This window comes from Sarcophilus harrisii, chromosome X (assembly GCF_902635505.1).
Source record: "Sarcophilus harrisii chromosome X, mSarHar1.11, whole genome shotgun sequence".
Lineage (NCBI taxonomy): Eukaryota > Metazoa > Chordata > Mammalia > Dasyuromorphia > Dasyuridae > Sarcophilus > Sarcophilus harrisii.
In genome coordinates, this window is record NC_045432.1 from 71,905,047 (window position 1) to 72,048,321 (window position 143,275).

Here is a 143,275-nt window from a genome sequence, read left to right on the forward strand (position 1 = left end):
ATCCCTCCCACTGATGTGTTTGGCTTTTCTTGCTCTGTCGAGGGAAGGAGTGGGGTCTCAGTCCCCTTTCTAGCTCCACAGGGAGGGCAGCCACGCCAGTGCCCTCAGACATAGCGTGTTCTCAGATTCCTGACACTGCTGATGGCTATCATGGGGTCCCCCGGGGAGCTTTTGTTCTCCTAGGGGGGTTGAGTACACAGATATGGGGGGAATTAGAGAGAGAAATAGATATCTATATGGATAGAGAGAAATAGAAATATTGCTATCTATTGCTACCGATATATCTGAAGGCCTTTCCAAATGGAGGGAGAGAGAACAGCTGGGGGGGTGGGAGAGGCTTTGTGTGGGAGGCAGCACATTCCAGACTCGGGAGGCCAGACAGGGAAGAGGCCCCCACGCGGACCAGTCGGACTGGAAGACAGAATTCAGAGACGGGATCGGGATCGGGGCTGGTCTTGTGGTTCCCCTGGTATTTTTGGAAACTCCCAGGTGAGGAAATGCCCTCTACCAATCCAACCGGCACCTTCTCTGCAACCCAAGCTTGGTGAATTGCCCCAAGCGTTGAGAGGTAAAATAACTTGCTCAGGGACACACGGTCCCAATGAAAGGATTTAAGGTAGCAGGGGCAGTCTTCGGTCTCCTGTACTCTGCTGCCTCTGCTATTCCTAAAGAGGAGTCATTGAAATAAAGCTGCAAAAGGAGCCATTATGGAGGACTTTCGATGTCAGGCAGCAGAGATGGGAATTTGTTGGAGGGGCAATGGGGAGCCAGGGAAGACATCTGGGGGAGGGGAATGATGCGGTCAGATCTCTTTTCGAAATCGCTTCAGCAGCCGTGGAGAGGCTGGTTGAGAAGTAGGGAGACAAATCAGAAGGCTATTCTGATAGCTCTGGCGAGCGGGGATGGGGGCCTGGACTACGGTCGGGGCAGGTTGTGTAGAAAGAATGGGGTGAATACATGAGATGCTGGGCAGTAAAATCAGTCGTGCTGAGCAACTGGTTGGCCCGGGGGAACGAGGGAGTCAAAGCGTAGAAACCGGCTGAGGCCATCAACAGGAATAGAGGAGTCTGTAGGATGGACGAGTTGGTGGGAAAGCCGTGTTCCATGTCCCAGATGCCAGTGAGGCACCTGACTGAAGAGAGCCCCAGGCAGTGGGTGCTGGAAGACCCTGGGGTCAGGGGAAAGGGTTTGGGGGCGTGTGGAGCTGAGATTTCACTCACGTCCAGAGCCTCTGGCATTAGAAATCTCCCGAGTCCTGGAGATCAGCAGGTCTCAAGAGAGTTGCTTGGAGGGCTGGGAGAAGTCACTTGCCTTGGAACCGCGGCAGGAACGTGGCAGGAGCTGGCCTCCAACACCCATCGTGCTGACTCCAAAGCTGGCCCTCTCTCCACTACAGCCTCACACTGTCTCTCAAGGGAGAGATTAGGGTTCTATATAGAAACTCGAGAATCATCTGCATAGAGATGATAATTAAACCCACGGGAGCTGATGAAATCACCAAGGGAGAGGACATAAAGAGAAGTGGAGAGGGCTCAGGACAGAGCCTTCTGGGACGGCCACGCTTAGCTGAAGGAGACTGAGGAGAACGGGACATTTATTCCCCGCTCTCTGCCCTGGACCCCCTATGTCTACAGTATGCTCCCTCCTCACCCTTACCTCTCAGAATCCCTAGCCCCTGTCAAGCATCGCCTCAACACGAGGCCCTTCCTGCCCCCCCCACCGACCACCACAGGGACTGTCTTTATATGTCATATAAGGATGGGCACTGGACCTGAACTGCCTTTGTCGTAGGGAATTCCCACAGTAAGAAATTCCCTCTACCCATACAGGTTGGCGCCTTCTCTGTGACTAATAGTCCTAGAATGTTGCCTCAAGGATTCGGGAGTTAAATGACTTACCTAGGGTCACACAGTAAGATGACACAGAGGTGAGATACCAATAATTAGTATATTAAAAAATTCTGCTTGTCTGCATACACACTGTCCCGAGACCAAAATGGAATGGAAGTTCTGGGTGCACCGGGACTGTCATGTGTCCTTGTATTCCCAGCATGTGGTGTGTGGGAGACACTTAAAACCCTGAATTTGGGTGAAAACCACCTTTTCCAATTGGATGCCTTGAGCTGCTAGGGCATGTGAGGAAGAAGGGGAGCGCAATGGCTTCCAGAATTTTGGAGTCTCCCAGCGGGTTCACTGTGGGCAGTGGGAGGGTGGGCTGACTCAATTGTTCTATATGTGTGTGTATATACAGACAGACATAGACGTTCTCTGTCTGTCTCTGGATCTGTCCGGATCTCCAAGTTTTGGGGTAAAAACATGCTTTGATTCATTCCTTTGTTCCAGGATGATCCAGAAGCAGTAAGTGTCAATAGTAAACATATATACCCCAAGTGGTAGAGCATCCAAATCCCTAGAGGAGAAGTTAAGTGAGGTACAAGAAGAAATAGATAAGAAAATTCATCTTCCTTGAATTAGGGATGCGGCTTCACTTTTTCTTGGGCTCTGCTTTTCTCCTAAGAAACCAGAACTGTTTTAAAGTGAGACCAGGAGTCTCTGTGCTTCTCACTGTCAGGTAACATTATCCAGAATCACAACTAAATTGGGGAATATAAAGTTTTTCCCCAAATGTTGATGTTAGTGTGAGAGCCCAGGTTCCAACAAGACCCATTTGGCTATAGGCCGGAGGAAGGCCCTAGGAGACACACTTCCCATTGATCTTCAGTTTCCTCGGACCCCGAGGAAATGATGCCTGGGAAAAGGCCTCTATGGCTCTGGTGGCAGTGGCAGCCTTGCAGTACAGGGCTAGAGCCCCTCCTATACCATTACTTTCCAGTCCAAAGGCGTCCAAACTGGACTTAAATAGGCCTCCTTCTAAGGAAACACTTATAGGCCCAGGAGAGATAGGTGGCTATCTGAAAAAGCCCTTTCCTTCCAATGAGCCCCCAGCCTGCCAAAGGAGGGCAAGCTGTATTCTCCCCTTCCCGAGCTGCAGACTGTGAAGGAGGGAAATCTTTCGGAAACTTTTTGGGCCTCTGCGCTGGACAGGGAGCTAATGAGGTGAATCCTGTACCAGCTTCAGGTCACATCCCTTTTGAAACATATCTCACCCCTTGCTGGTGTTGGGAACATGGTGATGTAGGAGTGGGGAAGGGTTGTATTTTGCTCAATGTGTATTGAGGGAGAGTCATCTGCAAATGACTATGATGTAAAAAAAAAAAAAGTGTGGCAAGAAAAGAAGTTGTGGGTAGGAAATATATGACCGAGTTAGCTTTTGGCGCTCGCTACACTTCAAGAAGAAAAACTCGCCAGCAGGGCCATAATGAGCAGTTTGGGTACCTGGGACATTTCAGGAGGGATATCTGGTAAGGACCTGATGACACTGCCTTGTGAATGGGGAGGCGGAGAACTCGTGGAGAAGATAGCATGAAGCAGTGTAGTGGTGAAGAAGAGGGGCCAGACTTCCCTGTCTTAAATTTTTCTTGCTTAGTTGGACCAGCTATTCCCTCTGAAAGGAAAGGACTGTCAGTATCCTGGAGCAAAGCTCTGCTCACCTCCTGCCCCCAATTCTGACCCTCTTCCTGGAAACCATCTCCCAGCCCAAACTCCAGCCAGAGCCTTTCCCAATCAACACCTCCCCCCAAATCGCACATTCAAGTCCCATTTTAGCAAACGATGACTTCTTCCCAATAATTGTCTTGATACTAAAGTGCACCAAGTGCTCGGACTTAAGAAAACCGCCTGATAAAAAGGAGCAATGTAACAAGTAACACTATAACTGTAACCATTTCATAAAGCTGTTTTTTTTTTTATCATTGTCATAAAACAGAATTCATTTTCATTTACAAGGCCTCAATCATGAAGGAAATGTACGCGACACCCAGGTCAGTGCATGGCATGATTTAGTCTTCAAATAATCACCCAGAGAGGCTGTTAGATGAGGAGATGTGCCCTCCCCCTATCTCACAATCCCACCCTGGTTTGATGGTAATCGCTTCTCTGGACTCATTCCCTTCACTAAAGGAGGCTCAATGGAAAAACAAATGGAACGAGGGGTTATTGGTTGTTGGAACCTAGCCATTGAGCTTAGGCTAGCCTTACTCTGGTTCGTTCTAGACTATGCCACCATATCTCGGCTGGACGCTAACCGATGTCAGTGGAAAAATCCATGTAGCCAGGGCCTCGGGGGCAGTAGGGATTTGTCAGTGTTACCGTTTTTTTTAACCAAGGGTGGCGGCAACCATCAGGTTAGTCGAAGGATCGTTCTGGGGACTGTTGTTTTTTAATCAACGTGTCGAATCGGCGAAGCTTCCCCCGTGACAGACAACACGTTTTCACTCCGACCAGATTATTTTGCACATGATTTTTTTATTTGATTTTTTTTAACAAGAGCTTTTTAAATTTTTTTTTTCCAACATTGATCAGACAACATGTTCTTCACGAAAGCAACTTGTATTCAACTTTAAAAAGTAATCGACAGTTGTACAACAAGTGACCCACGGGTCATCTCCAGTCTCACAATAAACAGGGATTCACTGCAATGACTCATTAGGACAATGCATTATGTTCTCATGGATTTAATAATGAATATAAAGCCACCCAGTCCCAGCCCCACCCACACATCCCCCCTTTGTATATCATCTTGTATATACTTGAGAAGAAAAACCCCCAAAAACAGTGTTGCAGTAGACTTCCGTGTAAGAATACAATTTGACTCATGAAATGACTTCCTAAATGGAACTTCACCAAGTAGGCAAACACTAGGATTGTATACAATGGACTTCTGAAGCTTGTTTATGCCAGTTTTCAAAGCTAGCTATGCAGAGTGAGGGCCTCGCTGCCCTGGATAAATAGCGGAGTGGACCAGATTTGCCAGAAAGAAATGCTTTGGGAAAAAAGTCACCACCAAAATGAATCTCATAAAGCTAAATTGAAATTACACTTACAATTAGAGCTATAATATACATTAAATCTTTCAAGATCCCCGAAGGCCCAGCTATCCCATGTCTCTGGGCCTTGCCCCAAATCGCCTTGTGTTTGTTTTTTTCCGGATTTCTGCTCAAGACTACCTTACTTTAGCTTCTGAATGATCATAGAGCTAAATGGGGAAAAAAAAGAAACGGAACTCCTCGAGATCCCATGCTGAAAGAAGGCTATTGAGAGATACCCTTGGCGATATCTCAAGGGGAAACACTGCTGGGTGGCCCCATTGTTACGTCTCACGCTATGTTTCCTCAAGCATTATTTTGACCGGAAGCCAGTGTGTTGTCGCCTATGGAATTCATGAATCGACACCTCTCTTGTCGATAGCTCTAGTCAGTAGGTTTGTTCCTTCAAGATGAACTATGGGTTCCTTGTGCCCATCATCTAGACAGTAAGAAGGTTGGCGGTAATGTCACCCATTGTCTTTTGGCAGGGTGGCAGGGATGAGGGAAGCTTCATCTGACCAGGTTCAGACCTTACTCATTATAGGGGAAAGAAAGTAAGCAAATCCATGTTGCATGGTTTTCTACTCCTTAGTCCCCGTATATTATCTTCCCAGAGCCGGGAAAAAAAACTTCAATCAACTAAACTAGAACTAAACCCCTCCGGATTGCACGGAGGAGCTTCCAGCCGAGGGAGATACCCAAGGCTGTTGGTAAGGGAGCGGCACAGCTCTTGAGCTCCCACACCTCTCCCAGTGGGCCATCAGATGAAACGGAACAGGGGCTCCCGGTGCTTTAGGAGCTAAAAGCCTTCCCTCGAGTTAAGGTATGTGGCGTGGTTCAGGGATGAGGGCGTGTCGGGGGTAGAAGGGAAGAGAGGTTTGGGGATATTTGGCCCTCCGATCTTCGTATCCTCTCATCGGGCATGTGAAGGAGCGAGGACGAAAAAACATGGCAGTCACCCCACCGCTCAGCGAAATGGGGATTCCTTGCACACGCTCCTGGTTAGCTATCACAGCCTGGCTTTACCTGATTCCCAAAGCCTTCCTAGATAGTCGAGGTGTCCTAGGAGGGGTCACGGGGGAGGGGGCAGCTGAGAAAAAGGCTATTTTTATGCCGTGCGTATGCTCAGTTGAGGGCTCTGAAGCCACAACTTCTCTGATTGTCCACCGAGAGATCCATATGATTGAGTAGAAACAAAGGCATCTAGGTAAGGAGAGAGGCCGGGCCTCTAAAGCGAAACTGGATTTCTAAGACACAAAAAGGGAGTCAGAGGGGGCGGGGAGAAGAAAAAGGGGGAAAAAATCCTGTCATGGCTGCTCCAACCATTTCCAACTCTGCTGGTAAGAGACATGGCAGCCAGCGGTCTCTATGGCTCAGCAACCACAGAAAGTAACATTTAGCGTTCCCTTTTTCTGTAACCTCTGCATCTCCCTGGTGCCCACTGAGCATGGTGGGAGCTACAGCTGGGTAAAGACTGTCAGATCTGACTTCAAAGAGACCCTCTGGTGGTAGCTAACAACCTAATATCAGAATAGATGGTGGAACACAATCTACATTTTACAGGCAGCACTAGTGACTGAAAAGGGGGAGGGGAGGGGGAGGTCTCTTTCTTCTATTACTCTAACAGAACGGTCAATTGCTAAAGAAAATAAACTATCTGGGATTTCGATGGCGGTGTACTGCCAGTGGGGGGAAAAAATAAACCTAAAGGAAAAGAACATGGGATCAGCAGAGAATGAAATCCAGTGAGAACAGAAACATGGAGATGACATGGTAATTGATCTCAAATTGTGTCAGTTTCAGAGGAAAATTTGAGGTGATGCTAATAATTTGCATGAGGTAGTAGTATTCAGCAGTTTCACTAGAGATTCCTTCCGGAAACTCGTTATCCCTCCCCTCCCTCCACCCCCCTATCCCCCTACCACTACCAGATAGAGAAAACATTCTTAGTGATGAACAAAGGCAGAAACTTGGACGAAAAAACCCCATGGAAATGGCGGAATACGGTTGACTGATCTACCTTAACCTCAAAAAGGAAAAAGAACCGCCTCATTTGAATGCTCGTGCCCTGACCCCGCAAGCCTTCTTAGCGGGCACTTCTTGGGAATTTCGGTCATCGACACTAACGAGAAGCGGAATCCAAACACTTGGGTGTGGAGAAACAAGTCCTGTCCTTAGAAGTTCAAGGCAGAGAGAAGATGAGATCTGGTTTCTTTTGTTGTGTTTTAAATAATGAACACTTGGGTTAAACACACACACATTCACACACGCATACACACACACACACACACACACACACACACACATGCTCCTTTGGCTAGGAAACACAATGAATGAGCTGAGAATTAAGCAAATTAATTGAAAAAATGGAGGAAGCAATTTTAGAAAATAGGAACTAATGGTCAGTTTGGTTAAAAGGGAAAAAAAAGAAAGGAAAGAAAATCTTAGGTTATAAAATCTAGCCTATGCTTGTTTTTTTTTAAGCTAAATCAATTTAATGGGTTTTCATTTTAGTGTGTTCATTCAAATCTTTCATCACCCCGAAATGTGCTCATTCCAAAAAGACTACCTTTCAATTTTCTCCATATGGAAGGCACATAAATTTGATTAGTGATGTTGCTATGTTTTCCCCAGGTTAGCCTAAATGTTATGCTTTCTTATTACTTACTCTATCCCTATTTAGAAGCCCAGGGTACAGAGAAACAAGATTTGAAATTTCAGGCCCGGTGATGAGCTATGCAAACTAATTCCAATCATGATTGGGGAACACTGAATCAGGAAGTGTGGGTCTGAAGACATGCTAATTTCTCTCTCTAAATAGATTCAATCATTTTGAGTTTTAGATGATTGGAGACAGGGAATAGTGAAGGTGGGGAACCAAGGAGTTCAGGGAACAACTTTTCCTGCTCAGTGCCTGAGAATTAGAAAAAACGGATCTCATCAAACTTTCAGCGGAGTATTTCTGACACCCGCAAATTAGGCAGCCGACTATCTGAAAAGGCTTCTCTCCAAGGAGCTATCGTCGCTCTACGAAAAAGACTTTGCGAATGATGAGCCATCATTCGTCACGTGGGCTCAGCGATGTGCCGTTTCCCCCAAGTTTTCCATCTCTGGGTGCGGTAACTAGCGGTGTGGCTGCCAGTTCAGGGAGCTGTGTCTTGTCTGTGAGACACAACTTGGAAAGCCTGGCACCATCACCACCGATGGAATAATCAGAAATACTGAATCAGAGGATAGTAGTAGTCAAGTGACGACAAACGGAGTCTTCTTTGTGGGCAGGTGTCCATGGGAAACTAGCAACATCGGCAGGTGCGTGAGTTTTCCAAGAGTCTTTGTAGGGATTCAACTCGAAGGGGTTGAATTCCTAGTAGTACAGTGCCTAGGAAACAGCCAGTCGCTGTCTGCCAAACGAGACATTGGTGTGTTGATTAAGTGTCCAGATAGCAGTGTTTGTTTTTTGTTGGTTTTTTTGTTGTTTTTATGATTTTTTTTGTTGTTTTTAATTTTTGTTTTCATTTTTTAATCTTTACAAATAATCTGAGCCATAACCAGAAGAGAGCGCACGAGCCTTCGGTCCCTGCTACTCACATGAGGGTGTGCTTCCTCCTCATGTCCCCTTCTCCTCTCCGTCACAGTTTTCAAGAGACAGGGATGGCAGCTGCCCCCAATCCATCGCTGCGGCGGCCCTCTTCCGAGACGCCTTCCTCCCACCTTCACATTGTGCTCTGTACCTTTCCCTCCCCCGACTCAAATTTGGCCCAGGTGCAGTTTGGGCTGGTTTCGGCTCCACAGACAATAATCATTTACATTATAACTTTACTATATAAAAATATAGAAATTCAAAATACTTAAGACATAATACTTCTTACAACTCAATTTCTTTCTTCTGTCCCACCCCAAGGCCCCCCCGAACCCAAAGTTAATTTGCTCCAAATGAACACCTCCGTCTCCCGTTGAAACAAGAGGGATTGTCACATTATGACAGTACCATTCACAAACAAACAATACACTTAGGGAAAGCTTTGAAATACAGGCATTGGTGAGCCACGAAAAAGCTGTCGAGCTGGTTGATCTGCACATATGTGACCGTGGTTGTTCTGCGTATCCGCCGTCACGGTCGCTCCTCCTCCGCACGTGCCCAGCTTACAGCACGATATCCTTCAGCCTCTTCGCTCCCGGAGACTCTTTCTCCGGACTCTCCTGCAGCAGAGGGTTGACCTCACGCACCACTTTCTCGCTGTCGGCTCCACGTGGCTCCGCTTCGGTGGGACGAGAAGGCCCATTGTTGGGGAACGGCTCCACGGCGTGGGTGGCCGGGCAGTGTATGATGGCGCTGTAGGTGACCATAGTCGGCTTGGCGGGCAGAGAACTCTTCAGGTGGAGGGGCGAAGTGACAGGGCTGATAGCTTCGCAACCATTGCCCGCCTCGCGGATGGCGCCGGCGACCTTGGGGCTGCAGATGGCCAGGTCCACCGCCCTCTTGCCTTTCTGGGCCGAACGCTCCTCGGCGTGGTCGCCCCCATCCTTGCCAAAGGTCGCGAAAGTCCTCTTGGTCGTGCAGTCTTCGTAGACCTCGACGTCGGCAGCGGTGGCTTCGATAGACAGGGTGATGATGTTTCTTCCACGATCCGGGGACTTGGCCCGAGTGGGAAGGGGGTTCCGGGGCATCCAGCACCTGTCAGAGTGACCGAGGATGCGGCATTCTTCCCTGCAATGAAAGCCTTCGTTTTGATCTGTTTAAACACAAAAAAGAAAAGGTCAGTTCTATAGCCACCGTTCTCAGCAGCCACCCGTGACGGCCCACAGTCCAGTTTCACAGGCCCCACATTCAGGGCCAACCCACGACTATCTGTCGGGCTGCTATTGAGTTTGGGCCGAGTGGAAGGCAAGGGATTGCCAACAGGTCATACGCGAGTCCTCCCGCCCCAACCTTTTTATTTGTGCCTCCGTTCCCGCTGCTGACAGAACCAAAACCTAGAGGGAAGCAAGTTATGATGAGAAATATATTAAAAAAATAAAGCTTTGTCCAAGTGCCGCAGTGCTGCGAGTCAGCATTTTTGTTATCAAGCAGCCTGCTCAAAGGCAGCATATTGAAAACTTTGTCAACAGAGGGGGGAAGTGCCCACCAATCTAGGCAGGACATGTCCAACCAGGTTTTCTGTACGATGGGTTTTTCAAGCCTTTTCACTCTTCTTTTCCCACTCTGAGCCATCCCCCGCCCTGACATTCTATTTGAGGGTCCCCAGGAGCAGCAGGATATTTCCAAAGGCGACTCTCCCCGGCTGGGGGCAGAAAGACGGATCTCCCCGACTCTGAGCCGGCCTATGACAGCAGCTCCCTGTCCCTTCTCTCCCTCCCCCCAGTATCGACTTCACAGGGCTGAGGTTTGCCCTTTGCCCTTTGCCCTTTGGCCAACTGATCGGACCTCATCTCCTTCCCCCTATTCCTCGGTTTGACTCAAGCTGTTTCTTACAGGCAGCAGCAGAACACAGAGAGAGTACTTGGAATCTCTGGCAGAAAGGGGCTGCTGCCTGAGACTCAGCCTTTGTTGGTCAGGAAGGCCTTTCCAGAGCAAGGTCATCGAGGGCTAAAGCTGCTTGGGGGCCCTCGGAAGGCTGGACCTAAGCAGGGCCCAGCTTCAGGGCTCCCTTCCGCTCACCCAGACTCCAATTCATTTTCCACAGGGTGTTCAGCACCTCGGCTTTCTGGCTACGTTTGTGTTCTACCACATTCTAGCATGAGGCTCAGCTAATAAAAATTCTCATCACATCCCACAATGCACCAAAAATATGAGCAGCTTAACATTTATAGAAAATCTTGTATGGGGGACAGGGGTAGAAAGGTAAAATAGATGCACATATACACATGCACACATGTGCGCACGAGACTTGCTCGAACCAAAATCACCCACAAACCGGGCCCCAGACGATGCTTCCTGGGTCCCCGACCCCATTGCCCTCTCTGGGAAAAGCAGCCGGGGAAGCGGGCAAGATTTCTGGGAACTTGGCTAACAGTGGCCGGGAGTTCCCATGCACAACAGCCAACCCCGTGAACGAGCTCCCCAGAAGTCAGGTTTTCTAAGTGGCAATCCCCCTCGTTTCGTTTCCTTCGCAAGGAAGTTCAATGCATAAGCAAAGCAGGAAACTGCCCTGACATTTTTTTTTGACCCTGCCTTGTTCATCCACAGTTAAAGATGGGAGACTGTGGGTCCGGATAATTGGGGGAGGGGACAATGGACCTCCAGAAGCTCTGGCTGAGTTCAGCCATTAGGAGGAAAGGCCTTAGGGATCACTCGGTCCCAGGAAGAAGATGCCCATTTGCAGCACGGCCCACAGAGAGCAAGACCGGCTGAAACCTAAGTAAGCGCAGCCAGGCTGAACGGGACCAGGTACGTCAGCTCTCAGGGGCTGAGGGGGTTTATTTGTCCTCATCAGGCTTCTTGGCAGCCCCATCACGGGGAGAAGCCTCTTTCCGCTGCCTGGAGAAAAAGGCAATGACATCTCCCACCCGAGTGCCTCCTAAACCCCAGCCAGCTGGGAAACAAATCCCCATGGGATCAGGAGGATCGACGTACCGGTGACAGCAAAATTAGCACTGATGATGCACCTGGGTGGAAAAGCGCCACGCTGCTTCCAGGGCCCTCTCTCGCTGCCTCAAACTGGCAAGTGGCAAATTGACAGCCGATCCTCAGCCCGCACATCTCTTGGGCCCGCCGCCTTCAGAATGAAGGCCTCTGGGACTCTGGACCCCGGCTTCCCATGCTGGAGAGCGCTAAAGCTCCCAAAGCTCAGGCAAGGGCTGTTGCATTTGTCTTTGCCTCCCCAGTGCTCAACACTACACCATACACCACACAGGCAAGGTCACTTCTAGCTCAAAATCTAGGATCCTGGGATTCGGGTTCAAATGGAGCCCTGCCACTGCAGCCAGCATGACGTTGAGCATAACCTTTCTGAGCCTCAGTTTCCTCATCTGAAATAAGGGTCTTACATGAGGTGATTTCAATAAAATGGAGGTTTCTGGAGGGCAGGACTCAATTGGCTTTTTTTTTTTGTCTTCGCATCCTCTGCTAGATATAAATTACGTACAGCAGGTGCTAAATAATGATTTCCAAAGTGAACAGAAGGTCTCTCCCACGTGTCCTTCTGTAACCCCATAGGGTAGGCTTGGGCAAGTCCTTTCACTAGCACGAGTCTCAGCCTCTTCCTCTATAAAATGCAGGCAAGAGCAGCTGGCCCCCAGGCTTGGGGCAAGGATCAAAAGAGCCTTATGATGTCTGGGGCATCCACTTGAAGGACTTCTAGAAACAGGCACTCTGGTCGTTACCTGCGGGGCCTCATCTGGAAAATCAGACCCCTGGCAGCTCCCGCTCAGGTAAGGAGAGTTGGAGATCAGGGGTAGAAGGGGTAAAAGAGGAAGGGAAGAGACGCTGCTGTTAGGGGTGGAAGGGGAAAGAGTTCTTTTTTGAGCAACAAGACTGGAGTGGAGAGTCTAGAAAGGAGCAGTGGCCCGGTCTAGTCTGCTCTGCTCTGATCTAGGCCCCGGGAATGGAAGGGACCATATGCCTGCCCACCTGGTCCAAGAGAGAACCTCTTACTCTGTCCATGTGCCACATAAACTTAATTTGCTTCAGACCTACTCAGGGCATGCGGCAGTTCCAACCCAAAGGGGAGTGAAGAAAGACAACCAACATTTCTATGGCAATGTCAAGTCTGCAAAGTGCATCCTAGACAGCATGTTTTGGGAGCCTTAAAATGAGTCCATGAGCCCATTACAAGCATTCTAAAGGCGAGGAGACGGAGGCTACTAAAAGAGAGCGGGCAACCGATGGCTTCCCAACTAGCATCAAAGGTGCTATTTGATTCCAGACCTTCCTCATTCTAAAGCCAGCACCCGATCCCTCTGCCAACTGTTTCCAGATGGGCCCCATGAGCTCAACTTTAAGGACACTTTTTTTTACTTCACTTGTCTTGGTAGGAAGTAGTTGCTACTCACATTGAGACACTTCTTCAAGGAGAGACTCCAGACCTTAGCCCATGTCACTCCTAGTTTTCTCCTCCCTTCCCCCGTTCATGAGGGCAACAAAGTGAGAGCACTTGGAATCGGGCCCAAACACACAGATAGGTCCTCATGGGCCAGCTGAACTGACCAGAATTCATCAGTCACCCTCTTTTTCTTACAAATTGGATAACGGAGACAACTGGTGCACCGCCCCCCCCCCCTGAAAACCATGCTTCCTGGGCCCACTCTACTAGTTGCAGCTCACCTGCTAGCAAGTCGGCAACACTGAAACAAGAACCGATAATAACAGGGGATGTTTATCTGACCCTACAGGGTTTGCAGAGTGCTTCCCATACAACATTTCACTTCATCGACTGCCCCCATAGAAAGCCATTGCCGGTGACCCATCCACACATCCTCCTGGCTGTCCCCTTACTTCTGACCAGCTTCAGGGGCTGTTTGAGGATGCGGACAGTGGCAGCATGGGAACAAACAGAGACCACCACTGAGACCAGCTAGTCCGACTTCCTCATTAATCACTAGAGCAAAATGTGACCCAGAGAGGGCCCAAGGCCATGGCTATTAAGGGGCAGCCAAGCCGAGATTCCGGGTCTCCTGCCGAGACGCTGAACCAAGTAGAAAATAGGAGGGGGGGGATGTAGATAAACTAATGGAAAGTAAGGCTAGAGAGAGGAGTCAGGGCCAGATTATAAATGGCATCAAATGCCAACCTTTGGTGAATGTATATTTGATTTTGGGGCAATAGGGAGGCACCACAGAATCTTTCATTACTCTTGCTTGTTCATTATTAAACATGGCATGTGTGTGATGGGGCAGGGGAGCTGACCCCAAACCTCGAGGCCAAAGAGCGGATCTGAATATTCTTACAAAGAGCTGCAATGTGCATCACCCAGCCACTAAGAAGAAGTCAGTGGCAACTTGTCGGCAGAGGAGCTAGCACGGGCCTCCCAGCAAACCATTTAGAAGTCTTAAATAAAGTTATCGGTCTTTGGAGGGACTGAGAAGGCGAAAGAATCAGTAGTGGCTGAGACCTAATAGATCAGGAAGCAATTCAAGGCAAAAGGCACCGAGAGTGTTGTTCTATGCCAATAATGGCCAACCTTTGTACAGTAATTCCTTTCCTCCTTAGGGCTGGAGGCTGCCTGTCTCCTAGCAAGATGGACAAGCCGACCGTACAGCACACTTCGGGTAGCCTCGCCCCACGCTCGAACCAGGCAGAGAGCAATGCTGGGAACCCCCCCCCCCAGGTTTTACACAAGCTTCTCAGAGCCGAGCCAGTTTTTCAGTTCCATATCACCGTCCAGCCACAATGGATATGTTTGATAATCTAGGGGGTCTTTACCTTAATACAAAGTCTCAACCTATTAAGATCACAGAGCTCAGAGACGCTCCTCCATGCAAAAACAAAGTAACAGTGACCACTTCAGTAGAAATCAGCTCATCAGAAAGGAAACGGTTAATGTCTAATCCAACTCAACTCAGACCAATCCGCTCGAATACATTTCCAGTCAAGGGGACGGTCCCTTGAAAAAGAGTGAACACACATATATGGAAAGAGCATCCAGGTCCACAGCCACACCCATCTCACATATTTAGCTTCATCCTCTCTAGCTAAGCCTTGGCCTAAATGGAAGCGAAATGGCAGCTGTGGGGTCTTCTGGTTTCTCCTCCAGGACCCCCTTCTATTGGACCATGCTGATGTATGTTAATCAATCGACTATCCCGCAGTATGAACAATGTCCCTGGAACTATCACCAGAAATACCCAAAAGATAGACAGGCTGGACAGACCAAATCTTGGCCAACAGTCCAAAGGCCACGAGCAAATGTTGCCAGTCCTCGCAGACCATCGGGAATGGTTTTGCTGCTGTGATCATTGTCATTCTGCTTGGACCTGTGTTTTCATCTCCGCAGTGAACTCCCAGTGTGGAAACCCTTTTTACAGCTGTCGGTTGGCCAGTCATCTATAACCTAGTCTCAGGGGGTTGCCTGGGGCACTGAGAGGTTAAGAGTTTTCTCCATGGTCACCCAAGTAGTTTATATCAAAGGCTGGACTTGAACTCGGCTCTTCTGGACCTCATAGCCACCCCTAAACCACATTGCCTCATCATCAGGAAGGGGATCCAGGCCAAAAGGAGCTAGTTCCAGATACTATGGATTTGGATGATTTTTGAAAAACACATTTCCAATGCCCCTTTAATCTAGCACATGCTCTGGAATGGTCTCTTAAGAGCAGACGGTGAGGAAAGGGCCCTGTTCTCATTAGGAGATTAAGACTTCTGAATTTTAGGTCCAGGTTCTACTAGTTCGCTAGGTGACCTCGGGCAGGGATATAACCAGGGTACATCAATCAGGGCTATGTCCCAGAGTGATGAACTGTAGAGGGCCTGGACAAAACTTAGAGCCCTGAAACAATCGGGCTTCTTATTAACTACTTAGCAATAATAGGTCCTTTAAATTCTCATCCAATTCTCCTTCCTATCAGTGGGGCCCCATTAGTACCAAGCTGGTGTATGTAGCCCTAGTGCAAGGACCTGTGGATACACAGAGTAGAACTCTTTCCCCATTCAAATGTGGGATGCCAAGCAAATGAACAACTCTCTGATTAATCAGGGAGCATTTTTAAGGGCTGAAAATAGCTCTTGAGAAGGAAAGGAGCCCGGGAAAGGAAGCAAAGCCACGACACGCTTGTTGGCAAAGACAGAGTGCAGAGAGCAGCAAGCAACCGGCTACACCGTTGGGACGGTGCCCTCCATGTTTTGTCTCTTGCCAGAATATCGCCTTCAAGGGGATGAGCCTGGTTCTGACTAAGCCCGGGGACTGAAGTGGGACTCCTGGGGGTGGGAGGGGGTGGCAAAGCACAAAGAAGGAAATAGAGGCCAGAAGTCAGGGCAAACTTCCTAACCACAAGAGCTGGGTGGCCTTGGGAGGTAATGGGCTTCTCCTCCCTGGAGAGCCTGGACCACCTCTTGGGGGCTTGTAGAGGGAACTTTGGAGGGAAAGGAGGGAAGGACAGATTGAAATGGAGGGCCACGCAGTTGCTTTCTGAAGTTCTTTCCTAGTCTGAGAGGCTATGCTCCTGTGACTGCCCTGAGCACTCCTGTGCACTATGGAGTCAGGAGGAGGAGTCACTGATAGCTTGGGCCCTTCTGAACTTGGAAGAGGGTCTCACTTCCTTTGGAAAGGACAAATTCCAAGAAAAGGCCCAGTCCATCTGTCCAGCGCTGCAGGGGACACTAGTAAAATCCTCTTGCTCGGGTGCTTTGGGAGACTTAGGAACTTGGTGGTACCAATTTGAGCATTTGCAGTGCATCATGGGAAGTAGCACCTGGAGTGTGCATGAAGCTCTACACAGGAAGAAGTCCCCTGTAGGCAATACACTTGCATCCTTCCCTCCCTTCCGCCTTTTCCTTTACCTCTATCCCTCAGGTTTTTTTCTCCTTTCTTCTCCCCTTCTCCGATCTGCTATGTATCAAAGGCCCTTCATGACACCCGGCTCCTTCAAGTGGCACAGTTAAGACTGGGCCTGAGCTGGCTAAATGCACAATAAAGTTCAGTGGCGGACCATCCATGGGGCCAAGTCTAATGGGAGAAGAAAGGCCTTCTTGTCAAGACACAAAACCGAGAAACGCAACTGGACGCTCACTAATTTGGGTTAACTCAACGAAGACCCGCATTCTATAAAAATCTGATCCACAGGGAAGAGCTCGGGGAGCTATCATCAAAATGAATCTAAATTAGTCCACTGAATTTCCTTCAGTCATCTGGCAAGACTCCAAAGAATGGGCCGCAAGAAAGGTCAGTTTGGGTCTGTGGATCGGGGATTCAATATTTCCAGCCTGGAAGGGAGAGCCTGGGATTCTGGGACTTCTCTAGGGTCAGGCAAGCCCTTCACAATAGCGGACCGTTTTCGGCTTTGCTATGGCCGAGTTCAGTAGCCGGGAGAGGAAAGAGAGGTTCCCGGATGCCAGCCTTGCCACATCCCATGGAGGCCTGATGCTTGGCTGGACCCTGGGGGGGGGGGGGAATGAGGAGCTGCATCCCCTCCCCTCTCCAGCCTCCCCTGTCATTCACAGGCTGTGAACCAAAATCCATTTCCTCCAGTATAACTTGAAAATAGATGAAAAGGATGGTTCTTTCAGAATCCAAAGCAATTGAATTCTCTTCAGTGGACACTTTAGTGCTGAGCTGGGCAAAGTGAGCAAGTTCAAGCCCGGGAAGGCGGAAGGGCTTCCCGATTTCATATTTGTGCTAGGTGACGGTAGAGCCCATGCAGCTCAACAATCCTGGCTGCAATTTAGGCAATCGTAAGAGTGTTGGGAATTTCCATTTCTGTATTGGGGGGCAGGGATGGGGCTCGATTTAATGCAATTCAGAAGAGATTTGGAGATGTTTCCTAGTAGGAGTCATTTGTGCTGTTGCAAGGGGAGCAGGGAAATGAAGCTGAGCACTGCTGCAAAAATTGAGACTGGGAAAGAAAGGATGCTGACAGTGACAGAGATAAAGGGAGATTGACTGGCCTCCGGCCTTTCACCAATCGGGCTCCAAAGGCAGGGAAAAATCAGCTGACAAATTGCTCGACTTCATTTTGATGCTCAGAACCCATTCGAGAAAGCCCTACGAGGGAAATGGAAAGCCCTTTGGCAAGCCCAACGAATATGGCCCGAGGAGACCCAGTCTAAGACCCTGCCGAGCTGAGCAGAGTGAGGGAGAAGCTTGATTGTTGTTATAATTGTCTTTACGGCCCTCGCTGGACTCAGTTGCTTCGATCTGATCTGTGTGACGCTAAAAGGTAAAGACTGTAGCACAAAAGGACTGGAAAGACAAGAGTACCGGCTGGACAGAAGTCTTTACTTCTTCAACTGAGGACTTTGATGAGACTTAAAGGAGCATAGGTCTAGAGTGGAAGAGCCATCAGATTAACACTCTCACTTTGCAGATGAGGAGACTGAGGCCCAAGGTCACACAGATAGAAAACGGAAGTGCTGGCACTTACACTCTGACTCACACCACTGACTCCAAAGCTATGGGGGACAAGAATGAGGCGGGCACAGAGAGTAAGATGGAGGAAACAACGGGGCACAACAGACAGCCGGGCAGAAATCTTGACGATATTCATCAATGAAAGGCTTGAGAAAATCAAAAGCCCTAGTGGTTCATGCTCCACTCAATGCGAATTCCTGCGTCTTCTTTAAGTCCTTGGGATCTTGGAGTCTGCAACAGAAGAGGCTGCAGCCGACAACAACTCAGAAGAGAACTGGAGAGCCTCCATTCTCTACGGCCGAAGACTGCCAAGATGTCTGTGCGCCTGGCTGGGAACAGGGAGGAAGGATGGATGAGAAGGAGCTCAAAAGCAACAGCATTTTCAAGACTCCAGGCACTTCTCGAACCCCAGGACAATGCAGCATCTTTATATATTGATCCCCGACAAGGAAGGTCGGGCAGTGGAGGTCTCCACATCATTGATTGGGTCGGGAGCACTGAAGGTGGGGGAGAGACAAATGTTGGGAGTGGGGGCGCCAAGCTCTCAGGAGCCAGTTTCTTGTAGCTTCCTGGCTTGTGTTTTCCGTCCCCATTGAGCATCCTCCCTCAGAAGTTTAGCAATACCCTGAGTTTCAGGGTCTCTTCCACAGACATCTGGAACACTGTAATCGCCACGCCGACCCGGCTTCTGGGTACAGTGAACAGCATGATCATTAAAAAAAAGTCATTTCAAATATCTTCCTGGAAGCTAATAAATTTTACAGCGGTTTCCATCTTTCCCCCTCGCAACAAAGAAAAGCTTAGTTCCAGACAAATTAAAAGTAAATTGATTGCCTTGAGGGAATCTATTCAAATATCACTTTTCCATGTTAGAAATCTTTTTCCTGAAACATTAAGAAAAAGAGAAAGGGAGAGAGATGGGGCGAGAGAAAGATATAAGGGATGGAAAGAGAGAGACTGGGCATGAATAGGAAGACGGTGGCGAGAGAGACAAGGGAGCAAGAGAGGCGGCCCCCCACCCCTTCAGCCCTTGTTTGCAAAATCAGCTAGAAATCGACTTAAAATAAAATGCAGATATATCACTGGGGTGCAAGATGAACGTTTGTGCTGGAATTGATGTATAATAAATATGAATAATGAATGGGAAACTGGAAAGGATCAAACACTCCCTTATATGGCTATTCATTTTCTATCTTCCATGGACAACACTCATTTGGCTAATCCTTTCCTTGAGAATGACTGAGAGTTAACAGCTCTCGGGCTGGGACAAAACCTAGGTGAGAGCTTTGGGACTAGGCTTCCGTAGCCCCTGGCCAAATTTGGGAGAAAGGCCGGAACAGCTCAAGTCTAATTAGATTCTAGAATTGAGATCTGGAGCCGGACTTTGTAGGCCAGCAGTTCGACCCTGCTTGGTTTTGGTAAATCAGGCCCATGGAAGGAAAGGCTCTTGTTCAAGGTCATGTGACCAATGACAGAACCAGAATTCAGATACTGGTCCTCTGGTCCCAGACCCTGAGCTGAGTACCACATCACTCTCCTGATGTTAAGGTCCTTTGTGAGAAGGGAGAAGAAGGAGCTCTACTGAGAAAGGGATTTCTTAGCGTCAGGCCCTTCCCTGGACAAGGACAGGGTCATGCTTACCGCCCTGGACAGATCCTGCCCAGCCCCCCCCCCCACTGCCCTGACCATCTCTCCCTCCCAACAGAGACAAACAAAACAACAGGTCAAAGGAAGTCTGGTAAAGATGGCGCAGAAGCCTAGGGTTGCCACCATGGAGGAGGGATGGCAAGCTTCCCGGTTTCCAGTTTCTAGCAGAATCCCATTTAATCCATGAAACATTTATGAAGCACCTCCTACATGCTCAGACCTGTACCAGGTACTCTAGATCCAAGGACAAAATGGCGAATGGTCCTTGCCTTTAAGGAGCCTCCATTCTACAGCAATGACAGCTCTCTGGCCTCCAGGAACCTCCACTTGCCACGGAGAAAGCAGTCGAAATCACTCTTAGTCTTCCAATTACCACCCAACTCAGACCGGTGCTCTCCACGGGGATTTTATTTTGAACTGCCTTGTATTTCTACCTGAAAACCATATCGCACCATCTCCCTTGCAATAATCTACCCATCAAAAATATTCCATCCTCCTGGTTTCCACCTTTATTGTACTTGCTCCACATGCATCACCACACCCCTCCCTCACCACTAGCTATGGCTAGCTCTGGAGATCTGCTCTTACAGGGCCTAACATCATTCCCTGACAGGAGTTAATGCCAAGTAAGGTGAATGGACAAGTTTCACTCTAGATTGGATACATACGGCTCACCATCTCTGAACCTTGGGTTTGCCAGCTCCAAATGGTGAAAAGGATGCAAGCATCTCTAAATATAGCATATTGGCGTTGCACTCTCAAAATGGGCTATGCAGAGCAATTCTCCAATTATTAATTTACAAAAAATGAATGCCCTCTGGCCCCCGAGGTTTCATATCCTCTTAATTCCCCTTTGCAATCTGTTTTTTATTTTATTTGCTTCTATCAGTCACAGAGCAGTAAATAATCCAGCCCATCATTAAAACCCTCGATAAAAGAATCGGCTTTGGCCAAACGCAAACAGCCCTGAAAGGAACCCCATTTGCTCAGAAATGAAGACCAGGTATCACCCCCTGATCTCTGCCACTGGCACTGGACCCGGGGATGTACGGAAAGGGTGTGGAGAAGAGGGAGAGACGCAGTCATCTCTTTTCAAATCTCCTGGCTTTTGAAGCGTTCTCCAATGTTATTAATCACACAGACGCACACATTAGCCACACTCGTACACACACATCTACATGGAACTTCCAGGCTGACATCTTTCCCGCGGACGATGCTTAGAGGAAACTAACCAACAAGGACATTGACAAATGCTTCCATTCCCATGGGGAGTCTCTCTCGGAGTTTATGCAAAATGAACAATTTACATTTTTAACTCGATGTTGTCCATTTCAATATGGGAGGTCAGCAATATTTCAACAAAGGAAGTGCTGGAGAGAGATGATTATGCTGAGATGATGCTGGGAGGAACTGGGTGGAATCGGGCTAATTTCACAGCCAATGGCCGACATCTCAACACAGTCGGGGGATTTTGTTTTATCTAACTTTTTTTTTGGGGGGTAAGGCTTGGGGATTTGAGTTCACTCCCGGGTCTAGGAACTCCCTCCACTGATACATATTGACTTCAAGTCTTAGAAGAGAGGTGTTTGGGGCCATATGAGAATTGACTTAGAGACCTGCCTAAGACATGGGAAATCGGTCTTCCTGATCCTAAAGCTAGCCCCCTATTCATTGGGCCAGACACATGACAAGTGCCTCGTGAGGATCTGAAGAATCCATCATGTCCCACATAGTGCCAGGCACCGAATAGATCTTTACAAAACTTCAAGAAACATCCCTGTGTTTTCTCTTCCTAACTAGCCCGTGAGCCTTTTTCCTTCTCCTGCCCTATTACCTTCCAGGTGGGTGTCACTCTCCAGGAAACAAAGGCCAGAAATGTTTTCAGGATCTCTGATTTTGTCAGCATGGGCATTCCCTTCACTAAGGCAGGTTGCTGCCCCTCTGTGTTTCAGTAGGAGGGCTTAGACAGCAACCCTGGCTGAAGATTGAATTCCATGCAGCCCAGCTGCTCCTAGGCCCTCCCTGACCTTAGCTAGGCTGAGTTGTGGACAGAAGGCCTACACTGGCATTGGGCCTGTCCTCAGAGCCCTCCTGACCCCGTGAGACCCAACAGACCTTCAATGTTAACGAACTTGCCTTGGAGAAGCCAGTTTCAGCTCCCCACTTCAGGAAGGAGCCTAGGAAAAGCAGTTAGGCTGAAGTCCACGCCTCCAACACCAGCCCCAGAGCCAAGAAGCCTGAGTCTATTGGTCAACCTCTGACCTATACAGCTGGGTGACCCTGGGCTCTAGGTATCCAACATGTGGCACCCCAAACCAGCTTCCGATGTAACTGGCAAATATTTAACAAAACCAAAAGACACTAAAATCCAGATCACATAACACTTTCAAACGAAGTCCACTGCGGCCCACATTAATCTTTCCCTATAGTTTGGTAGCCCCCCTTTCCATGTGAGTCAGACACAACTGGTCCAGCCAAGTCTAAGCCTGCCAACTTGTACTGGTAGAGGACATTTCCTCCCCTGGGATGGCTGAAATCACAGGCTGAGTCCCTATCATGAGCCCTACAGCACCAACAGGGTGGAGACAGGATTCCTTTTACAAAAGGCTAAAAGGCAAGTCATTCCTTCGCCTTTGAGTTAGGATTCTGTCCACAAAACCTCCAGTTGTTACGCATGCATCCGGGGAAGACATATAGGACTGACTTAAATGAAGGGCCTTTCTGGCGTGTGTGCCATCCCAGAAAATCAGTGTCACTGCTGGAGCTCCCTGAACAGTAGGACCACATGCATTGCCTGGGACTTGGCTACCCAGACACTGGAAGGGTCTTGAAGCGTTTTTGCCCTCTCCCATCTTGGGAGCCTCTTGGGGAACTTCCCATTTCTGGGGCCTCCTTCTGGTCCTTAGAAACGGTTGTGTTCCTTTGCTTCCCAGAATGCTCTACTCTCCTTAGGGAAGGCTTGAGAACAAGAAGAGGTTCCACTGCATATCTATAGGCAGTCTACAGTCTCCACCCCATTCCTCCTTTGGAGAAGTAACGCTGCAAATCTTGTATAAAAAACCTCCTGTTCCTTCTGATCCATTCCCAAAGGCTATGGGGCATTGGCTTGATTACTAACACAGGAGGAAACGCCCAACCAGGTGGGGACTGAAGCTGATTGGAAGCCGCCAACTTCATCTTATGAACACTGGCCCTCCCTCATCCTTCACAAAAATATCATGGGCAGCCAAAGCCTGAGGAAGGCAGGTTCATCTGGGTGACGGGGAACCTCCGGTGCCCAATACAGTCAGCCCGCCCTGGGCCTGCCAACATCTACAGCCTCCATGGCTGGGCCACCCAGCAAATACACCTGAGCCCAGCTCCCAATCAACTATAAACTTCAGCCTAAGTGCTTGGGGGTTAAGCCTTGAGCCAAGAGACCCTCCAGGACTATCATGGAATAGCGTTCAGGCCCAGTGCGTCAGAGGAGTGAAACAAGCCGTATTGGGATGTTCCCCGTTTTCTTGACGATGAAGCCGTTTTGTAGGGCTTCCCCTCCCATGTGCTTCAGGTGGGCAGGGTTGTGCAAAGTAAAGTTAGATATCCATGGAAGGAGGGTTGGGAGTGGGCAGGGCAAGGTGCCGGACTATTTCTGCTTCTGCTAGTTTTTCTTCGCCATTCTTCTCGGAAGACCCCTTTTGTAAATGCCTTCCAACAGAATGCTTGACCAAAGGTCTAGCTTCTCCTCTTGGGACAGCAGAGCTCTCCCTGACTACAAAATGGCGCTCCGCCTCAGTGATACCATGCCACGTTACAGGGAACGTGCTTAGGGATATGCTTTTTTCCCACCACCTTAAAGTCTCATTACTTGGACTCATTAATTCCTAAAATCAATGGTAAAATTCCCACCCTCCTCCCCTAAAACAAAACAAAAACAAAAAGGCTCAAGTATGTTCTCTCGTCCAGAGATGACTATTTTGAAGTCTTTGACCGCCTCTCCACCAAACTTCCCATGATTGACACTAGAGTAATAGGACTTCTGAACAGATTTACTCAATGCAGATTTCATCCATGGTGGACATGGGCTCTGGAGATGGTCAATAGGGTCACCAGGTCCAAGAAGCTACTGAACAGAGAAGATCCAGATGTGAATTTAGCAACCCACATTCATAATCCAAGGGGGAAATTGGAGCCATCTTATCTCTAGACAGCCTGAGAGTCATGAGGGATGTGCTCTGGGCCACATGGGCACCCTGAATCAGACTGAGCTTGAAAATGGCAGACCTTCCTGTCTCCACTTGAGATCAGATCTTAAGCCACTGCACTATACCGTCTTCCACAGGGCAGCAAAAGGGGGCAAAGAGCTTGGATTCCCAGAGTGCATCCTTCCAAAGAGATGCATCCTTTCAAAGGGCAGGTTTGTCAGGAGCAAAGTGGAGCCCTGCTATCGGTTTCAGCCACATTCATCATTTTCAGATGTGAACAATGAAACCTGCTGCTGCCCTAGGCCCGGCTACCACGGTTCCCATCTTCAATGCCTTCCCTCTTTTCTTCTTTTTGAGTTTTTTGACTTCGAAGGCCTACTGCTCTTTGCCTCCTTCGTTTCCAATGCAACTCAATTTGACAAGCGTTTCTTAAACAACTAAAATATTTCCAGCACCGTGCTATTAACTGCTGGGAATACAGAGACACCAGGGCTGACATCCTGCTGAGGTCCAGAAATATATATTCCCTACTAAGTAACTACAAATAAATAAATATACACACACATATGGACAACTATGCCTGGAGGTACATATATATGTATATGCCATACGTACAAGAATTCAGGCGTTAGTGCGAGCTGGCTTGGATGGAACATGAGGGACAACTGGAGCCGGACTAGGTGTGGGTTGTATTTGATTTGCGAGGCCATAGGGAGTCACTAAAGCTTACTGAGCAGGAGAGTAACATCTAATGGACTCCAATCCAAAAACCATTTATTAAGCACCTGCTCCGCTTTTACAGGTGTCAGGGTCACAGAGCCCCTACCCTAAGGTACTAACATTCTGCTGGGAGAGGTACCAGGTAAACAGCTAAGCACAGACAGGAGAATCTGAGGGGAAGGGGAGAGCACCAGTGAGCGGGAGAATGAGGAGAAGATGTTCATAAGTAATGGCAGGTTAGGGGAGCCTTGAAGAACGCCAAGGATTCTGGTTCCTCCCGTCCCTATCCCTTCCAATGTGGCAGATCTGATGATCCCGTCCCCAAACGCCCTGCTTTCTGCAGTGGTTCCCGTCTCCCGCTAAGAGGAGTCTCAAACAGCCCGGTAACTAAGACCATCTGGCCTGTCCTCGCTCTTGACTTTCCAAGCTGACCCTGCAGGGTGTGGCCCAGAGGGAACATCTGGCTCCAGAGCAGATATAATCTGCCCCTCCCGGATCCCAGCCCTCTTCCATTAGACAGCAGAGCTTTTCCATCATGCTCGCACAGCAAGAGCAGTCCTGACCTTGAAGACTGTCCAATCCAGAGTAGGAATACCCCCCTGCTTTATGCCGGGCCCCCGATTCTCCCATTGCCCATGCCTGGGGACTGAGTAAATCCTACTGGGCAGGAGAGGAAGTCAGCTCCCCATCCAGCACAGAATGCCAAGGCTGTCTTCACAGAACTTGGCAGAGAGATCCCGGAAACACGATTGGAAAACCCCAAAAGACAGCACCAGCCCTACCCTAACAATTTGTCATCGCACCGTTAACTTTCAAAGGCACTTTGTTTTGTGGCCCAACGTGGCCGTCCCCTTTGCCTCCACCGATAGGTCTTGGCCTCTGGGAAATGCCGGGATCCGCAGTCCGAAGCTGGACCAGCTTCGCCCATCCTCTCTCCCTCCCTCACGCTCCGCACATGGCTGTTGATTTTTCCCCTGTCCACCAGCACTCCCGGGGGGCTCCCCAGGCCTCTCAAGCTCCTCAAATGCAGAGAGAGAACAAAGGCCGAGGGCCAGCTCCTGGCACTTGGCACCCGGCCCTGCCGAGCCCCTCCGGCCAGAGAGCCCGGCCAGGGATGTCTGAACCCTTGCCGATCACTTGGGCAAGAAAAGGCAAGGCGGCGGTGTCTTTGGCGCAGTATCATGTCCAGAGGCGAGCTTCACGACTGGGAGAAAGCAGCTCAGATCTAGTGGAGCGACTCAAGACCTAATCCGATCCTTGCCAAAGGGAGCCTTGCTCGTCTGGACCGAGGAGGAGCTGCACAAAGGCACCAGCCATCAGTCCTTGGGAGAGAGTCGGGGCTGGCGGTAGCCATGGGCACAGTAGGCAGATGCCCGCCTCCTCCTAAAGGCTTGTCATAATATCCACTGTCAGAGGCTCCTTTGGGTTCAAACATGTAAGCCAGGGACCCCCGTTCAAATACAAAGGATCTCTGAGGAAGAGGGGTTAAGTCATTATCGGCCATTAACATCTCTGCATGAATTAGTTCAGTGCCTTAGCAACCGGAGGCAAAGAGAGATGAAACAGTGAGCTCAGCTGTTCTGGCTGAAAGGGGCTGGGGAGACTCCAGAGTCAGGAAAGGGGGGAGCCAGAGTTTGGGGATGTGGGGCTTTGGCCCGGAATACGTGGGTGACGCCAGCCGGCTCGCCGCCCCTCTCTCGGTCTCATGTTCCACTTTTGCAAAATGTAGAGATTGAACGCCGTGACCTCAAAGGTCCTGACCAGTTCTAAATCTCGAATCCGATTTTTAGCATCCCGGAGAGGACCAGAGCAGAACCGGTCCTCCCAGCTACCTCAAACGCCCACCTCACTGGGTGCCGTAGTAGGCCTTCTTCTTCCCTCCCTTCCTTCTTCACCCGGGGCCTTCTGGTCTGGCTACTCAATGGGCCCCAGGTCCCATATGCTGGCTAATCTCGCTTGGACACCAACCGGGCCAATTCTGGAGGCTCAGAAATTATAAACTGAGGACTGCTGAGAGCAGAAAAGAGGCCTGAAGAGAGGAAGATCTGGGCTCCACCTGCCTCTACCACTCATAGGCTATGATCCCAGACTCTTCTGTCAAGTGAGGAGGTTGCCCTAGGCGACCTCAAAGGCTTCCCTTTCCAATTTTCTATGTGGGACCCAGTGGTCAGCACAGCGGAGGGTTCTCTGGCTCCCGAGACTTGAGTGGTGATGGGCCCAGGAGGGCAGAGAACATTCAACCAGAGGGATCAAGAGGGGCCGCTGCAAGCCACCCTCCTTATCGCCCCTAGGGCTGAGCCACCTGAAGTTTCCCCATCCTTCACTGGGAAGGCCCTTCCCCTCCACGAACCAGCTTCTACTCTGTGCTCACTTCGGGATGAAGATGCAGAAATCATTAGATTTTTTAAAAATCAGGGCTTAGCAAAGAAAACTTGACAAAACGTATATTGTGTTTAACTATGATTAATGAAACTGAATGAGGCACTGTGGGCAGAGGAAGCCAAAAGGATGATCATGAGCCTCCTGCCAACCAGCCACCTCCCATGCCTTTCCCACGGAATTTCGGAAGGAAGCCGTCCTCGGACATCCCTTCGGCTCACGGGCCGGGAGCCGGAGCGATAGAGCCGAAGACAAAAGCTGCCCGGCCCGCTGGAATTTATGGGCAAGGGAGGCTGAGGAAATATTGACGAGTAACACCGGAGGGTGGGGTGGGATGATAATCACGGAGGGTAGTGGGGCACACGAGAAGGAAACCGGGCAAGTCCTTAAAGCCAGGTATACAAAAGGAAGAGAGTCTAGATGTGAGCAGGCAGGAGGAGGATGAAAAGGAGATGGAGGGAGGAAGAGGCCACGTCAGTGAAGGGCATTGGTTTTACAAACAATTTAACTGCTAGTGACTATGAGCCCTTCTTCCCTACACACACACTAACTGTAACTAAAACTTACAAAAGTCATCGCCCCCGGCCAATCCAATTGAGCCTTCGTGGCCTTGGCTAGGCCGGTCATCAGCTGCTATGTCTTGAATCAATCCAAACTGTGCCAAGAGAAGGTGCATCATCAAAAGGGTGCCCACCCCCGGAAAGCCTCTCTCTCCTATGTAAAAACTATATAGAAAATGGAAGCTTCCTTTCCCCCCCGAAGGGCGCTTATTGACTCAAATCAAGAGAAGTGAAATGGAAGGGATATTAAGTCAAGATCTTTGATATAGAAAGGGATCAAGTATAAATCACATGACCAACTGTATTCTGGTTGCACTGAAGAAAGGCCTCAGAAGGAACAAGCCAGGTCTGACCTCGGGAACAACTACTTGGCTGAGAGGGGCACTGGCCATGGGGGACTCCAGTGAGGGAGACAGCAGGGCCTCCCTCTGTTCACATCGGTCTGACAAACATTTGGCCGTGCCCGCCAGGCCTGAGGGACAAAAATGGAGCAGAAAAAACCCTTACTGTCAAGGAGCTGCCATTCTACTAGAACTGATTGAGTGCTTACTCTGTCCAAGAAGGAGAGGGTGGGTAGTCAGGGAAGGCCTTTAGGAAGAGGTGAGGCTGCCAAGGTAGCCAAAAGGGGGGTTGAGTGCTGATAATTGTCAGCTCAAGAGTAAGGGTCCAAACTAAGTCCCAGCCTGTGTGTTCCCAGGTAGTTTACGACCTCCTTAGAAAGCGGGATGACTCCTCCCCTGGGTGTGGCGATGGGAGAGCGATCACCAGGGAACAGTCTGGCTGCCCCCTGACCGAGGTACTAGCTGGGCCGAGTGACCTTTTGGGGCCCTTTCAAGCTCAAGGATTCTAAGATTCTAAGACTGTCGAGGTCGTCTCTCTTAGCAGGTTCCGGCATCAAGTTTTAATTACTCCGCGTTTCTCTCGACTCGATGAGACACTTGCTTCTCCAGTTTGATTCCCACCCCCATGTCTTTCCGCAGTGTGATCCTTGAGCAGTTTCCAAGAAAGGGATGCCAAAGGGAAGAGATTCACTTGTAAGAGCCAACCCGCCCTCCACCCTCCCCAGTAGAGAACCTTCCTCTTCTCTCCAGAAACCATCTGCTCTTCAGTCCCACTGGCAGGAGAAGGAATTCCCAGGAATCTGGAATCCTTGATACCTCAAAGTGGCCTGGATGTGAGCAGATATGCCAAGAATTTGCACTTAGGCCTCCCCGAAGCCAGCTAGCCCAAGCCTTCATCTACGGAGGGCGAAAGTGGAAGCCAGCGAGGGCGAGGACCAACCCAAGGCCACGTAAAAAAGAGGTTTCCCAATTTGGAGCACTGGTCGTCATGCCACATTGATGGGGAAAGGTCTCCAGGAGCTTAGAAGCCAACAATGAAGGAACAAAAAAAGAAAGAAAAAAATTGCATCACATGATGCCAAAGCAGCGTGGTGGAAAGAGCTCTGGATCTGCAGTCAGGGGGAATAAGTTCCAATCCTGACTCTCCCCCTCACTGCTTAGATCTCTTAGGGAAAGCGATTTCTTTCTCTGAACCTCAGTTTCTTCCTCTATAATTCAATGACCATGACGAAGATCCCTTCCAGCTGTACGCTCGCCTTTCACCTGTCTGGTGCATTTTGGGTAAGCACCTCTGTCTACAACAGACAGGCTCACTGAGAGAACTTAGTGACTGAGAGCAATGAGTAAGGAAGAGTGAAGTCTGCGGTTCCTAGCCAAAGGCTCAGCCCATTCAACCACGGGGAATGATGTTCTTTTCAATGCTATGATGATTTTATTAATATACTGCATTGAGCACGTGCATCTGGTGGACAAACCGTGGCCCATCACCAAAGCTCTGGCCCCTCTCTGAGGGGCTTTTTGCTATCATCTCCTTGGCTTATTTGGGGCCCACCCGTGGTCTCCCCTGCTCACAGAAATACTTGGTCCATCTGTGTCCCACTGCCCCGGGAGCATTAAAATCTGATTCATGTCTAAAAAAGCTCTTGGCTCCCATACAAGCGCTCGGGATACAGGCCATATTTTATTTCATCCAACAGAAAATGCAAAGACCTCCCACCCGGGGAGTCGAGCCATGTTGCTCCTCCTCCCTCCCCCCAGCGTGTCCCTCTCCAGCCAGTCACTCAGATGCAGAGGAATGCCAGGGGCTGAGTCCCACTGCAGAAGGGAAGGATTCAAGCTTGCTAGAGAGAGTTAAGCAAGCCTCCCCCACAAGGGGAGGGAACCCAGTGTCCCCAGGGAGTCCTCCCCAGTGGAGTCCTCCTTCCCTATAGTCTCCTGCAGTTCCAATAACACCAGGGACTCCTTGCAAAAAAGGTTACTAGGGAGTCCAGGGCGTCTCCTATGGAAGGTCCAACCTTCCTTTGGGATGTTCCCTGTCCCCATGATTCACAGAACCAGTGAGAGGATGAGTTTTTGTCGCTCCACTTTGTGCCACTCCACCACCTTCTTGGGCCAGTGCTGCCTCTTTCTGCGTCTCCATCAGGAGACTCCTGCCCTCTCAAGTCTGTCCAGCCGTGCTTCCTCTGCTCAGTCCTTGAAGGGACTTGAGGAAGGGGGCTGGACGCGAGGGGGTGTCTGAGAACATGGGAGGGGGGATTCGTTTCCTCAAACCTTTGGGATTTGGAGTTGACAAGAGCCCTCTTGGGCATGGAAGGCCCTAAGGAACTAGCCTGCTTTCCACCACTTCTGATCTACTGAGGGCTTTGAGGCTGAAGAGCTGAGAGAAGATGAATGGGAGAAGACTCTGGGCCTGCAGAGAACTATGGGCCGACTCCAATGGGGGGAACAAAGAGGTTTTAAGGCCCCCACAGGAGAACTGAAGGCCATGAGATAGGAGCACATCTGTTTGGAAGCCTTCCAGCTGGAATCCTTGCACCTCCACAGTTGTGATTAGGAGGCTGGTTATAGCAAAGGAGGCCAAGAGAGTCAGAGGAGGCTTGGGGCCTAATTTTCCAGGTCACTGAGGCGGGTTCCCTTTTCCGGGGCCACACATGTCCCAGGAAGGCCTGCCTGCTTTGGGGCACAGGGGCCGGCCCGCTTCCTGTCCACCCCCGCGCTGCTCCAGCTTCCCCAGGCAGACAGGAATCCGCCTTCCTGCGGCCTTTCCAGAACAGCCTCACCCACATCGGCTTTGCAGCGAATGTCTGTCTCCTTCTGGGAGAGCGAGTGAGACATTCCACACTAGAGCCAGCAGGGGAGGGCGGAGGCTCGGGGGCCTCTGAGACCCGGTTCTTGGTGTCGGCCTCCCCCATCTCCAAAGGAGCCCTCGGTGCTGGGAGCCACGCCCCTGGCCGGAGCCAGCAGAACTATCATTCAGGGACCGTGTGGATCATGCTCTTTTTCCAGAAAGTTTGAAGATCTGATTTTGGATAATGCAGAGAGAGGCAGCAGGTGGGGGAAGCTGAAGGAAGTGGTATGGCCGGATGGAGTGGCTGAGTGGCTGCACAGGCAAAGGCCACGGGGGCCGAGGCTCGTCAAACCTGCCCCGCCAGCCCCACCGCCCTGCCGCAAGGGCGCTCTGGGTGGGCCCGCTGCCCCAGCTCCCGCCTCCCGGTCTGAGGCAGGTGGGCGCCATGGGAAAGCCAACCGCGCCGACTGTTCCCTCTAGGCCAACAGCTCTCGGACCCGAGGGGACATCCCCCGCTTCTTAGCTCGCCACGCTGCAGAAAAGGGGCAGGTGCCAGCTCAGGCCGTCTTGGTGCTGGCACAAGGCCCGCAGCCAGGGGAAACGGGCTCCTTTGACCATCAAGTCTCTGCCTCAGCAAATCCGGGGTTTCCTCTAAGGCAGCTCAGCTGCTCCCTCCTACACACAAAGCTTTTCCTGCCTCCCCCACCCCCACCATGATTCCCATGATCCCCCTCTCAAAATAACTTTGCATGTGCAGTGTATTCCCTTGATGAGATGGGAGCTGGGGCTTAACTCCTCCAAGCCTCAATTTCCTCATCTGTAGGATGCAGGGGTTGGACTAAGTGACCTCCAAGTCCAAGATCCTAAACTACTCTGGTTGGCTTTCAAAGCCCTATCTTTCTAGAGCTGCTCACACAATACTCTGGCCTGCAATATCTTTGTCTCATTGCGTATGGAACGTTTTCCTTCTCCAGCAGCCTTCCCTGTGTGTGACATGTTATCTCCCACCTCCGGGACTTTGTACAGACATAGCCACCCCCTGCTGGGAACGCTCCCCCTCCTCCACTCAGCCTCTTAGAGCTGGCACCTCCTCCAGGAGGCCACTCGTGATTCCCTGACTCCCTGTAATGAAGACTAAGGAGGGCTAGTTTACAAAGCACCTTACATTCATTGTCTCATCTACTCCTTTCAACAATCCTGCGAACTTAGCCCCATCTTGCAGATAAACAAAAACCAACCCAGGCCCACAGAGACTGTTACCGGGGTCACAGCCCTGACAGGCATCCGAGATGGGACTCGAACTCGGCTTTTCCTGACGGCAGATCCGGTGTGCCGGCTACGGTGCCGGCCCCCCGCGCGCAACCTTTTGAATGGCTCTATTGCTTCTTCCTTTATTGCCCATCTCCCCAGCAGAACGGAAGCCCCTTGAAGGCCAACTTCCAGGCTGTCTCTGTGAGCCCCGTGTCCAGCACAGAGCAGACACCCCAAAATGGCCATCGAATTGCACAGAAGGCAACTTGAGGGGCCGTCGGCCAGCACCGCAGTACAACGGGGCCCTGGAAAGAGTTCTCCGGCTCCCGGCCTGGCACTAGTGCCCATCGCTGAGGTTTTAATGATCGGGAACGCTACCCATTAATCAGCCCAAGTCTGCTTAAACAGCAAGCCAGTCATCCGCCATCAGAACGGGGGAGAGCTGGGCAAAGGGAAGCTCTAAGGGGATTGTGTTTCTTTGAAAATTGTATTTTAAACCCAAGAGCCAGAGCCCAGGGCTTTCTGGGTTTCTAATTAGCATCACAAAGGCAACACCACAAGGTTAATAAGAGCTGCTTAGTTGGGAATGGGGCTAGCCCGGTGCCAGCCTCAGCCACCGAGACTCAGCACCACCTCAAATCGGGAAGGACCTGGCTGCCAAGGACACGCAAGGCCACTTTGATTCTTGCCCCTACCCAGGGCCCAGCCAGAGGAGGGCTCCCTCTCACCCTCCGCCCGTGCCAGCTAGGAGATGCCAGCCCGGGCCAGTTATGCTACCCAACCGCTCGGCAGGAAGCAGGACCTGAACTTGGGACTCCTAACTCCAGGTCTAGGGCTCCTTTGGAGTGCCTCAGTTTCCTCATTTAGTCAATGGAAATCATAATAGCCCCTATCTCCCAGAATTATTATTATTAGCCTCCCCTTGGCCCTCTGGGTAGCAGTTATCCTACTAGAAAGTGGAGGTGCCATTTATGGAAGCATAGACAGACCCTAATCCTCGAGAGGCAGTTTGCCCAAGATCACACAGGTGGGGTACGTGGCTGCTCTACTAAACTGTGACCCCCCCCAACCTCCACCTTGGCTTCCGGATCCTAGAGTAAAAGTACCGCTGGCTCTCCCATCTGTAACACCAAGAGGTCCCACAGCTCCAAAACACGCCTTCCTCTCTGCACCTCAGCGCTGGGGCGGCTTCTGGACCTCCCTCGATTTAGTTTGATAAACTAAACAGCTGCAACCCGCCCTTTTCACAAGCTGGAGGCATGGGCCCTTTCCAAGAAGCTGGTTTTTAAATTAAATTAAAATCCAAACCATTCTTTTGGCTCACCTCTCAGATTCGAGCAACTGACAACCTCATTAATGATTAAAAACAGCAGGTGGGGAGGTTCTGGAACAGGTTGACCAGCCTAAAGAGCATGGAGACAGCCTCGGCCCTCGTTTCCCTCTTCGCCACTCGTGAAAGAGAAGAGGGGAGGCCGTTGTTCGCCCGGGCTGGCCACGGGGCAGAGGAGAGGATGGGGGAGGAGCCATTCTTCCCCAGCCGAGGCGGGATCCCCGAGGAGGGGGGACGGGTTCCTCAAGGGTGGAGGATTCCATCGATCCACCGAGCCCTCAGTGACCGCCAATGCTCGGGCAACCGAGCGATGTGACTCGACGGGCCTTCCCGCCTCCTGGAAGAAGACAATGTGGCCACAGAAAAGCAGAGACGTGATGGTTGAGGAGGGAGATGGCACTGCCAACTGAGGAGAGGGGAAAAGGGAAAGGGCACCCAAGCCAAGCCTTTGAAAAAGCTAGGACGTAAGAAGGGAGAGGGTTCCAGGCATGCAGGACAGCCTGTACAAAGGCAGGAAACAGAGTGCTAAGTTCAGAGAAGAGTAAGGAAACCAGTTTGGTGAGAGTAACTCTCAGGATGGGGAGTAATATGTAGTAGTAAGGCAGAAAAGCTAGAGCCAGACTGTGAATAGCATTAAGAGGTGAGCTGTGGACTTTGTCTTTTATCCTGGAGGAAATAGGGAGTTGTGGAAGTTTCTTGACCAGGGGAGTACCTCAGCCAGATGTGCTCTTTGGAAAACTTCCTTTTGGCAGCTGTGGGAAGGAAGATCAGGTTGGGGAGAGACTGAGAGCAGGAAGCAGTGGCAACGGACCAGGTTAGAAGTGAGGAGACCCGAATTTTCGCAGGGGATCCGTGAGCAGAGAGAAGGGGGACAGATGGGATGGCTGGCTGGGCCGGGGGAGAAATGCCACAGATCTCTTTGAACCCTTGCCCGGAACCCTACGGTCATGAGTTATCGTGCCAGCAATCAACTATCTCAGGAAGCCAAGTGGCTCCAAGGGAAGCTAGCGGCCCCTATTTCCTGATCTCTCTAAAGTCAGCAGCCCCAGAATATTCGGGCACCCTTTGAACCGAAGCAGATTATAAATGTGCTTGGCAGGACCCAGGCCATTAACTAGGAAGTGCCTAGAGCTAAATTGGCTCTGTGTGGGTGAGGTGAGCCCATTTTTAGGGTTATAACTTCAACCAGCACACGGAGAGCCAAACACCCGGAAAGAGCCCCATTCCTACTTGCCGGTGGTGGGGGGCGGGATGCTGGGCAAGTACAAAGGCTTGAACTCCAAACGAATCGGCAGCGGGGATTGTGGGAGATCTAACAGCTTGCGTGTTTATTGTCTAAACTGTAGTGAAGGGTAATGGAGTAGAAACACTGCTTCTGTCTCCCAGGGACCCCGTGCAAAATAGATGCCTCTCAGGGGGCCACCTCGGCAAGTCCAAACTCGGAATGAATGGGGGAGGGGAGCAAGCTCAGTCAATGCCGAAGGCCCTCATCACCTGCACGATCACCTCTGCCACGGACAGAAGCCACACTTGGGCCCACCCACTGCGTCCTGCCCTCTGACCTATTCTGCTAGAAGGAAGCCAGATGTTTCCTGGGAAACCTGAAGCCCCTTCCCATGAGGGCTGGGGCAAAACGTGGATACAAGGGGAACATCCACCCGCAAGGGAGTCTGGGAAGGTGGTGTGATACATTGTAGACCAAGCTCTTGGTTCCAGAGCATCAACAAGGATTAGCTTTCAGAGCAAACTTGGGTTCCCTAGAAGGGACCCCAAAGGTCATTGAGTCTAACTTGAACTTCAACCGGGATGAATTCAGATGTCCGGTTGGTTGCAGAGGGGTCAATTATTCCCAGGTTACCTGGGGAATTTGAAGGTTCCACTCTTAAAGAGAACCAAGAGGAAGAGGCTAAACTGGGGCCTCTAAGTGTCTAAAAATATACCCCCTCAGTCTGGCGGTTCGAGGCTCTCGCCAACCTGGTTGGTAGCCGATGACAGCCAGAGAGAAATTAAAAGACAGCTGCCTTCCCAGAGGGGACAGGCTGCATGAAGGGCAGAGGCAAAAGGTCTGGATCTGGGAAGGCAGACAGCACTTCCCTTCTGGGGGACTCAGTTTCCTCATCTATCAGGGAGTTTGGCTCTGTTGGGCTCTGAGACGCCTTCCAAGTCAGGAACTGGGATCCTATACCCTCGATGGTAGCTGAAGCCAAGTTCCCAGAAGAAGCGGGCAGCCTCACAGGTGAGTCAGAAAGGGTACAAACGGAGGCACAAAGTTTGGAGGGGAGAGACGGGGAAATCCAAGCCCCTCTTTCTGGGGTCCAGGATAGAGACTTTGAGGGAATGAGAAATCTAAAGTGAAATGACGACTAGGGATGGAACCCACTGTCTCGGCGCAGGCCTCTGCCAAGCACAACGGCCCCAGATGGCATTCTGAATGACAATGGCATGGCTACAGCATGACTAAAGCAAAATGGAATTGCTCCTGGTTCTTAATTCTTGGTCACATCCCGTTCTTTGCCCTCATGGCAAAGGTGACAAACGTGGCTCTAAGACACACCCATTGGCAAGGAGTAAAGAATATTCACTACAATGGGCAAGAGAGAACCAAGGAGGAGGAGAATATCAGAAAGGAGGAAATTTCAGAAGTAGGATCTGAGTCCCTGGCATTGTGACTCCAACCAGAATACCCCACAGGTGGCCTGATAGAGGAAGACCCTCCTCGCTGGAATTCTCGGGGTTTTGAACACAGAATCATTAGGGGTTTTTTTGTTTTGTTTTTTTTTTGTAACAACCTCCAACTCGACTCTTAGTGTGAATTGCCTTTGTGTATTTTTTAAAAAGCAATCCATAAAAAAAAAGCAATTCATAGCTCGATAAGACCCCAGAATTAGAGTTGAAAGGACCTTTAGATGTCAGCTAATTGAGCGCCTTGATTCTACAAAGGAGGAAACTGAGACCCAGAGACATTACACAGCATGTTCAAACCCAGAAAGCCAGTGAACCTCAGAATTGAGATTCAAATCAAGCTAAGACCAATGGGGAAAACAATTTCCCTTTCAGTACTAATAATGGCAACATCTAGCACATTCAGTGACCCGGTGGCTTATAGATAATAATTGTCTGCATCATTTGGGGTCTATGGAGTCATAGATTAGTGGGCCTTAGATAATGAGTGCCGTATGCCTGAGGTGAAGTGAAAGGATGCCCAAGTGGAGGAGAGAAAATCATTTCTATGGTTGTATGGCCCATTGGATACATCCATTCCTATGGTAAAATAATTAAACTTTGTCAGCTGCTATGTTTATCGGGGAATTAAGGTGCTACCCCCCCCAGCATTCTGTAGAAACAGAACTGGGGGTGGGAGGGAATAACTTCGTGAATTGCAAAAGAGTATATACAGCCACAAAGATGCTAATTCAGGTCCTAGGGGACCTAATCAACCTCATTGTGGAAGTCAAGATAAAACTTTCTGACAGCAAATGCTCATCTGATAAAGTGGAATTTTCAATCACTGGGCCTAACATCTGGCTGGGCATCGGTGCTTCGGTACCCGGCGGCCCCCATGCCCATTTGATGGGATGGGAACATGGTCTAGGTGGAGCAGTCTCCCCATTTCACCAAGAGACTAATTGAAAGGAGTTGGGGCACAGGGAGATAAGAGAGCTAGTGTATTCAGGAGGAGTATTCAGGAACCTGTTCAGTGTTTTGTTAAAAGGTGGGAGGAAAGGCAATTGCAAACGTGGTGGGGCAAGTTGGAGGGAAGGCGAATGTCAAGTATAAATGTCTTAATGCAGACATACGCAGGGGAGCCTGGGATATGGCAGCAAGCTGCCTACCGCAAGACTGCTTGTCCCAACAGCTGCGGTCGGCGAAGATCTGATCCCCTGCCCCCAGGTTTAACCCAGAAAACATATCTGCTGAATCAAGTCTGGCTGATAAAACCAGTAAATAAAGAAAGTGCCTAAAAAGGCCCAGAGAACACCGCTCCGGGCTATGGCCCATGGTGGCACTTGAGCGCTCTGGGTAGGTCTGCTTGGTAACGGTAGATAATCGTTCCTGGGCATATCTGTCTCTGTCATCCATTTGGTGTCAATTAACGGGGGAGGGAAAATAATCCAGTGTTGTAATGAACTCCATATTAGAGCAATTAAAATCCTCTTTTCAGTTGATGAATTTATAATCAATAATTAAGATCATAAGGTAAGAGACTGGGTGGGATTCCCTTTTTAAAACAGACAAAATCACCAGGCACGAGACTGGAAATTGCAAACCTGGCCCACGTTCCCTGCGTGGTAGCAGAGACTACGTTTAAATAAACCAATGGGAAATCCCAAGTCGTGTCAAACAGACAGGTCACCATCACAGAATCTCGGCAAGAAGAGATATCAACGGTCATTGAGGTCAACCCCAGAACTCCAACTTTTCTGCCAAGTGGTAGGTCAGCCTCTACTTGACCTCCAGAGAGGGGACAACACCGTGACCCCAAGCAGGCCGGGCCACTTATGACCAGAACTCACTGCTAAAAAGGATTTTTCAATCCGCAGCCTAACCCGGCCTCTCCTGACTTCTGCTGAGTCCTGTTCCTGATTTCTGGCCTGTGGGGCCAAGTACAAGTAGGACTCTTTCAGGTGACACATCTTCAAATCCTAGTTCTAAGTCTCTTAGTCTTCTCTTCTCCAGACTAGACTTCCCAAAATCTTTTAGCTGATCCCAGACAAATGCCCTGCTGTCCACTGATTCCAGCCAAACTCAGTCAAGGGGATAAACTCAGCCTGAGCCGATTGAGGCATAGGGAGATGGTCGATAAAGGAACAAACCTTCTTCCCTGGGACCTCTCTTTGTCAAGAAGGCTCTCCGCATTATGCCCAAAAAGTTATCAGACTGTGCATACCCTTTGATCCAGCAGTGCTACTACTGGGCTTATACCCCAAGGAGATACTAAAGAAGGGAAAGGGACCTGTATGTGCCAAAATGTTTGTGGCAGCCCTGTTTGTAGTGGCCAGAAGCTGGAAAATGAATGGATGCCCATCAACTGGAGAATGGTTGGGTAAATTGTGGTATATAAATGTTATGGAATATTATTGTTCTGTAAGAAATGACCAACAGGATGAATACAGAGAGGCTTGGAGAGACTTTCAGGAACTGATGCTGAGTGAAATGAGCAGAACCAGGAGATCATTACATACGTCAACAACGATACTGTATGAGGATGTATTCTGATGGAAGTGGATTTCTTTGACAAAGAGACCTAATTCAGTTTCAGTTGATCAATGATGGACAGAAGCAGCTACACCCAGAGAAGGAACACTGGGAAATGAATGTGGACTACTTGCATTTTTGTCTTTCTTCCCGGGTTATTTTTACCTTCTGAATCCAACTCTTCCTGTGCAACAAGAGAACTGTTGGGTTCTGCACACATAGATTAGATCTAGGATATACTGTGACATATTTAACATGTATAGGACTGCCTGCCATCTGGGGGAGGGGATGGAGAGAGGGAGGGGAAAAATCGGAACAGAAGTGAGTGCAAGGGATAATGATGTAAAAAATCACCCAGGCATGGGCTCTGTCAATAAAAAGTTATTATTATAATAATAAAAAAGTGAACTTCTTTAAAAAAAAAAAAAGAAGAAGAAGAAGAAGGCTCTCCGCCCACAGAGCATCTGGCCTTTCCAGAAAGGGGCAATATTCAGAGGGCACTCAAACTGGGGCCAAACCAGGGACTGTCCCCAAGGCCAGAATTCAGTTCCTTTGGGGAGAAGTGGTAAGCTCCCAAAAGATCACTGAATTGTTCACAAGAGACTCTAAGGGTCTTAAGGAAAAGACATCCTCAAAAGACAATATTCTAGTGGTGGAAACGGGACAAAGATGATCTGTCACCTTTTCCAGTTAGCTATGACATAAAGAGCTCACTAAGTGGTCACAATGCTGGACATAAACAGAGATCCGTTCTTCACTGCACCAACATGAGCAATTCGGATCCCTTTATCTGAGAACAAGTGGAACCGGACTCAGCCAGTCCATTGACCCGGAGGCCTGTCCTGAAGCCTTCTGGGAGCCAGGCCAAGATTATTATTAGCAAGCCAGGAAGTTGCTCACTTCCGAGCTTCTCCCTCCTGGTCACTGAGGCTAAGCCCATCAAGATGTTTTGTTGATTTACCAACAGGGAGACAGAGCGGCTCCGTGACGCCTCGGTGCCATCTGCCCTTGGAAGGCCAACTTTGGCTCATAACTGGTTTCTTTCTTCGGGGGCCGAACTGATCAATTCTGGGTACCCGCTTACTTTGAACTTGCACAAAGTGCTTCCCAATCACCAGATTTCTCAGAGAGCTGGCTGCAAATGAGAAGCTGGGATGGGATTTCTTCCCACGGTATCTGCAACCTAAAGTGCTTTGGTCCTGCACGTGGACAGAATCTGTTGACCGTTAGTCCCGGGGGATCGTATCCAACCCGAGGATGTGAAATCAAAAAGAGCAAGCCTGAGGAAGCCTTTGTCCTGACGGAAGCACAGAATGCTGGGGGCTTCCTAGGAAGGGGGAACAAAGTCACACACACTGGCCTCCAGCTCGGGGGCTCAGTTCTTCCGAATTCTGGCTCATTTTCACATCTCATTCCTGCTCAAGGAAAAAATAAGGGGATGTCCAAAATGACCACTCCCCAGGAACGCCTCCTCGGTTCACTCTCCAAGTATGTGCAGAGCTCAGAGACTGACCTTCGATGAAAGGAGTAAGGGCTGAGACTGACCCATTCCATCTGCCTCCCCATGGAGGTGTGCCGTCCACTGAAGTGTGCCCACGTGGCCAAACCTGGGCCAGGAGAAGCTCCAGAGGGGCTGCTGGCATTTGGGGGGGGGGGGACTCTGGTAAGTCTGGAAAGCCTATCATCAGCCCAAGGTCTCCTGTCTCCACCCCTACCCCCTGATGCACCAAACAGCTGTAGGCTCTTTCAGGGGGTCCGAGGGGCTGGGTTGGAGCACTCCTTATCTCTTTAGCTTACATACTAGTTGTGGACCCTGGATGTGGGAATTCTGGTAAGTTCCATAAAGGCAGAAGGGGACTGAGAGAGCCAAAGAAGAGCTCACCCAAGAAGGGATTGGGGGGAAGAGAGGAATGGAGAAGACCGTTTCCTAGTTTAAGTAGTTATTCTGGCTAAGCACAAATGTTTTCTGAATGTCAGTGCCCTGGTGAAAAGCCTGATCCCCCCACCCTAGTTACGGTTCTATTGTCCCAGTGGGGCAATAAGTAGGCACCAATCAAGAACGGGTCCATTCCTGGTCTCGTGCCGCTGCACAACCCATTTTACCAACAAAACCAAACCTTTTGTGACAATCATTTTCAAAGACACACAACTAGGAAATGATAGAAATGCATCATCTGACAATGAAATTGGCCCTGCTCCAGTTCTAGAGTTAGAGAAACCTTGCATTTTCCCCCTCTTTAGCCATGGTCAGGATCAATGGAAAGTACCTTTTCAAGTCAATTTGATTGACCCACCAATGAGGAAAGATGGTAGAACCTAATGGGGAGGTGCCTTCTCTATGGTATCAATTTCCATATTTTTTTTCCCAAAAGGGGTGAGAAGCTCTTTTTAAAAATTTCTGTTTGGGGAAGGTTGTTAAAAGTTCCTATAAGAGAAGCCATGATAACTAATTCCCCCTCTGCCCCAGCCCACCCCGCTTTAGAAGGAAAATCTTTGCTATAGAGATGAAGATCCTCTATTTTCTCCTTTTGTTTTCATTTAGGAAATCAAAACAAAAGCTTTAAATGGCATTTCTAGGGAAACAAAAAGGGCTGAAGCCCAACCCACAATAACCACATTCTGTCCCCTCCTCCTCCAGTCCTTCAGCAGCCTGGCTTATCTCAAGAGATCTCCAGGCTTCCTGAGGCTCTGCTGAAGCCCAACCTCCCAATCAAGAAGGAAAGGCAATTTTCCGAGTATCTTGGCATTGGTAAGATATTTGAAAAGTGACATTTGCACAAGTTCATCTGAGCTCAGAGGTGTGGCCTGGCTTGCCTCCTTCGATTTCTGCCCCGTAGATTTGATGAACAATCCTTGCTGAAGGAGTGGCCCAGTCTCTAAAAAACGGTCACCTTCCTGTATTAAAATTATAGTCCTGCAGTGTTCTCCACATGGACAAGGGCTTGAAGGGCTTTTCCCTATGGGCGGGGGGATGGGGGGTGGGGACGACAAAGAGGGGGGACAGTTTTCACGGGACCATTCCCACTTTCATTCTGTCTATGCCCCATCCTCCCCGATCCCTTATCTACATTTGTGAGAAGCTTGAACTCACATTTCTCCCCATGTGAGATCTCATTAACTCTGTATGTAGGGAAAGAGCCCCCATCTTCAGGTTTATTGGCTCCGTACTCTACTCAGCTCAACTAATCCCCCAGAATCCAAAGGCAAAGATCTTTCACCTTGTGGCAAGAGGTGCTCTGGTCGCCGTGTGGTTAGAAAATGGGAGGCCCGCGGTGAATGCCCCCAGCTTTTTAAAGAGTAGAACCAGCTGCCTTTCTCGTGCCTATCATAGAAGGATTCTAGGTCCTCACTAGGGCCCCACCAAGCTTTTTAATGCTGGCCCGTGACTCCCGGGGGGCTTTGCTGATCCCGTCCCATCCCCTTCAGCCCCACGCCGGCCAGGCCACTCAACAGAGCACAGAGACGGTTTCAGCACTTACCGTGGTCAGGCAGTTGAGCGCCCATGGAGGCCACGCTGGAGTGCAGGACATCATTGACGGCCGTGTCGCAGTACAGGCCCCGCTGGATGTCATGCTCGCTGTCCGTCTGGTCGCTCTCCTCATGCCCGCTGTCCTTCAGGCTGTTCCCCTCCAAGTCCTTGAAGGTGGAGCTGCTGGGTTGGACAGAGAACAGTAATTTACTCTCGTGACGGGGCCGATCAGGCGGGTCCCCCATAGCTGGGGATGATGTCGCAGCCCAGAAGCCGGGCCGGCCCTTGGATGGCCTGGATGTGTGCCGGGGAATCTCTTTAATAGCTCCAACTGCCTGGGCTACCCCCACCACAGCCCTTTCATTCATTCATCTTCAAACGCACTCCTATAGGCAACCAGAATTCCCTACGAATTTGAAACAATCACCACAAAGAGAAAGAATTACAGCGGGATTTGTTTCATTCTCACACAAACAAAGGATTGCTGCTGGTCTTCCAGAAAAAAAAGGAAAGGGGAGAGAAATGGGAAACCAAGGGAAAGGAGGCATAGTGACTTGGGGTCAGCTTTTGAACTGAGCAGCGCATTGAAAGGAAAAAAGCAAAGGAGAAAAGGAGAGAGAAAGGTAGGGGAGATGCCAGAGACAGACAGTGCCCCAACCGAACTCCGTCTGGAGCTCCAGGACTTTCCATCATGCCTGGCACATTCATTTGGGTCAAGACCCGGGACTTCATTGCAATGGGGAAGTCCCCCGCACAGACGTTTGCTCCACTGAAGCAGGGGAGCAACATTTCTATAACCATTAAGCTTAAACAGTGGCTCGGGAGCCCGTAACGGTAGGTGACCTGCACGGGGTTCTATGGCCAGCATGCATCTGAGGCGGGATTTGGACCCAGGGCTTCCAGACTATAATAACCCTCCACACTGTATAACGGCTGCTTGTTGAATTGAACCGACTTTCAATTCAAGAGAATCTGAAGTAAACGTCTCTTGGCTTGGGTGAAGACAGAAAAGGCACCAAAGCCAAGAAGTGGCCCTTGCCCCCAGCACTGCTGCTGCAGTGCCTTACAGAAAACATAGGCTACAGCCAAAGAGCAACCCACCCCCCACCCCCCGCCGCCATACTGCTCTAGCTGCCAGCTAGCTGTGCTTTACCATAGACCATCAATTATGCATCTGAAGAACCTAGTGGGGAGCGGAATCCCTTTCCAGTCAGTCTGGAAAGAGCAAAGGCCCACTTGAGAACACAAACCCCATGTACTTGAGGCACATGGAAGAATTCCAGTGAGCTCCCCGAGACTAGGGAAAAGGGACCCCCTATAGAGAGGATAGCGTAATTCCCACTCAATCTTCTCATTCCCAAACCCCAAGTGGCTGGCTCCTAAGAGGCTCAGGGTGGTGACATTCACTTAAGGATAGAAAACATTACTATCGACACAATGGAGCAACACCGACCCTCCAGCCAAGAGCAAAAGGAGACCCATTCAATTTCAGAATGGTGCAATGGGACATAGAACTGGAAACAAAATGGATGCTTATGGAGCGAAGAATGGCTCTACAGGTTGTGGAACGTGAAAGTCACAATTACCATGTCACAAGAAACACTGAGCTTGGAGAATGCAGAGAAGCACTCAGAGACTTGCACAAATAGATACAGAATGAAGGAAGTGGAACCAGGAACACCATGTGCACAGTGACTACAGTGCCGGAAACGGAAAGGACAAGAGTTAACGGAAAGTTGGCCAATCGGGACAACCAAGGTGGGCCCCAGAGAAGAGAAGAGAAAACACAACTCTGCTCTTTCTCCCTCATCTTTAACAATTCTTGGGCTCAAAGGCCACCTCATAAGGTAGGGGAATAGGGAAGGATATCTGTCGCAACAAAATAGAGCAATAAAAACGTTAAGATGGGTACGGCAAACATTAGCATGGACACATCACATGTGATCTGGAGAGGAGCTAAAAGGGATCTTAGAGACCATCTAGTCTAACCTCCTCATTTGACAGCTGAGGAAACTGAGACCCAGAGAAAGGGAGTGTCTTTTCTCACAGAGCGTAGGTTGAAACTCAGCAATCTCTCTACTACTGTACCACACTGTCTCTTCCTGGAGGGGTGCTAGCCAGGGATCCCAGAATTACAAGGAGAAACTGACTAAGTGAAGGGAGGAAATTCAGGCCTAGGAGTCCTCGAGACGGATGTCTGCGTGTGTTCTCCTCTGAAAAAAATGGGGAATGGCGATCGACACCCAGTTCAGCTCGCGACAGTTAGCATGCCAAGAGTTCCGCTTGCCAATCTGCCAAAATAAGAGCCGTCTGCCCTCATCTTGTGAGGATCGTTGGGGCTTAATGAATGGAGCTGTGCAAGGTTTTTTAAGACCTAGAAGGAAAGATGCTGCAAATTATAGAGCAGCCTGGCAAATACCCTGAGCAAATAACAATTTATGTCCAGCATAAAAATTGCTGATTTCATTTTCTTTATTGCCTGTATGTCTCCTGGGGGAAGAAAGCCTTGAAAACCCATTAGTCAGATGTTAGCACTGATTCAGCCTTAAGCTAGAGGGAATCCTGTCCGACATATAAGGGTCCCAAAGGGAAGTGGCCAAGTCTTTTTAAGTGATCAAGTCTCTCTCTCTCTCTCTTTTTATATATATATATATATATATATATATATATATATATATATATATATTGTGTGTGTGTATATATACACACACCCAAGAAGGCTTAATGAATATTTCTCAGAAATCACAATGAGATGTTCTAGATGTTCTTTGTAGGTTACAAACAGCTGATTGCATCAAGCCCCAGTGGACCATGATGGTTTCCTCAATGAAACCAATGATCACTCAGAAGAGTTTAGCCTAACCATCTGTACAAGAGAATCCAGATGGATGAAGAGCGCCTATCGTCCACATTATGAGATGTATTTGGATGGGCAGGTCATGTGTAGAGCAGATCCACCGGTACATAGATCTTGTGCAGAACAGCAAATGAACACTGAGTTGGGCCCAAGTCTGAACAGGAGAAAGAGAGCAGGCTAGATGGTTTTTAGAAAATTGGGCAGCACTTTAAGGGACACCCAAGCTTTTCCCAAACCCGTCCTTTTGGCAATAATATTCTCCTAGTGACGCTACATCGGCAGCAAGTCATAGAACCCCAAAGTCTCTGCTGAAGAATAAAAGTTGAAGATTAGATCAAGATCAGTGAAGAGGAGAATGAATGGTTGGTGTGAACATGTTGCAGCAAAAAATGAGAATTAAAGAGAGACGTGAGATCAAGACACAAGGTGTCTTTTGATGGTGGCCAGCCTGGGTGCTCCACTGGTATCTAGGCAATACCTGAAGACCCAAAGGGAAGTCCCGGCCCGTGGGCTGGCCCCATGGGGAGGCTTCTGAGGGGCTGTGTCTCAGAGGCCTGCGAGATGGGGCAGAGAGGCTGTAGGGGCTGGCGACTCACTCTCTGGAGAGATCCTTATGATTTCCAAATTCTCTTCGAATGTTAACATTCTAGAATCTGTATAACCGGGCGGGAAGCCTGAATAAAAGATCACTGAGAGTTTCCTTCAGCTTCTCGTTCACCCGTTCAAAAAATGTGCCAAATGGGAGAGGTCTGGGTCTTGGGTTAAGGGTGATGTCCTTGGAATCGGGACGCTCGCTAATCAGTGGATCTTGGACAGAGCATTTCATCCTGCCAAGCTTCAGTTTTGTCATCTGAAAACTATGGGTATCAACTATCGTTTCCTACCTGGAAGGGGAAATATCGTGGGGCTCAACTGAGATCTGCGGGCAGAAGATGCTTGGGAATCCGAAAGCTTCAGAGGGATCGAAGAGGCTCGGGGCGCGAGCCCCCAGTTCTGGGCTCAGGAGGCCACTGTCCCCATTTTCCTGCCCCCCTAATTCACTACCTTGTTCATTTCCACCTGGTTAATTTTCTTGCAGCTGCAGCTCCATGCCCTGCCTGCTTACCCCTCCCCAATCAGGGCACGGCAGGAGAGAATGGAGGACTTTCACAACAGGTATAAAGTGCTGTTAATGGGCTTAATCACTCAGAGGAGCAGGAAGGAAATCAATCTCACACGTGGACCCTCCGAGTGGCTTTTCCTGGAGGGCTCTCGGTGGCCCTGGGGATGTCACGTGGAGCTTTAATAAGGTTACACCGCCATTATTTCATTTGGTACCTGGCACAGCCTTTGGAGGCAGGCAGTGACAGCATTAGGAGCTCCTTGTTCCAAATGGAGGAACTGAGGCTCAGCAAAGTTAAGTGATTTGTTCCAGAGCCCAAGGTGGGGCACGCCAGCGCGCTGGGCTCAGACCTCAGATGAACAGCTCCTACTCTCAGGTCCTGGCCGGTTCCCCAAGGAAGGTCCGGTTTTTTACAGAAATATCATAGGTGATAGGATTAAGGTCATTGACTAAGAAAATGACCCACTGCTGGTGGCCAGGACTCAGACCCACAGGAGCAGGAAGGGAGAAGGGCAGGGAGATCCATCCTCCAAGTTGGTCAGATTTTCATTTTAATGCAAAATAAATGGAGATTGGAACGTTTAGCTGAAGATCCAATGATGGGGTTCGGGCCTGCCTAGGAAGGGATTGTTTCCGGGGCGTGGAAATGGGTCTGTAGGAAGCCACACGCAGGGCGGTTGCTTTTGAATCCCGCCAAAGCATTGTTTGATCATGCTTAGCTTTGTTTTTTTTTTATTCTGTATTAGGCCCTACTCTCCTACATCTTCCAGCCATTTCATGCTTGAAAGTCAACATTAAGGCCCCCGCAAGCCATCACACACAGGTTTCCCTGAAACTTTGCTGCCAAAACGCTTTGTCCCCAATCATTCGGTCTCCAGAAGACCCAGGGCTTCAAAGCCCCAAAGAAGGACGTGAACCAGATTCATTATGTTACAAAGCCCTCTGGTATCTCCACAGAAACTAAGTGGACCGCCTACCATTTTCAGCTTTGCTGTCCCACAAATGGGAAGCTAAAAAAAAAACACATGCTTCTCCAATCTCTCAAATGTTTCCTTTTCAATTAAGGGGGCCACTAGGAAAACGCCTCTAACTTTGATTTCAGGCAGGATTGGGAGTGATTGTCCACTGACAGAATTGTTACGTCCCGGTCCCATTTGGAGTAAAAAACAAACCAGAACAAGGCAGGCCAAGCAAACACAGGAAATGAGTACCGGGGCGGGAATTGGGGAGTGGGCTTCTGCAGCTCAGTCACTTCTTCCTGTGTGTGCTTGGGCCAGTTCCTTAACCACTCTGAGCCTTAGCCTCCTCATCTCAAAAACGAAGGCTCTGGATTCCCTGGTCCCTGCCCGCTCACCCAATGAGCCTATGACCCAGGAACAAAGCTAATAGGATGTTGCTAGTGAATCTGGAGCCCTGGTGGGACCTCCAATCCAAGTGGTGGGGTGCTGCGTTATTTCCTCTCTCCAAAATACATCGGGGGCTGCAGTAGGTGAACCTAGCTGGGCAAATTATCTCCCCGCTCTGAACCTATAATAGCAGCAACAACCTCATGGGGGCGTTGTGGGGTACAAACAAGCTCAGGTGTGGAAGGACTAGATAGATTTTGAAATGCCATTTGTCATTATGAATAATATTAGGAAGCACAGAATGGGGCGTTCGGGATGAGGGGAAAGCTGGGACAAAGGGACTTGTGAGGAATAAGTAAATCGGGGGTCTCGGACTCCTGCCGGCTGAGCAAATCAAGGCAGTGTTTTTCAGAAGTCTGTCATCGAAGCCTGTCTTCAAGATCCTGGGGCCCGACCCTCTGGGAAGGCTGAGGACAAGGCTAGTAAGTGTTCTTGGCAGAGAAGAGGCAGCTTTCTAAAAAGACCATCCCAAGCAACCGCCGCCACCACCAAATGACCATCCTCCTTCCTGGCAGCTAGGGGAAACGGCGTCCGTGACGAATCCACGTTTACCCCATGGGGAGACAGGCTACAAACCCAAATCCCCATCATGGCAGCTTTCCTGGGAAAAGGCACATTTTGAAGAATGGGCCACATCAAGGCCCAAGGGTGGAGTCGGGGTGGGGGGAGGTTCAGATCAACATTGGCTGAGCTTTGGAATCGACAAATGTAGATCAGCTCGTCATGGTGGATGATGGTTTTTTCCCCTTAAGTCAAAGGACTAGGAAATTGTGGACATCACGTCTTTGGGGTTGAATCCTGGAGCCCTAGAAAACCCCTTTTTGTGCTGCGACTGCCGTTGTTCTCTTCTCTCCCTTATACTACCATGTATTTCCTGCGGAATATAGGCACCTGTCTTTAATTAGCAACGTACAGGACAACGGAAGCTCCTCGGGAGAAGAGACCGTTTGCTTTCGTCTCTGTAACCCCAGCACCTGACACGTAGCAGGCATTTCAAAAACTCGTGTGAAAGAAAGAAATGAGGGATTCTAGGCTAAGAGATTTCCTTAAGCAATCGGGTGACTGGCCCTCTTTGGGTGAGCAATCCCCTTTCTAACACAGATAAACCCACACTCTTTTCACTGGATAGCTCAGTGTTGTGAATTAAATTAAATGTGAATTAAAGCAGCTTACACAACAAGCCAGAAGCTCCCTCAAGTCCCATTCTTTGGGAAACATAAATTTATGGGATTGCTACGAATAAAAGAATAGATTTCTGAGTCCCCCACAACTGCAGCTGAAATCGGATTCTCAAATTATAAATGAATGTACACACACACACAGACACACACACACACACTCAAAAGCACGTGCGCTTGTGTAGACTTCAACACCAGGTCACTGATTGGTGACATGAAGCTGCAGATCACCAGCATGAATTCCCAGAGCTGCCTCGGGAGGGTCGTACCTACAGTGGCCATTACAGTCCAACGCCTTCATCAAGCGCTCTTGGTCCTGGGTTTCTCATATGGAGAACTCAGCGTACCATCGGGCCAGTTTGGACTAGAGGGAGATAGCTGGTCTCAGGTACTGAGTTTGAATTCTGCTTCACACAATTACCAGTGGTGTGAATAGGGGCAAATTATTCCCCTTCTCTGAACCTGGTCTACCAAATGTGGATCATATCATCTCCAGGGAGCTACGACATGATATAAAGGTTGGAAGGCTCACCTTAGAGTGAGGAAGACTCAAGTCATTCATATATATCCATCCACACTGGGAATTATTTCCACACCAATATGACCTCACAGATCCACCCCAAAGAGATTTCATCTCTGCAGTATCTCTTTATGGGCTGGTGTGAGAGTCAAACTATAAAGAAACTGGCAAATTTTACCCACTTTTAGTATAATTTTTAAATAAATGTTGGATACTTTGTGCTACAGAAGTATTGCTGTAATGATTCCAATGGCTCAGCCTCCCAACCAGTAACTATTACAGGAGTCCCAGGAGCACACATCGAGGTCTTAGTTTAAGGTTTCCACAGCAATTACCTTTATCCATATAATTACCCACAGAAGGAAGAAGTACAAGAACTTAACGGATAAGGAAGCCAAAGGCCTACTGCTTACATGTGGTGCCAGCAGTGAATGCAGATTCTAACCCAGGGCGTTTCACTGCGACCGTATGGAACTGTGTAAGGTGGTTTCCTTTCCTGAACTGCCCAGGTAGATACCGGTTTATTTCCATTTTGATTTTGTCATGGAAAGAGTTGGTTCGAAAGAAAATAAATCCCAGAGTCATTAACATTGATCTCTTGAACCTTACTGGCAGTTTCCCCATGGGACCCTAACAGCACCAAAGGAGGTTTCTCATTCCTTAAAACCGGGGCAGTGAGAAGCTCGAGGATGGAAATCTTACTTCAAAATGATCTGTTTGCATGTTTATAGAAAATTGACTGGCACAGGCAAGAAAAAAAAGGGAGGGGAGAAAGGGGGGTGTGGGTTGAGCCGAAGGAGGTCAAGGTCAGGCGGGTGGAGGAGGCAAGCAAATGGGTGCTCAGACATACCTCTTAATTATGTGAGCCCGGTTGTTCACATAGTTGGCATCGAAGGAGTAGTTCTCGGTCTGAAAAAGAGAAGAACAAAGAACAAAGACCATGAGATGGAGAAGAGTTCTATTTTCCTGCCACGAATTAAACCTGTACCACGGTGAGTCCCAAAGCAGAGCATTCCCGAAGTGGAATGTACTCTGTGGTCACTGAATCCAACCCGTAAGCGCAAAAGACATTCCCTCAGCCAGTACTGGCTTGAAGGTCTCTTGTGAGGAGAACCCCCCCTCCTGTTCAGAGAGACTGTTCCCCTCAGAGATAGCTCTAAGTGCTAAGAAGTGGTTGGGTCGTTGTTGATATTACTGTTTCCCTAACACCCTAGCCTACATTGACGGCTATAATTTCCTCTCATTGTTCCAAGCTCTGTGATCCAGGACCAAAAGAACAAATCTTCCCTCTTGCACATGACAGCTCTCTCATCTGCTCTTCCCCTTCGCCCTCCCCGCCAAGCTGCACTTCAGCCATTCCTCCCATGGCATGGACCGTAGACCCTGACTACCCTTCTCTGTACCCGCTCCAGGTTACACTAACCAGTGGTACCCACAATAAAACAACTGTTCTGATTACTCTGAGACTAAGCAATGCCACCAGTGCCTGAGAACTGCTCCCAACTGCTCAGAGCTAAAGGGCCTCTGTGAGATACCGAACAGGCCCACAACTCCAAGTACCACCACCGCACCCTGAAAGTCTGACAGAGCTGGCCCACAGACGCGTCCGGGGATCACACAAACCCCTTTCTGAAGAAGCAACATGACCCACTGCCTTTACTAAAACGAACTCCTTCCTGTTCCCCAGTGGCCCAGTTCTGCACGCCGCTTGACTAGAAGGTACTTTTTCATCATTAGCAGATAATTAACATGTTAAAATATTTACTCCAAAGATTCGGAAATGTGGAGAAGGTAATGCCTTGCTGTGGCCCCTGGTTTCACCATCTTGCATGGCACTCGTGCCCATACACATGCAGCAAGAACAGGTATCATACCTAAAATAAGGCGGAGAGTAATGGGTGGAGAGCCATCCCCATGAGGTCCTGGAGTCTTTCCTGTGAAACAGGAAATCAACAAGCCAAGCCTGTCTTGGGGCCTATCATTAAAATACCACCTTCTAATGCAATTCAGAGATTTCCTAAGCAAGTTTGCACCAAAGCTAGCGCAGGATGCCTGGGAGATAAAAGAGATATGTGTCCGTAAAGGTGTGTGTGTGTGTGTGTGTGTGTGTGTGTGTGTCTGTGTGTTTGTGTAGAGAGAGAGTGGAAAGACCATCAGAACATCAGAGCTATTCACAATAGGCCTCTGTCCTTAGGGTACCCAAAAGCTCCTTCTGCAAGTCATAAAAAGGAATCTAAAGTCCAGCATCTACTTCGATCTAGAATGCAGTTAGCAAAAATAATGAAAATGAGATGCTACCAGACAGCAGGCACTTCCTCCCCCCAGTAGATGCAGCCCATGTGATCTTCCCCCCCTCGGTCGGCCCCGCTCTCTCTCCCTCCCTAGCGGCAATCTCACGGTGTCTTGGCATCTGTGGCCATTGGCACTAGGGACAAATCTCCATCTCCGACCAACAGATTTCATGTCCCAAGATGTGGGCTCCGCTGTGTATTTGATGGTAACCATCCCAGGCAGAAGAATTACTAGTCACAATTCTGAAAAGCCACCCTTAACAAGGGGTGGGATCCAGGGCAATAATTGCACCCGGGCCCCAAGCCCCAATTCCCAGTGACATTTTCCACCATCCCCACTCATCCTCCCACTCTCCACCCTACATCAAATACACATACTCTAATGCAATACTGACCCTAAGGGACACCCAAGCTAGAGGCCCTGGGAAATACTAAGTGAGTCTGAGGTCAATGGGAGTAGGGAATTCTGAAGGATGTTTTATCTGTTGGATGGACCCAAACATTATCCTCCCTCCACCAGTGGACGAGGAAACAAGTATATGGTCCCTGTTCTGAATAGGTCAGTCTATTGGAAAATCTTTTCCTGGGGCAGCCAAGGAAAGATGGAACTCATCCCCCTCTCAACAGACACATCTACTCCCACGGCCCTTCCATGTGAATTACTCTAAGATGAAATCACGGTTTCATTGATGCCACCAGGGCAAGAAAAATCGACCAAAAATCCAGAAGAATTAAGGCCTCTGAGACTGGCTCGGAAATCATGGGCGCCAGTCTGCTGCCATGCCCGCTGCTACAGCTGTCGAAGACCAGCTGCGAAGAGGGCAGTGTGGGAGGATCTAGCAGGGGTTACTCAGCGAGTTTGTCCTGGGCCCCTACTGTGCGACCACTGTACTGGTTTGGATGGTTCTGTCTCAGCTGGGTGAACAGGACCTTTACTCAAATGTATCTGGAGCCTGCCAATGAGCAGCTCATCTCTCCTGTTAGAGCCGGGGGAACCTATCTCGCACTCAGCACAGGTCAGCTCACCCACAGTGACCTATGCTACGGAGATGCATTTTGAAAGCACCCTCTCTTCTCTGAAGCACCAGTCGGGAGGCACCGAGCACATGTTAGGTGCACACAGCCTTCAGAAGTGGACCAGACCCAGGGACTTGCCCTGGCTAGAGGAATAACAGTCCCAATGAATTCTGACTCAGAACACCCGGTCGGTTCCAGAGACCACAGTTCACAAAGGGCAGTTACAAGCTAGAAAAGCTCTTGTCCAGAGCTTCTTTACCTAAATTATACCATGAACCCCTTGGACCACATTCTGATGAAGCCCATGGACTGCTTAGTCAGAATCACGGTTTGAAATGCATAACAAAGTAATTCATAGGATTACAAAAGAAACCAAATTAGATTCAATTCAAGTTCTCCAAATCTTTTTGAATCCAAGTTCATCAATTCCCGGCTAATAAGCCCTCATTTAGAGCAAGGCAACCAGGATGAGAAAAGGTCTAGATATCCTGCTCCTTGAGGCTTGGTCGAAGAACTAAGGCCATTTAGCCCAGAGAAGGGGAAATAGCTATTGTCGAGTATCTGAAGAACTGACACGGGAAAGATGGATTCATTGTTTGGTTTGGCCAGAGCACCAGATGAGTAGAGATGGATGCAAAAAGGCTGACTTAGACTTGATATCAGGAAAAAACCAAAGCACCCCAAACCCCAAAGCAGGAAAGCTTGGAAACAATGAGAATCAGGTGGGCTGCTGGAGGAGGAAGTGACTTCCCGGTCACTGGAAGTCTCCAAACAAAGGCTGGAGGTTATACAAGGTGGGGTTCCTGCCCAGATGTGGGTTAAACCAGGTGCTCTCTGTGGTCCCTTCCAGCTCTAAGACAGGGGCGCTCTGCCATGCTCCCCAGGGCTACTGAATCAAAGGAAAAAAGTAAGACAAATGAAGAACTTTTTTTTTCTGTTTTTGCATAAAAGTATAGTCTCCCGGTTTAGCCGATTTAATCAAAATTTACTTGACATTACCTCAATCCCCTCACTAAGTACTCTAAATGGCAAATATCATGAAACATTTGAGAAAGGAAATTTTCTCTAAATGTCACATTAATTTCAATAGCAACTGTGCCCATCTCTAATGAGATGGCCAGGTTAACACAAGAACACAATAGAGACGAGCGTGACTTGGGAGGCCCATCTGAAAATGTGGCTAGTGCCGTCCCCCACGAGGTAAAGAAGCATCATTTTCGTATTGGTCAGCTGGCTGGCCCAAGCTCCTTGCTCTAATTAAAGCCCAGTGACTCGGGAAGGCGGTAGAAGGCCCAAGGAGAAGAAAATAGGATGGGTGGGAAGTGGCAGAAGCAGAATCAGTTCATCTGATTCCCAATTCAGTTACCCTATGAAGATTACTTAGTTCGTTACTACCCCCTTCTCTTTTGTTTTCAGTTACATTTCTCTTTTTTTGGAAGAAAAAAATGAAACTAGAGATTCTAAGATTAATTAGAACCCTATCATGAAAGGCTTGAAATGTCAAGATTAAGAAATTTTTACTTTCTCTCAGAGGCAATAGGGAGCCAATGAAGATTCTTGAAAAGAGGGACGTGGTCAGGTCTGTGCTCTGGAGAGAATGATTTGGCAGGTATGTTAAGGATTGTGTGCAAAGGTGGGAGCTTGGGATGAATCTTTTAAAACAACCTAAGATTTCATCAGCTTTTCGGGATAAGCCATCACACCAGGCCTCCAGTGCCTTTTTTTCAGACTGTCCCCCATCTCCTACCTAAAGTTGCTTTTGCAAATCCCAAAGACTTTGTGGGCAACTCTCTAGGGCTCTAAGTTGCAGCACAGGCAAGCATCTCTTCAGCGGCTCCCTATACCAAAGATAGCATGGGTTTGCCTCTTACCCCCTCCGAAAAAAAGCTTTACATGTATACCCGTTAAACAGCAGGCCATTCTGTAACATCTTGAGTTAGAGACTAGCAAGTGATCTGTATTGCTGAAATGAGTTTCCACACTGGGATTTCCACCCCTCCCTATGAAATAACAAGTGGAGATATTTTTCAGATGAAGAACGCATGAGACCTGGCTGGTGTTCTAGTAGAGTAGACCATGAAAGCCTTTTGGAAAGGACAAGGATACTCGTGGGCATCCTTAAGGGCAAGTGGCAAAAGAGGGACTTCATGCTCCAGGCAGTGACCAACCCACACCCGTCTCTTCTACCCAAAGGACCAAGACAGCCTGAACTTTGTGACCCTGAAGAGATCCCACCTGGCCTCTGCTATGTGGAGTCTCTTGTTAGTCTTGTACGGTTTCCTCTGTCCTAACAGCTTTGCCCCCTTAAGGTTCACCACTTCTTGGCTCCAAGGGGTTCAGGAGCCCCAGCCTGCCACCTGGCCGCCATTTTGAGCTCCGAGGGAAGAGACAGCATAAGAAAAGCTCTTGCACTCAACCTGTAGCCCAAGCTGCTGGGAATGGTTGGGAGGAGGGAGGGAGGGAGTGCCTCCTCCATCTTTCTGGTCCTTCAGCCCTCTCCCTTGCCTTATACCCCCTTGCCAGTAGAGGCACGGGAGCAACCGGCTGGGCGCAGGACAAAGGCACCCACCTTCCCCATACTCTACAGCTTGCTAGAGGGGACTCCAGATAATCTATATAGCCTGCTCTTGCAAAGCTGGCTCTTGCAAAAAAATTTTTTTAAATCACTATATCCAGTGATTTTTAATTGAGCCTATTAAACATCATCTAGGGACCTACCCAGCCGGGAGCAGTTTTCAAGATGCCCAAGAAACTAAAACGTCTCCCAAGCTGATGCTTCCCTGCCCTACCCCGGCATATGTGAAAATGAACACAGGAAAGCTGTGTGGAAGATAGCCTTTCTGCTGATCTCTTCCTGGTTCTCAGGAGAGCTCCCTGCTCAAGTAAACCCAGGAGCCCCGCCCCATCACCAGGAAGGGCCGGGGACATGTCCGACCATGTACCTTTCCTAATGAAGGGAGGGATTAGAGGTTTCCAACATCAGAGAGAAGGCCCGGATCACCGACTCCCACAGCGCCGGCTGCTTTTCTCCAAGGCTTCTAGAGGCTTCTAAGGGAGTGCCTTTCCAAGCTGAGAAGGGGAATCCCATGTGGCTGTTAGCCAGCGTGTCAGCTCACAAACGAGTCGCTTCTGGAAGCAAATCCCTTATTCATGAGCAGCTTCGTACGGCTCAGGCCTTTGTTGGCGGGGAGATCGCGCCACTGACTCAGTTTCCCAGTTTACCAAAGACCCAGACCCCTTTCGGATGAGCTGCCGGCTAACCATTAGTTTGCACTTGGAAAGGTACTCTTTGGCTGCCGGAAGACTGGCCATGTTTCCCTATTAGATTTCACGCGGCAGCCCTCAGTTCCACCCAACGTAGCCATCCTCACTGGGGGTAACTGGGGGAATTCCCCATGACAGATGTAAGTCACAGGTTCAGATGTTTCAAAAACTCCAACAACACGTCATCTTCATGATTTTCTTCTTCATATCAGATTTTGGCCAAAGTTGAAGATTCCCCCAGATCCAGTGGGGCTGCACTTTGTTTGGCCAGACCAGGGAATGAATGCTTTCACAGGCCAGCAGCCCGATCACTGAGGTGGGGGCGGTGCCTGCTTCCTAGCAAGTCTAACCCTAACCGGTGCGGAGACACACACACACACACACACATGTGCACGCGCACACACGTGTACACACACACTCAGCTTCCAAGAGGGCCAAGGCAGACAAGAATTTACCTTCCTCAAAAAAGGCCTAATTCTCAAAAAAGAGAGGTGGGCACCCTTCTGAAAAGAATGGTCCCACATCTCTTCTCCATCCCTTCAGGCCTTATCCTCTCTCCTACCTCCCAAGGAAAATAGGAAGCCAATGCCTTTAGGCTCACTGGATGAATGTTCTTGGCCTATTTCATTTGACCAATCCTGTTAGTTCCCTGGGAGCTTAACCAACGGGATTAAAAAGCTCCCCCAAATCAACATCCCAAATACAAGATAGGGGAGACATGCCTATACAGGATTTCTTCTGAAAAGGATCTCAGGGTCTGGATGGGCAGCAAATTTGATCCAAGTCAGCAGTGAGACGTGGCAGCAAAAAAAACCCCAAAAACTGAACGTGATCTTGGGCTGCATGAAAGAAGGCAAACTTCCCAGAACAGGGAGGCGAGAACCCCACTATACTCTGGCCTGATCACATGACAACTGGAATGACACCAAAAAGTTGGAGAGAATTCCAGATGAAGGCAACCAAATAAGGAAGGACCTTGAGGCTAAGCCATGTGAGAATCAGAAAAAAGGAAGGGAGGAGGTTTAGCCTGGAGAAGGGAAGTGAAGGGGGGGGGCGGCGCTAGTTCATGGATTTTCAGGGCGGTCCAGAAGAAGAAAAATTAGACTGGTTCTGTTTGACCCCAGAGGACAAACAACCCAGGAAAAATGCATCAGGGAAAGTGGCAAGTGGGAGAATTTAGGCTAGCAGTCAGGAAAGATTTCCTGATAAGGAGAGCTCTCCCCAGATGATGTGGACTGCCTCAAGAGATGCAGGCTTTCCTTTTTTTGGGGGGTGGTGTTAAGGCAGAGACTAGATGGTCACTTGCCAGGTATGTGACGGCAGCCCACATCTGGGCTCCGTGTTGTCAGATGGCCACTGAGGTTCCTTTCAGCTCTCCTAGTCTGTGGTGGTCAGAAGCCCTTCAGTCAGCGGCTGGCACCGCGGCGGGATGGGAGGAGGGGGGGTGCCGCTCTGCTAAGTGTTGTACAGGATTCAAGTGCAACAGCTTTTCTAGGCCGGGAAGGGCCACGTGGCAAATACCCGGGCAGGCCAGACTAAAGGCAGCCTTTCATTGTCCCCGGGGAATCCCTCTGAGGCCATTTAGCTGCTCAGACCACCCAGGAGTGAGGTAATCTGGCCTGAGGACAGTGTCTTTCTCTGAACTCATCTCGGGTTTAGCCAATTCGGCTTTAAAGGGAGGCTCTGTAGCGGCCCAGGTTGCTACAAAAAGCGTTTCTGAAGGAGCCCCACATGGCCAAAGGCTTGCAAAGCCCACTGGGAAGAACGGGTACCACCTGGAGGCTCCCGAGTCCTGGCTCAGTGACCAGCCCGCTGGGCCATTTTAACAGAAGCTCCCTGGCATGCCAGCGAGGTGCTCGGCCCCTCTCCAAGCTCTAGGCATTACTCGAGTCAGGGAGAGAAGGCCTTCCTCCCCATGTCTCATCAAGGTAGGAAGAGAAGTCCTGGCTATTGGAGGCCATGCCAACTGTCAGAGCTCTGGTCGGGCCAAGGCCAAATTCCTCCTCTAAAGGACGGAGCTCAGGCTCAGAGAGGGGAATTAGCTGCCCAAGACCCCACATGACAAAGCTGGGAACTGACCCCAGGGCCTCTGCTTCCAAAAGCAGCCCCGGCACAATTTGTGTGAGGGGACGAAGAGCATAAGTTGTTGGGCTCCAGAGACCTCAGGAGCCTAGCAGAGCCCATCCTGAGGGATGACCAGAAAGTCAGGGAGATGGGCAGGAGACAGCCTGTGAGGCCCAATCCGATCCCAGGCAAACTTGGCTCGCTCTCCCGGGAGGCACCATCCTCCCAGGGCTGATCCACCATCCCCAGATTTGAAATGGGCGACATGTTCAGACCACTTTGCAGTCACATGGTACCTTTCATCCCCAAATATCAAAGCTCTTTACGAGGGAGTAATGATGATTGTGCCCACGGGACAGTCGGGGAAACCGACAGTTAAGTGCTGCAGCCCGAGTGAAAAACAGTGACTCAGAGAGAACGGCGGCAATAAAAACCCAAAGCCGAGAAGAGGAGATGGAGTCTCCTCTCGGCGTCCCACACCATCCTTCCTCAGAGGGGATGGAAAGCCGAGACGAGACAGGGTGGGCCACCTGGGAAGCGGGACGGCAATGCTCTTCTCTGGGTGGTTTCTTGGCTCATCACACAACATGGATGAGTAAAGATGGGCCTAAGGGAAGACCACGACTAGTGGCCAGTCTCTGGAGACAATGTCCTCCACCTAGTTCTCGGGGTGAGGGGTCCCTATGGTCACATATCCCACAGAGTGAGCCTGCTTTACTTTCAGTCCATATATTCTCTTCTTTTTGAGTTTGGTGACCGTTTGCATGGCCTTTCGAGGGCAACGGTGACCATTTGAGGCCAATACAAAAAGGGAGGTAGCGGGGCATTGTGGAAAGAGCAGTAGATCTTGTCATCACAGAACCCAGATTCAAATCTGACCTCTGATGCTTACTACCAGTAAGATCTGGGGCAAGTCACTTAACCTATCAACATCATTTCATCATCTGTAACGTGAGGAAGACTGGACTTGCTGGCCTCTGAAGTCCCTTCTGGTCCCAACCCTATGCTTTTAGAAGAAACATGGCAGCCTCTTCATTCACTATTTATTATATACCCATTGTGCGCTTGGTCCAAGCGAGAGAAAGAAATACAAAATGGCAGCCATCCTCAAAGAGCGATTGTGAGCTATTGCTCTCTGGGCCTGGCACACCGTTGCCTGGCTCTGTGCCTTCTGACGGACCGTAGCCCACCGGGATGCCTTCCATCCTCACCTCCACCTCCTGGAAACCCTGGCTCCCTTCCCTGGCTGACCTCCCGCATGAAGCTCTTCCTGATCCCCTACGTGAGAATGTTCTACCACCCTGAAATCACTTTGCATTCATCCTGGGTTTTTTAATCTTTTTTTCTTTTTTTATGATAGCCTTTTATTTTCAAAACATATACATAGATAATTTTTCAACACTGGCCCCTGCAAAAGTTCGTGTTCCAAATTTTTATTCCCTTCCCCCACCCCTCCCCTAGACGGCAAGTAATCCCATAATGTTACACACGTGCAAGTCTCCTATATGCATTTCTACAATTATCGTTTTGCGTTCATATCGTACCGACTCATCCGGATACATGTTATTCCCCCCCCCCCAAAATAAGCCCCTTAAGGGAAAGGACAATTTTGGTTTTGCCTTCGTATTCCCAGAAGGCAGTGCACACAGGGCCATGAACATGGCAGGTACCAAATAAAGGCCGAGGTGAGTTTGGGTGAATTTCTTAGGAGACGGTTCTAGCCTCAGAAGATCAGACTCAGTTAGTCTGCTTCAATGGGATTCTGGCTGGAGGAAACTGAGCCAGAAAGCCACCCCACCCTCCCCCCGGCAACTGTCTGAGAGTCCTCGGCCCAAGGAGCTTGGCCAGACGAGTCACTAGAAAGCGGAGCCTCGGCCTCCCCCCATGCCAAGCCTCCGGGCCTGAGCCAAGAGCACAGGTCCTCCACCATGTTCCAATGGATCCTACTTGATCGACACCTCAATTCTCGACGGCTTGGCAGCCGTGGAGCCCGGGCGGCCCGCAGAGCAGGGTTTCTATTGAGCGAGGCGTGTCGGCTGAAAAGACTTTCAAAATATTTGGAGGGAGGCCGGAGGGGGGCCCGAGCCTGCCATCCAAAACACCACCCTTCCAAAACCCGATCCCCACCCCGATTCTTTGCTTTGTATTAAACAGCACTTGAGATCCAGTTGCCGCCACAAGCTTATTAAAAGGTTGAAGGCGGAACAGCCCCATGGCACCTTCTGAAGGCATTTCCCTGTGCCAGCTCGTTGCTCAACCCCAAAATACGCGGTGCAGAAAACAAACAAACAGGCAAACAATAACAAAGACCCAAACTCTGAATAATACATCACGTTGGGACTAGCAAGCGCCTCCGCTTCTCCTAGCCGTGGTTCCTAATGAGATAGAATACCGTCAGTCATCTCTCCACTCCCGATCGATGAAACCTTGCCTCGTTCTTTGGGCAGGGGAGGGGGGAGCCATCCCGTCAGCCAACCAGCCGACCGAGCCAAGCCGGTGTCTCAGTCCGCTGCAGCAAGCTCGGCCCGAGACGCGGGCACACCCTGTGGGGCCGTTTCTATTTGCTGTCACTAGAACATAAACAGAATATTTATTTCTGACCTTTTAAGTACTAATTTCCAATTTAACAAGGCATGATGAATGCCTCTCAAACCCAGGCTCCGAGGCTGCTTAACATGGGAACCCTCTAATTGTGACGAGAGCCTTTGGCTTAGAGCTAGGGCAGCTGGTCCGGCTGAAAGCATCAGGCACCTGGGAACCTCCGGCTGCCTCCATCTCCTGGGAACTGGCTGCACATCTCCCGTCCAGGTAAAGAGCACGGTGGGGGAGAGGGCCTTAGGAGCAACAGAGAGTCGGAGGATACACGGGGAGGTCCCTCATCGTCATTATTGCGATGGATTTAGATTCAAAATCGACACGGCCCTGGAATTTTATCTGTGTGGGGAGCTCCCGGTATGAAAACTCCCTCCACTAAAACAGGTGGGCCATTTCTCATCATTTCTAGCCATCGAGTTACCCGGGACTCAAAAGGGTGAAATCGTTTGTCCATCAACAGCCGGTAACGGATCAAGAAGCTAAGTCTACGTCAATATTTGCAACCACTCAGCTTCCATTTGGAGAATACAGAAAAGATCAGGTGACTTATCCAAAGTCATCAGAGTCGAGATTTTGAGCCAGAAGGGACTTTATGGGCCACAGAGAAGGAAACTGAGACACAGAAAAGTCGGGCAGTGAGTGATAGAGGCAGAATCTGAATCCAGGCCCAGGATACCATCCGCTACGCATGCTGTCTATGGTGAAGAATAGGCAGAGCTCACAAAGAAACTCAAGCTCTCTCACTGGATGTGAGAAGGCAGGGAGGGGCAGGATTGGGAGAGTTGGCATTTGACCCAATCTTCAAATGAAGACAACACATTAAAAAGCCTCTTTGTGACCCAAAGAGTTGGCTGGCATACTGGGGTAGCCCCAAGTAGCTGGGAAGCTCAACGGCTAGAACTGGAAAAAGTATGGGGCTCCCCTTCCAGAGGAGCTGTGCAGGTTTGACACTTGACCTTGATGGGCCATCTTTGTCCATTTGCCCAAAGAAACTGGAGCATTGCATAGGCTCCTGTACAAAGGGCCTGATGACAGGAAACAGAGGTTTCAGGAGGAAGGAGGGTTACTGAGCCTTCATGAGGCCCAAATGGGTGGCTGCTGGCTAGGGCAGGGGAGGGGGTTGGGTAGAGCTAGGGAGAAAACAGATACCCCGGTGGGATTTGGGAACTGGGGCTGGGGGCGGCTGCTCCCCTCACAAGGCCTGTATGCAAAGGGGGAAAATGTCATCTCTCAATTAACCAAAGAAGCGTGGCCCGATGTACAGAAGAAGAAAGGGACCGAGGTAGCGGTGGCGGGGGATGGAGACCCGGGTTTCCTGGCTGACTGACGCTTGGGCAGGTGGGAAACAGGGACTGGCCTGGAGACGGAAGACAGCTCGCCTCAGCCTGCCATTCAGCTTCTAATTTGGACTCCTCACGCTTACTAAATGTGTGCTGGACCGTATCGTTTAGACGCCGCCAGGGGCCCGGCAATCCTGTCGGCACCCTCTAAATTTGGCATTCCACTTTCAGTGCCCTGGGACAAAGCGCTGCTTGCTCCACCCCAGTTATGGCTCTGTGGGGGAGGGACTGCCGAGGAGCAGGTACCTCCTGTTAATTTTGCCCTAAAAGGAGGATTTGCATTTCTAAACCTAATTACCACACTAATAATGCTCACTCCTTTCCCTCAAAGCACTTTTACCAACATTACCCACTTAATCCTCCTCCCCAGAAAGCACAGCTAACTTCAGTCTGATTAACCTGAGTCCCTGAGGGCCGGGAGAGGTTCAGAGCCTCGCCTACAACATGGGATCTGCCTCCAGGTCCCTGCTTCCCACCACCGGGCAACGCCTCATGTGGGGTTCTTGCAAATGCAGTGCCATAGATGCAATTAGGGCTGGCTGGCTCAACCTGACAGGCCCGGGGGTGGGGAATGCACCTAGCGTACACTCCCTCTACCAGCACAGCAGGGGATGCTGAACGGCAGCACCCGGAACCCTTCGTCCCCCGGATCAAGGCAAAAGCCAAAACTGCTCCCAAAATCAAAGGCCCCCCTGACACACAGCACATACAGCCACCTGCTGCCACACACACACACACACACACACACGCACACACACACACACAGAAAATGAACTGTAATGCCTCTGTAGTCACTGAATCCCTATGAGGTACCAGCCTGATGCAGAAACTGAGGCACAAAGAAGTGTCAGAGGCAGGAAACGGAACCCAGATCTTGTTATTTCTCCAACAGAATGGAAACCCCTTGAGAACAAGGCCGGTTCCTGCTTTCATCCTGGCATCCCCAGAGCTGGGCCCGGGACTTGGAACACAGTAGGCGCCTTGTAAATGCTTTTTGGTGGAGACTGGCTCGGACTGGACTGATTGCATTTTCCCCACATCCGGCCTGTCAGCAGAAGTAATAACCCAAGTGGGGAGTCGTACCATAATTTATGGGGGGGGGGGAGACAGGGAGAAAAATTGAACATGACTTTTCTAATCACTGATTCCCAGCCCCAGAAGGAGCCCAGGCTCGTGCTCCAGACGGCCCAGGCGGGCAGGGGACCAGGGCCGGGCAACATGCCGAAGCCTCCGCCAACCCTCGCCCCCAAAGGCCTGCCTCCGAAGGCAGGATCTGGCGTCCTCAAACTGCCTTTCAAAGCACCTTTCCTCCCCCTGTCTCCTTCCTCTGTTGTGATTGAACTGTCACAGACATCTCTTGCCTTTAAATACCCTCATGCCAGGGTTAAGTAAAACTCATTACCATGTATAATTCAGAGCTGTCAGAGGGAAATGAGCGAAGGGAGAGCAGAAGAGCGAGCGGGGCCTCTCCCCCCTCCCGAACACCTCTGAGGGGGCTCCTCGGCACAGCGGAGGGTCATCCCGTCTCTCCCCGGCACAGTCCTTCCTCGTCCTGCCCCGGGGATGGGGTGATGGGGAAGGGAAGGCAAAGGCCGCTTTCCGAAGCCGAGCCCTCCAGGCCCGAGGACTGGGGGCGTGAGCCGAACGGGGCGGAATGACTCCCCCGGAGGATGAGGTGAGGCAGCCGGGCCTGTCTGCCTCCTTGGGAGGAAGTGCGGCTCCCTCCGAGATGCTTGGAAGAAAAGCAATTGCTTTGCTTGAAATTGTATTGTTTCCCCATTTCCCAGAGCTCTGGGAGGAAATAAGAGCTGACCTGGGTTGGCATTCGGGAGCCAGATGCCGTACGCCACGTGCTCACTTGTTGCATGTTCCACCCCCAACCCCGACCCCGTCTGTCTCTCCCTCTCCACCCTCAGCTCTGTCCTACTGTTTCTCACTCTGTGTGTGTGTGCACACGTGTGTGCAGATACACAAACATACATAAGAGCCAGTATGGCACAGCCCTGTGGGCCAGCCTCTGACACACACCAGCTAAGTGTGTGTCATGTGACAGGAACCAGTCATGTGACTACTAGATCTGCCTCAGTTTCCTCCTCTGTAAAATGGGGCTAATAATGTCAAGTTGATGATGTCCATAAAGTGCAACGGAAATGTCCGCCACCATTGTCGTCCCCATGATTGTTATTCATGTCCCTTCCCAAGCATCATTTTTTGGAACCTGTCAAGAGTCCCCTCGGCAGGTGGGGGTGGGGGGGCTGCTCTCTCCCTTTGACAGATGAGAAAACAGAAGTGAAGGAAGACGTGACCCAAGTCCCTCCTTGTGAGTAAGCAACAGAAGCATCACTAGAACTCAGGGCCCCCGACCCCCAGGCTCTTTCTACCTGGTTCAGCCCTAGAGATGGGCCAAAGGCCTACTGTGATGGGCTGCTTCCGCCCCCGTGGCTGTCACCTGCTTTTTCGCTGCTGTCCATTGCTTATTGGCAATGTATTTTGGCAGAAAGTGGAGCCCGTGGCCGTGCTGGGCCATCCGCAGCAGGCTGGGAGCGCCTCCCTCGGTCCCAGGCCCTAGCATTTCAGAGCCAGAAAGCCCTTGAAGATCCTCTAGCTAACAGTAAGCACCCACTATATATATACCTACTACATGCTACAATACTGCATTGGGCCCTGGGCCCAAAACATAAAACGGTCCCTGTCCCGGAAGATCATTCTACCGGGGAGTGGGGGGAGGGGGTAAAGGATTCACCAAGTTCACGGACAAATCAATACAAAGCATTTCTACGTAATCTGAATAAGTTCACGACAAAGATGGAGCTCAAAATGGGACAGAGAGGCCCAGGAAAGGCTGCCCATGGGAAGCGGCCCCAGGGGGGTGCTCTGCTGGGAGAGAAGGGTCCCGGGAGGGAGCAAGAAGGAGGGAATGCACATGGAAGGCATCCTGGGCAAAAGCCCAGAGATGGGAGATGGGAGATGGGGTGTCATCTGCAGGCAACAATGGCAAGCCAGTTGGATTAGAACAGAGAGGACGGGCAGAGAATTGTCTGAAAGGAGACCCAAGCCGAGGAGGGTTGGAGAGACGCCCCGCAGAGAACGCCCTCCCTGGATCTCCGAATAGGAAGCCCTCTGATGCTCAAAGCCATGTTGCTTAGGCAACTTTCTAACCGGAAAAGTCAAATTCAGCGCAGACGCAGACGGGCTTTGCGAATCATCTCTCGTCAATATTCCATCCTTAAGAGAAGAAAGCGGTCTCAGTGAGGCCTCTGGAAGATCAGACATGCTCTTCCTCCAAGCCGGCATTCCAGAGGACGGCGAATGAGCGCGCCCGCTGAAACACCGCCTCGGTGGCGCGAATGACTTGTTTTGTTGTTGTCTAAATTGTTCATCTCTAATTGCTAGAGATAAACCAACCGCAATCAAAATACAGTCTCTTCTACCAGTTTTGCCCACTGGGGATCATTTGCTCTTGGGGAAATTATCCCAAAGGTCCATTTCCTCACTTTTACTGCCACTACGGGGGGCGGAGCGGCCCCCGGAACACACCGGGCTCCTCGGGGCTGAGCTGCTTTGGGGAGCTCTGCAGACGGGACGGTCTGGCCACGCGGGTGGCATCGATACCCTATCCACATTTCTTCACTATGACAGGGCCAAGGTCTTCAACTTGGCAAAACATCCTGGTGGATTGCGCCGCTCGTGGGTGGCCTGGGAAGTAGAACAATGGATTTCTGCCTGAAAATTTGGATAGTGGTTGGCCTTTGCCGTTAGGTGCAATTAATTAGATTTGACTGCAATATATATAAAGAGGGTGATCAAGGTGACAAAATAAAAGCTAGAGTTGACGGCCACCAGCTCAGGGTGCTACACAGCCTATTTAGGTCACGCCACCCCTGGCCCCAGTTCCCTCTTTCTTCTCTCCCTCTCCCCTTCCGAGGAGCCTAGCCTTGGAGCCAGAAGGAACTTCCGAGGGCATCCAGGCTGGCTCCGTCGTTTCCTAGCTAAGGTCGGAGCCGAGAAACACGGTGGTGTAGCCAAAGTCACGTGGCTGGCCAGTGCCGCAGTGAACCTGGGACCTGGGTGGGCTATACACTCTGTACTCTTCCCGCTGTGCCGTGGGAAGAGAGATGAAAGGAAGGACGGGAGAAAAACCCCATGGAGCTGAAGAATACGGCTCAGAACCCTGCCCACAGCTGGAAACACAGGCCCCCTGAAGCCTGGCCTGCTACAGGACAGGGAGGTAGGGGATCCAAGTAGTTCTGCCTGGGAAGGGGATGGCCACCTGGGTCCCCGATTTCCTAGGCAACCAGAATAATTTAAAAGTATACCCAGGGCCTCTAGGTGTTCAAGGTCCAGAAGGAAATAGACTGGAAGAGAGGGAGGAGAGGAAGAGAGATGGAGAAAGATGGGAAAAGAAAAGGAGACAGGGAGAGAGAAATGGATATGGGAGAGAAATGGAAATGGGAGAAAAAGGGAGAGAGGGGTAGAAAGAGAGAGAGACAGAGGCAGAGAGAGGGGGGAGGGAGAGATAGAGAGAGACAGAGACAGAAACAAAGAGAGAGAGACAGAGACAGCCAGACAGAGAGACAGAGACAGAGATAGAGAAGAGAAAAAGGAGAAAGTGGAGAGAGAGGGGGAGAGAGGGGAGAGAAAAGGAAAGAAGGAGAGAGAAACACCCCTCATGAATTCTCACGAGCCAGTATATGTTTCTTCCAGGGAACAAACATTCACAGCCCTTCCATCCTTTGTGCTGCTGCTGCTGGGAAGGGAAGCCCACTCGTGTCCTACCCACAGCCTCCCGGAGACGGAGGCCTTGGCTTTCCCAGCACCTCCAGGGGTATTTCTTCATGTCTTCCAGAGTGTGGAGATGATAGAACTCCCCCAGCCAGCTGTGGAGCTGGGCTGCCCAATGCCTTCTTTTCTCTTTTCCCCACTGAAATATGATTTTCAGCAGCGTGCTTTTATTCAATTCTACATCTAATAAAGTATCTTTTCCCATCAAGTGTGCAGGCCTAGGTTTGAGTCCCAGCTCTGCCACTAAAACTTTCTGGGTTCAAATCCTAATTCTGCTGTGAGACCACGAGCAAATCACTACCTCTCAGAGCCTTAGTTTTCTCCTCTGCAAAATGGGTAGATTAAGAGCGCCTCAGAACTACATCCCGGGATTGTTATGATGCTCAAACGAGACAAGGATGGAAGGCAACACCCAGTATTCTCAGTTAAAGAAAAGAAGCACGTGTTGTACAGCCAATCTCTTCATTATGATGTGCCTTGACAAATACCCTGCCTGCAGAAGTGTATATATTTCAGCAGTCACGAGCGTGTTTATTGTATTATTGCCTGCTTAGAAAGCGCCTTTCCTCCCAAGAGCTCTTGGCGCACACACAAAAATGCAAACTCATCCCCTAGGTATTTCTTCTCACGATCTCCCTAAATGCAGGAGAGTAAGTTGGCAATCCCCTCCTTCCCACCCCCTTCTCTCCCAATACGGGAACACACCGGGCCCGCGGTGGCGGGAAGCAAGGGGCAAGACTACCCCGTGCCGGGGCAGTCAGCCCCCCTGCTCTGGGACGCCGCCTCTCACGGTGGCCCGTCCCAGCTGTTTCCAAAAGCTCCCCAGCACCATACGAGAGGACACGGGAGCTCCTTGGCCCGGTCCTCTTGATTCTAGCTTCTGGACCGAGCCCAATGGAACACGAGTGGTGACACCGGGCATCTGCACGCCCAGCCCTGGATTTTTCAGTTCATTCACCATGCATTTCTTGAATGCTTTGTGTCAGATGAAGGCAGCAGAGAGTAGTGGATAGAGCTGACTTTGGTGTCAGGAAAATCTGACTTCAGGCCCCACCTCTGACTCATCCTCCCTCTGGGTCCCTGTGCAAATCCTTTCAACTTTCAGAGCTCTGGGCAACTCTCTAAGATTGTAGGTTACAGAAAAGGTGCCAATCAGCACTGGGAGAGGGAGTTTCCTTAACCGGGAGTTCCCTATCTACAGCAATGAGGGCTCAGTTCCTGTGTGCCACTAGGTGCTCGAGAGACAAAGAGAAGAGCCCAAAATGGTCCCTGCCCTCAAATAGCTTATATTCCCCCGTATTTTGTTTAATTAGCTTTTGATTTTCCAAATACGTGCAAAGAGAGTTTTCACCATTCGCCCTTGCAGTTTGGAACCTCGTGTTCCAAATTTTTCTCCTTCCCTTCCCCTCACCCCCCTCTGCCACTAAAACTCTCTGGATTCAAATCTTGATTTTGCCGTGAGACCAAATAATCCAACACTTATTAACCGTGTTCCACTGTATTTGTAACGCCACAAAATACATTTGTACTCGATATTAAATAATCCAGACATGGAGACACATTCGTTTGTTTGAAATAACTGACATTTGGAAATGAATAGAAAAGAGCAGCAGAGATGATATTCACCCCGACTGACTCGACTCCCACACGAGAGCTCCCAGATCCCTCTCCATCTGGGCCACCGGCCTTGGACATATTCCAACTCGTGACTATCTCCCTCTTAAATGAGGCCCCCAGAACTAACCTGCAGCTTTGAGGGGGGCCAGACCAGGGCCAAGTCCGGAACACTCCCAGTCCCCCGGATCCCAATATTCGATCATTTCCATCATTTTTTGTCCTACCGCTTTGCCTTTGCAGTACTGCTTCCCCACATATACAATGCCTTTCCTTTCCTTCCTTCCTTCCCTCCCTCCTTCCTTCCTTCCTTCCTTCCTTCATCCTCTCTCAGTCATCAGCAGACCCTCCCTGTTGCAATGACCTTGGATTACTTTGTAAGTATTCTATATTTACTTAAAGCATCATAGACGTAGAGTTGGAAGGGCCCATAGTGGTGATCAAGGCCAAACCCTTCATTTTCCAGATGGGGAAACTGTTACACAAAGGAAAATGTGACTTGCCCAGGGTCCCACAGTCGGTTTCTAAGGCCTGATTTAAATCAAGGCTTAAAGACTAAGCCCAGTTCCCTATCCACTATGCTCTGCTGCCTCTCTGGATCTTCCTGGGAAAACATCAGCCCCTTGAGGGCGAGCACTATTCCATTTTTATGTCTGGATCCCTAGTGTCCAATACGGTACCCAGTACACAGTAGGCATTGCATAAAGGCTCACAGAATGAGAGACAAATTAATGGATGAATGAGCAGATGGCAATACGAGGGTGGATTGCTTCATTTCCTGGATTCCCGCAGCCTGAGCGTGAATTTGCTTTCTCTGGCAGCCACATCACCCTGTTGGCTCACTTATCCCATTTCCAATATGGCATCCTTGACGTTTCCCAAGGACTCCCGACGGCCCAGTTGTGGGCGCCACAGAACTCCCCAGTATGTTAGACCCCAACTACGATCAATGGAAAGACAAGAGATTTTTCCAACCACAGCGTAATCGACCCCCACAGAAGGAAGAGAAAGGACGATCTGACAGCGGTACCAACGTGTCTGGGTGTGGGGGACAATTGGAGACTACCAGATATTGCAGTGTCGCAGCTGGGCCGTTTGTAAACAACTAATTATTCCCACTCACCAAAGTAACACCACATCACACATCTAAGCAGAAAAGCAGCATAAACAACCAAACTGTTGTCTACTTGAAGAATAAACTGAAGGGGAAAAAAATCACCCCAGAGAACTGAAACAGTAATCCACAGATGGCAACTTGGTTTACCTTTCTGGAAGTCTAGTCACCCCAGGAATCCCTAGCCTTCACCACCTCCCCATTTTTCCCTTTGCCATCTCCCAATTCCCTGTGCCATCAAGCAGGTGGTAAGCACGGTCGATGATTATAAAGGTGCCCCAGCCCTCACTGCAACTTGTTTCTCCAGTTAATGTACCATAGCAGAGGATGAATCGCGAGGACGGGGAGCTAAAAATAAAACTCTTTCTGAGTTCATAATTGGCTTGTCTTGTTGGACTTTTTAAGGAGCCAAAGTGCCAGTTCCAGACTATTAGTCCTTGGTTTGTAGGAGAATGGGGTAATATATTTCTTCATTAAAATGCTTTGCTCTCTGTAGTATAAAAATAAAAAGATCTATGTTATCCATCCAGCTTTCATTTAAAGAGGATCGGAAGCTCTAGAGGTATAATGAAAGACAAGGGAAATATAGACGAGGCCTTTGCATTGGAAACCCAGCAATTGTGCTCCCTGTTCCCTTCAGGAGGTCTGCTGGCAAGGTGGCGTAAGGCTGCCGTGGCCATCCCAAGCCAAGATCTGGCTCCTGATTGGCTTTGGGGAAGAAGGAGAATGGCCACGAAAGCAACTACGTAACCATTATCGTCTAGGCTATGGGGGTTGGGGATGAAGAGCGCTCTGCAATCATGACCAGTTGTCACTGGGAGACCATCTAAAAATCACGATAAAGGGGAAAGTTGCCAGGGCTGAAGAATTCATCACCAAGCAGCTTGATTAGCCGTTCCTTTCTTAGTCAGGCTATATTGTAAGAGAGAATACAGACATAATTGAGATCACCAAAAACCTGGAATCTGGCAATGTCATGGGAAGGGGAGACCTGGAGAAAAGAGAGTAGTGTGCTTGGAATAACACTTTTCTGCGATTCTAGAGACCCGCATTCAATTATCATCTCTACCTACCATCTCACACCTATCAGATGGCAATAAAGATATGGCAGAAAAGGAAAATGACAAATATTGGAGGGAATGTAGGAAATCTGGGACAATGCCACCGTTAGTGCAGTTACAAACTGATCCAACCATTCTGGAGAGCGATCTGGAACTATGTGCCCAAAGAGCTATAAAACTTTGATAGAGCAATACCCCTTCTAGGTCCATATCCCAAAGAGATCAGAGAAAAAGGGAAAGGACCTATATGAACAAAAATATTAGAGTAGCTCTTTTTCTGGTGGCAAAGAATCGGACACGGAGGGGATGCCCAATAATCGGGGAATGGCTGAACAAGTTGTGGTATATGACTGTGATGGAATACAATTGCGCTATAAGAAATGACAAGCAGGATGCTTTCAGAAAGATTTCAGGAAGTCTTCAGGAAGACTCCCATGAATTGATGCTGTATACAGTGACAGTGCTATTGTATGATGATCAACCGTGAATGACAGCTGTTCTCAACGATCCAAGATAATTCCAAAGGACTTATGATGAAAAATTCCATTTACACTCAGAGAAAGAACTGATGGAGTCTGGATGCAGATTGAAGCATATTGTTTTATACTTTATTTTTGTTGTTTATTTGGAGTTTTGTGGTCTTTCTTTTCTTCTACAAAATGGCTAATATGGAAACATGTTTTGCATGACTTTGTATGTATAATCTATATCACAACGCTCACCTTCTCAAGGGGAGAGGGGTGGGAGAGACAGAATTTAAACCTCAAAATCTTTAAAAATGAATGGAATATTTACATGTAAATGAGAAAAAATATATTTAAAATTAAAAATACCACCTCTACCACTCACCAGCTGTATCAGTCTAGGCAAATAATTTCACTCTTCAGCTTTCTTAGTTCAAAAATGGGATGACAAGACTATATGGTTTATATGATCTCTTCTAATGTTAACATTCTATTATTATATGAAAGAAAATATGAATGATGACCTTAGGAAGCAGAAGAACATCATACATATAAAGGAAAGAAACAAGTCGAGACAGGCAAATGTTGTGAAGGCAAATTGTTGGTGAAGTGATGGGCTGATGATGCTAGAACATCCCAGGAGAGAATCAAATAAGTCTTCTAACCCTCATCTGACTCATGGAAGGCATGAAAAACATTCACTGAAAATTCGAGAATCTCTAAAAGGCTTGTCTTCAGTCAGTCAAGTTTTCCCTTTGGGGCAACTGAGATAATGACATCCCCAAACCAATGGTTCTGGGATCTTATATACTGAGCGAAAGCAAGCTTCGACACCTTTCTGAACACTGCTAAGCCACCTTAGCTCTTTGTCTCAAACAATGAAACTGGGGGACAAGGAAGACAATCTTTGGGGTTTTCTTGACCTATGGCCTTCAGAAGGCTCATCCAATCAGCTTCGAGTGGGAGTCTGAATTGACATAACTAGAGCATTCAAGTCTTTGAAAGGCCACAACCATTTTCCATAGATACTTCTGCCCAGACTTGGTGTACAACTGGAACCCAATGAGTTCCCTAGACAACTAGAGTCAGCTTAGAAGGCAGATAGGCTCCGCAGCCCAACAGGAAGATTAAGAATCAGATATCAACACTCTTTGGCCAGAAGTAAAAACAAGACCTTTCTAGGGACCGGAGTCCTGTCATTTTTCTGGACAAACTTAGGGGAAAAAGAAGGGAGTATAAGGAAGTTTTTCTTTTTAGAGAAGTGGAAAAGAATTCAGAACAATCTTGTAGGGTCTCCCTTGAAGGACTGCCTTAATTATAAGAAAGCCATATCCTTTTTTCTTCCCTTGTTTATTTTTGGTTTTGTTTTTTGCACTTGGGATAACGTGTCTTCTCCCCTCCCCTGGAGAGGAAGAGAAGAAACTCTACACAGCTACCCCTTTTCCCTTTGTTTTATGGAAGAACAAAAACAACACTAGGCCACTTTCAAGGGTCTCCAAGGCGTTGCATTTTTAAAGCATCCAACAGTAAAAAAAAAAAAAAAAAAAAAAAAAAAAAAAAAAAAAAAAAAAAAAAAAGTTCTATAATAAATAGAAACCCTTGTGAGAGAAAAAGCAAATCACTTGAAGGTAAAAGTAAGGAACAGAATACTGGTAACAATGGAAAAGCCAACAAATTGTAGTCTAGCTGTCCAGAATGGACACCACAAAGAATAATCCCTATAAAAATCCTCCAGGCCCAAGGACAGCTCCTTTGCTGCTAGTTGACAGAGGGAGTAAATGCAACAGATCTTTGGCTTCTACTCAGTCTGCTAATCGAGAGCCTATTCCAGCAGTTTTGGGCCGAATGGTAATGAGGAGTCTTTCCACCAGAGGCAAGAACCCCAAAAGATGTCCAAGCCAAGGGGCAAAAAATGATGCCGCCAGTTAGATGGAAAGGAGGGAGGAGCAACCCTAGCCAGCTATCTTACTTTGAATGATTCTTTCAATGCTTCTGAAGGAACTCAAGTGCTGTCACTGCCCTCAGGTTTCAGTGTCCTGGAACAAAGCTCTGGTCACCATACTCTGAGTAGAGGTGAGAACTCACAAAATGTCAACTTACCTATGGGAATCACCAAAACAACAACAAACAACAACAACAACAAAAACCATGGCTGGTTTTTATTGATGAGGGAACAATTTATTAGGGGAAAATGAGTAGTAAATGGGAGAAGTGAGCAGGGAGAAAGGAATTCCTTTTTTCTTTACCTTTCTCTCTCTTTATACCTAAATACTACATTGGGAAAGGGGGTCAAACAAGAGTTATTAATTACCTTAATTAACCCAATTCATATGGCTGTCATGACAACAGCTTTCACCAACTTGCCAAGAATAGCTTAGCTGTCCATTCAAATAAATCCCTGATAATTACCAGTCTAGTTTACTGGGCTTCTCTGATAATAATAATTAGTGCTACTGTGAGAAAGGTCATGCACAACAATTTATGAATGATGCATTTTTCATGGTGATTATGTGAATCACAGAGAAGATACAAAATGGGGGCCATGATGCTCTGGCTTTGGAAGGGGCAAGGTAAGTCACTGATCTTTTACACTTAAAACTGGCAATGTGGAAAGGGAAACATCCTTAATAATTCATAAAGCCATGATCAAAGAAAAGGAGGGCACGGTATAACTGACCATTTCTCTGAAAGCCTTTAGGGCGAGTTATAAAAAGATTTGAAACGTACCGATATATAAGCGGTCAAATGATATGAATAAATTGTTCTAAGAATAACTGCCAACTATTAACAGCCACATGAAAGAACCTTCCAAATCACAATAATAAGAGAAATATGAATCAAAACAACCCTGATTTTTCACATCAGACGCAACAAATTGGCAAGAATGACAAAAGACAGGAATAGGCTATGTTGGAGTGACTGTGGAAAGACAGGCATGTTAATGCGTTGTGGTTGTAGCTATGAATTACTATAACTATTCTGAAAAGCAATTTTAGAATTATGCAAATAATGTGTCCATTTCTTTTAACTCTGAAATCCTGCTGTGAGGTTTAGACTCCAAGAAGGTCAATGACAAAAAGAAAGGCTCTATATACACTAAAATATTTATAAAAGCACTTTTGGTGGTAGAAAAGAGCCAGAAACAAAGTAGATGCCCATCGATTGGGGAACGGCTAAATAAATTGTGGTAAATGAACGTAATAGAATATTACTGTAGTGTAAGAATCAACAAACCTGATAAAGACAGAGAGACGTGAAAGGATTTTTGTGAACTGATGCAGAATGAAGTAAGATAAGGCAGCAAAATGATATACCAGAAAACAAGGGCAGTAACAGCGTAAATGGAAAGAATAGTTACTCCACAGTCAGATCCTAATGTTGTGAAATTACGAAGACTAAACTTAGCCCCCAAAAGAAGATGCATCTTCACTCCTGTGCAGAGGTGCTGACCCTTTTTTTCAGCCTGTCAATTAGGTTTGCTGAGGTTTTTTTTCCTCTTCCTCTTTTTGTGGTATTCTTTGGCATAAAAAGCGGCTGTCCAGGAGGTGGAGGGATACGGGGGAAATGGAGGCGATATAAAAAAACAAAAAGATTTATATAAATTTTTTTTTAATCAAAAAGAGGAAGTCATGAAAGTTAAAGAAATCTTGGCACTAAGAAGTGGGTTGCATCAGCTTGTGCTACAATAGTGCTCAATAAACATTTGCTAAATTAATGAATATATGTTCTTTTAGTCACGAAGGAAAGTGTTCATGTCAAAGTGTACTCTGAGGATGCCAAATAAAATACTAACATACCATGTGTGGAGACGTAAATTGGTCCAACCAGTGACAAAGAAACTTGGAACCACACTAAAAAATACTGACTCAAGTATTCATGGTCTTTTACTCGATGTTAACCCTACTAGGCATATAGCCCAAGTAGGTCAAAGACGGCGCATTTAAATATAGTGAAGTGCCAAAATAATCAGGGTGACACTTTTGTGGTAGGAAAAAAACTGGAATCAAAGCGGATGTCTGTCTATTAGGGGAGGTAGAGCAAAGTGTGATCTAGCCCAATATTTTTGTGCTGTAAGAAACAATGGACGTGAAAAATTTAGAAAATCTTAGAAGATCTGTATAAACTGACACAGAACAAAGAAAACTGAGAGCACAATGTTGACAAATACCGTAGAATAAAACACCATGCAAACTCAGATTAATGCTAAGACTAGTCCGGAATCCAGAGAACCGATGATGAAAACGATTTCACTCCTCTCAATAGAGAGACGGAGGACTATAGAGACAGAATTCTATATATGCCATCTGACAAGATTGATGTGTCAGTCTCTTTTGTTTAACTGTTTCTCTTTATTATAAAGGAGAGTTCAGGGGATGCTATTTGAAAGCTATAATGCTGCAGGGAAAAAAGAGAATGCAAGGCAGGCTTTGTAGAATAGCAAGAGACATGAGAAAAGACTCAAATGACAAACAGTTCTGCCTATCAATTATGACCATAGACAAGTAAAAGAATATTTCCATTTGAGATGCGATTCTTTGGTTGAAATAGAGTTGGGCCTCAGAAGCACTTTATGCACCTCAAATCAGAGCCCTTGGAATTTCCACAGAGCCTCAGAACGGGCACTGCACATCGCTGGCGTCTCTTCCCCGCTGTGCAATCGGATTCAATGGTATTGAAGCATCCTACTTTGGTGTGTGACATGATCTGTATTGGAGTACTTAGACCGGCCAGAATAAAAGTCTAAAGCTTCGCTTCTATCAATTCTTTCAACTTTGTATTAACCTGGTTTCGGTCACTTAAGAGTGGGAAATGCCCATTTTGGACTTAGTGGCCAAAGAAAAAATTTTTTGGTCAAAGGTTTTGGGGGCATATGTGATTTTTTTTTTATTTTTTAGAACCACTAATTAACTATGTTATTTCCTTAGAAATTTTCTCTTGGATGATTCAGACTAGTTCCAATGATCTTGTGATAAAGAGAGCCACGTACACCCAGAGAGAGGACTGTGGGGACTGAGTGTGCTTCACAACATGGCATTTTCACTCTTTTTGTTGTTGTTTGCTTGCATTTGTTTTCTGGTTTGATTTGAGTTTTCTTGTGCGGCAAGATAATCGTATAAATATGTTTGCGAATATTGGATTTAATATATATATATGTCTACTATGTTTAACATAAAAAAGAAATCGTCTCTTGAAATCATCTTTTGTCATTGAATGCACAGTAAGTGCATTCTCATTGTGTAAGTGTATTCTCATTGACTCAGGAGTTTGACACCAACAGAGCCCGCTGGTTGAGTCGGCAAAACCAAAGGTTCAGGCCCGGCTCTGGATCGTTGTGTGGTTTTCGCAGAACACCTACGTATGTAGATACTCCAGTATGGTATTGCTAATTCTCATTATTTTTCTCTACTCTTTTTATGTCTCTCATGTTGCTGCCCAAACATTTCTCCTTCCTACTGGATAGTCTTTTTTCCCTGACATTCTCTTCTGGTTCTTCTCCTACTTGTCTCACAGGTTCTTCTCAGATTCCTTTACTAGGGCTTCATCCAAGTCATACCCACTAACGACGGGATGTCCCCAAAATGCTCTGTGCTAAGCCGTCTTCTCTTTTTTCTCTACATTCTCTCACTCTGTGACCTCATCAGCTCCCATGGGTTCAATCATCATCTCTATGCCAATGGCTCCCAGATCTCCATATCCAGCCCCAGTCTGTCCCCTGAGGCCCAATCCCACATCACCAACTGACTGTTCGGTATCTTTACCTAGATGTCTCCTAGGCCTCTCAAATGGAGAATATCCTAAACAGAACTCCTTCTTCCCCCCCAAAACTTCCCTATTTTTCTGCAGGGGGGCACCATTCTTCTAGTCACCTAGGTCTGCAGTAGCCCCACAATCTGACTATTCCACATCCCTCAGTCCCCATATCTGAGGCCATTCTACCGCCCTGCTAAAGAAGTTGCAATGGTACCCTATCACATAGAAGCTAAATGCAGTCTTCACTTTGGTGTATTTCACATCCCCCCAGTAACAGTCCACAGTCCTGCCAAACTCTGCTCTCCCCAGCTCTAGAAGGCGCTCGCTCTTCCTCTTCACTTCTCCCTCTTAGCATCCTTAATGTCCTTCGGGCTTTGCTTCAGGTACCACCTTGTACAGTGAGATCTGTCTTAACCTCCCTGATCGTTAATGTTCTCCCGATCCTGAAATGAGCGTGGGGGAGGTGTGTGTGTATGCACATGTTGTCTTTCCCCTGGAGAAACTCCTTGAGGGCAGGGACTGTTTTGTTTTAGCCTCTGTGCCCCCAGGGTCCACCTTACATGTATTTGGTGCTTAATAAATGTTTGTTGTTATTGTTGCTATGATACAGATGGGAAAAGCAATTATTTTCCGAGGGAGCCAGATCCAGGAAGGGACACGACCAATAATGCATCGACTCTAGATGATCAGAAATTCGATATCAACATGGACACCGTGGCCCCAGTGGGACACTGGTGGATGCACGGTCTATGAGAGGTTATGGGAAGATTTGAGTTCAAATTCTACCTCAGATACTAGCTGTGTGACTCTGGCCAGGTCACTTCAATGCCCCAGGGTCCCACTTTCTTCATTTATACAAATAAGGCCCCCTTCCAACTCCAGACCCGTATTTTTTGATCCACCAGAGATGAGACATCCTACTGGACGGGTACTAGCTGATGAACAAGTCTTTGCCTTCCCAAAATTGAGAAAGGGGAACTTAATGACAGAACTATCAAGTAAGCCCTAGGGAAGACGTAGATCCTAGAGCTGTTATATTACGTGACTTGGCTAGGGTCACACAACTCACGATTACCAAGTACTACAGCCACCGGCGATTCTTTCTTTTCTCTTAGCTGGTTCTTTTATCTGATTCTGAAAGAGAGCCTCTCGTCTATGTGCTCTGTACCAGCCTAGGGGGAGGGTCTTAAAGTTCCGTTCCTAATATTGGATTATGTGATTTCAGATCTTGGTTCATTTGAAGCGAGTGCCTGGAGGATTGAGAAATTAGAAAGTCAAGGCCCGTGACATGTAGGAAAGGATGCTGGTTTGGAGATCCAAGGCTCGAGGTTGAAATCCTACCTCTGTCACTTACTGTGTGAGCCAGGTAAGTCACTCGACTTCTCTCGGTTTTTATTTCTTCATCTAAAATAATGAGGGGATTTGATCCGATGACCTGTAAAATCCCTTCCAGCTCTAACTCTCTGCTCTTCGCATCTAAGGGTCCTCATCCCAGTCCTGCCGATGACTTGCGGTGCGATCCCAACGAACATCTTTGCTCTTCTGGGCCTCCATTTCTCCCATCCATGGCAAAAAGTAGCAACCGTGCAGACATTTCCAGGTCTGCTGTGAGGGCAGCGCCTCACCAGCCAATTTACAAAAGAGGTCCGGGGATGCAGCCGGCCCAATGTGGTAGCCGGGGAGTAAGAGAATGGACATTTGATCGGACCTTTGGGGATGTGATATGGTCGAAAGGAGCCACAGAAGGTGGCTTCAAAGACTGTAGCGAGCTGGACACGGTCACATAAAGAGATAGATAATGTGAAGGGAAAGAGCTTCCGAGAGTGGATAATTAACAACTCGGTAGCTCCTGAGAGGAAGGGAATGTGATACTCTTTAGCAGTGAACGCAACTTAACGAGCAACAAGCAGTTATTCAGTAACCTAACCCCCTCCGTCGTGGGGAGGACAGTTGCGGCACACAGCCACGTGTGAGAGAATCAGACGGCCCACGGGTGGAAGCCAGCCCGACGGGGCCGATGTGATTGGGAATCTAATAGCCGAGAGTCCGAGGAATCCCGGCGGCGAAGGGTAGGCTAGGGGAAGGGCGAATAAGCATTAGTGATTAAGCGGACTGGCCGGTGGAAGTCAGCTTTGTTCCAAAGACACAAAAACAAGCCAGATAAGTATTCCAGGCAGGCTCTTGTGAAGCTATTGAGGAGAAGGTGCAGAAACGGGCCTGGCGGCCCAGACGCTTTCCCCCCAAAACCAGCGTCCGTTTCTACCCCGTGGCCCCTGGGGCTCGGCCCCAGCCAAGCTCCCGGATGCTGCTCGCTGCATACAGAAACTTTCCAAGGGTGAGGGAGCTGGCAGTTCCACTCATTCCATTAGAAACAGTTACTGTGTTAAATGTCCTTTTTGTTTAGTGTCTTAGTGCTTTCCTGGCAGGGAAGGGAAGAGTCTGCTTCTCGGAGCTGGTGCCCAAAGCAGCGATAACATGCGTGGGTGGGGTAGGGAGGTGAGTGAGGAGCGAGGCGGAAGCACACGGGGCAGCCCCCAAAACTACAGCCCGAAGAAGGCGCTGGGCTCTGGAAACCATCGGGCAGAAGCTTTCGGAGGCCACGGAGACGGGCATGAAAGCCGGCTTTGGAGTGGGGGTGCCATTAGGAATGAGCAGCTGTAAGCAGGCCAGATGTTTTGCATGAGGCAGAATGGGTCGAGCCCAGCTCCCTGAGTAAACTCGGCATTCTGGGACTTCCCAGCCCCTCACACCAAGACACGGACCGATCTAACTGCCATCAGGGGGCAATTCTCAGCGACTAGGTGTCCACAAAAGCTGGGTTGGGACATTGGGGGCCACTGGAGGTCCCGACAAGATGGACCCTGCACTTGGAGGCCGGGACTGGAAGAGTTCCTGGGGTTCCTTCTTCCTCTCCCTCCCTGGACATCTTCTCTGCCAGCCCTGTCACACTGAGGTGTCTTTGGGAGGGCGGGGTCTTGGCGCCTCCCCGACAGAGCTGTCACCTCCATTTGCACAGCATTCTGGTCCCGCGAGCCATGGCCGGCAGAGGCAGACAGGCCACAGCTGGAATCCTTGACCTTGGCCAGAAGGAACCGGGAGGACACTTAAGGCAAGGCAATCCTCTCTGGACTGGAACAATGAGCAAAGAGAAGGAGCCGGGAAGTCACATTGTGGGGAGAGAAGATAAATCTCCTTCTGGCCACAGCAATCTTGTTATTAGGACACGTCAGGAAGTCGGGCGGCTGCTGCCAGGACAACATCCTGGCAAGATAGGCCAAAGAGGAGGGAGGCGAGGCTGCCCGCGGTGCTGCTGGGGTAAAGGAGGCTGGCAGCCAGGCAGCCAGGGTCCCCGTGACATGTGCGGGCCTCCTCCCTCGCCCGCCCCCCCCATCAGGACATGGGTTCTAGGAGGAGCCTTGGGCAGATGCACTGGGTGGGCAGAAGAGGGAGAGGACTGTCCTCGGTGGCAAGACCAAATTGAAATGGAGGGAATAGCTCGGTGTCCCGCTTCGCTGTGCAGTGGCCAAACGAGGCTGGGCCCAGAGGCCCTGGAAGAAGGGGCTCACGTGCTTCTGTACACCATCTGCTGGCACTGGGGAAGGATTTCACGGACAGGCTTGCTCTGGTGGCTGCTGGAGAGGGGATGGAAGGAAATAAGCCCCCGAGGTGAGCTGCCTCATCCAGAGGGCAATGGGATGGGCCCAGGGGGCCTCATTTCCCCAGACGCTAAAAGACACAGATCCAGAAGGAACACTTCTCCGGCATCGAGAATGAAGAGGCGCTAATGGGGTTCTCCCAGACACCAAGTGAAGGAAGATTCCCGAGGGTCCCGGAGCTTCACTGCCCTCCGTGAGATCCATGGGCTACAGACGCCCAAGGGGGCCAGGCCAAGCTTTTGGGAAGCGATAAGAGATGAGAAAATGCCAGTCCTCTAGTTCTTTAGACTGGGGCTCTCCTATAAAACAGCTTTTCTCATTCCTAGAAGTGATCCTTTAACCCCAGTCAAGTCATGTCACCTCACTGAGCCTCAGTTTCCATAACCGTAAGCAGAGACAAAAATTACCCAGGGAAGATAGAGCAATACAGCGGAGAGACTTCTGGGTCTGGAATCCAAAGTGGTTTTGGTTCTTCTTGTTTACTTGAGTCTCTCCTCGCTCCCATTTGGGGTGTTCTTGGCAGAGTTACTGGCGTGGTTGGCCCTTCCCTTCTCCAGCTCATTTGGAAACGGAGGCAAATGGGGTGAAGAGCCTTGCCCAGGATCACACGGTCGCTGTGTCTGAGGCCGCATTGGAACTTGTGAAGAGGATTTCCTGCTCCCCAACCCCAAGGCCAATGCTCGATCCACTACACATGGAATCCAAAGCCCAGGATTCAAATCTTGGCTCTGCCACATCCCGTGTGACTTTGTGCCAGCTTCTTCCTCTCTGGGACACAATTTCTTCCTCGGTAGCATGAGGGAGTGGCTTTCGATGGGTTCTGAGATCCTTCCTACTGCTAAGTCTAGGATTCTGTGATTTCATCCCATCAATGGTGGTTTGATGACAAGTTCAAATCCAGGTTCCAGTCACCTTCTGGCTTGGGCTGCTTTCCTGAATGTGTGAGCAAGCTGCCCCCCTGCTGTATCTGAAGCAGAACCAACAAAATCTGCCCTCCCCCCCAAAAAAAAATTATAAAATTGAAATCATTCTAAAGAGGAAAGAACCTTCCAGAAAGCAACAGGGAACCTTTCTAGTAACCGGCCTCAACCACGGGAAGGGGAACCCAGGTTCTGGAAGAAGACGCCCGGCCGCATCCGCGGGCTCCCACAAAGGAAATCAGCCAGGGTCTGGAAGGAGGCTCCCAGTCCTATCCCATCCCTGCACTTGAGGGTCTTCTTCCCAAAATTCAAGCACGTGCCCGCACGCACCCCCTCCTAAAATGCAGCATTTGAAGTGCTCCTGCCTTTCCTGCATTTTGCAAACCAAGAAATCCATAAAAATCATATGGATAACATCATTTCACTGGCTCTGGAAACCAGGCCGGCAGCTGATACCAAACCAATTAATATTGAGTTCTGGGCATTTCTCTCTCATTTGATGTAATGATCATCTAGGGTATTTACAAGAGGCATCATTCGGCAATAAAAAGCTGAGGACCGTGGGAGCTGCTGCTGTTTTTAAGGCTTGTGGCCATCTTGTCGTCCCGCTTTGCCCAAAATCATCTCTCTTAAGCCTTTTGCCAAACTGGCAGCCGGGTCATGCTCGATGTGTGGCCAGAGAGAAACGTTATGATTTTCGAGCCCGTCTTCCACCTGAGAGACGAGTTAACCTGATGGCTCAGCACAGCCTACGGGTGGCCCATGTGGGCGAAGACCGCCCGGGGGTCTCTGGGCAGAAGGGAATTTCCCATGCCTGACTTAGGATGGGCCGATGGGACCCACCAACAGATTCATTTTAAAATCTGCCCTAGGCGGGCACCCAGCCCTACAAAAGATGGCCTACTCTGACAGCTGAAGACCACCGCGTGTCCAGACCAGATCTCCGGTGCCCACGGCAGTTTTGTCCTTCTTGCCCAAAGGCCAAGAAACCAATTTCCATTTTCGGTTGGGATTTATTGAATTTGATGGGAGGGAGGGACAGTGCAAAGAATGTTGGATCTGGAGGATCTGTGTGTGCTACTCATTCACTGGGTGACCCTTAGGAAGTCACCTCCCCTCCCCCCCCACTGGGCCTCAGTTTCTATCTCTGTAAAGTAAGAGAGATGGATCCCTTCTAGTTCTAAATTTACAATCCTATGACTGCCCGCCACTACCAACAGAAGACATGTCCATCGAAGGCTCCCAAAGTAGAGAGCCCCATATATGAGATACAGGCCTTGGTTTCTTGGGAAGGACACGGGTCTTGTCGTCAGGGAGCCCAAGCCATGTGGCGGACATTTCACCTAGCTCAGTTTCAGTTACTGCATTTGTTAAATGAAAGAACCAGCCTAGATCCTCATGGAGATAGGACCCTGCTAGCTCTGACACTTGACCTTAAGTCCTTTCTCTCCGAGCCTCAGTTTGCTTTTCTGTAAAGGAGGGATTCGACGCTATGCCCCCCCAAAAAGAAAATCCCTGCCAATCTACGTCTATGATCCTTTGATCCTGAGCAAGTCATTTTCCCTCAGTGTGCTTCCATTTCCACAACTGAAAGTGGAGATGATCATGCTGTTGTGACCTACCCCGCAGGTACACTGTGAAGAAAACACTCTGTTTTCATTCCCATCATCCCCATTATTATTATTTTGCCCATCAGCCCTCCCTGAGTTTTCCTTCGGGCTTAAGTGGAAGGCACAACCAGCAGAGGGGATGCCTAGCTCAGGGGAAACCCCTTTAAACTTTTTCCAGGAAGTGTCCGCCCGCCACCGGAATCATCAGCCGAGTCTCGTATTTTGCACGGCTCTCCACTGTGAAGATGATGTAATCTGCCACTTGGGCAATTACACGTCAGCCGCTAGAAACCTGGCGTCCAAAATAGCTACAGCCCAGCTGAGGTTTACCCTGGCTTTGCGGTTACACCGAAGCAACAACCTTCCCTGAGCACAGAAGAGCCTGCTCCCGACTCACGCTCACATTTAGAGAGCATTTGCACCACAAGGGCCTGGAATACAACTCGACACCATTTTCCAAAGAGATCCACCTGCCGCGATATGGCTACGGAGCACAGGACAATTCAGGGAGTCCTCCCTGGGATCTGGACCGCGGCCGAGCGGCCACAGGTCGGCCCCTCTCCGAGCGGCTGCAGGACGGCCCCCCTCGGCCAGCTACCCGCCCCATCTCTGGCTGATCAAGATTAACTTGGAGAGGCAGCCGGAAGATGATGATGTTTCAAAATGTCTTCTGCTTCACTATTTCACTGCAAAAGAAAGTCTGCTCGGTGTTAAGCTACACCTTCCTTCTTCCAGTCCCCTCCTTCCCCAATCCCCCGAGAATCAAACACAGGATTCAAAAACTCCTCCCAGGAGAATGGAAGGTTTTAGGGGGTCTTTTGGGGGGTAAGAATGGAAGCTTTCTGAGGGTAGGGACTATTTTATTTGGCATTTTGCTGCACATCATCTCATTGAAGCCTCCCAATAATCCTGGGACTGAAACTCAGGAGGGCTGGGCCCTGCCGACCCCTTTATTTTGCCCCTGGGGGGCCACAGCACAATTGGGGAGTGTCATCTCCCTCTCGGCTGCCGAGATCGTCCAAAACTCGAGGGGGAGCCAGAGGCGGCCACCGGCTCGCCTCGGACAACAGTCAGTCCCAGGAACGGGAGCCCCATGGGGCCTCACTGCGGAGGGGCCACCTACAACTCTTCTCCACAGATAAGAATCAAGGAGCAATTGCTACTGGGCCCCAAGGCACTGTGCTAGGCACGAGGGCTCGGGAGATGAACGTCAACTGATTATTTCTGTACTGGATGAGGGGTCGAGGGAAAGAAGACGGGGGAAAGGAGCGAGGTAAACAGAAATTAGGGAAAGGAAGGGTGAGAGCGAGAGAAAAGGAAAGGTGGGGAGGAGGAAAGACAAGGAAAAAAGCAGAGGCCCTGAAATAAAGCCCACGGTGGCAAAAGCAGCAAGTCCCATTAGAAACCAGGATCGGGGCAGCATTTATTAAAGTAAGATCACAACCCCAGGCCAGCGGCCCATGAAATTGCCAGCTCCCGAGCTTCCAAGGCGCCATCACAGACAGGCTTAACAAATGCTAGCTTCTAGCCCACGGGCCCAGCCACTCATCCTAGAAACCAAATGAGAGAAGACACTTGAAGAGAGCTTGTGTCTCTCCCTTCAATGTACCAGGCAGCCTCATGTGGGGCGCCATCCATCTCCTCTGCTCTGGCAGGGACACAAGGAGCAGGGAAAAGGCAGGCTGGGGGATTCTAAGGGACAAGGAGATAATGTCCCTCCTGGAGGTGATCAAGGAGAGGGAGGGCTGGGGGAGAGTGGGGAAAAAACAGTCTGGCCAAAATGACAAAAGATGACCTCGGTCCTCAAGTCCAAGGCCCATTAGCGCCCTGCTATACTGTTTGTGGGGAGGGGTCCAGGTTCCCCCCGGGAACTCGGGGGGTGCCAAGTGAGGCTGGTCTAGCTGATTGAAGGGACAGCACCCACCAAGGCTGAGGAAGCTGTCAGCAGAGAATGTGGCTTTCTTCTGCTGAGCTCACGAGGAGCATGAATGGTGAAAGGCAGCTCTGCTGGCTGCCTCCCAGCCCACCCTGGGACACACACACACACACACACACACACACACACACGGACATGCACACACCCCACAGCTACCCTAACATAAAGCGGCACTGACATCACGGGGAGGGGGAGAGGAGCAGGTCTTCTTTCCCCCCCACCCCACCCCGTTAAGGTGTAGGACACTATGTGTCTTCACACCAGCTACCAAGGAACAAAACTGGGGGCCAAAAGCTTATTATTAGAAGTGGTCCAGATCCTAATTAGCTTTGAAAATCCAGCCATAGTCCAACAACTGCCAAGACTTATCAGGAACCCAAGAGAGACGAGACTGGACAGGGCTCAGTCGCAGGCGGGGACACTTGGCTAAGTAGCAGCCAGGCTCGGATCTCCATTTCCACCCGGGATAAGGGGGAGGGGAGGAGACGGGAGGGAGGGCGACTCGAGATTTCTTGGGTTTGAAGTTGAAACACGACATCAGGGGGGAGGTTTTGTCAGTGGCCGTGAGTCCCTGGGGGTGCATTTTGGAGGGAAAGCCAGATCCTCTCTTGAGTCGTTTCTACTCGTTTAAAACAACACGCCAAGACGCATCCCTGTTTCCTAAAACTTTGGCGGGATCAGAGCAGAAGGCCGTGCAAGAAGACTTTCCTGGGGCCCTGTTGGCCCTGTGGCTTCCTTCAGCCATCTCAGCTAAGGGCTTCTGGTGATCTGACAGAGCATCATTAAGAACTCAGGCTGTACCAGGTCTGAGCTAGTACACTGGCCGCTAGGGGCCCGCCTGCTTTTCCAAAGAGAGCCACAGATTTCTTACGATTTGGGGACGGAAAAGGGCCAAGGGATGGATCGGTGACTCTGTGTGCTGTGGGAATTCCCTCCATGATTGTAGGTTGGTAGCTCCTCCAATGTTCTATTCTTGGAGGGATGCCCAGCACAGACAAAGAAAGTGACTTTCCTAAGATCACACGGCTAGCATACGGTAGAGGCAGCACTTAAACCCGGGTCTTGTAACCCCCGAGGTTGGCTCTCTAGGCAGCCCACTCTTCAGAATCCCGGGCTACCTGGGGTATCCCACTCTGCTCCTTTGACCATAAAATGAATGAGAGCCCCCAACAACTGGGGATCATCCTTGTTGAAACTTGCCCCCTGAACATGGCCCTAGCAATGACCATCCTCCCCCAAGCAGCTGAAGCGAAACCTTCTGGGGGTCAGTCCCAGCTCCAGCCCGTGCTTGGGTCCCGCCTCAGGATGGGACCACACCAAAACTCCATCTGCCCCAGCAGCCTCTGGAAACCGTTCGCAAGTGTCCCGCCCCTGCCCGCAGCGCATGAGCAAGCTCCAAATGGAAGCCCCGAGCAGGGCCAATAAAGAGGGATGTGTTCGTCTGGCCCTGCCTGCCTTTCACAGAGCCAGGGTTGAATTGCCAGCACTGAATGACAGCCTGAAATAGTAGCCGGATTCAATAAACAAAATTGCCCTTTTATAGGTTTGTGCCACATTGCGGAGTTTCATATTCATCTGAGGGTGATGGGAATGCAGATAACATTCTGGGGCTCGTCCAGCAGGGACACTCGGCCTCATTGCACCGACTTCTCGCGGATCCTGCCTTCGAATCAATGAAAAAGTGTCATTTCCTGTAAATTCGGCTTCGAGTCTACACAATTTCTTTAGTTTTTTTCTTTTCTTTTTGAGCCAAACAAAGAACAGTGCGGTGGTTCCAGGCATCAGCAAAATCCAAGTCTCTCCCTCAACCCCAGCATGACTGAGCTCCCAAGTCCTTAATGCTCCAGGAGCTCCAGGACCATCCAGGGCGATGGCCCCTTCAAAACACACACACACACATACACACACCAGAGCTTTCACATCCTAGACCAGAAAGAAAAGGACCCAGGTTTTTCCCTCATCTCAGGCAGCTGAGTAGAGAGGAAATAGCACTGTCTCTGAGGCCCAGGATTCCGAGTTTGAATCCTGCTATTGGCCCATCCTACCTGTGTGACTTCAGGCAAGGCCACCAACCCTCCTGAGCCTCAGTTTCCTCATCTATAAGGGAAGAATGGCAGACCGGGTAGCCTCTAAGCAGGAGTGAGCTAAAGCCGGCTCTAGGCAACTGAACTCATTTTTATTGTGAGCATTTACATCTCAGAAATTAGTAAGTATTGTCAATCAGGGCTTAATTTCTTGTCCTGTTGATTGTTGAGGCTTTTAAAAAAGCGATAGAGAAAGTGTTAATGATGTAGTTTAAATGGAAAAGTTTGACCTGCATTCATACTTTTGGAGAGCCGGTCGTTAAACATTTACCCCCACCCCGATGCCTCTACTTGTACCCTAACACCATGCTGCTGTCCTTCAATGCTCATTTCCCCACACCCTCCCGAAAGGTATGTGATCTGACTGGCTCTCACATTTCTCACCGGGAAAGCCATCCAAAAGTCGGCATCAGGCGGCTAGATGGTGCAGTGGATAGAGTGCCGGCAGGTTGTTGAGTTGTTCAGTCGGGTCCTATTCTTCATGACCCCGCTTGGATTTGTTTTCTTTTGTTTTGTTTCGCAAAGATACCGGCATGGTTTGCCATTTCCTTCTCTGGTTCATTTTACAGATGAGGAAACTGAGAAAAACGGGGTAAGGTGACTTTCCCAGGGCCACGTCACTACTAAGTTTCTGAACTCAGATCCTGGTATTCTAGCTACGGAACCATCCAGCTGCCTCTGAATCAGGCAGACCCAAGTTCAAATCCAGTCTCTGATATCAGCTACGTGACCCCAGGCAAGCCATATAGTCATCTGTGACTGCCTCGGCTTCCTCGACTGTAAAATGATGCCATTAATAGTATCTACTTGCCAAGATTGTAAGGATCAAATACAAATGCTTAGCACGGTGCTTGGCACATAGTAGCCACTTAATAAATGCTTGTTCCGTTGCCTACTATTGCCTAATCTCATCTAATCAAATGACCACCAAGCTCTTTTTTGCCGAGACCAAATACGGCCCCACTGAAGGCCAAGTTCCCCCGTTTATCCTAGGGGAGAAGCTCCAGAATTAGGCCACGAACGTTTTTGTTTTCCAGTGGCAAGCCGGCGCTTGAGGTTTCATCTGCAATCAGGGTGACATTTTGCAGAGTCCTCATCTATTAGCTCGAGAAAAAGGCCATAGAGATTTTCAGATGAATTTGCACTACCTACATCTAAGCGCTTTGTCTCTGTCGATATGGGGCCACTGGGCTGGGTATCATGTAGTTAACCATAATCCTGAGGAGACAGGGCCGTGTTTCAGCCTGTCAATTACACTGACGCTGCCCTGCTGGGATGGATGTGGGCCTTCGAATCCTATTTCTGAAGGGAAAAAACCCCACAAGCATAGAGCCAGATCAGAAGCGAGGCTGGGGGAAGGTGAGCAGGCAGCTCCCACACAGAACCACCTGAGTTCTCCATCTTGGTGAGGGGAAAATGAGAGGGCTGATGTACATGATGAAAAGCCACGTTTAACGGTTTCAATTGTCAAATGCCACTGAAAAGACATAAATCAGTTTCTAACTAAATGCCTCAGTGGCGAGGAATTAAGAATACGGTAGCCAAAGTTTGGGAAGCTTTATAAGAATCTCCCCCAAACTCTGCCCAAAAGGCCATCACACCGTGCATAGCCTTTGACCCAGCAGTGTTACTACTGGGCTTATATCCCAAAGAGGGAAAGGGACCTGTATGTGCCAAAATGTTTTGTGGCAACCCCTGTTTGTGGTGGCCAAAAACTGGAAACTGAATGGATGCCCCTCAGTTGGAGAATGGCTGAATAAATTGTGGTATATGAATATTATGGAACATTATTGTTCAGTAAGACAGAAATGACCAGCAGGATGATTTCAGAGAGGCCTGGAGAGACTTATATGAGCTGATGCCGAGTGAAATGAGCAGGACCAGGAGATCATTGTACAGAACAACAAGAAGATTATATGATGATCGATTCTGATGGACATGGCTCTTTCCAACAATGGAGTGATTTAGACCAGTTCCAATGGTCTTGTGATGGAGAGAACCATCTCCCCCCAGAGAGAGGACTGTGGGAACTGAGTGGGGATCACAACATAGCATTTTCACCTTTTTGTTGTTGTTTGTTTGCTTTTCCCCCTCATTTCCCCCTTTTTATCAGATTTTTCCTGTGTCGTGTGATAATTGTGGAAACATGCTTAGAAGAACTGCACGTGTTTGGCATATAATGGATTACTTGCTGTGTAAGGGAGAGAGTGGGGGGAAGGGAAGGCAAAACTTTGGAACACAAGATTTTGCAAGGGTGAATGTTGAAGACTTTCTTTGTGTGTATTTTGAAAATAAAAAAGCCATTCTTTAAAAAAAGAAATAAAAAAAGAATCTCTCCCAGAATTGATCCCCAGAGCCTTAATCCTTTCCTTTGCTACCCTGAAGATGCCGGTCCCTAAGAAGACCCCATGACATGCTGATCCCCTTATAATATTTGGGTTCCATGGATCTCACTTCAACTCTACAACAAAAGATAAATGTTACTATTTTTAAGCATCTCTAGCCCATAATAAATTTGTAAAGCAGATGTCTAGCATTGGTGCGAAATGCTCTGGGTACCTCGAGCACACATATGGGCAAGAGAACTGGGGGAGGAGGGAAAAATTTTTCTTATACCATGATTTCACAACTTCAAAAAGTAAACTGCCAAGAAAAAATAGGCTCTTTTAAGATGCAGTCCTTCATACCTGTTATCTTCCAAAGGAAATGTTGTCACTGCTAATTTGAGAAAAGAGAGGCTGCAGAACATAACCACTAGAAAGCTGGCCTTGGAGTCGGGCAAACCTACTTTCCAGTTCTGCCTCTGAAATATACAGGCTGTGTGAACCTGGCCAAGTCATTTAACTTCTCGTGGTCCGGGAAACTATAACACTACGTTACGGTGATGTAAACGATTTACAGCAAAGGGACTTCATTCGCTGAGAATGCCTTACGCTAATGAAATCAGAAATCTGGACACTCCCCACTAAAAACATATTGGGGGAAAAAAAGTGAAGCACTGCATTTGGATGACTCCGATTCATAAAATGGATACCTCTCCTCTCTCTAGTCTCAGTAATTTACAGCCTTGACTCATTATTCATTTGGAACTTAGCAAACACTGGATTTAAATGAAGGCAAAAATGGTCTAATAGGTGACAACTAGTAAGTGCCTACTATGTATGGGCCACCGTGCAAGGTGTGAGACTTAGATGAGACCAATGGGTGCCGCCCTCATGGAGGGTGCAGTCTAGTAGGAAGCAGCGAATTATTATTGTTTATCTTTTCCTTTGCTTCCTCATGGCTTGCCAGTGAGATAAGAAGCTTGATGAGAGCAGTGACCTTTGTCCCCAAGATCCTGGGCGGGATCCCAGGATCTGAGATTTCAAGCTGGAAGACCCAGACCTCAGAGGTCATCTAGTTCCATCTCTACCCTTTAGATTTCCAGAAAGGTGGTTCCTGGACCCTCAGTGCCACTTTCCTTCCACTGACTCACCGTGAGAAAGAGGTACTCGATATTTTTCAATCGCTTAGTAGATACAGTCGCTAAATGTGGCCAAACTTGGGTCCGAGTACCACATTATAAAATGAACTGAGGAATGCCTGTGATGAGCTGAGCATCCTACTCAGAGCAGAGCTCGTCATTAACATTAAAAAAAAAGTCTCTTCTAAGCACCTCGTGGTATGGGGGACAAAGAGAGCTTCATCAAGAAAGTCTGTACGAAAGGATGCTTTGGGGGCCCCAGAGAGGCCCGGATCTTCAATCTGCCCCATGGCCCAGAAAATGAACACACCCACACGCATAGGGACCTGTACACATGCACATACTCCTTTCTCTGGGAAATCAGTTGGTATACTGGAAGATGCCGATTTTACCTTCAGCGGGGAATACGTCGTCACTTACTTAAACACATCAGGCTACAGCCCACACCTGCTTTTCATAATTCTGAAATCGAATCCATTGTAAAAGAAAATACACCTCATTTCTGGCTGCCGTGCAAAACCACAAATGCCCCATAAATATTGATTCTGTAGGGCTCGTTCAGCCTTCTGTGGCCTGAAATCCCCCCCAAACACTTTTTCATCGAATCTTGGCCCTTTGCTGTTAATCTACGGCAAACAGCAGAATGAACAAAGCTACACAGAACGGCCTGGAGTGCCGGCCCACGCCACAAAGCAAGTGACAGTCAGAGAAATAAATCATTAGGCGCAAATGGGAGAGAAAATATTTCTCTCTGTTGCGAGGTATTAAAATGAGAAAAACTTTCAAAGTGGGAGCTTCAAGCAATCGCATTCGAAGTTGCATAATTCCATTAGGCTGACCTTCGACTGGAATCAAAAGTTACCGATTTCCATAATGTTGGCCTCTAACAGTATGAAAGGTTAGATAATGCATCATGATCTACACAAACGGTTCCAAAATATATGACTCGAGAAGGAGATCTCGGTGACTCCCAGCTTTGGGAATTTCAGGTAGAGTAATAATCAACATTATTTATATCAAAGCAAATTTTTGTTCTCCAGGAAGGCCTCATTTCCCAGCCAAGAGGAATGAAGCTCCTGCTTATCCGGGGAGCTGGCAACAACCCTAGCGAGACCGCTGCCAGCTCATTTACGTTCCTAGTGGGATGTGCTCCCAGTGACCAAAGAGGATCACCCAAAGGACGATTCCATGAGGGCCCAGAACATACACGCAGCTCCAGTTCTAGGCCCCAAAGGCCTACCTGCTCAGAGCACAGTACCACGTGAAAAGCCAAGTTTAAGGCCTCTTTCTGACGCACTAGCTGTGTGACTCTAGGCAAGTCACTTCACCTCTCCTGCAACTCTCTGAGACTCTAAGTAAGCAGGAAGTTGCTGGTCTATGGGGGTGAGGAGAATTCCAAACGGGGAGCTGCACCCTACCCGCACCAATGAAATCACTGGGCTGGAGCAAAACCAAAACCAAGGACACTTCTACCTCAAAGCGGATGGATTTGATGCCATCCTTCATAGCTCTACCATCTAAAAAAAAAAAACAACTCAGATTACTAAGGGTCATGCTCTGGAGTGACCTTGAACATCACCTCCAAGAGCACCACTGCCACCTAACAAAGGCAGGCCCATGAACCACACAAACTCTGGGCTACCATACTTGCCCTGGCTTTGGCCATTCCATTTGATTGGTCCATCTCATCCAATTCTTCCTCCAGAAGGTCAGTGCCATTGGACATCCAGACTCTAACCAGATTTAGGAACTGGCGCTTTCTGGGACCAAGAAGTGAGCACAGCAGGGCATCAGGAATGTCCTCTCTCATGATTTAGGCCCTCTCTCAATATTGGGATAGGGACACCCCCCAACCTTTCCAAAGCAGCAGAAAAAAATAAACTCAAGTGACAACAGTGACCTCATCATCATAAGCACCAACCCAGCAGGCTGTACATTCCTCGGCGATGGAGACTATTTAATTCTCGTCTTTGGTTCCCTGGTATCCGACACAGCGCTTGGCACCCTTTTTTTGGTCAAGATCTGGGATTTCATTAATAAAAGGAACTCCGAGTAAAGATATACCCTATATCAATGTAGATCAGACAACTCCTCTGGAACTTGCACTCTTTTTAATTACATTTTCTTTTTTTTATAAAGCTTTTTATTTTCAAAACATATGCACAGATATTTTTTCAGCACTGACCCTTGCATAGTCTTGTTTCCGATATTCCTCTTCTTCCCCCACCCCTCCCCTAGATGGTGGCTAATCCAATATATGTTAAACATGTTAGACTGTATGTGTAACTTACACTCTTAAGAGAGTGGCCAGGGGTACTGAAAGGAAAGCAGCTTTCCCAAAGTCACATGGTCAGTATGTGTCACCATTGGGATCTGCACTCAGGTCTTCCTGTCTCTAAGGCCACCTCTATATCCCTCGTGCCCGGCTGCCTCTCACAGAGCAGAAACCCTAAAAGGCCGGCTAATTTTTCAATCGATAACTGACATTTACATGGCACTTTGAAGTCTGCACACGGCTTCTCATACATTATCTCATTTATAACAACACTCCTATGAGACGGGCACTCCGAATATTATTGTTACCATTTCCTAGATGAGGAAACCGAGGCCCAGCAAGGCGAGGTGACTTGCTTTTGGACAAGCTAATAAATAATAAGGCATGAGATTTAAAGCCAGGTACTCCTGACTCCAAGGCTGGCACTTATACCACTACCTCATTCTGCCTCAAACCCATGGCTGTAGAATAGCAGGTTCTTGCTACTTTCCCGCCTCAAAATTAGATGCCTTCTACTCTGCCTTCCCCTTCATCGCAACATTTGAATGGCAAGATATTCAGAAAACAAGTCCCCAGTTGCTTTCCTAATAATATCTCATCGAATGGACAGCATCCAAAAGCTGAATTAGAAGTTCACTTATATTTCGGCTGGCTTTTATGTGAATCAGTTCACGTGAGTCTTCCCAGGTTTCTCTTAAACCATTCCCTTCACCATTTCTTATAACATAAATTCTTAAGTAAAATGGGATCCTATTACATCTATCTACTCTAATTTTTTCAGGCGTTCCCCAATAATGGATCTCCTATTAATTTCCAGCTATTTGACACCATCAAAAGCGGCATCTTGGTTGACTCGATAAACAATAAAGAGATTAAAGTCAATAAACAGAATGAGACACACTTTGGGGATTTGCTTGGCTTGACGATTCAGATCGGTTACAAGGGGTTTCTTTTTCTTTTTCCCTTTTTTTCTGGAGGTAGATCTGGGGTTAGGGAGAGAAAGTAAATGCCCGTTCAGTTGAAAAGAAAAAATTTAATTTTAAAAAAGTTCAGCTGTTATACCAGATCTAAAACTATATTATAAAGCAGCGGTAATCAAAATCATTTGGTACTGGCAAAGAAATAGATGGTCGATCTGTGGAACAAATTAGGTTCACAGGACAAAATCCAGTGTTTGACAAACCCAATCTGACAAAAACTGCTGGGAAAATCGGAAACTAGTATGGCAAAAACTAGGCATTGACTCACATGTAACACCACATACCAAGATAAGGTTGAAATGGGTTCATGATCTAGACATAAAGAATGAGATTATAAACAAATTAGAAGAACATAGGATAGTTGACCTCTCAGATCTGTGGAGGAGGAAGGAATTTGTGACCAAAGAACTGGAGATCATTATTGATCACAAAATAGATAATTTTGATTTATTAAGTTAAAAAGTTTTTGTCCAAACGAAACTAATGCAGACAAGATTAGAAGGGAAGCAATAAACCGGGGAAAATTTTTACATTCAAGAGTTCTGATAAAGGCCTATTTCTAAAATATATAAAAAATTGACTCAAATTTATAAGAATTCAAGCCATTCTCCAGTTGACAAACGGTCAAAGGACAATTTTCAGATGAAGAAATTGAAACTATTTCTAGTCATATGAAAAGATGCTCTAAATTACCACTGATCAGAGAAATGCAAATTAAGACAACTCTGAGGTACCACTATACACCTCTCAGATTGACTAAGATGACAGGAAAAGATGACAAATGTTGAAGGGGATGTGGGAAAAGTGGGACACTAATACATTATTGGTGGAACTGTGAAGGGATCCAGTCATTCTGGAGAGCAATGTGGAACTATGCTCAAAAAGTTACCAAACTGTGCATCCCCTTTGATCCAGCAGTTACTATTGGGCTTATATCCCAAAGAGATCTTAAAGGAGGGAAAGGGACCCGCATGTGCAAAAATGCTTGTGGCACCCCTTTTTGTAGTGGCCAGAAACTGGAAACTGAGTGACTGCCCATCAGTTGGAGAATGGCTGAATAAATTATGGCGTATGAATGTGATAGAATATTACTGTTCTAGAAGAAACGACCAACAGGATGATTTCAGAGAGGCCTGGAGAGACTTAAAGGGACTGATGCTGAGGGAAATGAGCAGAACCAGGAGATCATTGTACACGGCGACAAGAAGCCTATACAATGATCAATTCTGATGGATGCTGCTCTCTTCAACAATGAGATGATTCAAACCAGTTCCAATTGTTCAGTGATGAAGAGAGCCATCTGCACCCAGAGAGAGGCCTGTGGAAACTGATTGTGGACCACAACATAGCATTCTCACTCTTTTTGTTTTTGTTTGCTTGCATTTTATTTTGCTTCCCTCTTTTTTTCTGTTTTGATTTGATTTTTCTTGTGTGGCACGATAATTGTATAAATCTGTACGCACACATTGGATTGAACATATATTTCTACCATGGTTAACAGATATCGGCCTACTCGCCATCCAGGGGAGGGGATGAGGGAAGGAGGGAAAATTGGAACACAGGGTTTCCCAAGGGCTAATGTTGAAGAATTGTCCACGTACATATTTTGAAAAAGAAAAAAGCTTTAATGAAGAAAAAAAAAAGGTTCAGCTGTGCATGCATAGGAATGCTCAGCTTTCAGCTTCAGTCATTCTCTTTTGTCTGTCTCTTTCTGCCATTTCCCCATTTTAAAAGAAATACCTGAGAAGGCCAGACTGGGAGGGTACCCTAGAGGTGGAAGGACACAGAAGCCATCTAAAAAACTCAGGGTATCCCCTAATACCGTACTAGAAATGTGCTTCTAAAAGGCCATAATAACCGTAAAATTTTTAGTAATAAAAAAAAAAATCAGACCTACTTGGGAAAGTCATTATTTCATAACAACGCTATCATGTTCTCCCCCCTAAACTCTTAAGAACAAAAGTTACCATTAATATACCTCATTGCTCAAAAGTCTCTATTGGTGAAAATGGAAATGTGCTCATGAGAGAAATCTATATAGCAACCTCGGAGTCGATGGCGATGCTCTGCTTCCTGGCCACATGGGACCTCCCAGATAGCTCTCCAACACGCTGACCCCCTGGTTCCGATCTGCCAATGCCACCCCCCCCCCATCTCCCATAGCTTGGATTTCATGTGTTCTTTTCACTTGTACTTAATGCACAGCCAGAACCAAAAGCTATTTCTGCTGAGGCAAGTAGCACAAAACCAGGTTCTGGGGGAGATGGGCAGAGCAGGGGAGAAGGCACTTGGTCTAACCACTTATTTTTTTTTTATTTTAAAGCTTTTTACTTTTCAAAACATATGCGAGAACAATTCTTCAACATTAGCCCTTGGGAAACCCTGTGTTTTGGGGTAAGGAGGATCCTCCTTCCCTAGATTAGCCACTTATTTTTAAAGACCTAGATTTACATCCTGTCCCAGTACCTTAATTTCCCATGGCCACAGAGAATTTTCATTGTAAACAAGTTGTTGGATTTGCATTGGTGGTGGGAGTGTCCACACTGGCAGCTGGATCCATCAATGAATCAAAGTTCTAGTCCTAAATGGATGTATATGGGTGGACATATATTGCATAGCCTAGCTCTGTAGTTTTTATATTTATTTAAAAAAAAACAAAACCTTGACAGAAATCATAACCCCATAAATAGAGGGCCGATCTTCAAATTCAGAAGACTTGGACTCAAATTCAGCCTGGGGCATATATTAGCCATGTGGTTTTAGGCAAATCATCCTATCTCACTGAGCCCCAGGTAACCAAACAGTAGTCCCTGAGGAGTCTCCGATCTGCAATAGTGGAGGGAATTTCCTTACTGGAAGTCCCCCATGCAGATGACATCACAAATCCATACTTTTCCCCAAAACAAAAGCTAAATGGGCTTTCAGGTTGTCAAAAGCCAAACTGAAGGTACTTAAAGGTAATCCTTTTATGCTTAATGGAGCCTATGGCAATAAGGGAACACAGCAAACCGGAAAACGCTATCTATATGTTCCTTATGATTATTGCTGCTGCTGTTGTTGTTGTTACTGTTTGAGACCAAATACAGAATTTTCCATTGTTTGTTTTTAAAATTTTAATTAAATATTAAAAATTAAATATTAAATTAAAGATTTTCTGATCTTTGTTCAACTGGGGGGGGGGGGGCGGGGGGGGGGGGGAAAGGAGAGCAAGCCGGAAGAGAAAGCAGAAGTGACAGGGCCAGAAAGCTAGAATCGGAAAAGGGCCGAGGCTCACCATTTAAATTCCCCAGAAATGCAATCCCTGTACAAGGCCATAAAGGGATCTTTATTCAGCTGTTCGGTGCATTTGGAGCCCCGGCTACCTGGCTTCCTCCCACCCAGGGAGTTCCATTAAAGCTTCCTTCGGGTGCAGTGACTCAGGGAGGCGGCCTGGCAGGAGGGGGGAAAGGAAGTCGCTTCTGCTTCCTCAGCTGTTACTCAGCAAACAATTGAAAAGAAAATCCAGAGGCTTATGGGCATGCAGAGGATCATCCCATTAACTGGTGCACCGGCAAGTGCACAGAAGGGAGCCAGTTAGAGCTGGATTCGGATTCCTCTGGTTCTGGGCCCTGGGTGACCTTCAGTGATAATAACAAGAGCCCCGCCCCAAGTAATAATAATAATAATGATACTTGACATTTCTGTAGCATTCCTGTGTGTTATCACTTTTAGGCCTCACAGCTGCCCAGGGAGGGAAGTGCTCCTGTAGCCATGATCCTAATCCATTTTACAGATAAGAGAACTGAGATTCAGAGAAATTTAGCATCTGAGGTGGGTTTTGAACTCGGGTCCTTAGGAGTCTGAGTACCGAAATTCTCTGAATCCATTCCATCTCTCACTTAACCTCTTTAGGCCTTGGATTTCTCACCTGGAAAGGTGGGAGGTTAGATTAATTGGCTCTAAAATGGCTTCCAATGCTAAGATCCTATGACCCCCCCACTCCCACATGGTCCTTTTGAGCGTGGTCTCCTTTTACGACTTCCTGTCCCCGTCAGACTGGCTTCTAATGTGATACTGCCAGAATGGATCAGAGGCCCAGAGGTGCGAGAGGCTTTCTCAGACATGGTGCCCGCTGATCACAGGATCACAGATCTAGAAAGGACAGTAGAGATCATCTTTCTCCTCTGCCCCCTTTGTTTTCCAAATAAAGAAATGAAGGCCCAGAGGAATGAAGCGAGCAAAGGCTCATGGGATGAGGCAGCACAACCGAGATTTGCTCCCCGGTCCTCTGACTTAAATCTCCATCTTTGCCACTCTCCTACTCTGCCCGGCTCGGCAATTTTCCCCTCTAAATTCAAGAAGAAATCCATTTTGTCCAGAAGAACAAACAGCACAATATAGAAAGGATTGTCCTTCGCGTTCTGGAAATCGGATTTGGTGGCAGGCAGGGGGGAAGGAGGGAGGATCTCTCAAATGGAGGCTGCCACAAACAGCGCGAGGACAAGAAAAGGGTGGGGAGGGGTTGGGGGGTGACGGGGAAGGCCGGCTTTCCAAGGGCTCCAGCCGGATGAGGCTCCGTGGGAGAAAATGGAGACTGGCTTCCTCAGTGAGCGCAAGAAGGCTGCTCATCAAGGTGATGCCGAAAGAGGCAGCCACACGGCTCTGGGGATACTCCAGAGCAGGCAGGTCAAAGCAAAACAAGCCTTATCCCCACCGAGTTCTCCGGCTGCGTGAATCCGGAATGTTTTCCCCAGCACACCCCCATCTACAGCGAGACCCCCGAATGTAGATAGCGATCAAAGCTAAACCCTCCTCCAGGCCCCCAACCCAACGAGAAAATCTGTTCCAGAGGAGCCATTGTTTTTTCAAATGAAATTCTCAGGTTTTCATCACTCGAGGAAACTGCTCCTCATCTGGGGAGCTTTCAGGACCCGGGACAGCAACCCGAGGGCCCTCTCTTCCTAACAAGGTGCCGGATAAGCACGGAAATACAGGCCAGGCCCCTCCCCCAGGTAGGTACCGGGAGGGTCCAAATCTGGCCAACCTCTCTGGTGGTGAGATTTGTGCCAGTGTCACTCTGGCTAAGGCGGAGACATGTTGGGTGGGAGGGATAGTGGGGAGGAAGCAAGAGTCATTCCCTTTGAAAAAGTGAGACACCCCTGGAGATTCGGAGACAAATTTCACCTGATAGAACCATTGCCCTCTCTAGCATCCTGGGAGGGGGGGTGTTGAGTGAATCCTTCTGGCTTTGGAGTCAAGAAATAAATGCAAATCCTTCTAAAACATAATAGCTGTGTGACCCTAAACAAGTCACTTCCTTCACCTCTGAATCTCATTTTCATCATCTGTAAAATGGGGATAATAATGCCTGGGATACCCGACTCACAGTTATGGTAAAGCTCAAATGAGACACCAAATATAAAGCCTTTCATCAGTTCAGCTATTATTCATTTTTAGGAAAAGCAGAAGTGTGACACAAGAGGATGGAAGAGCAGCCTGGGTTCGAGTGCTGCCTCTGAAGTAAACATGTGGCGAGACTAGAGGTAAATCACTTCACTTCTCACTGCCCCGGGCAACCCCGGAAACCGGGAGGAGAAGCCAACTGGCACAGGTGAGAAAATTTCCATTTTGGCCACTCCCTTTACCTTTGAAATCACGGGCCGGGCCTCTCCCTCATTTTATTATTATTCCAACTTCGGCCCATAGGAAAATGTCTTAGGATACCTGGACTTGGGGAAGTCACTCCTCTGTTCCAAGAAGCTGCAGTGGCTCCTTACTGCCTCTCAATCAAATCCAATCTCCTTTGGGGGGCAACTAAAGCCCCTCACAATCTGGCTGTTCTCCTTCAAGGTCTTTGCTTTCCAGCTAATCACTTGCTGCCCCCTGTAAATGACATTCAGTGTCCCACCTGTGCCTTTCCAGGAGCCTCGCTCCCCTGCCCGTGCCTGATCGGCCGGTTGTTTAGTGCCCGCTCCCCTCCCTACAAATCATCATGGATTTAGTTTGGATCTTGTCTGTCTTCCCCCACTCCCCGATGGAATGGAAGCTCCTTGAAGGCAGGAACCACTTTTCTTTTTTCTTTCCCCCCCCCCCCTTTTTCTAATTTCTTTTCTTCTTTTTTTGTCCTTGAACCCCTGCACCTGGCACTCAGTAGGCGATTAATAAATGCTTCTTAGACTTGAAAAAAAAAATTGAATCGAATTTCCTTTTGTACGACTCCATCCCTTAAGCTTTAGAGCGGGGGAAAGGGACACCGGCTCCTCCCTGCCCGAAATGCTCCAAAGCAACAGCTCGGGGAGGAAGAAAGACTGGAAACAAATGCTCTTTGAGCCGGTCCACAATCGGCTAATTGCAGGTGCAAAGGGTGCGGTCCCTTCCCCTGCCGGCAGGAACAATCGGAGGCAGGTGGAGGCCCTAGGCCACCTATTCAAAGTCGGGTAAGCCTCCCCGCGCCCGTGCCAAGCCCACTCGGAACCCAAGACAACGGCCAAGGAGGAAATGTAGCGTGAACAGCCTTTCCCTCTCCAAACAACTGGTCCTCGGGGACTCCGCTTCAAGGTTCTCAATTGTTAGGAGTAAATGAGGCTCACATGAAAGAGATCCAGCCTCCTCTCAGTGGGGAAATGGCTGCCTCGCTGAGCCAGGTGCCCTTTCAGACCCAGCCCTCTCCTTCCAGCGCTTCACCGCCCCACGCCTCCGCTCGCTTGTCCTCCTCTTAGCCCAGGAAGCAGAGGCCCATGGGGGGTCGTCCCAGATGACCCCGGCGGCCACCTCAGGCTCGGTCTGGCTGGATCCAGCTGGCCCCAGCGGCCCCTGTGCTTCCGCCCCCGGGCACGAGTCCAGCAGTCAGACAAAAGCGTCACAGCCAGAGCCTAGGTGTTGGGGAGGGGGGGGAGGACCCAGATGCCCTCCATCCAGAAAACCGGTAAAGGGAGAGGATTAACTAAAGCAAGAAGGTCTCTTACTTAAGTGATTGCAGCTTCCTCCATTTACGACTCCCCGAGCCTCGGTTTCCTAATCTGTGCTCGCGCTGCCCACCTCGCTGCTGTGCCAGAGACATCCCAGCCTAATGGACAGGAGGCTGGAGTTGAGCTCGGGAAGACCCGAGTTCAAATCCTGCTTGGGATATTTACAAGCCGTGTGTCCATGGGCAAGTCAGTAGTCTCTCCCAGTCCTTCCGCACCGTGGAGACAAGGGCCTGTAGCCCCTTCCTCTTCTGGGATTGTGGGGAGTCTTAAAGCAAGTGGGCCAAGTGCTATGGAAAGGGGGGTCACGGTGACTCTGAGGACCAGATAGAACAGGGAGTCACAGAGCCCATGGAAGCATAAGGGCTGTTGTTACCATTCCTGAGTTCATTATTAAGAAAGGAAGAGTAGAGAGAGAACTCGGTTTCTAACCCAGAACCCCTGGGTTCCAGACCTAGCTCTGATACCTGCTGGCTGTGGGACCCCCTTTGGGCCCAGCCACTGAGCCAGCGCTTTAGGACAAAGAGAAGGAGCTAACCTGGATCAGAAGAGGGAATTGACTGGCCGGGAGGTTCCCTACCCCCATGAAATCACTGGCCCAGGCCCTAGCCCCAATAATTAATATTAATTAAATTCTCTATAATGGGAGGAGCCTGGAGCTTTGATTTCACTGTTGTGGAGCATTCCCTGTATGGAAACTCCCTCCACGGAAACAAATCAACCATTCACCCAAAACTTGGAATTTCAGAGAGTGGGCCTGGACGCTGAGTGGCTGGGACTCACCCGGCACCATAGCCAAGATGGAGGTAATACTTGGATCCAGGTCTTCCCGACTCCAAAACTGGCTCTTTGGGCCATCCACGGTGGCTCCTCACTGGGAAAACCTGGATCTAGGATCACTGAATGGGAAGGTAGCCCCGGCTCATGGGGTCCGACGCCCTCATTTTCACTCACTTAGGGTCACACAGGTCATGAGTGACAGAAGGCTAGGAACCCCGGCTTTGTTCACCTTGCTACCTTAGCAATTTGGGTTGTACTAGTTTTGGCAACACACATGCTTGCCAATTTCTGTGCCGTGTGTGTGTGTATGTGTGTGACTGTGTGTGTGAGTGAATGAGTGTGTGTGTTTATGTGAGTGTGTGTGTGTGTGAGTGTGAGTGTGTGAATGTGTGAGTGAGTGTGTGTGTGTGACTGTGTGTGTGTGTGTGTGTGTGTGTGTTGGGGGAGGTAGTTTAAGAGATCTCCAATTTCACAAGTCTAGGGAACTCCCAGTAAGGCATTTCCTCGAGCAGGTCAGGACCTGCTGGGAAACCCTGGAGAGTTTGGGAAGGTCCTGAAAGGTTAGAGGTAGATATTGATAAGGTCACTAACAATAAGCATACTGTTAATGGTCACGGTTCTTTTTCACCATTAGAAAAAGGAATCCTAAAGCTGAGAGCCCTCTATGGAAAAAGCGCTGCCTCCAATCCCCAGAGGGGATGAAATCTCAGGATCATTAGTAAGAAGACTCTGGCTGAACACAACTTTGGAGAGGGTGCACAGGGAGCCAACTGATCTCTAAGGTAACCAGCTAATTGCTAATCAGGAATGATAATAATAAATTAGCAAATCCTAATGTAAACTAAGCGGGGTGTGTCAGGCGCATGGAGATGATAATGGAGCGGGCTGCTTGGGCCCAGCTTTAGCAGTGCTAGCTATAGGATGGCTAAAATGGCAGCCAAGGGACAGTTCCCAAAACTCAACATCCCGAACGTGCTGAGGAAAAGCCCGCTGGTTTGTGTGTTTGTTTTCACACAGTGGGGTCTGCACTGATCTTTCAATGCTCCCTCATCCTTTTATCATATTATGGTCAAGAAAATGGACGAGAAGCAAGAGTTCTATGGCCTGAAAACGACGAGGTTAGGCTACAGGACCTGGAATTTAATTCCCAAACATTTGTTAAGCACGTGTCCTGTGCCAGGGACGGTGCTAAAGCCTTCAGAGAAGAAGCCCAGGCCTGAAAGGCTTCCTACCCTCCCTGAGCTTACATCCTATAACAAGGCCCTTTCCAGATCCGAACCCAGGACCCCGAAGTTCCTGGTTAGAACCAGCAACTCAAATTTCAAAATGTCAGCCGCTGCCCATTTCCCCTCTCCACCCCAGGGGGCTGTTTTCTCCCACCCTCTCCGGGGCTTCCGACTTCTCCATGAGACGGTCACGCTCTCGCGATTCTTTCCAGTTCCCTCAAACCTTTGGGGGGAAATGATTCTCTGCCTCCATCGCCCCTCCCGAGTCAACGGTGCTCTGGAGAACTCAATGGACAATGTTTGACTGGGGTTTAGCATGGTGGCTTACATGGGAGTGCTTCTTATCTCCACCCATCCACCCCCATTTTAGTTCAACCATCCCTGTTCATGGACCAGCACCCGGAACACAAGGTGCTGCCCTCTAAGGGATCTGTGCAAACCTGGAAGGACGGGCAGCCAGTCCCATGACAAGTGCCTTTAACCACACATGGCCTGATAGATAGGACTTAACCCCGGCCCTCCGACCATCTGGGCCAGGAATTTTCGCTCTCTCTGTGTCCCAGACTCCTTTACAGGTTTATGTTTTTAGAGGCATAAAAGGGACAGATCAACAGAGCCTCTGTTAAGCGCTTCACACAGATGGGCCACCGTGACGGCGTACCATAATAAGGACAATCCACTAGAGAAACCAGCCACATCAGCCCTGTTTGTAGTGGCCAGAAACTGGAAACTGAATGGATGCCCATCCATTGGAGAATGGTTGGGTAAATTGTGATACATGAATGTTATGGAATATTATTGTTCTGTAAGAAATGACCAACAGGATGAATACAGAGAGGCTTGGAGAGACTTTCAGGAACTGATGCTGAGTGAAGTGAGCAGAACCAGGAGATCATTATACACTTCAACAACAATACTGTATGAGGATGTATTCTGATGGAAGTGGATTTCCTTGACAAAGAGACCTAATTCAGTTTCAATTGATCAATGATGGACAGAAGCAGCTACACCCAGAGCTCAGTTTCAATTGATCAATGATGGACAGAAGCAGCTACACCCAGAGAAGGAACACTGGGAAATGAATGTAAACTGTTTGCATTTTTGTTTTTCTTCCCAGGATATTTTTACCTTCTGAATCCAATTCTCCCTGTGCAACAAGAGAACTGTTTGGTTCTGCACACAGATATTGTATCTAGGATATACTATGACATATTCAACATATAGAGGACTGCTTGCCATCTGGGGGAGGGGGTGGAGGGTGGGAGGGAAAAATCGGAACAGAAGTGAGTGCAAGGGATGATGTTGTAAAAAAAAAAAAAAATTACCCTGGCATGGGTTCTGTCAATAAAAAGTTACTTTAATAAATAAATAAATGAATGAATGAATGAAACGAAACCACTGAATCCTACAAAAAAAAAAAAAAAAAAGAAAAGAAAAGAAAAAAGAAAGTGGCCACATCCAAATGCAGTGATCTCAATCTTTTCAAGAACAAGTTTGTGGAGCAGCTGCTAAGAGCCTGGTCCGAAGAGGAAATCCAGCTCCAGGGGGAGGAAGTCGCCCTGAGTTTGCCCTGGGACTTGGCCATGCTGGGCCCGGTCCAGATGGGCGGCCCGGGTTGAGTTCCAGTTCTGGGCCCGGCGCTCTATTACAACCCCCTTATCAGCCTAATTGCCTTAAAAGGCCCTTTCACTTCTCGCCTCTCTGGGCAGCTCCATTTGGCATGGGCTGTCTGTGTTTGTGCATCGATGCAGAAGCTTCCCCAATTCAGCATCAAAGTGGGTAACCTTGACAGTTAACCAGAAAGGCTGGATATGCTTGCCTGTAACTGCCACGGCAGATGGAGGGAGGGGGAGGCCCGGGGCCCTCAGAGGCTGGATCGCACAACCTGCCACTGGAACCAAATCCATCTTGTTCCATTGCGGCCATTTTGGACTCTAGCTAGCCTCTCCACTGGATTCGCTGTAATTCAACCCAATCCAACTCCTGTTTTGTGTAGGGCACCTTGAAGGATTTGGGGATTAAAAAAACAAAAGTGAAATGGTTCCTGCCCCCAGGGAGCTTATTTTCCATCGAAGGAGGGCCTATTTGCCAAGGGCCCTAAAATAAAGTGGGCACTTAACAAAAGCTTCTTCCTCTCCCTTCCTTGTGAGATTGGAAGTGCTCTGAGGTCAATAAATGAGTATCTGACTCTGCATCAGGCACAGGACCTAGTTCAGTGTGTGGAGGCTCCCGGGGTTGGACTTGTGAGGTCCCGGACAGGACAGGACAAGGAAGCCCGCTGAAAAGAGCCACAGTGAAGGCCTCTGGGAAAATGACTCCTACTCTGTGTAGGGCACCTTGAAAGATTTAGGGATTAAAAAAACAAAAGTGAAACAGTCCCTGCCCCCAGGGAGTTTATTTTCCATCTAAGGAGGGCCTATTTGCCAAGGGCCTAGAATAAAGTGGGCACTTAACAAAAGCTTCTTCCTCTCCCTTCCTTGTGAGACTGGAAGTGCTCTGAGGACAAGCATTGGGTTTCTGGCTCTGCATCAGGCACCGAGCCTAGCTCAGTGTGTGGAGACTCCCAGGCAGGCTAGGGACAAGGAAGCCCGTTGAAAAGCGCCACAGTGAAGGCCTCTGGGAAAATGACGCCCCTCTGGTGCCCCGGGCATACCGGTGCCCCATCCCCTGGGCACCCGCCAATTGGCTTCCTAGGCTCCCATGGCACTGGTGCTCAGGCCCTTGGCAAAGAGAACCGGGCCCAGATGCTCTATGGCCTCCCTTTCTGCTGCTCCGCCCTCTCTGAGCAAGCTTTACTAGATGGGGGAAAGGAAGCCTCTGCCCTCCTCCTTTCCTCCTCTCCTCTGCCCTCCCCATATGGAATCTGGTGGCAGATGCGGTGGAAATGCCGGGGCCCGGGGCCCACAGTCCCCTTGGCTTTCCCCGGTGTGGGACCGTGCTCGCCGCGGGGGGGGGGGGGGGGGGGGGGGGGGGGTGTTTTGCAGGGCACTTTCTCTGCATCGAGCTCGGGGCCCCGGGAAAGGCAGAAAAGGGCTGAGGAATGATCCCAACTCAGTTCTTTGCCTTAACCGGGGTGTGGCCCAAGGCGCCTTCGGCTCCGCCTCTGCTGACCCTATTAGCCACCGGCTTCCATTTGCTCTGGGGCCCGAGCCCAGTTCGAACCCCCGAGTCCGGGCTCAGCCGGGCCAATGGCTGGCCCTTCTCCCGGGGCGGGCCAGGGAACCATGAAGCCCCGGGGGGTGTCTGAGGCCACCGAGATGAAGCCCCCCCCCCCCCGGCACCGGAGGCACCGCGTCCAGAGGGGCCCCTCCCACCAGTCTGGGCCTGGTCTCTGGGACTCTTAGCCCAGCCTGATTAATATTTATAGCGAGCCCAGCACAGGACTGGCCATATAATATGCATTCAATAAATACATATTGATTGATTAATTGACTATATCTGCGCTCCGCTTTCTTGTGGGAATGAATAATTTACTCCCACCATCCTTCACCCGGGGCTCCTCCAAAACGTTCCCATTTGTCCCGGAGACGGGCTCCTGCTTCCCCCTCCCCCTCGCACCCCAGCCCCTCCGAACCCGGCGCCAGGCTCCGTAGGCCTCGAACCCAGAACCGGAAAGGACCCGGGAGGCCACTTGGCCCAAGCCCACTTCAGCTGTGCCGAATGGAATAGAATGGAGGAGCCCTAAACCTGAGGCTCTCTCCATCTCCAAATTAGGCTGTTATTTCTTCTGCTTTGTACAGTGGGGCCCCAAGGTATAGCCTAAGCTCCTTGAAGGCAGACACTGTTTGGCTTTTGTAACCCCCCCCCTCCCTTTTCACCCAGCCCGGGGCTCGGTATACAGTAGGGGCTTAATAAATGGTTACCAAACGAATGGTTGGATGAGTGAGGCCAGAATGAGTAGATAGACCAAGAGATCTTTGGGGGTTTCGGTCAGGGTGACCATTTCACGGGAAGCCATTTAGCCCTCTCTCTGTCCTGGGCAACTGAGGTGCAAGAGCCGGGCCAGGAGGCCCTGCTCCGGCCGCCACTTTGGGTTCGGCTCCCGTGGTAGCGACAGCTGCCTCGCTGTGGAGCCCTTGCTTGGGGAGTGGCCGGCCCTGGCCCGGGCCTCATTTTGGGAAATCTAAGATAAGGGGGTTGGACTAAATCACCTCCCAAATCCCCTTCAGCCGAGATAGGGAGCTGGTCACCAACCCAGCGACGGCGACACAAAAGCACAAGGGACACCACAAGCATCACTCCCTCCCCCCCCCCATGCAGATCCCCTCCACGCTTCTCCACCTCTTCCCCTCCAGCATTTCAATAGCCGTTAGCCACCTTCCTAGTGGTTCCAGAAAACACTCCCATTGGAAAAACTAGCTGCAATCTTTGTGCGAGGTAAGGGCAGACACAGGCAGCTGCCGGCCACGCTTAGTCCCCAAACCAAACAGCAAATGACAATTTCCCTTTGCCAAGGTAAGAGCAGACACAACTAATATCCACAGTTAATCCCCAAACCACATGGCAAAGGACAATTTCCCTTTGCCCAGGTAAGGGCAGACACATACAGCTGCCGGCCACGGTTAGTCCCAAAACCACACGGCAAAGGACAATTTCCCTTTGCCAACGTAAGGGCAGACACAGAGAACCAATATCCACAGTTAGTCCAAAACCACCCGGCAAATGACATTTTCTCTTTACCAAGGTAAGGGCAGACACAGGCAGCTGCTGGCCACGATTAGTCCAAAAACCAAACAGCAAATGACAATTTCCCTTTGCCCAGGTAAGGGCAGACACAACTAATATCCACGGTTAATCCCAAAAAAACCACATGGCAAAGGACAATTTCCCTTTACCAAGGTAAGGGCAGACACAGGCAGCTGCCGGCCACGGTTAGTCCCAAAACCACACGGCAAAGGACAATTTCCCTTTGCCAACGTAAGGGCAGACACAGAGAACCAATATCCACAGTTAGTCCAAAACCACCCGGCAAATGACATTTTCTCTTTACCAAGGTAAGGGCAGACACAGGCAGCTGCTGGCCACGATTAGTCCAAAAACCAAACAGCAAATGACAATTTCCCTTTGCCCAGGTAAGGGCAGACACAACTAATATCCACGGTTAATCCCAAAAAAACCACATGGCAAAGGACAATTTCCCTTTACCAAGGTAAGGGCAGACACAGGCAGCTGCTGGCCACGCTTAGCCCCCAAACCAAACAGCAAATGACAATTTCCCTTTGCCCAGGTAAGAGCAGACAATTAATATCCACAGTTAGTCCCAAAACCACACGGCAAAGGACATTTTCTCTTTCCTAAGGTAAGGGCAGCCACAACTAATATCCATGGTCAGTCCCAAAGCCACGCGGCAAAGGACAGTTTCCCTTTGCCCAGGTAAGGGCAGCCACAACTAATAGCCACAGTTAATCGCCAAACCCCACGCAAATGAGGCAAATGACAGTTTCCCTTTGCCAGGGTAAGGGCAGCCATCAAGATCCAGTTAATCAAAAAACAAAACAACAAGAAAACCCCCAAGGGCCGTGGCCAGTGACAGTTTTCCAAGCTCCTCTCCCGGCAGCTGTGGCCAGAGCTACCACCAAATGGCAAAGGAATCTGGCTTCCTGCCCCCCTCCCTCGAACCCCCCTCCAAGGAAGATAGCTGCCAGTCAGCAGGAATAGGGCAAAGCTAATTTGGGCCAAACAGCCCTCAGAACGACAGCTCCTCTTCCACCAGCCTGTCAGAGCCTCTGCTGGAATGGTCGGCTCTCCCTGAAGCAAGTGGAGCCAATAAAGCAGAATATCTTGGGGCTTGGGCCTCTTCAATTTTTTTTTTTTTTTTTTGGTTTTATTTTGTTTTGGGTTTTTTCTTTTTTTTTTTCTTATTTTTTTCTTTTTTTTTTTTGTCGTTGTTATTGTGGTTTTGTTTAAGGGTTTGTTTTGTTTTGTTTTGCTGAGGCAAATGGGGTTAAGTGACTTGCCCAGGGTCACACAGCCAGGAAGTGTTAAGTGTCCGAGATCACTTTTGGACTCGGGTCCTCCTGACTCCCAACACTGGTGCTCCATCTACGGCACAGTCTAGCTGCCCCAGCAGGTCCATTTTGAATGGAAAAACACATGTAAGGCACAGATGCCCCGGAGGGCTCTGGGACGAGCGCCTCCTTAAAACCCTGGCCCAGGCTGATGGAGGGGTAGGGGGCGGGGGAACGTACGAGCGGGCGGGGCCCCACTCACCTCGGGCAGGGGCACGCCGTTGATGATGAGGTCGGGCTGCTGGGCGCTCTGCACCGCGAAGGTGTGGTGGTAGACGGGGCCGGAGCCGGCGCCGCGGCCGGCCTGGCTCTCCACGTTCAGGAAGGTGCTCTCGGAGCGGCGGCAGCCCAGCGGCAGGCTCTGCTGGTGGTAGTCGAAGTAGTTGAGGGACGAGGTCAGGGAGGAGCAGCTGACCACGTTCATCTTGTCGTTCTCCTCCACGTCCCGGGGCACCAGCCGGATGTCGTTCTTGTTGATCTTCTTCTTCTTGCTCGATTTCTTCTGGTGCCCGTAGGAGTACTCGGCGATCCTGGGGGACAGACAAGGCAGGGTGAGCTCGCTGGGCCGCCCGGCCGCGCCCCCCCAGGGGCTCAAGGTCCTCCGGGCCCCTTGACGCCGAGTTGGCTCCTCCTGGTGCTTCCGGCACGGGGACCCCAGAGTTTGCGGGCCGGATTGAGCGCCCCCCACCCCGCCCCCGCCCCGCTTCCTCGGGGAGCGGGGGAGAAATGTGCTAGTGATAATTTGGCCGGGGGGGGGGGGGGAAAGGGAGCCCACGGGAAACTACGGCACACGCTCGGGCGCGCGAAGCCGGGCGCTGCCGCCGGACCTGAGAGAACTAAGAGTGAGGGGACGGACATGGGGCCGAAGGAAAGGGAAAAAGACCCCGGCGATGAGGACCGCTCCCGCCCCTGGCCCCCTGCTCCCCCGAGCGTTAGCCCTTTCCCGCCGCGTCACCGCCCCCCGGCAGGTGCGGAGCGCCCTCGGGGCCGGCGAGGGGCGCCCGGCTCCCGTCCCGTCCCCCCGGCTCCCTCCCCCCCGCCCGCGTCTGCCGGCCCCGCGGTGGCTCGAACGGGGAGCAGCGCCTTTTGTACCTGGTCCCGGCGGGCTCCGTTTCTCCCCTGCTTTTGTGCCTTCCTCCCTGCTCCCAGGAGAAACAGAGCCGCAGCCCCTCCACTTGCCGTTTGGGCCTTTTTATGAAATGGCAGAAGAGGCGAGGGATGGCTAGGCAGCTGCTGCAAGAGAATGTCAGGGTTAGTGCATTCAGCGGAGGCTCCGCACCGAGCCAGACCCACAGACAGCGGGGCCGCGAACGGGCCGGACACGACCCGGCTCCGCTCGCCTCACACCGAGCCAGACACACAGAGACACAGCACGGGACAACGGGGCGGACTCTCCACACCCTTTATTACTTTCTACAGCACGGGGACCGCGACCTCTGCCCGCCGGGGACCAGAGCAGGGCCGCCAAAAAAGGGGGCGGCGGCCGAACCGCCCGCCGCCGCCAAGCCAAACGCTCACTGCGGGCCGGCTCCCGAGTGGGGGGGGGCGCTGCCGGAGGCCACCCGCAGGACCCCGAGCCCGACCGAAAAGCAGAGCCCGGCCCCCGGGGCCCGAGCTGCCGAGGGAGTGGGAGAGGCGAGAAGGGCCGCGGAGAGGCCGGGGCCTCCCGGGCACTGCCCACACCTCGAGCCGAGAGGCTCCCGGCAGCCTCTTCGGAGCTCCCCGGGGCCCGGGCACGGCCGGCGGGCGGAGCACACCGAGGCTACGGGCCGAGGGCTGGGGGAGGAAGGGAAAAGCGGAGGAGAACTGGGGGCGCCCCGGGGTCTCGGTGGTTTAAAAAAAAAAATGCAGCCAGATTCTGCTAGAGCAGCAGCCTCGGCCGGAATCACCGCGTGGCTTTTTTTTTTTTTGGCTCACCTAGGCTGGGCGGCCTGGCCAAGGGGCAGCCTGGGCGCTGCCCGTTAGTTCTCTATCGGGCACGGCACCGAATTGCGGTTTGCCAAGCCTCGGCCGTCCCGAGTCCGGGAGCCTGCGGGGGGGGGGGGGGGGCGGCCGCCCGGGGCGGCAAGACGAGGACCCTGTCGGGCCGCGGGCGGACGTCGGGCGGCCGGGGGCTTCTCTCCCGGGCGGCTCGCGGAGCTCGGCCGGCTCCTTTTCGTCCCGGCGAAGGGCCGAGACGCCGCCTCGCTTGGTGCGGGACGGGCCGCGTCGGGCTCCCGGCGGCCGCTTGGGAGAGAGCCCGCCTCCGCCCGCCGGGACGCCTGGGGCCCGGCCCGGGACGGGTCCCTAGCTCCCCAGCCCGCGGGGCCGCGGAGCCCGAGCCACTTCTCGGCTAACAGGATTAGCCCCAGTTCCGAGGCGGGGCGGCAGCTGCTCCTTTACGGGCCCTCATTGATATTCATGGGGCTCCGCCTGGGGCGGGCAGAGTGGGCGGCTCGCCCTCCGGGCGGCCGTTCGGACCCGAGCCGCCGCCGCCGCCGCCGCCGCCGCCGCCTCGGCCCCGGGCCAGGACGGCTTCGGGTGGCTCGGCCGCCCACGTCAGGCACAGACGGGCGGCCCGAGAGCCGGGAGAAATGCTTGGGCGGCAAAGCGCGCGCTCTCAGCCGCACACCTGCGGGGTCCGAGCCGGCGGGGGGAGGGGGAGGGGGCACGGGAACCCGGGCTTCATTTGCCTCCGACTCCAAAACCGGTTTGTTTGTTTTTTGCCTTTTTGAACCCTGGGATTCGGTAGTGCTGCAAAAAATAATAAACGGCGTCTGCATGTGAAGAATCCGCAGCACAGGTGCTCCAGGTTCGCCCTTTCATGAAGCCGGGGCTCCCCGAAGTCCGATCGCTTGTCGCGATTTCTCGGTTCGCCCCTTTCCCCTCTGGCCGTTGGCATTCGCGCCCCCCCCCCCCCCCCCCCCCCCCTCGGCAGCTTCGGAGACGCGAGCGTCCGAGGGGCTTTGTCCGGCGGGGCCCCGAGCTGAGGGTGCCCCTACCTTGGCCAGCGCCCCCCCACCCACCCACCCACCCGTTCGCCGTTGCGGGCAGAAGAGCGATAACCACCTCGCCACGGAGGGGAGAGTGTTGTCGGCCGTTTGGGTGCCGGGTCTACACCGCAGCCCAGCACCCCGGTCTTTGGGAGCATCGGGACGACTGCGAAAAGGGTTCCCTTTGCCCCCCCCCCCCCCCAGCTTTTGGCTGGGGCTGAGCGCAGACGCCAGGCTCTCCGGCTCCTTCCCCCCGCTCCCCTTCCTTCCCCTCCCCCACCCAGCTCGAATCCCCAGCCCCGTTTCCTCTCCCTCCCCCGGGACCGGGCAGCGGCAGAGCCGGCCCAGAGCTGGGCTCCGTCTCCCGTCAGGGCGGCTGCTTGCTGGGGCTCGGGACTTTTCTTTTTCTTTTCTTTTCTTTTTTTTTTTTTTGGGGGGGGGGGAAGGAAAACTCTTCCTTCCCTTTCTGATTTTTTTTTCCTGCCATAACTTGGCGGAGACAGCTGTGCAAATTTTAGAAAGATAATTGCTTCTCTGCTGATCATCATTATGACAGAATGCAAACGGCAAACGACTGTCTTACAGCCAAGTGTCAGAGCCACAGAATTGATCCCCTCGGGCTGGGACGAACCTCGTTCCCTCCCCCCACCCCACCCCCCAAGTATTTAAGTAAACTCGGTGCTTTCGTGGGGTTTTTTGGTTTTTTTTTTTTTTTTTTAAGGCACTTAGTCTAAACACAGAGACGCACAGACACCGGGACCGGGAGCAAGACGGCCACGACAAGGGGAGGGAGGGAGGGGGGTCGGGGAGGGTCGGGGAGGGTCAGGGGCCGTTACCTGCAGTTGTAGGTCCGGATCTCCTTGTTGTCCCTCTTACACTTCACCGCCACGAAGATCATGGTGACGAAGAGGATGGCGGCGATGGATCCCAGGGCGATGATGAAAATCAGGGAGAGGTTGACCGAGCCCACCGACTCCTGGGCGTCGAGGGCCGGGGACAGGTAGATGAGGACCAAGGCGGACGCCGAGAGGGACGTCTTGCCGTGGTCGTGGGCGACCACGATGAGCTCGTAGGTGGTCTTGGAGCCGTCCCCGAAGGTCCGGGTGGTGCGGATCTCGCCGTTGGCCTGGTCGATGACGAAGAAGCCCCGGTCCCCTTCGGTCATGTCGTAGGTGACCCTGCCGTTCTCGCCCTCGTCGTAGTCGTCGGCCTTGACCACGGTGACCAGGTAGCCCACGCCGGCGTTGCGGGGGATGTAGACCTCGGCCGTGCCGTTGACCAGGGGCGGCGCCGTGATCACCGGGGTGTTGTCGTTCACGTCGAGGACGATGACCCGGACCGTGGCGTTGCTCTGCAGCGAGGGGTTGCCCCCGTCCTTGGCCAGCACCTTGAACTCGAAGGCCTTGGTCTGCTCGTGGTTGAAGGAGCGCAGCGCGTAGATGTCCCCCGAGTTGGGGTTGATGGACACGTAGGTGAAGACGGGCATGTCTCGCACCTGCGAGGGCACGATCTGGTAGGAGACGCTGCCGTTGAGGCCCAGGTCGGGGTCCCGGGCCGAGACGGAGAGCAGATAGGCCCCCGGGGTGTTGTTCTCCTGCACGATGACCTGGTAGTAGGCCTTGGAGAAGTGGGGGTGGTTGTCGTTCTCGTCCGTGATCTTGACGGTGAACGACTTGGTGCTCTGCAGGGAGGGCACGCCCCCGTCGCGGGCCTGGATCGTCAGGTTGTACTGGTCCCGCTGCTCGCGGTCCAGCCGCCCGTCCACCAGGATGGTGGAGAAGCTCTCGTACTCCTGGAGGCGGAAGGGCACGTTGCCCAGGAGGCGGCACTGCACGCGCCCGTTGAGCCCCGAGTCGCGGTCGGACACCCGCACCAGCGCGATCACGTAGCCCGGCGGGGCGCTCTCGCTCACCTCCACCAGCTCGCTGTTGACCGACAGCAGGTTGATGACGGGCGCGTTGTCGTTGACGTCCAGCACGTTCACGGTGACCTTGCAGTGGGCCGGGATGGAGTTGGGGCCCAGGTCCTTGGCCTGCACGTCCAGCTCGTAGACGCGGCCCTGCTCGTAGTCGATGGCGCCGCTCACCGAGATCAGGCCGCTGTGCGGGTCGATCTGGAAGAGGCCGCGGGCCTTCTCGTTGACGAAGCCGTAGAAGGAGTAGACCACCTCGCCGTTGGTGCCCTCGTCCGGGTCGGAGGCGTTGAGGCGGAGGACGGGCGTGTTGAGGGGCGCGTTCTCGGGGACGCTCACCGAGTAGGTGGGCTCGGGGAACACGGGGTTGTTGTCGTTGGAGTCGATCACCTTGATGGCCAGCCCCACGGTGCCCATGCGCGGCGGGTCGCCCCCGTCCAGGGCCGTGATGCGGTAGTTGTAGCGGGCCTGGGTCTCGCGGTCCAGGTTCTTCTCCACCACCAGCTCGGCGAAGCGGGAGCCGTCGCCGCGCGTCTTCACCTCCAGGCCGAACAGGTCGTTGGGCGTGATCTCGTAGGTCTGCACGCCGAAGCTGCCCGAGTCCGGGTCGTAGGCGCCGTCCAGCGGGATGCGCGTGCCGGGGCTCGCCGTCTCCGAGATCTCCAGCTCGATCTGCGAGCTGGGGAAGCTGGGCGTGTTGTCGTTCAGGTCCTTGATCTCCACCTTGACCACGCAGATCTCCATGGAGCTGGACATCACCTCCAGGGAGATCACGCACTTGGGGCTCTGGTGGCAGAGCAGGTCCCGGTCGATTTTCTGTTTGGTGACCAGCAGCCCGGAGTTGGGGTTGATGTCCACCAGGTGGGGGGCCGAGTTGGAGACCACCCGGAAGGCGGGCTGCCGGGCGTCCAGCAGGAAGCCGGCTTCCCGGGCGTCTTTAGCCACATTGGCGATCACCGTCCCCGCTCTCTGCTCCTCCTCGACCGAGTATTTTAAATTGATCAGCGATGCCGCCTGGGTCCACAGCAAAGCCTCGAGGAGGAGCATGGGGAAAAAAGAATCCATTTTTCTTGGCTCCGTGACTCCTTCTTTACGGGGGCTCCCCACTACTCGACTGGTGGCTCTGCCTCTCGATCGGGACCCCGATTTCCGTTGGTATTTGCCCCTTTTTGTTGCTTTTGCCGGGGAGGGAGGAAGCGCGAGAGAAGAAGCGGAAAAGACGAGTCCCGCCGAGCAGGACGGGAAAGGAACCGGGAGGCGAACTCGCCGCCGGGGCTGTGGAGAGAGAGGCCGGGAGAGGCGGGGAGAGGAGACTGAAATAGGGCGAGAGAGCTAGCGCGCTGCCCTCAGCTCTTCTCCTCGATCCGGGCTGCCCAGCCGGCCGATCGCACCTCCGCCGCTCTTTCGGTGGCCTTTTTAAAGTTGGGAGGCGATCCGCAGCCAAGCGGGGCCCCCCCCGCCGAAAAAAAATCGGAGCGGAAGGGAGGAAGGTCGCGAGCACACGGGGAGGACAGAGGTCTTCTTCGGCTGGCCAGGGAGCAGCCGGGGCCAGAAAAAGCACCGAAAACCCCCAAGTTACCGAAACGGACGAGGAGCCCAAAGCCGGTGGAGAAGGCGGCCGCCGAGCCCCGCGCACACACGGTCACCGGAGAGGGGATTGAGCTGTCTTTGCACCTGGCATGCGCAAATATCTTCCCCCCTCCCCAAAAATGCACAAATCTTACTGCAGAAAACGGGCACACTTTCAGCGCGTCCTGACGGCTCGCTCGGTCTGGAGGCTGCTTTTGTCTGGGAGACGGAGAAAATGACAGATTTGGCTCGAGGTCCGCGGGAGGGGAGGGGAGGAAGCCGCTTCTGGGGCCGAGGGCGGCGGAAAGTCCTGCAGACGCCGGGGCTTCTCGGCGGCTCCTGGGTCGCGGGGCTCAGGCCGCCGGGCAGGGGAGAGGCTGCGGAAGCGGCTGCTCTCGCTCGCTCGCTCGCTCGCTCGCTCGCCGAGGGATTTTTTTTTTTTTTTTCCTCCGCCCGTCGGGCCGCTGGCACCGACCGAGGGCCTCCTGCGGAGAATCGCCTCTTTTCCCCCCCAGAAAACGAGTCGAAGGGGCAGCGGGGGCGGCCGCGATCGGGAAATCGAAGTTAGCACCGCCGCAGCCCGGAGCGCACTACGCCCACCGCCTCAAGTTTTCGCAGCCGATCGCCAGGGTATTCGCCCGGGAGGAGGGGGGGCGGGGTTGGGGAGGGAATCAGAGTCTCGGTTCTTTCAGCGGGCTCGGGAGAGGGCGAGGCGAGTAGGGAGAGCGGAGAGAGAGGATGGAGAAGTCACCACGCTACGGACTGGCCCCGACAATGGGAGCTAGCGCAGGTACGGGCTCGCCTTCTACCTTGGGCTCCGGTGGGGTGGGTGCGAAATCGGCGTAGCTGCTGCCAGATCGGATCCGCCAGAGCTCATCCTCCTCTCACGGGCATCCGGGTCTCCGCACGGCTGCCCCGGCCAGGCTCCGGCGGCTCGCTCGCTCGCTCGCTCGCTCCGGCAGCCAAAGTTTACTTGCAGGCCCGGGGTCTGTTCGTGGCGCTCTCTCCGGTCCTTCCCCGAGCTCTCTCTAGGTGTGTGTGTGTGTGTGTGTGTGTGTGTGTGTGTGTGTGCGTGCGTGCGCGTGCGAGTGTGTGTGCGGGAGCCGAAGATGCTGCTGCTGCTGCTGCTGCTAGCGGCCGAGAGATCTTGGAAGTTCTTACCCAAATCTCCGGCTGCCAGAATTCCCGGGAGCCGCTCCGGAGGACGGTCCGCGGGCCGTTGCCAAAGGCCGCCCCGACTGCGCCGCGCACCGAGCGAACCCGCTGTCCTGCCGCCGCTTCTGCTCGCTCTGCCTCCGCCTCTGCCTCTGCCTCTGCCTCTCGTTCTCCCACCTCGCCGATGTCGCCGCCGCCACTGCTCCTGCTGCTGCCGCCGCCGCCGCCGCCGTCGCCTCCTCCTCCTCCTCTGCTGCTGCTCCTCCTCCCGTTGCCGCAAACTACTGGCCGCGGAAGCTGGAGAGAGGGCTTGCTGGAGCCGGAGCTACGCCAGGCTGCAGCCAATCAGCGGACGGCAGGACGTGTTTCTAGCTAGAGGGGCGGGGCCGGCTCGCCGAGGGGGGCGGAGCCAAGCGGGAGAAACTTACACACAGAGAAGTGGTACCCAAGCCGGGAGGGGCTAGGTTTGAGCGCCGCAGTTCATCCTCTGGATGAACCGCTCGCCGCCGCCGCCGCCGCCGCCGCCGCCGCCGCCGCTTTCTCGGGCAAGGCCGGGGAAAGATTCGGGGGAGATGGTCTTTGCCCCATCGTTTTCCCGAGACGCCTCTTCTTCCCCTCTTCTCCTCCTCGTCCCCCCGTTCCTGGCTCTCTCGTCTCTTGACTTGAAGTGGGGGGAAAAACGGCGGCGGCGGCGGGGTGGGGGATGAGAGAGAGAGAGAGAGAGACAGAGAGAGAGAGAGAGAGAGAGAGAGACAGAGAGGAGATGGTCATTGGCCTAGCTCGGGGGCTGATTTTTCGAGATTTCTCTTTTTCACTTGGATCTTGCAGAGCTGGGGTTCTCTGGGAAAGGCTGTGATCCCCTGAAAGCTTGGCTCTGCTGCCGCCCCCCCCGCCCCCTCCCCATGACTCCCCCCCCCGGCCAGACCAAATGCGGAGATGCCAGTAACTAAAGCTGCACTTCTTGCTCCGTTCTCCCACTTGTTCGTCGCCTAATAAAATACCAGTCTGGGGATGTGGGGGGAGCAGCTGCGCTCTTGGGTCTGCCATATGTGTGTGTGTGTGTCTGTGTGAGTGGGGGGGCGTCTATATCCCCTTCCAATGGAGCTGCCTATAAATAAGCCAGGTTCCAACCAAAGCCCAGTGGATGAAGCCCAGGCCGGGGCAGAGAAAGCCAGCACCGCCCCCCCCCCTCCGGGAGCCCCGCTCTGCCCCGCGCCCATCCCTGCTCCTTGCCAGCGAGGTCCCGCTGTGGTCGGGGTGGGCAGCGGGGCTCAGGGGCCGCCTCCCCGCCCGGCGCGGGAGCACAGAGCTGGAATGGAGACCTAATGACACCGGCGCGCCCCGGGAAATGCGCCCCGATAAACGAGGGGGGCGGCGGCCCAGCTGGGGGGGGCGGCGGGAACCTCTTCAACGTTGCTTAGGGACCTTCATTAAGATCACTAGGTACAGGAATTAAAAAAAAATACTGGGGCAAGTTGTTTGGTCAGCCGCAGTGGCGGGGTCCGGAGGGCCGGGGTGGGGGGGGGGGCGAGGATTTCTTGGCCCTCCCAGACTCGGTTCCGAGCCTTCGCCGCCGCCCCCGGGGCCAGGAGGAGGTCGGGACGTTTGGCCGGGTAGGTGAGCAAAGTCGTAATTAGCCCAGGTAAAAAATCAGCCCAAGGCTTCGGCTCCACAAGAAGGCTCAGGCTCACCCTTAAAGGAACGATCCGAAGGCAAATTGACCACAGGAAGGGTTTGCTCCCAAACCTGCCGTCTCCCAGCAGCCCGCCTCCCTCTGCAGCCCCTCTCCCCCCGCCCCCACCCCCGTCCGTGGCCCCAGTTCATCAGCTCCTCACTGTGGGGCGGGGAGGGGCAGAAAAGGGAAAACGAAGCCTACTTCTAGGGAGATCTCTTCTCCCCAGGGCGGAGACCCTCCCCCCCCCCCCCCCCAGAGCACACGATCGGCGTCGAAGAGTCTGTCGTGAGGGGCGCGGGCTCGGGAGAAGCGGGGGGCTCTGGTGGGCACAGCCCGGGCAGGAATGAGCCAGCTCAGGAACCGCCGAGCCCAGGCGCCGGCGGGGAGCTCTCCCCTTGGATGGGTGGGCAGGGGCGCGGATTTCGGGCTGACGGCCTCCTGGAAGTGGCCCAGGAAGCCTGGGAGCGGCAGGGCCCGGGGTGGGGGGTGGGGGGGCGAGGCCCGGGGAGACCCACTGAACTGGGGGGTCGGGAGGGGTGGGGGACCAAGCCGGGCTGGGGAGGGAGAGGAACAGCTCGGGGACCGGCAGGGCCGAGGCCGGGCTCGGGCTGAGGGGATGGAGGATTCCGGGGCTCCGCAAAGCGCAGCTCTTCCTTCCCCCCGGGGCCCCCGCCCCGGAGCGGACTCACTTACCTCGGCGGGGAGTGGGGAGGAACAAAGGGCATTAGGCGGTAATTAAAGGGAGCTCAACCCCGCCCCCCGCCCCCCGCCCCTTTGCCGGGGGTCTGAGGCTGTGATCCCCGGAGCCCGGGATTTCTGGGTTTGGCGTCTCCCTAAAACGGGGCCGGGGGTCGCAGGCTGCCAGAATGTTCGCCCGCCGCGCGGGGAGGCTGGTAGCCGTAAACTTTAAGGCGAGCTGCTCCCCTTCGAGTTAAAAAAAGGATGATGCTGCTTCCTTGTGGCAAAGCCTGTCAGGAACCCGCTGATCGATAAAAGTAAACTGGCGCCTCCAGGATTTGATTGAGCTGGAGAAAATAGTCTGCATGGGAGGCCGGCCCATTAACAGTCCCCCAGGTCAAGAAGCGAGGGGAGAATTACTCAGGTAAAAAATGATTAACAGTGCCCCCCGGAGGAGGGGGAGGAGGAGGGGGAGGGAGAGGGAGGAGGGAGAGGGAGGAGGAGGAGAAGGAGGGGAGGGAGAGGGAGGATGGGGAGGAAGGAGGAGGAGGAAGGAGAGGAAGGAGAGGGAGGATGGGGAGCAGGGGGAGGAGGAGGAGGAGGGAGAGGAGAGGGAGGAGGAGGAGGGAGAGGGAGGATGGGGAGGAAGGGGGGGAGGAGGAGGACGAAGGGGAGGAGGGGAGGAGGAGGAGGAGAAAGGGAGGAGGAGGGAGGAGAAAGGGGAGGAGGGGGAGGAGGGAGAGGAGGAAGGGGAGGAGGAGGAGGAGGAGGAGGAGGAGGAGGAGAAAGAGGAGGAGGAGGAGGCCGCTCCCTCCTGCCCCATGGAGAGCTCTCCCAAAGGCCGGATTCCACCGGCTGAGCTAGATCAGGGGAGAATTCCAGTCAAGTTCAATGTCACTGCTTGAGCTCGCCGGCTCGGCTCGCTTAAAGACGGGGAGAGGGGGCTTCCTCCCCGCCCCTGCAGCCGGGTGAAAGAGCCGGCGCCCAGTGGGCCCTTCGCGAGGCTGCGATGGCCCCGGGGACGGCCGCGCGGCGAAGCCGGGCCCCGGAGGGAAGCCGCGGGGGCGGGGCGGGCGGGGGGCTCCGGCGTGTCCTTTAGCTTTCCCGGCCGCGCTCCCCCCCCCCAGCCCCCAGCCCCTCTCCCCTCTCGAGTCCTTCCGGCGGCCCCGGGGAACTCTGGATCTCGCCGCCCTTCCGCCCCCCCCGCTCCCCCCCGGGCCGGAGCGAGCCCGTTCCCGTCTTCCTAACCCAAGCCCCTTCCCCCCATTGTCGCGCTGCTTCTCGGACCCGGGCGGGCGCCGGGCGCGGAAGGGCCGCCGGCCCGAGAAAGTTGCCTCGTCGCCCGCCGTGGGTTCCGCTCGCTTGGGTCTCGCAGAAGCGGCTGCTTCTTCCGAATCACAAGGGGGCCATCTAGCGGCCTGGCTGGGTACTCGTCTCGCTGGGGGCTTGGCGGCCTCCAGTGGGAGCCACCTGCGCCTGGAGCCCGAGAGCCGGGGCTCTGTCCACGCGCGGCAGTGCTGAGAGGCCGAGGAGGCCGCCGGCCGCCGGCGGGGCTCCCCGGCCACTGGAGGCCGGGAGGGAAGGCGCCGAAAGAGGCTCGGGGCCCCGAAAACTGTGCCGAGGGCTAAAGGGGGCCTTGGTGGCCCCGAGCGCCAGCGCCGGGCCAGGGGCCTCGGCTGCTCAGACCAAGGGGAGGGTGACCACGAGGGCCGTTGGGGGGCTCTCGCTCTGCGGGGGCACTTTCGGGGGGGCCTTGCCTCGAACCCCGACCTGGGTAGCCATCCGCCCCTGCTTTCCCTGATGCTGTTTGCTGCATTTTAGGGGCCTCGCCCACACCCCACGGGCATAAGCCAGGAGAAGGGGCTCTGGGCACAAAGGGCAGCTGGGAGGGAAGCCAGAAGAGAGCCGAACTCCAATCCCGTCCCTGCCCTGTCCCCTGAGGCAAGGACCCGAGGCTCCCACTCACCCGGGGGCTTGGTGGGCCAAGGACCCAGCTCCAGGTCTGTGTTTGTGTGCCCAGTGCCTGCGCCACCGAGGGGCCACCGAACAAAATCTCTACTGAACTGCAGTTCCCGCAGTCAGCCCAGGCCTCACAAGGCCTGCGTCAAGGCTACTTACCTTTGCCCATTTCCAACTAGACTGTCAGCTCCCTGGGGCGGGTCCTGGGCCTCCCATCAGTCCCGACACACAGCAGCTGCTTCAGAAACATCTGTGATCGAATGAATGAAGGAACTAAGGGTCAAGCAATTGAAGATTTTTTTTTCTACGTCCTGTCTTCTTTCCAGGATCAGTGATACAGGGGAACAAGAACCAGGCGGCATCCGCTGTAGGCAGGGTTTTGTGCTATAGGGGCCGGGAGACCCATTTTGCATTTGAAGATTTCCTGGTCTCTTCTTCAAGGCACAGCCTTACTTGAGCCCAGGATTTCTGGAGATCGGAAAGTTTTTTAACCCTCATTTACCGAAGAGAAAATGAAGGTGAGAGAGACTAAGCAGCTTCTGGAGGGCGACCTTAGCATCCCCCAATCACAGCTCCCCTTGTGAAAGCAAAAGCATTCAGAGCCAAGTTTGACTCAACATGATGCCCACCGGCCGGGGGCATACGGATCGCCACTAGGGGGCACTGCCGACTAAGTGCCTGACGGCCCCTTTTTCTTGCTGGGGGCCAGCCCTGGCAAACACATGCTCACCCTCCTCCTTATACCCTCCATAATCAAGAATCTCAGAAAGCCGGCAACCCCCACGTTCTAGCTCTGTCCCTTGGGGGAGTGGCCCTGACTGGCATGTGTGGCAGCCCAGTCGCTGGGAAAGTCAATCACAGAAACCTGGCTTAAAGGTGGGGAGCTTGGGGATTTTATTTATTTGTTTTTTATTCATCACCATAACTAGAAAGTGTGTGTGTGTGTGTGTGTGTGTGTGTGTGTGTGTGTTGGGGGGTACATTCGAAAAGCCAACTTGTGGCTCTTGCCCTTCAGGTACTTCCAATCTAGCTGGGAAGAGATTTTGGAGCCACAAAACAATGAACTCCATCTAATACCACGGGCATTTGGAGAGGCGAGGTCATACTGGAATGGAGGACTCTGGGAAGTCTCACTGGAGGAGGTGGGACTTGAGTGGATGGGAGGGGGGCTGAAGAATGAGTCCCGTTGGGATCGAAGAGGGAAGGGAGAGACAGAATACTTCACCCCCAAATAAAACTCATTTCTATATGGCTTCAAACTCACTTTACTATTTCCACCCCAAACCCACCAGAACCCTGACAGATAAATAACAAAAATCTGCTACTGCTGAACTTCAGTCCTGGCTTCTTTATTTGACTATGCAAATAGGCCATACTTCGGATCATTCTGCCCTCTACTGGGGCATTCTAGAATTACCAGGAGCTCATAGCTGCTTTGCAATTAAAGGCCATTCAATCAGATCAGAAATGAATGAATGAAGGAGAATTTGTTAATTAACCACCTACTATGTTCCAGGCACTGTCCTCGGTGCTTAGGATACGATACAAAAGTGAGACGGTCCCTTAAGAAACTTACCCTCTATTAGAACTATGCCCAGAGCAAAAGGTGGAAGGTAGGATTGGGGGTGGGACAAATACATGGGGAAAAGCATGTCCCGAGTGGATGGAGCTGAGGCATGACCTGACCCCAGTAGGTCACATCTTATTAACGGAGTTGGCACTGATGTGCTAGTCAAGCTCAGAGCCAGGACAGAGTTAGCTCCCAAGTGGAACAGGCTAACTCACGGAGGAAGGAAAGCACTGTCTGCAGCCTCCAGGAGAGGGGCAGCATCGGGGCGGATGGCAAGATGCTATATCAGTGTGAATGAATGTAACACAGTTTGGAGCCATCCAGGGAGAGGGGATCATCTATTTTCCTTGGCCTTTGCTTCTGCGCGAACCCTCGTTTCCTTCTTTAGATTCTCAGACCTTGGTTGGCTTTGGGGTCAAGGAGATCCCCACGTTAGCCCACCGAGAGAGCCCAGATGCGCTAGGTACGAGCTGCCTAAATGCAATTATATGGTGACAGTGAAGCTGGGGTGAAAGGGCTGTCACAGGCCTTACTCCATTTTAGTCGCATTGCCATCCAGCACAATAGAAGAGCTGCGGACCTCCTCTTGGACCCTTTCTTTCTCTAGCTCACCCTCCCCCGAGTCCTGGGAGCCCAGTAACTAGTCCTCGTTTCTCTCTGCTCCTCTCAAAGAGACAGAGCTGCCACGGTCCTGGAAAGTAAGATTTCAGTCATCCTGGATGCTTCCCTGACACCATCCATCTACCAATGAGGGTGAGTAGGGGCGACCTTAGGCCCGCCCAGAGGATTCAAAAACTTTGTACGGCCACGGTTGGCACTGAGCAGTGGGCCCACATGACCGCCTCACCTGTCCCTGATTTGTGCCCATTGGTAGGTACAGATAGGGATGCCCAAGAACAGTAACCAAAAAAAGGTACGGATAAATGGCTTTGACTGTCCCAGGGAGGGAGAAGACGAAGAGACCATAAACACACAGACTCAAGGATTCAACTGGGAAGGGAGCTCAGTGGTCATAGTTTACAGATGAGGAAACTGAGACCCAGATAACATCACAGCTCTGGTGTAAGGAACCAGCACTTGTGCCAGTTGCAGAGTGGGAATTTGAACCCAGGGCCCGTCACTTGAGCTTAATGGGAAAATCAGAGAAGCTGATTCTACTCTGTACTTAAGTGAACTCTATGAACTGATACGGGATAAAATAAGCAAGAAACCAGACATGGTCACACACGATAACGTAAGAAAAAAGAACACAAAAACGATGCCATTTTTTTACATGTGGGTAAATGAGCGTGTGTGTTTATATATCTGTGGCTGAGTATATGTAGGTATATATGCAGGTAGCTCTATGTACCAGTGGATGTAGATAGATCTATATGTGGGTGGGACTGTGGGTGGGTGTGAATTTATATATATATATATATATATATATATATATATATATATACATATATAATATATTTATATGTGTGTATTTATATATATGTATATAAAAATATATCTGTGCTTAACCATAGCCGGCTCGGGGGATATGGAGGGGATGAAAGGGGGAAAAAAATAAAGTAAAAAGTATGCAGCAAAGATAAAAATAATAGCCCATAAGGAAGCGAAGAAAAGATAGACACTTGTGGATATAATGTCTTCTATTATTACATCTGCTTTCTTGAAATGGAAATTTAGTGTTATATATTCTGAATCTTCCCCGACATTCTATTGGGCACATGACAATGTTCTGTTTTGTTTCATTTCAAAAAATAATAATAAGTAAATAACTGATGACAAGAGCCTAGTTATTATGATGGCCAATTCTGACCTCCAACACAAAAGATCTAAGGAAACCTTCCCTCTTTTCGTCAGAGAAGTGGGACGCTACAGGTATGAAATGCTGGGTGATCTCCCAAGTGAGGTGTCGGGCTCCTGTGGTTTTTTTCATTTATGGGAGAAGGGAAGAATATGTCCAGAAGTGACCACCCATCAATGACTGCCTTATAGTTACTTTTTCTTATTTTTTTTTTTTTTTGCTGAGGCAACTGGGGTTAAGTGACTTGCCCAAGGTCACACAGCTAGGAAGTGTTAAGTGTCTGAGGACAGATTTGAACTCAGGGCCTCCTGACTTTAGGGCTGGTGCTCTATCCACTGCACTACCTAGCTGCCTCTGGACAAGTCACTTTTTAGATTTTTTTTTAAATTTTAAACATTCATTTTCATATCTTAAGTTCCAAATCCTCTCCTTCCCTCCAACCTCTCTCCAAACCATTGAAAAGGCAAGCAATATAACTATTAAACATGTAAAATTATGCAAAACCTATTTCCATATTAGCCATTTTGGGAAAAAAAAATAAAAATAAAGAAAGTAGAAGAAAAAAAAAAAACACCTGAATCTGACCCTAACCCAGAGTCACCAGTTTCTCTCTCTCTCTCTGGAGGGAAAGAATATTTGTCTTCATAAGCTTGACAAGTCACTTAACCTTACTTAGCCTCAGTCTCCTCATCTGTAAAATGGAGATAATAATGGTAACTACTTGGGAGGGTTGTTGTGAGGCTCCAATGGGCCATTATATTTAAAGCACTTTGTAAGCGTTAGCTATTCCGATTATTATTCCCAATCTTCAAGCACAGGCTGTGAGAGTTTCTATGATACCAGGCAGAGAGACAGCCCGGGACCAGTGGCCACAGCAGTGGCGGCCTGCTGCAGATGAGTCTTTGAGGCTCTAAGGCCCTGGGATCCTGCTGTTTCTCCCACTTCCGGGCTTCGAGGGGAGGGAGCTGTCCCCGGATAGACAGTGAGCCTCTCCTCATCAGAAACATTTCTCTCAGCCTGAAATGCCCCCCAAAGGTGATGTCCTTTTAAGGTGTTTCCATCGAATTGCAGTCAGACCAGTTTCAGAGAGGTGGAACTCACTGCCAGGGATTGCTTGATTTGATTAATCCACGTGCAGTGGCCCCAAGAGGACCCCGCCGGGCCTTGAGGGAAGAGATTCTGGCAGTCAAGATTCAGTGGGAACCGCAAAGTACTGGGTAACTGGGCAAGAAGAGTATTCATGTATAATAAAGTGAACAATAAATAAACAAACAAACAAATAAAATGTAAAGGAAACAGGGGGCGCAGAAGGAGCCATTAAAAGCCCTAAGGACAACTTTAACAGTGTTGATAAAGGCGTGGTTGGAAGCACTAGGCTGCTCTAGAAAAGAATGGAGAGTAAAGGGGGGAGTAGAAATTGCTTTGTGGGAACCCACTGGCTCTTCCTGAAGTCTAATTCAATAAGTTCTAAACAATCATCCACATCAAAACAACTAGTAAAGAGCAGACTTTTTTGTGCCTCAGTTTCCCTATCTACAGAATATCGAGAAATGAAGACTATGCAGAAATACAGGGAAAAAATGATATGTTGACAATAAGGGGATGAAGTAAGCAGAGGCAAGGAAAAGCCTGGACTCAGTACTCCAGGTGCCATGATAGGAAAGGGAAACTTCTATGCCCACTGCACCAGAAGCAAGGGCTGTCGGCACTAGAGTTGAACCGGTGGGCCAAGATGTCCCCAGGGAACTTGGCCAAAAGAAAGCTGTTGCAAGTTTGGCAATCCTAGACTCCCTGTTGCTTCAAGGCTTCTCCCAGGGTTCATACAAGCAGATCCCGGGGACGGCCACCACAAAATCTCCGGGCCGTCCCACAGAGCGGCATTGCCAGGATCCCGGGAACTCAAGCACCTGTGAGGGTCAGCTTAAGAAGACACCGAAAGACAAGCTGTCCCCACCAAGAGGGGCCCATCCGACAGCTGCCATGACATCACCTGGCTGAGCAATATAAGTACCAAGGCCAAGTCATGTGGGCCACTGACAACACACGTCACGCTACCTGTTTGGGTTGACGAGCCTCGGGGTAAGGGAGAGCCGGTCTGAAAGAACTCCCAGAAGGAGGCCAGGAGAGCAGAAGCTTCCCCAAAAAGCCGTTTGGGTAGCCGGGCCGGGATGTGCCTCATTTGAATGAGAAGGGAACGATAGCTTGCCAACCCCAGGGAGCGCGTTCAGGTCTGAGGCCCAGGAGAGCCCAGCCGGGGTGCGGGCCAAGCTTGGCTGGGGGCTTGTTAATCAGTGTTTCTTTCCTCCAGCTGGGACCAGCATGCTTTCTTCCAAGAAGTGGCTGGGTTGCTGCTATACCTTCCAGCCAAGAGCTCAGAAAAAAGAGACATCAGTATCCATGCAGTCGCTGCTGGGGATGGCAGACTAGGCCCTGGAGGGATCAAATTAAAAGCCCAGATGGTAACAACAGGATGGTAGAAAAGATACCCACGTGAGGGGGAAGCGTGCACGACCGGGCGTGGGGACCGTGCCGATGGCCACGGTGGTCTCCGCCGGGCTGCCGCGTAACGGGAGGGAGCCGCCACTGGCCACCGTGCACTTTAATTTGGGGAGCCGGCTAGCGGTTCCGGGAGGCTGCACCGATGAGAACGGACAGGCCGATCACTCAAAATTACATCCGTCAAAGACTTGAGCGCAGCCCCAGGCAAACGATCCAAACCCAACAGACGGCTTCGGAAATCAATGGCTCTCCAGACCTGAGCTGGACCAGCAGGGGTCACATGGGAGCCCCCAGCCCTTTTCATCCTCCTACCGGAATCGCTGGCCCCTTTTCTTTGAAATGGCTGGCTCCAGCAGCCCAGGAAAGCGGAGCAGGGCCGCGGAGGCTCAGCCGAGGAAAGAGGAGTCAGGGTGAGGCGCTCTGGGAAAATGGGAGGGCATCCGGACAACCGGCACGGGACGGCTGGAGAGCCACCGTGCTCCGGGCATCTATCTGCCAAGGCTCACGCGGCAGCTTGGTACGGTATATCACTCTCCAGCTAGGACTCCCATTACACACCCAGGGTCAATGGCAGAAGAATGGAGGGAGAAATGATGTAGGACAAGAACTCTCTAGCTCTTAGCCTGGGGCTGAGGGACAAGGGCTGGACCTAAATTATTCAGTCTATGGAGGATGTGGCGGGAGCCTTCTGGTACCATGCAGGGAAGGGAGGGAGGGGGGAACCAGAACGAATGAAAGGAAAGGAAAATCAAGGCAGAATCCAAATTGGCATCTTCCTTCTTAATCGACCCGGGGTTTGGGACTAAGAGAGGCTGTTGAGATAAGGAGGCTGGCTGGAAGTTGAAGGGTCTGAATAATTTTATAGCTATTAATAATTTTGTTAGTCATGCGATCGAAGCAAATGCTAGCAAGGTAATCAAATTGCATGCTTGATTGCAGAGATCGGGAGATATTTATTGATATGGCAAACCAAGTTCCAGACCCTGTTCTCCAGATCCACTCCCCCAAGCCTACACACATATATATATGTAAGGATATTTACACACACATATGTATATTGTGAAAAGGTAAGGAAGAAAAAGGAGAAGGGAAGGAAGGAAGGAAGGAAGGAAGGAAGGAAGGAAGGAGGGAGGGAGGGAAGGAAGGAAGGAAGGAAGGAGGGAGGGAGGGAGGGAAGGAAGGAGGGAGAGAGGGAGGGAGGGAGGGAGGAAGAAAGGAAGGAAGAAAGGAAGGAAGGAAGGAGGGAGGGAGGAAGAAAGGAAGGAAGAAAGGAAGGAAGGAGGGAAGGAGGGAGGGAGGGAGAAAAAAAGGGAAGGAGGGAGGGAAGTCAAAGAAAAAATGAAATAACAAAAGAATGAAGAGGAATGAGGGTGTGCTAGACTGAAGATCCTTTGACCCCAGTAGAGAATATCCTGTTGGAGGCACTGTAATCTCTCCTCCAAGCCTTAGCAAAGATTCCCCAGCTCTCCTTGTACCTATTAGGAGATTCACAGCTATTTCTCTCCTCCTCCATAATTCAGGGCCCTGAATACTACTTAGTGGGCCATTAACCTGTTCCAATATAGCATTGGATTTTTCTACCCAAGGAGAATAAAATAAAGATGCCTAATTTAGTCCCCCTTTCCCTAAGAAATAAATAGCTGTCACACGTCCAGATCAGCAGAGGGCTCACGCACAGCTTTGGGCCGTGGAGATCGATGCAATCTGCTCCTCCTAGGAGAGAGTGAGCTGAATGCAGCTGAAGTGAAGCTGCCCTAGGTTGGAAGGTCCTCTTCCAGTCAAGAACTCTTCAGGGACTCCCAGTTTTCTTGGCCAGTGCTGCAGGCTGTGGGGCACCCACCAACTGCTCTGGCAAAGAGAAATCGACTGGGAAATGCTGGGCAGTGGCGACGATTCATGCTCCACAGTAACGTTATCGGACCTCTCCGGGGTCTAAGGAGTAACCCTGACATAAAATCAGTTTGACCTGTCCTCGACCCCCCACAACGAGATGACCAACAAAAACAATAATTAAATAAGAGCTTCCCAGTAAAAAGTGCCTTAAAGTTATGATTCTCCCAATAATATTATGAGAGAGATGCTGTTATTTTCCATTTTACAGATGAAGAGACTGAGGCTGAGAGAGGTAACATAACTTGCCCCGGGTCATATCACTGAGAAATTCCAGAGGTGAGATTTGAATAAGCCAATCAACAAGCATTTCTGAGGCACCAAATACATGCCAGATGATATGCTGGGGACAAAGGAGATCCAAAGACAAAAGGGAAATCGGGCCTGACCTCAAGAAGTTTACCTTCTCAGGAAGGCAACAAACTTTACACACATAGATGCATACGATACACACATGGATACACATACACACACATACACACACATATATGATACACACATGGAGAGTGCAATACATATGTAGATATATAAGATATACATGTGGATAAATATGATACATATGGGGATATATGCAATATACACATGGATATATACAATACACACATGGACATACATGATGTCCACGCAGCACAACCTTAGGGATGAAGGCAATAAGAGAAGGGGACTAGAAGAGTCTTCAAGGAATCCAGAGATCCCAAGAAACAGAGGTCAGGAGGAAGGAGAGCAAGGGAAGAGGGCTCAATTCGTGGTGTTTGAGAAGAAATAAAAGGGTAGATTTGGCTGGATTTTGAAAGTATGTGAAAGGGATTCGTGTATAATAAATCTGGAAGGGGAGGTAGAATCAGCTTCTGAAGATCTTTAAATGGCAGAAAAACTTAAATCTGGTCCTAGGAGTAACTTAGAGCCCTGGGACTTTACTGAAGAAGAAGAGGAGGATCAGGTCTGATCGAGCCTGAGCTTTAGGAACACGCCTTGGCTGGATGGAGGATGTGAGAAGAGACTGGAGGCGGGCAGACCATCTCTCCAGCAAGCTTTTGCTATAGTCCAGGTGAGGGATACTGAGGGTCTTCATCAAAGTGATAGTTGTACAAATGGAGAAAAGGGGATGTAGGGAAGATATGTGGATATAGAAATATGAGAGGAAGAGAACGAATTCTGAGTCATTCTTTTGAGTTTGAGATGATCGTGGGACATCCTATTCCAAATGTCTGACAGGCCGCTGGGGACGTGAACTGGAGCTCAGAGGAGGGACTGGGCCCAGACCTGGAATCATCTGAGCAGAGAGGATCGTTGAACGCAGGGCAGCTGATTGCCAAGAGAAATAGTACTGAGGGAGAAGAGAAGAGAGACCAAGGCAGAACCTTGGAGAGCACCCATGGTAAGTGTGATTAGTAAGAACTGACATCCTGGAGGGGCCTAGAGCTCTTAAAGCCGAAATCTCCCGGAGTCTCCCCCGCTGCCAACACTGTCACATCCCATGGGAGCTATAGTCCATTCTAAGTCTGTGATTAATTGTCCTTGAGGCTTTTCTTTGGCATAATGAAAACGAAATGTCGTTTCGAAGGGGTGCCAGATGGCCAAAGCGAAAAACTCAACGTCTCCACATGGCTGCAAAGAACCTGCCTTTGATGGCTACAACAGGCGGATGAAAGCTCATGCGCAGCTACTCTAGATGAGCGAGCATTAGGCTGATTGTGTGGGCCAGCTCTGAGGCTCAGAGGATCAGGGATTCCTTTGAAAGGGGTTCAGTTGTAACTGTCTCCCTGCTCATTGATAAAATGGCAAACCGGTCTTCCCGAGAATTCCAGAACCGCAGAATCCTAGAGATGAAAAGCACGTCAGCTTCCAGGCGGTCTGCTCCCTGTGTCCAAAAATGGCCCACTGCCACGTACCTGACAAGTGGTTGCCTGACCTTGACACGCTGACTCCCAGGGTGCGGAGGGTGGGCTAAGAGGAGGACCCACCAACTTCGGATACAGCCCACTCCACTTGGAGACTGCTCTTATGTCTGGGAACTTTCCCCATGACCTCCAACCCCAATTTGCCCCAGTATCCCTGGTTCTGTCTCTGGGGGGGGGGGTTAAGATGAGCAAAACCAATCCTTTTTGATATGTGCCAGGCCTTCTAATACTTGAGGAGCTCCCGCCACAGGGAATATCATCAATCAGGACTTGAATTAAGCTGTTCTGCGAACACTTGCAACCAGTTCTACCAAAAGAGCTATGACTTGGCTCATGAAAACTTGGAACCGGTGGCTCATGGAAGACCAGAGCCTGAAAGGTCAGATGGACCCCCTGGGAGGATGCACATGAGCAGGAGCCAGCAGGATGATGGAGCTGCTAACCTGTCTTCGGATGCCTTAGACATCTCATCCAGTGTTGTGGGTTTACTACCGATGGTGCGGCCTACTTGTAATTAACTAGGAAGGCCTCGATCTCTCTCCACCGACAGGACCTCAGACGGCAGCTTAACAGAAAGTGTTGGAGCGCCGTGGGGCCACGCAATTAATCATCACCTAGCACCACTCAGACTTGGGTTACTAATGCACTGTTTTATTAACCATAATGGATAGCTGTGGCTAGTAAAGAGAATGAGGAGCCTGTTTAAAGTTTCATTATGGCCAGTCTTGGAAGTTGTACTCGCTAACCCCACTCCAACACCGCCTCACAAATATCAAGGAAGCTTCGAGAAGCAAGGCCTTTCTCAGCCCAACTCCCGACGAGCATACGTAGCTTCCCTGTCATCAAGCAGCCTGTTCCTTGAATTTCTCGCAAAACCACCAGCCAGAAAAGTAGTCTCCTTACAGAGACAGGACACTGGAGCTGGTCACGGGGAGGATGAGGCTTGTGGGTCCGGTCCAGGATCCTCTCAGCCCAGCCCAGCTGCATGCTAACCGAGGCTCCATCAAGTGCGTTAAGCATCTAGCTGGGAATTTCATGCCAGGATCTCCTGAATGTGGATGTCCGAAGACTTTCGGTCACTTTCATACTCTGATCTTTTCCGATCATCTCCATGACCCGGACTTGAAGAATGATTGAGACTTGAGAAATAGGAATGATATCCCAATGCCTTCTGTGCTGCTCAGAAGCAAGTTCCCTCCCTCCCATCAACACCTACAACCACAGGAAAACAAGAAGCCCCAGCTCTGTCGCTAGTGATGGTAAATAAATATGGACTAAGGACTCATCATGGACAATTCCCTTCAGCTGTCCGGGTCTTTGTTCCCCCACTTGAAAAGAAAGAGCTCCAGCATGTTCCAGGGCATCTGGCTCTGTAATTGCATCGGTATATAACTCTCACTACGGAAACTCACTCCAAAGATGTAGGCAAGGGTCCCAGCTCAAACTGGCTCCGGAGAGCCAATGGTTAAATTTTCATATTTACATCTCAGAAACTGGTAAGTGGTACGAATCAGGGCTTTAGCCATTATTTTGTTGATTCTCTAAACTTAAGAAAATGATGGAGAAAATGTTAATGATGTAAATTAAACTTAAAAAGGTGCCATGGTCTTTTCCCCCCAACAATCTGGTTATTACCCTTTTACTGACACACTCCCGGGCATCACTTTGTGTGTAAGTTAGAATCTCCATGAGTTGCTCGAGGCACCAAGAGTCTCAGTGACTTGGGCAGGGTCACTCAGATAGTCAAAGACCTCCCCTCGATCCATGTGATCGTGCTACCTGTCGTCCTCTAATCCGTGGTGGGTGAAATGATTTGAAATTGAATAGAGATTCATTTAGGGAAACTACACACTTGCCACAAAGGATAAATTTCCAGCCAAATTCCTGGGTCCCAGCATGCTTTGGGGGGGGGTTCCAAGCATGGTTTCGGGAGTCCAAGCATGCTTTGGGGGATGGCTTCAGCACCAGTTCCTACCCCTTTTCTCATAGACTGTGGCTGCTTCAGGCTACTGCCTCCATCCAGCCAAGGGACAGGACATCTCGTGTACCCTGCTATCCAAAAACCGTCTGTCCGACAGAAGCAGAAAAGATTTAGTGTCAGAGATCGTCACTGAAGACCTAAAGCTACTTTGAAAGAAGCTGAAGTCTTCTCCGTTCTGATTATTTTCTACACTAAACCTTCTCTTGAAGGTTCAACATAACTTCTTAATATTGATGTTTCACCGGCACTTATGGGGAGGAGGCGAACCCTCCCATTAGCAACCTTGTTCCCTTCTGCCGAAATGCCAAGAAAGTAACTCAGTGAACACATCAAGGAATACTCCTTTGGGCTAATCCTTCAGTAGTTTCCCTAAGGCCCTCCATGCATTTCATGATGGATTGTTCTGCCACATGATAGGACTGAGAGAATCTATCCTCTCGCTCGGCCCCAATCACCTACCACCTCCGTAATAACCCTGTGCAAAATATGCGGAACATTGTTCTATATGGAAATGAGAAAGGCAAGTAAAAAAATCTAAGGAGAGTCTCCCCTCCTTACTAGCCAGATAATGGCTTGGATCCCATCCACTTGAAAAAGAAAGGTGCTGAGGGAGTGCTTCTCAGGGTACCCTTATGCCTTCCCTTCCCATTATCCAGATTGCTCTTTTTCTAAATTATCACTAGAAAGGAAATTTGGAACCTCTGGGGCCTGGATCTAACCTAACCAAACTCGATTTCTGCGGCAGAAAAGGGTAGGTGGCTTAAGTGATGATAAACCAGCAACACCATCTGGAGCTCCAGGGCAGGGAAACTGAGGCTTTGTCCCAGAGCACCATAATCGGAGAGGGCCTACGTCTTCCCTGGGCCCGTCACTTGGCCTCTTCCACCCCTGGCTTGGTCCTGAGTCACCACCATTACAGTCCTGATGATAAGGGACCTCTCTTCAGAGGGCTCCCCTGTCCCCACTTCTGTGCTCCTTCCTCTTGGGAGTTGAAGATTGATCATTGGGAATGGAAACCTGACTTTGTGGAGGACAGGCTCCCACCTCTCTGTGCCCAGGATGGATTACTTTCTGGGATACTCTCACCTCCCCCACAATTGGGACAAAGACTCCTCGTTATAGCTCTGCTGGGGCTGGGCTGGAACAGCAGGGGAGGGGACGTTTATCTGGGGGCTTAGTTGGGGAAAGTGATCTCTCGAATCTGGGGCTCTCTCTGCAGAAGGTTCAGAGATTCACTCTGCAAAAAGACTCATCTCATCAGAAAATGTGGGCAGCCAACTGTTAATCGGCATCCTGTGGGTGGTGGTAGCCAAAGGTAGGACATGCCGATCAATTCCCAGAGATCAGCTGCGAAAAGCCTCAGCGTGGAGGCCCGGCCGGAGCTTCTGCTCTTAAACGAGTCAAGGCTTGCCAGGTGGATCTTAGGGTCCAGCATTGAAATAAGAACAACTGAGCCAACACCACCACCCAGCAGAGCTTAACCTGGGCTTTCTGGGATTTGAGTCTGTGGTCCTCTATTGGGAGGTAGAAGGTGGGGAAGGGTTGGCTGAGGAGGTAATAAGCCAACCCCAGGGATGGACCCATTACAGAGATGCATTCCCCCACTCTTCTGAGTCATTCAATGGAGAGTTCCCACAACCTCTCAGGGAGATCAGGGATCTCACTGCAATATTCCATAATGAAAATGAAGGTCTCTGACAAACGACATGCTTCCCTGGATATATCCGAGCTCTTGCTCCAGAAACCCTCAATTACACAGGCGTGAAAATCCAAGTCGGAATTTTCCTTCCCCTGTCAGGGCTCAAAACACTGATCTGTACAGGATTTGGATTTTCCCATAAGGCTTTGGGACAGATCCGAATCTGGGGGGGATGTGGACTACAACTCCCAGAAGTCTCTGGGTGAAGTTTCTGGGAGGGAGATTTGAAAAAAGAGCCCTGGGAAGAAAGAAGGCTCAATAAGAAAGAAGAGCCTCAGTAGAAGATAGTGTTTTGTTTGGGGGGTTGGATCTTCAGTGCTGAGCAGTAAAGGGCTTTTGAATTGAACTGGGGACCCGAGTCACTTTTTTCGGGCCCAACTTTTTGCCTCTCAGGAAGGAAAAGAGAAGGAAGCCCATCAAAGTTGTGCTGCAGCCTGCTCATACTGGCTTGGGAAAGCCCACTGTTAAATCTCCGGTGTGAATATTTACATCTTGGAAATGGGCAAGCTACATTTTGGGACTTGGTGGATTGTTTTGCTGAGTGTCTAGACAAGAAAGGAATGGAAGTATAATGTCAGTCGGGAAGGTTACATTTTCAAGTGTGTCCCGAACACATTCCCCACTCCACCGCGAAGCCCGCCTGGAAGGCCTCCACAAGATCTTGGGGCAGCTTCCCTTCTTGGGGGGGGGGGGAGGCGTAGTGTGGCCTTAAGAACGGGAGCGGGAGGCCCAGAGTCATTGGATAATTTTTTTTTCATTTTGAGAAATAGACATTGGAAAACATCACCCATTTTATTTAAAAATGCAGTTCACCCAACAGGAACCTGGGCTCCCACACAGGATTGACTAGACCCTTGGCAGAGAGAACACAGGATATCGAGAGATTCTGACAATTAGCAAGCACATAACAGGGCCGCTGAAATTTAACATCACATCCACTCAGGCTGTCACTCGGCTACCTACAAGGGAGCTGACACAAATCAATGACGTTGGGGGGGGGGTCACTGAAGGGAGATCGATCAATGCACTCCCCGAGTTCCTGAGTAGCCACTAACTTTATACTCCCACGTCTGAATCTTCAAGATGCTGGACCCTGGTCGCTCTTACCCTGAGGGCTGGCGCTCCAGCAGAGCAGCTCCCAAGCCCCAAGGCCTCTTCTGATCTTTGCCAAAACAGGAAACTGATCCAAAGGAGCCCGGGAGATGCCCTCTGGCTTTCACACTGCGGGAATCAACTGGGAGGTGGACAGATCGAGTCTACAGCTGACTCATCACCATGGCTGTCCTAGATCAGCAACCCAGACCGACAGTGAGCTGGGTCCAGAAGGGAAGAGGAGGGAGGGAGGCAAGGGGGAAGCTTGCCCTTTGGAAAACCGCACAAAGGACTTGTCACAATTCCACAATCTCCCTAAAACAGAGCCCATGTTTTGGACATCGATGTTTTCCCAAGGATGCAGCATGGCTGCCAGTCATGGAAGAGCGGTAGAAATATGATAGAAAGAGCTCTTGTTCTGGAGTCAGAGGCCTCGGGTTCTAATACTACCTCAGCTATGGGAGAGGTACCTGGGGGACCTTGAAGGAGTCATTTTACATCACTGGGCCTCAGCGTTTCCTCCTCTGAAATGGGAGAGGGATGACCTCAAGCACCTCTAAGGTCCCTTCCAACTCTATGTCTACGACCCTTTGAAGAGAAAAGATTTCTCCAGAGAGAGGATGACTTTACTCCAGAGTGCCTCAAAATGCCTGATACCACCAGAGACCATCTAAGATTATAGAGTGCACAGCTCCCTTCGGCCAGAGGAGCCCAAGAAGGGTTCCCGGGGGGCCAGCTCTGTGTTCTTCCCGTTGTTCCACATTCCCCACTTCCTCCCATCTGCACACACTCTGTGTGTGCGTCCACACAATGGGAAAACCTTGCAGAGGTGATATTTGGAAATGGACAGAAATCCTATGATTAGCTCAATAGATGTAGAAAAAGCTTTTGACAAAACACAGGCCCATTACTAGGGAAAACACGAAAGGGCATAGGAATAAACCGAGTTTGACTTTAAAAATGATTATCGACATCTATCAGAAACCATCAGCAAGCATTCTATGTAATGGGGAGAGCTAGAAGCCTTCCCAGTTAGATCAGGGGTGAAACGAGGATACCCATCATCACCACTATTATTCGATATCATACGAGAAAGGTTAGCTTTTGCGATAAGAGAAGAAAAAAGACATCAAAGGATTAGAACAGGCAATGAGAAAAGGTAATATCTTCAGCAGAAGACTGACATCTTAGCCCCTCACCCCGGGCCCTCCCCAAAAAAGTGGGCGCTAGCTACCCGAATGTCTCCAGGTGGAGTTGTCACAGCACCTAAGTGGCTAAATGGAAGCAGGACAAATCTAATCGATATCCTAAAAACATTAGGAGAAGAAAAAGCTACTTCCACCATCCAGGGTCTGGAAAAAAAAGGTTGAATTTGGAGTCAGCGGACCTTGGGCTTGAAACCCAACTCTGCAACTTACAAATCCCTACTTATAAACCTCTGGCCCTCAGTTTCCTTAACTGTCAAATGAGGAGACTGACTTAGATAACTTCCAAGGTCCCTCCCACTTTTGGCTCTATGATCTTCCATTGATCCAAAACAGGGCAGAGTGAAGTCTGGAGGCCCCTTAAAGTGTGTGTGTGGGGGGGGAGCATAAAGCAGGCTAGAGTGCAGTGATTCTGGCCAGCCCGGCCAAGGGGCTTGCACATCAATGAGATGACAATGAATTATTGAAAAGCTTCTGTTTAGAACACTGAGCTTGGCCATTTCCTACAAAGCAAATTACCGGAGGATATATTTGATTGTAAACATATTTAGAAAATAATTTCATTGTCTTTGGGGATTTCCCCTCCCAAAATTTCCTTTGCATTAAAGGGCTACAAAGTTTAAAAAAAAAGTCACAAAGTCCCTGAAACAACTGCCCCCCCCCCCCAAGCAGGGAACACACACACCAGCCATTGAAACACAGAAATTCAATCGTGAGAAATAAAAACCTATTATGAGCAACAGAACTGACTGTAAATCATGTCCAACATCCTGAAACCAGAAAGGCCCCATCCACAGCCGACCCATGAACACATGCTCCTCCGGGCAACACGCAGCGTATTTTTAGCTGGAGAGACCCAAATTCCATTTATAGCTCACAGGCCACACAGCTAATGTGGTTGAGCAGGTTAAAGCGTGGGGCCAAAAGATCACCTGCTACCACAGATATCTCACTTTCAGGGCCATCCCCCAGGAAGGGCTCTCGAGCCAGAGCCGGTGGCCCCGCCATACTTGATCTCTGGCAAGCCGTGCGACCGAGGCAAGAGCCAGGGCTTGGCAGCCCCTTTGCTAGCTGCCTTGGGCAGAAGAGACTCTTGAAAGTGAGACATCAAGTAGCTTCAAGTGTCAAGTGCATTCTGTCTGAGTGACTGGCTTAATGAAGTTCAACAAGGGATGCCATCCCTCCTCTCCCCCTCCACCCCGAGCCAGCCTCCTTAGCCAGGCTTTGGCTCGGAAAGTGGAAAAAACCGAAAATTTACTGCAGTGAGCCATCCAAAGACAATGAAGGAAGGAGTGGGATCTGGAAGCAGGGAAAGAGCATTTGAAAACAGGACTTCTAAAGTCCACCCGTGAGCTGCCCTTTTACTTCTCTCAGGGCCTCAGTTCCTCCTCCCAACCATGGGAATCACTCAGTTCTAAATCACATAGGCATAAGTCCATAGGAAATGTGAACAATGGAGGAGCTAATCAGTCGTTCGTTCATTCATTCATCCAGTCCTTCAATACGCATTCGTTCAAGACCTACTTCATTCAGAGTCCTAGCCTAGCTAGAACTGAAGGCTACAAGAAGAATCCAAAGCGTGGTGTCTTCCCCCAGAAACTTACAAAATCGTCGAGGAGACAAGATTAACAGCAATAAAATGTAAAATAACAGAAGATAACAATATACAAGAAATCATAATTCAAGTCAATAAATATTTAGCAAATGCCTACCGAGTGTTCCTGTGTTTCTGCAAGTCATAGAGCACTAGAGTCTCCAAAGAACTGATGTTAAGGATCCCCCAAAGGGCAGCGGAAAGGTTCTCGGAGGAGACACACAGGCTACAACACATTCCAAACCAGGAAGTACCCAGAAGTGTTTCAAAGATGCTGTCAAAGAAATAGCCGAGTGAAACAAGTAGATGGGCCGGTCACATGGTGAGGGCAATGGTCACCTGGGACCCCAAGGGCGTTTTCCAGATGTTCAGAGTAAGGGATCCTCAGGGCAAACAAATGGCTCAGAGTCACACAGGATGGGCAGAAACGGGCGGGCAGTAATCTACATCACTAGAAAGATTGCCCATGTCGACAAGATCGTAAATCCATTTAGAGTACTAGAGAATGGGCCAGGTACCATGCTAGACACTGGCAATACAAAGACAAACCCAAGGACCATCGATTGCCTATTGCACGTGTGACTCTTTACTAGGCTAACACAAAGATAAAAACAAACAACCCCTGCCCTCAGCAAGCATCTATTCTCCTGGGGGGAAATGCCATGTTCACAGGTAAATAAATACAAAATCTATACAAGGTAAATACCAAAATTATACACAGACACACTGAGGGCTTTAGAAAGGCACAGGTAAGCTTTGCAAGCACTATTCTACAAGAAACCACATTGCACCGGTCCTTAAGTCAGGAGGTCCCGAGTTCAGATCTGGCCTCAGACACTTAACACTTCATAGCTGTGTGACCCTGGGCAAGTCACTTAACCCCAATTGCCTCAGCAAACATAAAAAAAAAAAAAGAAACCACATCTTTATCATTGCATAAGTGACTAAAATATGAAGAGAATACAAGGTCCTACTATACTTATTGTTTATAGATCAGAAAAACAGCCCGTGGCCTTAGAGACTCTTCCAACAAGGTGCTCCTTCCAGACCTCCCATTTATTCAAAATTCCTTGAAAGATCTAAGAGACTTGCTCCTCTCTGATGGACCTCTGATCATTAACATTAGGGAAGACAAGCATAAAACAGAGAGACATATGTTCACCAAAAGTATTCATTACTGTCATGAAATCTGTCAGAGTTCAAGTGGAAGAGGGATTCCCTATAGATAGAGATCTTTCAGACGCTGCTGCTCGTATCAAGCCCTTTGATCGATTGCACAGCCTCCTGGAAGAGTTTGACTTGACCATCTGCACCAAGTCGATAAGAACGCTTATTGTACAGATTATGAAATTAGATGGACTACCTATGTGAGTGTGTATGTGAACAGACACGGATCTGTATGGTAAAAATGGAGAATTAACTGGCCCCAGAACTAAAGGAGAGGAGCCCGAGTAGCCTAATCACAAAGCTCTTATGATGACCCTAAACTCCCCACTAGAAACAAAGACTCATCTTTTAAATCCCAAGATGCTTCTAATGTTCTTCCGATTTCCAAGGAATTCAAAATCAGTGTCACTGAGATGGCAATGGAGAGATAAGCGGTTGGTGTGAGTGGGCTGTGACATGAAAAAGTATGGAAGTTCCAGAAAGCACTGGAGTAAAAGATGTCATTAGGAAAAACACATATGATCAAAAAAAAGAGAGATGGCAAGACTTAAGATAGCCCCTGGACATCCCCAAAGGTCAGGAGAAATCCAGCAAGAGTCCCATTGATGTCGGGTGGACAAGAATCATACAGGATGGATTGGAGGGGATGCCTTTCCTGAGGAGATCAAAAGACCATCTGAGTGTTAGAGGAAAGACTAAAAGCATGATCTGACTAAGTGCCCAATGAGTGGCTCGGAGCAGACGTCCCCAGAGGACAACTTGGACCAGATGCAAATGTCATCGGGAAATGTTGAACAAAATAATTAAAATAGAATTCAGCTGTAGACAATGTGAATTTGTGGGTTTTGAAGTCAATACCCATCCAGTAGGGATCCATTTCTACTGGAGTTTGACAGCAGGAGTTAAGAGGCTAAGAGTCATGGGACCTCAGAGAGTGCCATGTATGACACCGGTTAAAAAGGGTTTCATAGAGAAGGTGGCATATGAACTGAGCTTCGGAAGCGACAGAAGGAAAGGAGAGGGAGAGCAAAGCTAATTCCACGAGCAAAGGCACAAAGGAGACAAGAGAATAGCATGTGGAGCTTAGAAAGGAGACAGCTCTAGCAAGAGATGGACAGAATAGGATGGGATAGGGTTAACACATGATGCTGAAGATCGTAGGACGATCTCCAGTGCCGGGTTAAAGAGCCCAGACTATTCTGGAAGCAACAGGAAGCCACTGAGGGTTTCTAAGCATAGGAGTAATATGATTCGGTTGAATTTAACAAACATGTATTAAATACCTACTGTATGTCAGGAGCTGAAGATATAAAAACAAAAACAAACATACTTATGTTCTAATGGGGGAGGGAGATGAAATTTGGAAGGAAAATGACATAATGTTTAAAATAAGAAGCCACAGCCCTCTTTGTAGTGGCCAGAAATTGGAAACTGAGTGTGTGCCCATCAGCTGGAGAATGGCTGAATCAGTTGTGGTATATGAATAGTATGGAATATTATTGTTCTGTAAGAAATGATCAAAAGGATGATTCCAGAAAGGCCTGGAGAGACTTACACGAACTGATGCTGAGTGAAATGAGCAGGACCAGGAGATCATTATAGACTTCAACAACAATACTATATGATGATCCATTCTGACGGGCGCAGCCCTCTTCGACAATGAGATGAACCAAATCAGTTCCAATGGAGCAGTAATGAACTGAACCAGCTACACCCAGGGAAAGAACTCTGGGAGATGATTAAGAACCATTACATTGAATTCCCAATCCCTATATTTTTGCCCACCTGCATTTTGGATTTCCTTCACAGGCTAATTGTACAATATTTCAGAGTTCGATTCTTTTTGTACAGCAAAATAACGGTTTGGTCATGTTTACTTATTTTGTATTTAATTTATACTTTAATATATTTAACATCTACTGGTCATCCTGCCATCTAGGGGAGGGGTTTGGGGGAAGGAGGGGAAAAATTGGAACAAAAGGTTTGGCAATTGTCAATGCTGTGAAATTACCCATACATATAATTTGTAAATAAAAAGCTATTAAAAATTTAAAAAAGAAATCAGGGGAAATGTTTGCAGCAAATATCACTAAGAAAGGCTTCATTTCTCAAAAAAATAAAATAAAATAAAATAAGAAGCCACTTCAAACCCAGATCAGTGCCTGCAATATGAGAAAGTGATTTTCTCTTTCTTTCTTTCTCTTTCTCTTTTTTCTTTTTCTCTCTTTTTCTTTTTTCTTTCTCTTTTTTCTTTCTTTCTTCCTTCTTTCCTTCTCTCCCTCCCTCTTTGCTTTTTTCTCTCTTTGTTTTTCTTTCCTTCCTTCATTTCTTCCTTCCTTCTTTCCTTCCCTTCCTCCCTCCCTCCTTCCCTCCCTTTCTTCCTTCCTTTCTCCCTCTCTTCCTTCCTTCCTTCCTCCCTTTCTTCCTCCCTCCCTCCTTTCCTTCCTTCCTTCCTTCCTTCCTTCCTTCCTTCCTTCCTTCCTTCCTTCCTTCCTTCCTTCCTTCTTTCCTTTCTTCCTTCCTTCCTTCTTTCCTTCCTCCCTCTCTCCCTCCCTTCCATCCTTCCTTCTTTCCTTTCTTCCTGGCAGGAGTGTTATTTACAAGTTCAGTCATTTCCTTCACCAAGGTACTCGACTTCCACTAGATTAACAAGGGCAAAGTCATTGCTTGCTGGAGGCTACCCAGGAAAAGGCACCTTTGAAGCTGCCCAGCATGCAGGGCACTTTTGCTACTGCACCTTTCTCCCCATTCTTTCTAAGTCCAGTGTCCTCATCTGAAGTAACCCTTCCAGCTTGATTGAGTGTGGCCATGGCTTCCGGCAACCTGAATGTCCATGCAGTCACAGCCAGCCTTGATAAATACAACTGCAGAACTGGTGAACCGTATCACGGGATCATTTCACATGCAACGGTCACGAGTCGAGGCCTTCACACTCTCCCTGACAACAGGCCATCAATGCCAGGTTATCGATGGTAGGCCCGCTGGGAGCCACCAGAGCCCCATCTAAGGGGCTTTGGGCAGAGGAAGATGAAGGACCTAGTTGAATCATCGGGGAGTTTTTCATCTAATGGAAGGAACTAGATACTTGAGGGGAGCCTGAGATCCAGATAAGGTCCAAGAGGGGTCAGAGCATGAAAAAACACAAATGGGAAATGCCTTGGAAAAAGTAGCAGCAAAGGCAGATGAGTCCAGAGAAAACCTGTTACTAGGATGATGCAAGGGTGATGCAAGTCTTCAGGGGTTCTAACAAGAATCTGACGTGGGAGGAAAGGAGCATTTAAATGAGGAGAATAGTATGAATGCCTTTGAGGGCCAACTAGGCCGCTACCTGGCATTCCTGAAGAGAGGTTGACTGTTCTTGTAGAAGTCCAGATTTAAGGAATCCATGGATGAGGTCATGAGTTCATTTGACCACCTTCCCTATATCCTGGGCTAGCTGAAGACTCTGGCCTACCAATCTCCCATCTCCATGCCTTTGCCCAGGTGTTCTCCGTGCCTAGAATGCCTGTATCTCTAATGCTTAGAATACCCACATTTCTTCAAAGCTCGGCTCAAGTACCACCTTCTACCGGAGACTTTTCCCAATTTTTTCAATCGCTAGTGCCTTCCCTACCCCTAAACTACCTTTGCTTGTGTTTGGAGACGAGCATGCCGTCTCCTTCAGTAGAAGGATAAAAGCTTATTCATTGATACATGAGCCAGCTGTCTTTGCTGAGGACGCCAGTCAAATAAAATATTCAGTCACCGCCAAGCCACAGGGGTTGTAGAAATGGAAGGGGGCTAGTCCCACACCCTTAATTTTACAGGTGAGGAAAATGAGGCTGGGAGATGGAAAGACCAAGATCAAAACCAGATCTGCTGGCTCCAAAGGTTCGTCCTTCTGCACTGGGTTGTCTCCAACCTTTATCCGAACCAAAAGGGCTCTGTCAGGCTAGAAGGGATCTCAGAGATCATCTAGGCCAGTCCCTCCATTGTAGAGAAGGGAAAACTGAGGCCTGGATAGAAGTGAATTGTACAAGAAAGATGGGGACTGAGGAAAGGTTGTCAGACAGAGCAATTAAGGAATCATTAGAAAATCCAGAGAGAACAATTTCCCTAAACTGGTGGCCCTGGGAGTCAGACTGCAAGATGATTAGAAGGGAGTGAGATTCATGAATTAGTTGGAAGTGATTGAGGAAAGAGAGAGAGAGAGACAGACAGACACAGACATAGACACAGACACAGACACAGACACAGACACAGAGAGAGGGGCAAGGAGGAAGGAAGGAAGGAAGGAAGGAAGGAAGGAAGGGAGGAAGGAAGGAAGGAAGGAAGGAAGGAAGGAAGGAAGGAAGGAAGAAAGGAAGGAAGGAAGGAAGGAAGAACAAAGAAAGAAAAAAAGCATTAATAAAACAAAAAAAACACAGAAGAAAACAGTAGCTTCCAACAGTAATTTTTACTCCTGTATTATATTTATATTTTATATATTTATATTTACATATACATATAGTATATTATATTTAATATACATCTTTTAAAAAACATAGGCAACATAAGTTGACAGTTTCATGACATGCTTCTCTTTTTTGCTTTCTGTATATCATAATGTATTTTTTGTTGATGTTAAGTTCATGATAAAAAAAAACTTTTTAAAAAATTGAGGCAGAGAAGAGGAAGGGAAGATGAGAGTGCATGATTTTTTCTAGGAGTTTGCCTGGGAATGAGATCACAAGCTCCCAGCTTTGGGGCTGGAGCAAACCTTGGAAGGCATCTAGCCCAACCTCCTCACTTGCTAGAAGAGAAAGCTGAGGCCCCCAGAGGGACCCCAAGGGCCAGTGGCCAAGATCACATGGGTAGAATGATGGACATAGGATTGTACTTACAGAAA

At 50.1% G+C, this 143,275-nt stretch overlaps 1 protein-coding gene across 4 annotated transcripts; it reads right to left on the bottom strand.

Moving 5' to 3' along the window:
- Positions 1 to 4,800: 4,800 nt before the first annotated feature.
- PCDH19 (protocadherin 19) lies at positions 4,801 to 115,601 on the bottom strand. Of its 4 annotated transcripts, none has more exons than XM_031945162.1 (6): positions 111,901 to 115,601; positions 109,185 to 109,325; positions 108,295 to 108,622; positions 49,704 to 49,762; positions 41,801 to 41,970; positions 4,801 to 9,657 (listed from the first exon to the last, which is right to left on the bottom strand). In XM_031945162.1, exons 1-6 carry the CDS (start codon positions 114,039 to 114,041, stop codon positions 9,068 to 9,070), a joined length of 3,429 nt encoding a protein of 1,142 aa, XP_031801022.1. In that variant the 5' UTR covers positions 114,042 to 115,601; the 3' UTR covers positions 4,801 to 9,067. The 4 variants fall into 4 exon arrangements, with proteins under 4 accessions (XP_031801022.1, XP_031801021.1, XP_031801024.1 ...); XM_031945161.1 differs by having other exon boundaries at positions 41,801 to 41,973; XM_031945164.1 differs by lacking the exon at positions 109,185 to 109,325.
- Positions 115,602 to 143,275: the final 27,674 nt, after the last annotated feature.

Coding starts and splice junctions, on each gene's coding strand:
- PCDH19 (XM_031945161.1), bottom strand. CDS start 114,041: ATGGATTCTTTTTTCCCCATGCTCCTCCTCGAGGCTTTGCTGTGGACC. Junction 108,623..109,184: donor ACGGAGCCCGCCGGGACCAG/GTACAAAAGGCG, acceptor TCTGTCCCCCAG/GATCGCCGAGTACTCCTACG. Junction 41,974..49,703: donor CGGGCTCACATAATTAAGAG/GTATGTCTGAGC, acceptor TGTCCAACCCAG/CAGCTCCACCTTCAAGGACT.